Source organism: Pempheris klunzingeri, chromosome 23 (genome assembly GCF_042242105.1).
Source record: "Pempheris klunzingeri isolate RE-2024b chromosome 23, fPemKlu1.hap1, whole genome shotgun sequence".
NCBI classification, from domain to species: Eukaryota; Metazoa; Chordata; class Actinopteri; order Acropomatiformes; family Pempheridae; genus Pempheris; species Pempheris klunzingeri.
In genome coordinates, this window is record NC_092034.1 from 13,209,213 (window position 1) to 13,317,717 (window position 108,505).

At 44.1% G+C, this 108,505-nt stretch overlaps 1 protein-coding gene across 1 annotated transcript; it reads right to left on the reverse strand.

Annotated features, from left to right (window-relative positions):
* Window positions 1–26,430: 26,430 nt before the first annotated feature.
* Window positions 26,431–99,553, reverse strand: efnb3b (ephrin-B3b). The gene is made up of 5 exons (XM_070854670.1): window positions 98,811–99,553; window positions 62,238–62,527; window positions 35,010–35,102; window positions 32,251–32,313; window positions 26,431–28,393 (listed from the first exon to the last, which is right to left on the reverse strand). Exons 1-5 carry the CDS (start codon window positions 98,957–98,959, stop codon window positions 27,960–27,962), a joined length of 1,029 nt encoding a protein of 342 aa, XP_070710771.1. The 5' UTR covers window positions 98,960–99,553; the 3' UTR covers window positions 26,431–27,959.
* Between the last annotated feature and the right edge of the window lie 8,952 nt (window positions 99,554–108,505).

A 108,505-nucleotide genomic window follows, 5' to 3' on the forward strand; every position in this document is an offset into this window, starting at 1 on the left:
TACCTGGTTACATGAGGATTAAAAGGAAAAAAAAAAAGTCTGTGTGACTTCAGGATTATTGACATCAACCCACCTGCTCATATTGGTGTTCCATTATTGGTGGGGATAACAACGAGCGTGGACTAATTGGTACTCACACACACACGCACAAGACAGATGGACCAAGTAGACACATAATATCTCATCCGCATAAACACACACACACGAACGTAAGCCCCCTCCAGCGTCCTAGATAGGCTGGGCCAGACTGGACCTGTCCACACTTTGATGATTGAAGGCTTGGCCTAAATGAACTGCTGCAGAGGTCTGTGGATGTGTGTGTATGACTGCGTGTGTGTACAAAGCTGTAGGGGGCTACCAAAGTCAGTTATTGATCCACAGGCCCCCTTAAGGCCACTAATCAAATGAAGCGAACGCTGAGGGGACACAAGAGGCACTTGAAAGTTTCTCAAGTTTCTTAGACTTGTACACCAACCCCCACAGACTCACACACAGAAGCAGTCTGTCAATCTGTCATTCAGTTTGCTTGCGTGTGTAAGTGTATATGTGTGTGTGTGTGTGTCTGTTACATGTACCCCAACAACCTCCCTGTCCGTCTGGGCCATCCATCAGCCCCAGTGACTGATGGGTTAACTCCAGCAGGTCCAGCCTCACAGATGGACTTTTCCCAGCCACTGAGGCCCACAGGGAGAGGCCTCGACTGGGCAAGGCCTCGCAGAGAGGCTGGGTGTCTGGACAGAAGCCCTGGAGCTTTGGGAGGGGGGGTGACAGAAAGAAGGATCAACGGTAGACTTTAAGGATCTCGGGCCTGATAGAATAGAGTTTTTCTGTGTATGCGGGGGATAGTTGATGATTGATGGGAATATGGTTTGGACTGAAGGGTAGGACAGAGAGATAGACAGATACCTATGATGATGACAGTCAATCTGTGAGACAAGAAGATGAGGATGACTGTTAGTTTAAAACCAGCAATACATGCATGTGGTGATGAGGGAAATAATGAATGATGCCAGCTAACAGAAGACTAAAGCACATACAAATACGTCACAGGGTCAAATTTAGCTCAAGACTCAGTTCCGTGTCACTTTTCTCCAACCACTCAGCTGCAGGAAGAAGAAAAGATTTACAATAATCTTCAGAGAGAATAGCAAATTGCAGGCATTTGGAAAAGACTACCCAGTGTGTTGCAATATGCCAGGGTGCAGACCAACAATGCAGCACAATCACTGTTCCCACATCTTTTGCCAGGGTTAATCAATGACTATACAGTGACAGCGAATAGACTGCTGATTCCATATGCCCAGCAAAGAATAGACAATCATTGACTAATCACAATTTGATAGAAGCTGCATAGGGTGGTGAACAGCTGCTGTGCCACTGAGCCCGACTGTAATCACATTATATATTATTGATCTGCTAAACTGAAGATTATGGGTTCTGATATTTCTACTGGGACTGAGAAGAGTAACAATTTTCAAGGTCACAGTGCCAGGACTGAACCGGCACCCTTTGGGATTATCATCAATCCATACTTAGATCTGTGATATAAGATATATAAAACAGCTACGTACATTTCTGCCTGGCATCTAGGAGGAGGTCAATTCTAACAACTTTAGAACTTTCCTCTCACACATATTCAAGCACCACCCTCTGAGACTAACACACACAAACACTTTTTTTCCATAACCATTTGATATAAGAGGTGGTGCTTCAGGCATTAGAAGTGTAGCTGCAAACTGTCCACACTGCACTGCAGAGATATTGATGTCTTAATACAATAAAAAGCAAAATAAACATTATTATCCTGATCGTTATAATTATCTCCAGCCCAGAGGCTCAAACTGAATTATTCATAGAGTGCTTAATTAAATGGGTAGACTTGGCTGTGAGTGTGAGTGTGTGAATTTGTGTATGTGTGTCTCTGTTGCCCGATGTCTTGTGGACAGTAACATTAAATGAGAGTAAATATTCAATCATTCTGGAAGGACTTAGAAAGAAAGATGAGTCTGTGACAGAGAGAGGGGGGAGGGAGAGAGAAGGACAGAGAGAGGGAGGGAATGGATTACACACGCATCCTCGTTCGCCCTTCACTGTGGTCCCTGTCGAGGAAAAGGAGGACAGACAGCCGTTTAACATTTCAGAGCAATGGGGCTTTTTTATACACTTCTTACATTTAACTGCTGGCACAATAAGCAACCAGTCACTGCACTCCACAGCACTACATAATATGCACACACACAGACACACTCAAGTGTGTACCAAAGCTGAATGCGACACCTCTAATGCAGTCAATAGTGAAGTCAAGGCCACAGTAGTTAAATGGCGGCATAGTAGACAGTTATTACTTCTCTCTCACTGTGATTACTGTATCAACCACTGAATGAAAGCACTTCCTTTGGTCCTGCCACTGATATTACTCTTGAAAAATGTAGATGGAGTTACAAAGCCAATACACAGACACACACATATTGTATGTATACACACACACACCACATCATACTCGCACACACACACACGCACCAATAGAGACAAGCAAACTTAAACAAACAAACTTCTACTACAGTATCATATCTGCATATGTGCATACACTGACACCACACACATATACTCATATATACAGTATGCACACAGAAAAACTGGCCTTTGCGTAAAACTCATTTCCACAAAGAAAATGCAATAACACACGCACACATATGAGATATAGGCTACAACACAATTGAAAGGTCCTACTCACTCTTTCCTTTCTTTCTCTCTCTCTTTCACACACACTTATGCTCATGTAGGCGTTCTGTCAGCACTAACTCTGTTTTCGTCATCTTTTCCTTAGACATTTGATGAAGAGCTGCTACACACACACACACACACACACGTATGTGCGCGCGCTTACAAACCAATGAAGTGCTGATGTGCCAACAGGCGTAGCCTGGACACTGTGGTAATGCAACAGCCCATTCACTTTATTATGCATTAGTACCAGGGCTGCTTTTTCATTACACCCTAATGACATTTGGTAGGGTCCACTAATCAGCCTCACGGGACCCCTGCTGACTCCCCAAACCTATTATATATGCACACACACACACACACATTATATAGCCTATACATATATATGTATGTATATATGTATGAAAACACTGCAGCCATTTCTGCACAGACAAAAATCTATTTAAAGATGTGCTGCCTGTACAGTACGTACAGGGACACATCAGAGGGTAGTAGTTTTGATTGTGTACATGCTTTGTAAAACATTTAGCTATTATCAAGCAAAAAACAATTGTGAAGTCCTCTGCCAAGACTAACGTGCACATACAGTACACAATGAACAGACGCACACACGGGAGGGGGCGGGGGGCTTGGGATGGCTGGGGCCCCTGGGCTTGACTCATTATCCAGACCTACTGTACCTACACCATGAAATCACACATTACAGCCTCCCCATAAGAGAAACAGAGAGGCTAGGTCACACAGTGGACAGTGAGCACAGGGTGCGTGCACATGGACAGAGATGGCACGAAGGACTAAACAGGAATAACACTGTCACAAGTGTGCAAACCCCTCAAAACACAACGGACACACTGTTCAACAGACTCTAAAGCTGTCTGCAAGTGGAAAGTAGGGCACAGCATCATTCAACAAGTCCGTAATATGGCCCAGAAACACAGCAACAGGCCGAATAATGTCCACCAAAGTACTTAGCCTACTTACCATTTAGACGAGCTGTTTTCGACACATTCCCAGCTTTCCCAACTTAGTCCCTCTCAAGCAACGTCAGTCCGTTACCGCATTTTCTTCCTGTGTGACAGCCAGCGAAGCACCGAAGACAACACAGTCCAGGTATCTTCGTGCATGTTACATTCACCAGAATATCTTAATGTTGGCTCTCTAGTCCGCTGAAACATTTTCTATTACCCGCCATGATGACTGGGTTGGACTTCCTAAACCTTTGGCCCACCTGCAGGACCTCTACCCTCTGATTGGTAAACCCCTGGCCAATCAACGAAGACGCACAAATACACAAAAACACCTGCGTCACTCAACATCCAAACACAGGTGAACACATTTTCTTTGCTCTGGAGGCATTGACATGAATCTGAATATTGTACCACGACTAGATATGTTTTTAAAAATAATATCATAATAATTTATGAATAGCTATTTTTTTGTTAACTATGTGCATGTGTAATCTTGTTTAATTTATGATTTCATCTATTAATCTCAGTATATTCAGTTTTAATTGTAATATGTAATATTACCCATAATGCTAATATGTTCTTTGTTCTGATAATAAAGGTTTTACGTTTCAATAGAGCATTTTTAAACATGTGTTTTTGTTTTGATGATTTGATAATGATTGTCATATGCTTAATGATTTTCTATTTACCTTTTTCATCTCAGGTTAGTCAGTGCTTCACCAGTCTGCCCACTCAGACACAAGCTCTGCCCACAGGGAGCACATGCATTACTTAGGTGCATTTTAGCAGTTTACTTTGATGCTTCACTACATCACAGTTCTAATATCTTTACACAGGAGTGGGAGAAAGAAAATAAATTAGAACCTCAGCACACACACATGCTCCTTTATTGTAAATGCAAAGGTAAAGGGTATCTGCTTATATGTAAACATGCACACAATAACACCCCCCCCCACACACACACACAAGAAAGAAATGTGTGGAGGGATTAGGTTGGTACTGCAGAGTGCGGGAGTGTTGCCTCCGCTGAGTACTGAGTGATTAGGTTTAGAGTTTCAACCTTGGGGCAACAGTGGGCAGGGAATATAGGAGTGTATGTTTGTGTGTGTATGTGTGTGGTGCCTGAGGCCAGAAGTGTTATTGTACTGGGGCTGGGTGTATTGTTTCAACCCTGAAGTGTTTCTGTACACAGCGATCTGTTGACCCCTACCTGAAAGCTCTTAAAATTGTTTTCAGCACCAACGATTTGGCACGCTTTCCCATAATCATCTAGAGAGAATGCATCATTTTGAGGGCAATTTCACCAACAGAGAGAACCAAGGACGTACTCTTATTGCACTTTTATATCTCTTCTGCCCTCTCTGTTGTTGTTGTTGTCATTAATTTTGTCTGTTACTGAAGCCAATGCCCACTGACAGCAATATTAGCACTCTATAATGTATTAGCTCCATTGTCTCTTAACTTTGTAACCCTCTCCCTTATCTTAAACATGAACTTTACCACCAATTGCCTCTATCAGCTATTCAGTTTATTACCCATTCCCAATAATGTGGTTAACAAACAGGCAGATATCCAACCACATTTAGTTGGCCAATATGAGGCAAAACACACAGTTTCTACCAATGACTCCATTATTGCATCACTTTTTACTATTCATGTGTATTATGAGTTACAGTAAAACCATGAAAATATTCTGTGTATCAGCTGCAAAATGTGCTATTGCTTTTTTCCTGTAAAATATAATGATAGTTGAATAAAGTTTGCTGGGTTTTACCCCTCCTCACAGTCCTTATTATCATTAGTTGTTTGTTTTTTTGCCCAAAATGTTCCCTTAAAATCATAAATCATACCTGCAAATTCAGTTGTGTTTCAACAGAGCAGAGACAACGGCCACCCCAGAATCAATATACTCGCTTTTTTTTCCAGTCTGCCCAGAATGCCATTTCTTATTTTACTCACATAGTGCCATAGCGCTAATCTAATATTAGCTCTGTTCAATGAAGGTGGATGACCTTTGAGTCAGGGTACTTTTAAGTCTGCCATGGCCTGATCAACTAATGGTGTATGTATAGTCTAAGCAGACGGGCACAGAGAGCTTCATTGGCTACTTAATGGTGGCTGTTTAATAAAATTATTTTCACCCCCTTCTTAATTCCTTGTGTCTTTTTTATTGGTAATGTTTTTCAAAGCCAAGAATTCACTCAGTGTGTGGAGAAGAAGGCGGAGGTGGGAACCAGATGTACACTGTGAGCGCGAGTGTGTTTGTGTATGGGCCCCCGTGGCTCAAAGGATAAGACATGGATAAGACAATGGTGTTTGCTGCTGGCACTAAAGGCTCATCATTTGCAGCCCCTCCTCAGCTGACTCACGCAAACACAAACATGTGCACACACAAAAATACACAATCCAGCTGGGACGGTACCCAGTGACAGGCACTAGGACTCACAGATGTCCAGGTGGTGCAGGAAACCCTGGAGCTATGCCCAGACTGGCATAGGAGAGACTGCCTACACACCTAAAAGAAATGAGCACACACACACACACACACACACACATTGAAATGCACACATGTACATTTGCAACGGCTTGCACACACCTATAAAGCGCATGAACCCGTGGACTGACACACACAAAAGCACACCCTTGCTCACTCCCCACCTTCTCGCAATTAACACTGCTCCTATAGCTCGAGGCACAGAGGAAATGAGGTTTTGGTTTTGTAACAGTGTGTGTGAGAGAGAGAGGGAGAGAGAGTTGTAAGAGGTAGAGGGATTAAGGAGGAGGTGGGTGGAGGGTTATGGTTGGTGAAGGAAATATAATGTGTGGCATGGAACTATGTACTCAGGGTACGGTAATGACTGTGCATGAGAGGCCGTGTGTGTCGGTGTAAGTGTGCACCCGGATGTGTGCATACACGTGTGTGTGTGTGTGTGTGTGTGTGTGTGTGTGTGTGTGTGTGTGTGTGTGTGTGTATGTGTGTGTGTGTGTGTGTGTGTGTGCATACGTGCGCCCACATTAAGTCGTTTCCACCCATTCCCTCTCTAAGTATCATGTTCAGAGGCTGCAGTTCATTCCTGTCTGTCTGATTGTGTTGTTGTGCAGTCATGGCTAATTACCTTGATAGTCTGTTGACAGCGCTGAGACAATTAAACAGCCAAATGGAAAACAGGAGGGGGAACTTGTCTGAAATGTCCTCTCTGAGAGTTGAACTAAAGAATGATTCATCTCCAACATGTGTTTATAATAGGAAATCGTTTATAGGCAAAAGGGATGGAGTTTGTTTAGCAAATTGTAGGATGCCTGCTCCGATGTTAGCTTCAAATTCGGCAGTTTGACTTTTAACAAACAAGGAAAGCTGTCCCCGAAATTTAATTCAGAGTAGAGAAATAACTTGTTTCATATAAACTAAGAAGGAGTACTGATCTAAAGTCAATGGCACACACACAGTGTGTGTATCAAGCAACTATATGCTTCTCCAACTTGCTGAATCCTCCATTTAAATAGCAGTGCACCAGGTGCTTGTGCACCTGGCTGTTAAAAGGAATGGGATATGATCGGTTTAATTCATGACACACCCCAAACACACCATATAGCAAATTAATTTGCACCCAGATTATGTGCCGTTTCACTTGCAAAAGCAGAGTTTGATACGTCCTAAATACACTTGCGCCATCCACTTCAGACCATGCTCTATAGATCTTTTAAGCAGAGCCATTAGTCTTGTTAATTGTTCCTGGTCTTTACTTATGCAGAGGCTCACAGCCCTCAGCTCTTTTTCAGACCACCATTAAAAAACTCTATTAAAAAATCTAGTCAGTAGTGAGTGATCATAGCGGCAATGATTCAACCAAATCTTTTGGAGTATGATTATTTTGCCGAACTATCTTTAAATATGAATCTCCACAGCTCCCAGGTTACAGATTTAGAAGCCTAGCTAGTCTGAAATATAAAAAACCCATTTCTCCCATCTGCAGACTCCATACATAATCTTTATCAGCCTCCTTATAATAGAGAAATCGTCATATGTATAAGGCAGGTCTGTCCCATAGGTGATAGCAGCATCCATTATGTACACACATTACATACAAATAGAAATTTGCATAAACATGATTTGGGAATTAAGAGGGTTAGGGGTTAGTGTCGCTTGGAGGTGGGGGCTGGGCTGAGAAGCAGTTTAAAGATGCATTATGGGACTTCTAACGATGATTTTTGAAGCATGCTTTTGATATAGACAGGAAAAACTAAGGGACAGGATGGCATGCTACAAAGACGGTGAGCAGAATTTAAATCCATAACGTCAGCTGTAAATGGTACTACATGTGTTGACTGAACCATCACTTCACCCTTAGGATTAAATAAATTGTGAGTATGTACACAAAGGTTCTCCAAGGCTAATGGTTGCCTGTGTAAAATAATCTTTTCACAACTTACTGCTCCCAGCATTATACAAGACCCAGATTGATTTTGCTCCAGCGTTTCAGAAGAATATAAATATTCTCAAACAATTCACAAATTCAAAATGGATTTCAACCTCTGAGCACTGTGATGTGCGATCAGTCTTTGTGTCAAGGGCTCAGTCAACCCACGTCTCTAATTCAGTGAAATATACACGAGCAGGGCCGGCAGCAGGGGAAGCTTGGCACCAGAGTTGTCGCTGTAGACTGATTCCAGATTGGGTCTTCAGGGGTTGTGGGGGGTGAGGGTGGATGGGTGGTGGTAGGGATGGGGGTACAGTTGGCAGGGTTGTTCACACACTTAGGGCCAGGCCTGGAGGGGGGTGTGCATGTGTGTGTGTCTGGCTCCTGGTGTGTGTTGGCAGGATATGTGCTGGCAGCACCAGCGTCTGACACCACTACAGTTGGTCCCCTCTGGATATCTTTCGCACCCCCTGCTCTCCTGCTCCATAACCTGCCCTCCTTCCTCCTTCTCTCTTCCGGGGAGGAGGCCTGGGTGCTTTCTTCCCACTTTCCATCTCCTTCCCCCTTTGTTTCTCCTCCTCCATCTCTTCCTCCATTGTCTGTCCATATTATACTTTCAATCGCCTGCAAACCTGATTCTGCATGAGTTTTGAGGGCCAGTACTCATATTTTGAGACTAAAGATATCATTGCCCAATGGTTGTAGCAACCATTTAAATGAACAATTAATTCAACAATAAAATAATAAAACATAGTCTGCACCAAAAATAAAACTTTATTGCAGGTTTTACAGGCTGTTTTCAGGCATCTTTGGTCAGAGAGGAACTGCCATCATATTGGCAGTGGATGCCAATATATGATATGTAATAAAAAAAGCAATAACTGCCAGATGTAACTGCAGATCATATATCTACCTAACTATTACCAGATTTGCACAACAGACCCATCCTCCCTGTCTTTCTTTCTGTTTGGCAGCTATGCCTCTGCACCAAAAACTTTCCATGAAGCATCCATGAAGCCAAATTTCCTTGTGACTGAAACAGGTTTTCTACTAATATTAAATGTTTCCACATCAAGGAAAACCTAATATTCCAAAACTAAGAACAAGAACAAGCAGCATTTTCTGATTAAACTGATTAAACGTAACTTAATAGACATTTTTGGAAATAATTCGATAAGATATAATACAATCAGTGGAAGTTTACAAAAATCACCAGAAGTGGAGATAAACAGTTTTTTCAAGGCAACAGTAAGTTTCTCCTTCACCCATCACCCCTCCCTCGCCTCTGATGTCTTTGTTCCCTCTCTGTTCCTCATCTGTTCTACATTCAGGACAGTATTCAGCCTGCTTCCCTGCCTATTTCTTTATTTACCATAGGAAGCCTGAGACGGCTCTGGGTTTATGGAGACATCGGACAGGAGGTGCTGGATAACAGAAGTACATTTTGTTCCTGAGGTGTGTGTGTGTTCATCAGAGTGTATGTGTTGGTAAGAAGGGGGTGCTTAAGGAGAAAGAGTAGTGGGGGGTCTAAAACCACTCACCAAACAGCACATCTGTGCAAAAGTGAACTCAAAATGTACCGTGAAGACACATTCTTTCTTTGTTCTGTTCTGTTCTAAGTTGCTCCAGTGCCCCACACCCGGGTGCACTTACTTACACTCCCCCCTACTCCCACCACCACCACCATCACCCCAGACCCAACCTCCCCCTCCTGCAAGACACCCCCACCTCTGTCCCCTCCCTCTGTGCCTCTCTGTGGCAGATGGGCACTGTGTGTGACAGCAGGGTCATTGGGTCACATCCACATGGGGCAGGGTTCTCCTTTTGTGTGTGTGTGTGTGTGTGTGTGTGTAATTTGACCTTTTGCATACACTCATGTATTTGTGTGTTCTTTTTCATGTGTATGTGTGTGTGTGTATGCTACAGTTCATGTTTGTCTGCATGTGTGTGCGAGTGTATGTGTGTGTGTGTGTGTGTGCACAAGTAGCACATTTTTGTACTACTTTCTGCTTTTTATTGTGTTTTTTAAAATATTTTTATGTGTGTTATTTCATATATTTGTGTGTATTACTGTATCTGTGACAGCTACTGTGTGTGTACATATCTTCAACCTTGCACTCAGTGTGTGTGTGTGTGTAAAGGGGTATCCAGTGCTGGCCATGTATAAGGGAATTGGGGGAAAAGGTTTGTAACCCCGAAATGGTTTGTAACCTTAAGCAGCCCCTTTTAGCCTCACACCACACACACACACACAAACACACACACTCCCCTGTCGTGCCTCTAGTCTCAGACATAATGTGCGTGACCGTGTCTGTGTGGCACAGTCACGCATGTTTTCATGAGTGTCTGGGCATGTATGTCTCTGAGAGTGTGTGTGGAAGAGTGAGACACAGACTGCATGGATGAGAGTATTTATATGCTTGAGTGTGTGTGACAGAGACGGAGTGTTTGTGTGTGTGTGTGAGAGCCATTGTGTGTGAGACAGAAGCCTGAGGGCATGCTCATCAGCAGAGAGACATAGATTTGCATAATGAAATTCCCTCTATCGCACTGCCGCAGAGGACAAAATAAAACAAGACCCTTAACAAACCCTTTAAACACCTAGGTGAATACAGCAAACACACATACACACACACTTATCCTTTAGACCTTCGATTGTACCTGAAGCCTCACAAGAGGCTTTGAAAATGTATTACTATAGGTACCATCACTCCTCTGTGTGTGTGAGACTTGTTTTGCTCAATATGACAATAACAACAATGCTATTCTGCTTTGCAATTGTTCTCCTCTTCAGAACTGTATGTGAATAGCTTTTATGGTGTTGAGTATGTGTGTGTGTGTGTGTGTGTGTGTGTGTGTGTGTGTGTGTGTGTGTGTGTGTGTGTGTGTGTGTGTGTGTGTGTGTGTGTGTGTGTGTGTTTGATTCTTTCATAACCCAGACAGACACGTGGAATCAGGAGCACATCTAACCTTTCATGGCTACATTTATCTGAAAAAAAAACCAGCACTCTGACCTGGTCATTCAGTTGAAGTATCTACTCACGGTTTAGCTACATGTGAACACACAGCATGTGAACACCCCAGTCATGTCTATCAGTCTGTCTGTGGTTGTGTGTGAGTGAGAGTGAAAATCAGTGCTTCTGTGCACTACGGTGATATCAGTGGATCTGTCAGGTAAGATGATAAAGGCGACCTGGGACCTTCACATGTGCACGCCTGGCAGACAGGAAATCTACCATCACTGCTGTCCTCTGCCTGCCTGCTTGAATGTAATGTTGAGAGAAGAACAGAGAGCAAAGGGGAAGGGATGGCTGAAGAGGTGGTGGTGGTGGTGGTGGGTGTACTTGGTCGATAGAGGAGGGGAGGTGAGGGCACAGAAGGAGGCTGAGTGAGGGAGGAGAAGGAGATGGGGATGGAGAGAGAGAAATCAGTTGTTTTCAGACAAGCATCATTTTTCCTCCAAAGGACACTGGCAGCTGTTGTGTGTAATGGGGAAGGGTGAGGAGGGAGGGAGGGAGGGAGGGAGGGAGGGACAGGCCGAAGAGAGGAGAAGAGCGAATGGGGGTGACAGGGATGCCGTGAAAGCAATGGAGAGGAAAAGCATCCTTTAGCTATTATGGAGAAAACCTAAAGGGACTAGGAGTGTGTGTGTGTGTATGTGTGTGTGTGTGCGTGTATGTGTGTGTGTGCATGCAGGAGAAGGGGAGGGAGGGTGGGCTGTTGGATCTATACAGAGACCACCTGTTTCATCAGAGGAAAAAACAAAAACATAGATGGAGCATGTCAGGCAAACAAGGACAGAAGCAGCAGAGGATTTCACAGGTCTTAAGGATGTTATTCCTCTGTGCCTATTCAACTACTCCTGGCAGCAGGTCTGCTGAATGAGGCCTTCTTTACACACTCAGCTGGCATTTTCCAGCACCTAAAACAGCGCTTTTCTAAAAGCAGTGAATAAATTCACATTGTAGTGTGGATGGGGGAAACAGAGCTTTTTGAAAACACTGATGTATGGCTGTAAACCTTCACATGACATTAGGTACATCTGTGTGGCAACCACATTAAATCACTGAGTCACCTCCAGCTGCCTCCATGCTAGCTCTTTTGGTGTGTCAATAAAGCCAATCTCAAGGTCTGAAGGCAGCAACCCAGGAACCACTGTTAGACAGCATTCAAGACAGCATTAGCCCTGTGTGAAAGGCCACATGGGTCACTCAGCAGCAATCTGCCAACGCAGAGGGCTTTGATAAAACAAATCCAAGTTTGTTGAGCAAAAATCAGCCTTTGCACCACAATCAATCAGCCAATCAAATACACAAAGATACATTCCTGGTTGATAATGTGAACACAATATTTCTACTTTTTACCTAGATAACATGATTGCCATCATGACAACTTTCTTAAATTTCATCTTTCAATCTTTCTTGAAGTACTGTAAAGAGCTGTGCAATGTTTTGGCCGTTGATAAGGACTGAAAATGTTACTCAGACTGACCTTCCTGAAGATTCTTTCATCACCTGCCAGTATTGTATTTTGTGTTCCATTCTTGTGTGTGCAACTTTAATTGAAATGAGTGGGGCACCACCTCTGGCCATATATCCTGTGTGTGCATATTTTATCAGGTAATCTGGTAGTGTGTATGAGCATGTGCACACTTGCCCCTCACATATTTAGTATGTGTACAAATGTCTGTGTATGTACAGCATTTTCAGGTGTGTCTATGTAATTATGTAAGTAATTTGTACTTAAGTGTCTGTGTAATGTGTTCATGCTTTTGCATAATGTATTTGATAGCACAACATAATATTCCCTGCATGTGTGTACCTTCTTACATGCTGTACTTGAGTGTGTGTCCTCACATGCTCACCAGCATTCAAGTGTACTTGCACGTGTGTTCCGTGTTTAAGTATGCGTAAGTGGAGGTGTGTGTATAAGTGTGCTTGACATGTTCGTGTTGGTGCATAATGTGCTGTACTGTATATATGATTGTATATACTTGCACACATGTGCAGTGCAGGCGTGTACATTACTGCATGTGTGTGTTCACGGAACATGTGTTTGATATTCCATGTCTGTCCGAGCATCAAAGTCATACATATATGCACTCTGTGTGCGTGGCTACAATAAACTGTCCCTTTGGAGATGCTTTATTTCAGTGGTTATATTGGTTTTTTCACATCTCTCTTCCCAATTTAGAGACACTACAGTGTTTTTTGACCCCGTCCATCTCATCCCATCAACGGTGCCCCCATCCCAGAGATTAAAACTCTACCCGGCAGCCAAACTTCTTAACCTGCACCACTTCACAAAACTCTTCTGCTGCTATTACCAACCACTTACCACACCTCACACACCAGCTAGAAAATCAATACTTTTACTGTGTGTTTGTGTGATGGGGGGGGGGTTGCCACCCCCCAGTTTGCTTTCAAAGTAAAACACCCTATCACTGAACCCCCCTTCCACACACACACACACACACACACACATACTCCATTCAAAGTCTCCACTCAACTACCAACACCCCCGCTCTCTTCCGCCCCTGCAACTGTTCAAACACTCACACGCTCACGCACCCTCGCACCCGCATCTTTGAAACAAAGCACGATGAACACCTTTGTCTGCAGCCAGCTGCACGGTGTGTAGTCTGAAATGTGTGTAGTTTGAACGCAGGGCACGCACACACAACGACACACACGCTCACACAGATAAACTTAATGAGGACTTGGTGAATGTAAAGCGCTAACCATACTGATGTCATTGGTACAGTGAGGAGCAGGGCCCCTTTGGTATGCTGGCCACACACACACACACACACACACACGTCCCAATACTGGGCCTTGTGTTCTGTTTCCTTTGGCAACGGAAGTTCAGTATTTAAGACTGCTGCTAGACAAAACAAATACCCCTCTGCACTCCTCTGTCTCTCACTCCCTCTCTCCCATCATTCTCCCTCTCGTTCTCATCCCCCCCTCATACTGTCTTCCTTATGTCTCTGTATGTCTTCCTCTATCTCATCATCTTCCTTTCTCCTCCACAGTCCTCTCATCTAGTTTCAATCTCCATCATTTGTCCGTCTCTTTTTTCTCTCCCCCTCTCTTATGCCCTCTCTCTGCCTGGTTCACACACTAACACGGCTCAGTGCCTCCCTGGACACACACCATTCTCCATGCTTATTGTTCCCCCTGACAGCTTTTGTAGTAGGGAGAAAAAGCGACCTCTCCCCTCCTCCCCTCAGCCTCCATCTCCCAAATTCACCAACTGCCCCCCCCCCTCTCTTCCCTGCCTGCCTTCACCCTTCTACCATCAGCCCTACCCCCCCCCCCCCCCCCCCCCACACACACACACACACACACACACACACACACATTCCAAAAGCATAAAGGTCAAAGGGTGCAGCTGCCTCAATAAAGAGATGGGGGAGGGAGAAAGGGGGAGAAATGAAGAGGGAGGCGGGTGACTCATTCACTTTCCTTCCTTTCGGCAGTGGGCAGAAATAGAGTTCGAGCATCAGGGTTGGGGGGTATTTGGGGGGGGTATAGTGGGGATTTGAGGATGAAGGGGTGGTTGGCTGGTTTTCTAGCCTTTTTCGCAGCGTTGGTAATAGCGGTTGTTGTACCTCTTTCTCACTCTGTTTACTCTCTTTGGCTGCAGCAGATGTAAACACAAACGGTTGGTTACAGCTATTTACCAGAAAGGATCCTTGGCTGTGTCTTCTTTGTATTTATGACGACCAACATGCTGGATCTGTTCTTGGCTAATGGACAAAATCCTCCACTGGTGGGTGTGTTTTAGACTTGGACAGATTTGTGGAGCTGAGACTGGCCTTTTTGTGTAATATCAGATAGCAGCCAGTCATGTCATCCACCTCCGATATGATGGAGATTTCTATCTGAATGCTGCTGCTTGAGAGCCATCTGTAAAACCTGCATTCCCTAAATATAGGAGCGTAACTCAGATGTTTATCTATAATTGAATAAATGCGGTGGGTCTCTTTTCTTTAAGCAGCAGCTAACACAAACAGAATTTCATTTGTTGCTCTTTCAGTCTAGAGTTTTACATTAGCAATGAATACATGGTTGGGGGATCCTTTTCAGTTAAACATTGAGAATATGGCAGATTTTCTCAAAGACTTTGACAGAGGCTTGGGTGGCCACTGGAAAATGGTCAGCAGCTTCATGTAGACCCACCATATAACTTAGCCATAGGCCTTTTTCATGAAACACATTTTGACATGTCACAGTAGGAAAGGCACAGGTGTAAATAATAAAATTAAGGATGGCTGAATTCCATTTATTTGCATCAGTTTCAGGGTCCTTGTATTGTGCATGCTGGCCACACAGTCATCACTTACCGGAACGCTTGGATACAACACCTGTGCTTTTAGTGTGACAAGCCAAAATATCTACTGTCAAAAAGGTTTCTTAGACTACTGACCTGACTCCTTGTTGTGCCAATGGACATTGTGTCATTTGTAATGTTTTGAACTGTTTGAGTTAAAAAGTTGGAGTTGGAGTTTTAATTTCCCTGAGCTGGGGGGAGAAGGTTTGGCTCAGCTGTAGCCGCAGGACTGGACTCTGTACCACCCAAGCTACGAAATGTCCAACAAGACCAGTGGTGATAGTAGCTCCTCTGGCTGGTAGGGGTCCCCACTCTTTAGCTAGCCTACTCCTCTCTTGATCTACGCAGTTCAGGTTTTGTTCAAAGGGTAAAATAGTGGGTGGCAAAGCCCTTAAACTGTTACATAGTCAAAACAACAAATTTAATCTATTTAAACGTATGTGCCAGTGTTCTCCTGGCATCTTCCAGGTGTGTCGCATCAGTGGCTAATTAGAAGTGAGAACCTTCCCCCAAACTATGACATCCTGCTGCTTTCAAATGGAGCTCATCAGCTCATGGTTACAACATGGGAAGTACACGATATGCTTGGCGTTCGAGTGATTACGTCATGAGAGCACTGTTGCTAGGCAACACGGATGCCAGAACACGCAGTTTTTGCAGTTTACAGTCATTACTTACTGCTAAAAACTGTTACTGTCAGCATCTAGAAGCCACCAAGGCTAACAGTTCAGCTAGCTAGTGAGCAGACAACCTAACGTTAATGCAGGAAATATGAGGCCACTGAGAATGCCAACATTTACCTTACATGTAAAATTACTTATATACGGTTAAAATTACAATATATGAACTCACCATCCGCCAAATAATTCACTTCCATGGCCATCTGCCATTTCTGAAAACCTCACCAACTTGTCACAATTCATGAGCTTTGACCTTTCAAAGAATTTCAACTTTTGAAGGCATGAATACTTCAAGAGTGGGGCGTTCATATTGACTTCTATCATGACCTCAGCGGACACAACCCCATTTGAAAGCACCATCAGTGACTCCTAAACATGCCCTACTCATCCACACTAAAAGACTTATTTTAACATTAAAGTAATATTAAAAAGGAAAAGGAATCTCTTAGCAATGCACTTGTGCAGGTTGGGATTGACAGCCTTTGATTCAAAATCTTGCAGAAGCCTTTTTTATTCACTAAAAGTCCTACAGGGACAAGCAGTGTGCCTGCGGTTGCTTGAAGCTGACCTTTTCAAAATTACCGCTCTCACACAATGATTGATATCTTTAATATCACAAACACAATGGGATGCTACTGAAGGTAAAATATATTTGATTTACTATCTTTTAAAACACAGCTGTGGATCACAGTGGTTATCCAGGACTGTAAGTTCCAAAATCAGGGAATGAGCCAGAGAACTGTGAAGAGAAAAAGACTGACATTTTGAATAAAATTTTACTCTCACAGACTGCTACTACCTGCAAAAGCTAATGGGAGGCTGCCACAGCACAAGTGGTGTGAAATCCTTCTTGATGGATTGAAAAGTGTCTTTAGGGATCCAAAAACTCGCCTTCTTGAGCATCTCAAAGGGTGTGGTGCTAACCTGGATGACTTTGGCATGATCACATTTAGACTTGACTGAGAGAAAATTAAATCAGATTTCCTTTGAACAGGATTTGCTTTGAACTCTGCCCATTTAGAGAAAGGTCCCATGACACAGATTGATTGTGGAAGTATGTGCAGGTAGAAATCCGCCTCCCTGTGGTTAGTCCTAAACTTTGAACTTAACATGAAAAACTTCCCGGCTCTTCATGCAACCTCTCATCTTGCTATGCACACACTTCCTTGCGGCAATGATGATGCATTAAAGACTTGAAATAGGTGTGACATGCACCAATTGGTATGATGAAAACTGGTCTGTATCTTGCATGTTCCACACTTCTTGCAAAACAGAACAGGTCTTTCATTGTTAATTAGTGTGGCTTTACAGTGTGTAAAGTTTCAGTACATTCCTATCAAATTCCTGAGATACTTCAAATCGAATACAGTAACAAGAACAGCAGGTGAAAATCTGCCTTTTCTTCCCCCTCTGCAGGAAGGTTGGAAGTCAAGCCTTGCTACAGAGCACTGAATGGCAGAGAGTCACAACCAGAATCACCAAGAATGCTCTGCTGGGGTTATCTACATATTTTTTGCGCTTCAGTTGCTTAAACTATAAGTGGAGATTTTTCATCTCAGTGTTAGAAATGTATGCAAATCAAGTTGTGGCACAAACAAACCCTAGAAGACGAGTACTGCTCATCCAAAAAGCCCCCTTCATCACCAATTGCAAGAACAAATTGCGTGCTTCAGCTGTTAAGACTAATCCAGCGAGTCTGGCACCCGTACACCCTAAAGCCTCGACGTAACTGGAGCTCTTTCTGATCTGATTGGGGAATCTAAGATGGAAAACCCTTTCCAGTGCTGCTACAGCTATTCTTAATGTGGGTTTACAATAAGAGTGATTCTGAATGGGCAAATTGCACAAGGGATTTATACCATTTTTTGTAGAAGTCTGGGAAGAAATATAGGCTAGAGATGTTGACTGCACAGTCGCTGTATTTGAGAGTTGTACATTAGCTTGAGTCTTGATTGTCTCATCTATAAATCGGCAGAGGAGGAAAGTCACTGCGTCAATTTAAGTTCTACTTATTGTTTCTCCATTATGTCCATAATGACATACAGACAGAATAAGGTTTTAATAAATAAAATATACAATGCACTTTAACAATATAAAATATTGTTTGAGTGTGGGCAGTATGACGGACAGAATTGTGTCGGCTTCAAAGGAGTTTTCATTTAAAAAAAGTTTCCAATAGCTATTTTATGGTAATGCACAGTTAGTAATACAAATGTTTATTTTTGTGTATTAAATCTCTGACTATGCTCAATATGCAGTGATTGTTTCATCATTACTTGACTGGAAGTGCCTTGGGCATTCTGTCCCTTCATATAAACTTCCTTCTTCTAAAGAGTACAACAGCAGCGGTGTCTTAGACCATCTAGCAAGAAAACTTCTCACAGGTTTGTGCAATAGTCATGTAACACCGTGAAAGAAAACCAGTCTTCACAATGGATACCAAGGCTTCTTGGCTTTCTAATTTGGCCATTTTGTGCATTTTTTCTCCTTGGACTAACCGTCAATGACTCCAGGTCCCCTGTGTGTTGCTCACGGACACCTCAGAAGGGTAGATGTTTGTGAGCAAAGCTGTGGGACTCTTTAACCACAAGACCACCCGGACTCCAGTAACACAGCTTCTATGTGATGAAGTATATTCCATCCGTTTCACAATGGAGCTGAAATCTCAGAAGATTTTAGGAATAAATGAAGTTCCTGGTAAACTGGCAGATGGAACAATGGAAGGGTGTTTTGGATATAAACTTCAGTCATGACACACCCGCACATCAGTACATAGGGTTTGTTTTGCTCGGTTAGATTGGAATTTCTCCTAGAATGCGGTTTATGTAAAGTCTGCTTTGGTTTGTTTATCTGCTCCGGGTGTCTGCGTGCGAGTATGGAATGTATTTGTGAACAATATCCTGTTGTCCTGGATGGGTGTATTGCACTGTGTGTGAGAGAAAACGATGGCCAGAAAACTTCCATAGTGTAATCTGTTAAATTACTTAGATGAAAGTGCAATCCATGAGATTATTTCTATTGGTATATGGTATCTATTACCACCATTTGAAATGTCCATATGACAAACAAAAAGTAATTAATCTCCAAGGTTAGGTCAGATGGGTCAGAAGTTCTTGTTGCTGCTGTTTGTTTGTTGTTTTCACATATTATTAGCAGTGGTTATCATGAAAACAAAGGTTCATAATTTAACATTGCTACACTTTAGAGATACAATCAATCAATCAAGTAACCCTTGACGATGCAACTATAATCTAATAGAGAATAAATGTATGTAATTTTTTGTAATCTGATTACATTAGCCAGATTACATGCAATCCATGTGGTGCCTCAAATTGGCAAGAATGCTCTTCAACACAACTGCTAACAAAACTTTTCAGCTTGTCCACAGCTTCCAGCACATCTGCAGCTGCTAGCAATGACAGCACTGACACAGAAATACTACTCTGGGGACTCTGGATTTATGAATTATATTTGGTAAACTCTTCCTCTACCATACTGTGTCTTCCAGTTGTGAACCAAGCTTTTTCTGAGATAACTTGTACTTGTACTGTAAGATTAGCTGATGATGTCCTCATTGGCCTTGAAAATAACACTACTGCAGTAAGTTACTACTACCGGTACTAAGCTAATTAACTGGACACACTAACTTTTACAGGCTAAGGTAGAGCACACTAACTTGAAGTTCAATCTCTTCCTTACACTTTTGCTGTTGTGTTTTTAGTTTTGGAAAGGCCATTGAAAAGGCAGCACTCTTCAAATATACATACAGAATATATTTGTTATCATATTTATTTTCATATTTGTTACGTTATTATTGTCACTGTTCAGGGGAGGGGTTAAGCAAATGGTCTATTTCATGTCATTACTTTCTGTAACAGAATATTATGCTGGTCTGCCTCTTTAAAACTATATGTGAAGAGTGAAAAGGAATAAAGAAGAGATCTTTCTAAAGCAGCTGAGGATCAAATTTAGAGGAAAAGCTTTTTAATTGAACACAACCTACTTTGTTTAATTTCCTGCGGCTTCAGTTGTGTGTATGCATAATGGTCTGTGTGTGTGTGTGTATGTGTGTGTGGTAGACGGGGTGGGAGACATTGGGGGAGTTGTTTGCGCGACAAGCAGGAGCATTACAGAACGTTTGCTTGTCTCCAACAATGAGGGCTGCAGAGGTGCTATCCACTCAGGACAATTAACAAGTTAATCATCTGAAATTAACGCTGCTATATCCTCAAGCCAAACACATAATGTACAGCCCCCCCACACACACACACACAAACACACCCCACTGTGCAACCAAGCTATTTTCTAACTGTTTGTTGACCATTCTTCCTTCTCTCCCTCTTTCTCAGACTCTCCATCAGCTCTGCATTTGCAGATTGCAGCTACACTGTTATTACCTCAAACATTTCTCTCACTCTGAGATGGAGGGAAACTTACAGAATGTGATTGATCCAAAGAGGTGGGGAGAGAGAGCAGGAGCAGGAGAAAAAAACAGACAAAAGACGAGTGAGAGTCAGGTGGTGAAAGAGAAAAGAGAGTGGGTTATACAGAGATCAGCGGATGGTGGAGGGAGAAAGGGGGCCTATCTTGAGTCACACAGAAAAAGCTGCCAGCATCACTACTGTAAAATCATGGATTTTCTACTGATAATTCCTCCTGTGCTGAGGTTTAATTACTCTCTGTCAGAGCTATCAGTCTGCCTCCAGGTCTGGCCACACACAGAAAGGCCTTTGCATCCAATCAAATAGCTTGACCTTTTAACCCTTCATCTCTTCTCCAATCATGGCATGACATTTCAGGTCTGTCAGGTGCGAGTCATCCCTGCACTCTGTGCAGCTCTCCTCCTCACGCTGCTAAGGCGCTACACTACATTAATCACAGTGACACAGTAATCACAGCAGTTTTACCCTGATTCACTATGCAGATTCCTGGGTATATTTCTTTGATTTAGAGCGTTGTCTCCCTCTCTCCCCACTTCTCCCTCACTATCCTCTTATCCTTGACCTTCGCTCATTCCCATGGTAACTGCGTCTTACTTGAGGATTGTTTCGTTGGTAAGTCAAGTGGGCCAATCCTTGGGTTTTAAGTTGCGCATCAGTGGCGAAGCTTTTCAAAATCTAATTTAGGGGATTATCTCTCTATTGATTTCACTTAAAACTGATTCTTTTCTCTTTCCATCCTTCTGCTGCTGTGATAAAGTATCAGGGAAGGAAGCGGCGTGTGTGTTTCAGTGTGTGCGACATATCAAGCTTCCCTTCCTCCACGGAGTCGAGGAGGAGGCTCAGCCGTCTCACTTGGCAAAGCACGGAGAGCTTGCAAGAGTGTACGTGTTCGTCTTTGTGTGCTTGTGCGTGTGCCGTTCCAACTTTTGGTGCCTATCTGCATCTGTCTATGTGTGTTCATGCGGCATACACACACACACACACACACACACATACATGGCTATCATCCTCCCTGGCATTAATATTCATCTGTGTGTGCATTGAGCAGAACAGATTAGCAGGAGTAATGATGAGCATGTAATGATAAGGGGACCACAGCAGTCCCGATAGTCTAAACAGGCCTCCTTTAAACCCGACTGGAAAGAAGCAAGCAAACTCATTACGGCTTAACAGCCATTAGATTAGCATTAGTTCCTCTTTGAAGAGAATATTGCTGCTGGTTTCCATGGATTAGCAACAGTGTTGAACCATTCAAGGAACATTATCACTACTGGTTAGGTATTATAGTTAGCAGTTTGTTGGCAGCTACTAGCTTGTTTATCACTAGCCATTTCATATTGCTATCCAGGTGGTTTTTGCAGATTAGAAGTACATACCAATCATCCAGGTACTCTACAGGCAGAACCATGGAACCTAAGGATGTGGCAATATCATGTGACAGAATCAGATTACATAAGGTTATTACCAACTGAATGTTAAAGTACCCAGTATAAGCCTTAAACTCTTAGTCATACACTTGCTATGAGGGACCAGAAACGCAGTGTCCCCATAGAAATATAAGGGGTTTATATTCTATGATTTACTTTTTGGTAGGAATATCATTCCTTTTTCATAGGTTACTGATCCAACAAGAGTTGTTTCCTAGCCTGGGTGAGTAGTAACATTCTGCATTACTTTGTAGAACAAGACCAGTTTGTGGTGACCTAAATAAAATATACAAGACAAACATGAAGACTGAAAGAACTGTAGCAATTTCAGTTCCATTGTCAGTTATCATATTATTTAAAAATAGTGGGAAAGTACATACTGTTGTGTTTGGTCTTGCTCATCCACACGTGTTTTCAGTTACTACTAACAGGAGAGTCTTGTAGATGTCAATCAAACACAGTTGGTACATGGCCACAGTCCTGGGAAGAGGTCTAATCAGGCAAACTAAGTGAAAACACCTGTGTGAGTGTACATTAGTAGTGTAGGAGCTTTCATGTTTTCAGTGCTGTCAGAAGAGGAATTGTTAGTGTTGGATAAATTGGCCCTTTTAACATTAGACATTTTGACATGCCACAATAGATAAAGCACAGATATGAATAATAACAACATTAATAATGGCTGAATTCCATTTATCTGCTCCATGTCTAAAACAGCCTTGAAAACTGTCGTGTTGCAAAATTGAGGAATATGCTGTTAGTCTGATCTGTCTAAAATGTGGAATATTGTCATATTAATAACAGTGGTTTGTTAGAATGCATAGACACAGTCATCATCACACTGTCACGGCTTACTGGGACACTTGAGAAGGACAGAGCCATCATAGATGTTTTTAGTGACACCTGTGCTTTTTCTACTATGACATGTCAAAATATCTGCTGTGAAAAAGGCTTACAGACACTACAGGGAATGATGGGAACTGGGTTAAATTTGGCCCAGGTCTAATTAGAAAACAGTTCTTATTTCCAAACCCTAGTCACAGTAAATAACCTGTTTTGTTTACGAGCAGATTCTGATTATGGCTTGTGAGATTATGGTTGAAAACTTACAGCTGAAGTGTATTTAAAAAGGGAAGGAAAATGACAAAATTGCTGCAGAAGGAAGCAGTGACAGACTGCAGGTGTTTGGTAGATTAGCAGCTTTACAGGTTGTTGGTGAATGGATGTTTACTGTTTGCCAACCGTCATTGTACTTGGCCTCAGTTACAGTGACAGGTTGTCATGGCAGAGCCAGCGGCAAGTGTCTACCACGATCAATGCCGGTGTGTGTTTGTATAGTTGGGGTCAGTGAACGTGTGTGCATGTCTGTGTGTGTGTGTGTGTGGCATATGATCCACTCTCACGCATCACAGATCAAAGGGTGAAGGCAGCTGCTTGGTCATCTCACCCTAGGCCACCCTGATGGCACACTATGCTCTGGAGGGGCCTTTAAAAAAAAACACAGACATGCATACAGAAGCGGATGAGACAAATCTAGGAGGGAGCAAAAGACGCTAACAGTTACTATAGTAACATGCCACAAAGCTAGAGGGAGAGAGTGGGGAAATAGAGGAAGAGGGGTGTTAGAGACAGAGACGGAAAATGAAATCAACTCTGTCAATACGTTGCCAAGCAACACTCAACACTAACGAAGCCAGGTTTGATAACTTGTTGATAACACCAGTGGGAGAGCCTGTGTGTGTGTGTGTGTGTGTGTGTGCGTGTGTGTGTGTGTGTGTGTGTGTGTGTGTGTGTGTGTCTGAAATGGCGTTATTAGCAGAGGCAGTGAAAGAGCCCCTGCTGAGACAAGCTCAAAGCAGAGATAAGGGGAGAGACCTTCTATTAAAGGCAGGGTTACCAGTGGGCCTCAGGAACACACACACACACACACACACACACACACACACACAGAAGCAGAACAAAAGACCTCAGCAGATCCTCATGCAATAATGACACACAACAGGACCAAAAGAGTGGTGCTTAAACATTTTTGTTTGTTTTTTTTATTCAACCTTTTTTTCCAAACCAGGAATGTACTAGTTTTTCCTCTCTTTAGAGGTGTGTTGGAGGGTCGGGGGCAAAGGAACGGGGGAGGAGAAGGATCAGGAGGGGGGTGGGTTCAGGGGTCGTTGTGATGAGCAGACAAGGGGGTAAGGAGGAGAGAAAAGGAGGAGGAGAGGACACAAAAAAACCTTCTCACACAGAGGTGTCCCAAATACAAAGTCTCAACACGTTACATACGGGAGCCATCTTGCTCCGCAGCCTCCGCTCGCTGTCTATTGGCACAAAGAAACACACACTCACACACATGTACACACACACACACACTTTCACCAACGGAGAGGTGAGGGAGCTCGGCGGCGGCTGCTTTTTTAAAATCTTTCCCCCGTTCCACAGAAATAGCACTTTCTTCTTTCTCTTTTCATCATGACAACCAGTGGCTGTGTCCGCGGTTTTTAGAAAAGCCAACACGTTGAGTCGACCAGTCAAACACAAACAGTGAGCGCCAGAGACACAACTTTGAAATAACATCGACATGAAAATCAAACAATAATACAACAGAAAAACTGAGTCCAAGAGATACTTGACATTCTGCTGAGAGGGACGGGGCAGAGGGAGCGAAATGGACTGAAAACAGGGCAGTGGCTTCTTTGTCGGAGTCGATGCCGTAAAGTCCGAGACGTTTTGTTTTCCCCCTCGCGGCAGCAGCCATTTTTGAACAAAATACTGTCATTTTGGATTGGAGTGCTCCAAAGAGTTGCAGAAGTAGTTGAAGAGAGAGAAACAGACACTTCATTTGGCTTGGAGGATATTTTAGGTACTCTGAGCATGTTTAAATAGACATAGACTTAACAGCATACATAAAAAACACAAGTCGGTAGTTGTACAAAAAGAAGAATTTGAGGTGTTTTCCTCTCATTTCATCTTTGAAATCAATTTTGATACAGTCAAATACGATCCAAACTCATTCATGGTATAAAAACATATCAGAACAGCATCATTGTGTGTTGAACAAAGTCATTTCAGACGAATGTGACACTTTATGAAAGATATCTCATTATATGATGTTAGATACTGATACAAAACACAGCTGAGAAATGTTGAAAGGTCCAGATTTAACACTGGCTTCACACAGAAAACATGGCTACGTCACTGGAGGCCTTATGCGTGTGTGTGTGTGTGTGTGAGTGTGTGTCTGATAAACAATAAAAGCATACTGTAAGCTCTCCACTGCCACCCAGTTTACACAGAAGCCATAAACATGTCTGAGCAACGCAAAACAGCCTTTTTTTTAGTATGCACGTGAGAACATGTTGCACCTCAGAACACAGCGTTGTGTTGTTGCCCTCTAGGCTGAGGTGCTGGGCACTAGTGTGTTTGAGTGTGTTTGTATGCGAAAGAGAGGAGAAAACACACCGCACACAAACGCTCTTTTCATCCCTCCCATGTCCATCGGGTCAGTCTTAATCACAGAAATACAGAGTCATATGAAAGCAATCAGCATTTTTGTGGAGTGTGGGTGAGAGTGTGTGTGTGTAAATGTGTTTGAGAGAGAGAACTAGTGGGAGCGAGAGAGAATGTGTGTCACTCAATGCAATCAGTAGGCATTTGTGACAGTCATTAAAAGGTGTGAAATTTGTGTTCGGTTGTGTGGGAGGGTGTGCGTGTGTGTCAAACAGAGAGAAACGGAGTGTACCGACTGCAGGGGGGGATTTCTCTTGTGTGTGTCCACGGCAAGCAGTGTACTGTGTGTGCCTTTATAATAAACGAGAGTGCGTGTGTGTGTGTGTGAGATACACAGAGATGCATTTCAACACAAAGTTTGGTGGAAAAGAGGAGCAAATCTGAAATGTGCCACCTCATGTTAACATAAAGTGTAACTGAGTCACAATAAATGTGTGTGTGTCTGTGTGAGTGAGAGAAAGAGTGTGTGATGAGATCTCTCCTTTCCGTGGTTAAAGTTCAACTCCTCCGAAATCCGTTTTGGCCGTCGGTCCATCGCCTCCGATCAGGAGGCTCGGACTCTTCGCTCAAAGAAAAGGTTTCTCTCCTTCACCAGCCACTCCTTCATCTGCTCTCTCATCCATCCTCCCTTCCTTGGGATCCTTCTTCTCCCACTCCTGCTGCTCCCATCCTCCCCTCCCCTCAGCTTCTTTTTTCTTTAGTGTGCAATTCCTTCACAGTCTTTTCTGTCCTCGTCCCCCTCCCTCCCTTTCTCTTTTTTTTTTTTTAAAGTTCTGCATTCAGACGCCACTTTATTCCTCCTCCCCAGACAGCACTCTCTCTCGCCCTGTTCTTTTTCCTTTATTCTTCTTTTTCATTTCATCCCCTCACCCCCCTCTGCTTCCCCACCATCACCACCCCACCCCCCTGCCCCTCACTTCTTTTCACTTCTGCGTTTCAAAAAAAGTGTTTGAAAAAAAAAAAAAAAACTTTCATAGATGGTTCTACCTCAACACTTCCACAAACGAGGTCTAAACTTCAAAACTACAGCATAGTACAAGGAGCTATAAAAATATACACAGAGTTCAGAGACCCTAGAGGGGTGGGAGGGGGAGGAGGAGGAAGGGAAGGAGGGAGTGAATGAGAGAGGGAAGAGAGGAAGAGAGACACGACCTCTGTTCGCCGGGAAAATTAAAAAAGGGATTAAATTAATATACAACGCAAAGGGAAAAGGTAGGAAACAATGTTGTTCTAAGTTGTGAAAAACAAAAACACCAGATAAAAAATGTCTAGCAACAGAAGTATAGTATAACAGAGTGGGTAAAAATAATAAAACAATAGAAAACAGAAAAAAAACATCTAGAAATTATTTACTGGATATTCATATATATAATCTATAAGTGTTGATAGCGATAAAAAATCTCACTTTTTTGATATTCGCTCACTATTTTGTGTTTTGGTATTTAAGACAAGTCTAAAGAACGCACGCGTACGCACAATCACTCACACACAAAGCATGTACACACACACACACACACACACACAAACTAAACCCCACGTGCGCATATGCAAACTCATATGCAAACTTGCTGCACTGAAGCACACTAACTGCACACACACGTCTAATGTGGAGCAGCAGCGCCATAATTATTATCCAAGTCGTATGCACACTCGCACAGTCACACACACACACACACACACACACAAATTATTAAAATATACAAGATTCTGAGTGTCACCGATTGGCCAGACCTCCTCAGGCCTGGGCCTGGTCTTGTGACCGCCGCCCAGGCTTGCTGATTGGGTGAGTCCGAGGCCCCTTTCTCAGGAGAAACAAACACAAACAAACTAGAATCCTATTGGTGAGTTAGTGGCAGGGGCTGGTCTCTGGTGGGCTGATGGAGCTCTGAGGGGCGGTGAGCTAGGCAGGTATGGCCTCTGGGAATCAGAGTTCTCCCGCGCTAAGTGGGATCACGGGTGTCGTTTTTTTAGTTGTAGTCTTTTTCTTTCTCTTTTTATTCTTTTGTAAAACATCTCAAGTCCCAACACCAGGTCCATACTCCTAGAAATAAAGTGGGTTGCCACACACACACAAACTGGTGTTGCAGGGACGACTCTTCAATTCAGCACGGGTGGGGCTCATTTAGCTCTGAGTTAACCAGAAAGGGGGCACTCAGAGGCTCTTGCCCATTTGTGAGGGCCTTGTTAAGAGGGGCTATGTACGAATATGACATTGCCCTTTACACACTTGGTGGCCCAGTTGTGCCAGAATGGGGTGGGGTGGTTTATTCAGCTAGAAACACAACTGTGGCTGGGCTCACGGGGCAGTGCGTGGGGGGTCCGTGGGACAGTACTGCTAGTATTGAGGGGTTCAGGGTCGGAGCTGTGAGGGTGAGCTTTGCTGTGGCTTAATTTGGAGCAGGGGATTGGTTGGTCATGGGTAGAGGGAGGTGGATGTGTCCATTCGGCCAGAGAGGCAGCCATCTCATACTTTGTAGTAGATGTTGGCCGGGCTCTGAGGCGGCATCTCCTGGACGATGTAGACGGGGTGCCCGTAGTCTCCGCTCACCTTCTCATAGTGCGGGCAGTAGGCTGAGTCCGACGTCCGCAGAGGGATGATGATGTCGCTGGGCTCAGAACCGTTGTTGTTGGAGCTGCTGATGCCCCCGCCCCCTCCCCGCTTAGGGCTGGTGAGCGAGGACAGCGAAAGCGGAGGGTGGTGGGTGTCTGAGTGCTTGGCGTGCCGCCGCCTGTAACACACCACGCAGATCACAGCGGTTACCAGGAGGAGGAAGGCAGAGCCTCCTGCTGCGCCGGCGATGAGGGCGATGTTGGAGGGTTGAAGTGGGCCATTCTCGCCACTGCCCTCACTCCCAAAGCTGTTGGGTCCTCGAGGCTGGGTGGAGTTCCCTGCGCCGCCTGAAAAAATTAAAACAATCGTTGTCTAATACCCACAGTATCACATCTCTGAATGTTTTGAATGTTTCCCTTTGATTTATATATGTATATTAATCATCAGGAATATACCAGAGCAATAACACAGCTTGCTTCCACAATTTGTGTTTTCATGAGCCTTTGAATAAACATACCAAACCTTATGGCTCTGTACCACAATAACATGAGTAATGGTGCTGGTTTAGCTCTGCTAGCGAAGTCTGCAGAGGCTTAACCCAGTGGAATGCAGTAAGTATGCAGCAAATCGCTCATATGTGGTCTCTTTATTGATGCAATGAAGTGGACAGCAGTGCATATAAAACAGAGAGGGATGTCCATAGTGTGTTAGTGTCAAGGCACTACACAGTATATACTCTTGTGGACAGCCTGGAGAAGCCACAGTGTGTGTCAAGGTAACACACACTATTTCCCTAACTTTAACAACTGTATTTACTTAGCATTACAGCCAGCCACATGAAGAGAGCCTCTCCGCTCTGCTTCTACCACCAGACCACACACTCCGCCTGCCTGCTGGCCTTCTAGCCTGCCTGTCTGTCTTTTTATCTGTCTGTCTGTTTATCAAACTGTCTGTCACGCTATCTTTCTGTTTGTCAGCCGATTGCTCCCTCTGTCTGTTGTGTGTCTGCCTGAAACCTAAGATCTTCACAGCCTCCGAGCTCACAGTTTTCTCTGCAGGAGGCCAGGTCAGAACTCAGCAGGTGGATGATGGTCTGGATGTGTGTATGAATGTGTGCATCTGTGTGTGTATGTTTATAGAGTGGGGGGCTCCGGCTCTGGCACCAGACCGTGTGAATGTGTGTGGCAAACTGGTTAAGGCCGGTAATACGAGTCGCTGCTATATAGAGCCTTTGGATTGGTCCATCATTATTCTTGGCACACATCCTTTTCTTTTCTCCCTGCCTGTCCCCCTCCTGCGTCTCCTCTGCTTCCTTGCCCTCCCTCGCTCCGTGGTTTTCTGTATCTTCGGGTTATTGTACCCGTAATGACCTACCTTGCTCTGAGCTCAGTGCCTAGCAACACAAACACACATACAGACAAATGCACACTAAGATATGGACACACACGACCATGCAAGCGAATACATGCAAACACACCTTACCCCCCTGCTGCTAGGCCCCCCGTTGCGCTGGACTGACTGGGAGCAAAGCGCTAATGCCGGACGTCGATTACACTTCCCTCTCCTCCTCCCGCTTTCTTCCTCCCTCCATTAACCCAACATCCCTCATTCTCCATCTCCATTATGATCGCTGCCTTTCACCAGCTCTCTTTATTATATCCTCTTCCCTCACCTCTCCTCCTCTGCCTTCTCGTCTCACTCCCCCATATTTTCCACTTCTCACTCCGTCTTGTTTCCTTTTTTATCGCACAAGTTCAGACCTTAACGCCTTCTTTGCCTCTTGCCTCCCTCTTTTTTATTTCATTAGTGAAGTTCACCTTGGAGAGAGGCATCCAACAGGTCAGAAACGAAAGAAGTGGTCAAGGTGATAACAAAGTCTTATCGTTGTTTATGAGCCAGCTGGCTGCCCCCTTCTATTTCTTGAGTAGAATTCATATTTCAGGCAGTAGTTGGTCTTACTTTTTTTTTTACATATTTGTTGGAACTGTTTCATATTGCTAGATAAACTAATTATATTTCCACTCAACTGTTGCACATGTTTCATTTCCAATTTCTTTTGTGTACTCTGTGGTGTTTTATCAGCTGCTATGGTGAGAGAGGGGGGGTGTGACGTGCACCACTGACCCCAAACTGGACTCACCCCGGGGACATAGTGATTGCACACCCTCCTGACACCCTTGCTTTTTTGTTTTGGTTTTTAATGGGGTGGCAGCATGCGTATTAGAAAAATCTGTTTGACTGAGATTGTTTTAAGTGCTCAAACTCAAAATGAGCAGAAAAACAAGTGAATATAAACATAAGAACTATGCCAACAGTAACAATAGGTGTTAAAACTCAGACTGTCATGACCAATATAAGTGTCATGTGTGGACCAGAGGTGTGATGTAAATCTACAGCTAAATCTGTATCTATAGGCTGTTCAATTCATACCAATATCTGCATTCAGGTTTATAGTAGAAGTGGGTGGTTTATACTAGAAGCTGTTAAAAACAAATAGATTGATTTATTTGTAGTTACTTCCAGTCATATTATTGTCTTATTACTGTAATGTGGTGCAAAGTTCCAGCCTTCAATATCAGATTATAAAGTAAAAATAACACCTGTGCAACATCACTCAGCTTTATCCTGCAATGCTCAACTAATCCAGTGAAAACTGATGAAAAGTTACTGAACCTCACTGAATGTCTGAATGGTGAATCTAAGATGATCTACACCTCCATGTCTTAAGCCTAAAGGGTACTTGTTTGCATTTTGGAAAATCTGCATCATGAAAAGTCATGCTGCTTTGGTTACTGGCAGTCCCTGTTTGCTCTGTACTGATGGCAATCAACTGGATTACTTTCATACTGAAGTCTGAATCCAATGATCTGACTCCTGATCAGAGCCTCCTTTAGATTCATGGGCATTTGACATGTCCATGAATCTAACTAATCTATGAAGCTAATGAGTGTAGTGTGTGTATGACGTCTGTATTGATTAATGACTCCGAGTGTATTTTGCAGTAAGTTGTGTCAATTGGGCGACAGAGAAAATAAAAGACTCAAAATCTAGATGCTGAGCATATCTGTCCAGAGAGAATTGTCTGCACCTAACTGAATAATGTATTTGTTTACGTCCCCAGAGAGGATCAGCTTCGACAAACAGTCAAAACAAGAGATTGTGAATAACCAACGATATTTCAGCTATTAGCTGAGATGATCTGGAGCGTATTCACATGAGGATTCGAAATTCTGGCATAACTGTTGTGTCAGGAGTCAGAACAACAATTTCAGACAAGTGTGTGCTAATATGCCCTTGTCCGAGAGTCAAAATGTGTAAAATACCTCATTATGTGTTCGATGTAAATCAGTCTTGTAGTGTGTCCAATGCAATTTGTCTCATTCTGGTGAAAACAATGCATACTATTGTTGCTTACTTCACACATGCAGTTCTCACCTATGTGAGGTATGGACAAGTGATTGGACAACGTGTGACTGGCCCAATTCACACCTTTGGTATAGTACACAAATTCACCACTGAAAAAAGAAAAAGAAATGAACACATCATGTTCTTTCTCCTCCACTGACTGACTTTGAGGAAGAGTATGAATCCAGCCTCTATCCATTTCATTCTCCTTGTTCTATTCCCTTCTCCTCTTTGCTTTTCAATTATTCTTTTCTTTCTCCTCCTTTTGTGCCTCCTGCTTCTACCCACTCTGTTCCATCACTCCCCTATGTCTCTTTCTCTCTCTCCCCTCATCTTTCCGTAATTCTCATTCCTTTCTTTCTCTCTCTCTCTTGACGGAACTCCTGAATCCAGGCCACCCAAACTAATGACAATAATAACTCTCTGAAATGTTGCCGCCGGTCTGGCCCTTTCTCCTGCTGCCCTCTCTCCCTTTCTCCTCCTGCTTCTTTCTCACTCCCTCTCTTTTTCTTGTCCTTCTCCCAAGGTAGCTATTAGCCATCCATTCCCCGCCTGCAGCACTTAGCTCAGAGGGTTGGACTCAGAGACGAGGAGGAGAGGGATAGAGAGCAGAGGAGAGTGAGAGAGAGAAAGATATGGAATTAAATAGAGAGATCCACAGATGTCACCGCTGCACATTCTCCATCTGTCGCCTCCTCCCTCTCTTTCCCCACTGCTTTTCTTTTTATCTATCTGTCTTTGCATGTTCGCTCCATCCACTTTGTGGATGGATCCACCGAGGATTATCTCCATTTCTTACCTGGGTTTCTGCTGGTGGTGCGTCCCGCTGGCGGATCCTTCTTCGGTGGCAGCCCATATGGGCCTGTGGAGGAGAAATAAGGGTGGAATATGAGCAGAATGACAGAAATGCAGAGATAGAGGCTATCTCCTCCAACAGCCAAGGCACTCGGAATTGGAACCAATAAGAGAGCACAGAGAAACACTGAGCCAGCCAGAAAGAAATAGAGACAGAAGAGCTTTAATAAAGGCTTCCCTCCCTTCCATTCCCATTATAAGAGAGCACATATTGATTGGGCTCCATGTGCCGTGTATGAGCACTTTTCCATTTGTTTGAATGGGAAACTAAAGAGAGGCCGTTTGTTGTTTTGGCCAGAGTGAATTTACACAAGGCCATAACGGCTTGTAATCTGTGGTCGCTAAATCAGGCCATCTGTCTAGCAAGCCCCCAGTAATGGTGATGGCATTAAAGTGCGTTTATGTGACACTTGCAAACACACACACACACACACACGCGCATACACGCACAGATGCAGCTATTGTAGAAGTGCCACTCCTCACCGCTGAAAGAGATGGTTTAGAAAATTCTAATTTTGTTCGCTTCTGAGCCATCTGGCCAACAGTAGGCTGCAGGAACAGAGCTTCATATTGGGATATGACTATTCAGCTCTGCAGTTAAAGCAACAATCTAAAAAGAAAGTCTGTTTTTGGCCATTACAGCAGCAAGGGAGAGCGAAATAGATCCGACCATGAGGTGCTTATGGGTGAAACTGTACAGTAAACCCACAAATACACACACTGCATCACGCCCATGCATAAACTAGTGAATGTGTGTGTGCATGCACAGCCATCAACCTATACATACTGACATTTAGAGAAGTGTTAGGCTATTGGCTGGCAGCTCCCTCATGACCGTCAACCAAACAGAAGATAGGGGTGGTGCTGTGTGGATCAATAGAAACTGCTGTGTGGTCAGCAGGGGCTCGTGGAGGGAGGTTTAGACTGTGTGTATGTGTGAGTGCGTGTGTGTGAGACAGAGAGCAAGCAAGATAGATAAAGAATAAAATAAGAGAAGACAGGTCAATGCATGTGTGTGGGGCAAGGGTGCAAGTGTGTGTTTTGCGAGTGTGTGTGTTCCTTGGAGCGGAGCTGAGCGCCATATCTCATCAGAGATCACCATGAGGCGGCATGCCGCTTATTTAGACGACAAACAGCACAGACGTGACCTTTCAGCCACAGAGCAGATAAGACAGAAAGACGGAGGAAGACAGAGGGAAAGAGTAAAAATAACAGAGAGGCGGATTGAGAGGGAGAGTTGTAAGGAGAGATGGCTTGCATGCAAAATGAAGGGAAGTGATGAGGACAGGGAAAAGGGGAATTTGAAAAGGATGTGAGCAATGTTGCTTGAATGACAAGGGGTTAAAGAAAGAAAAAAAAGGCAAATGTAGAGGGAATAGAGAAGATGTGGAGGAAGGACAGAGGACAGTAGAGAAAAAGATGGAAGATGAAAGGGGGACAGAAAGAAAGGGGAGAGAAAGGTGACAAATAAAAAGATGTGTGTGTGCATCTTAGAACTTCACAGAGTTATGTAAAAGTGGCAGAGGGGTTTGTATGTGTGTGTGTGAGGAAGGTACACTTTTTTTTACCATGTGGTGGAAAAGCCAGGGGAAAAGAAGGTGTGTGTGTGTGTGTGTGTGTGTGTGTGTGGGGTAGTATTTCTATTGAGCTGAGCTGACTATGCTGATGTTATGGGCTGATAGAGCCACAGCAGCGCCACTTGGCTCTTTGATGAAGAGCACCAACAATACACAAGGCTTGATAACACAGGATAGGCTAAGGCAATAGAAATAGGCGAGAGTGTATTTGTGTGGCTGTGCGTGTGTGTGAGAGAGGGGGGTGGGGGGGGTCGTGTGAAGGACAGGTGCCTATTATGTGTAGGAATGTGCAGGTCAGTGAAAGTGCTTAAATGGGCCTTTTTTCTGCTGCTTTTCTGAAAAGCCTGCATGTGAGGGTCATTACCTGTGAATATTTTCCAAACAAATTAGAAGTGTGTGCAGCTACGAGTCATTAAAAATCACTGACTGTGTGCTTTAACACTGAATGGAGTCATTTTGTTATCGTGCTTTAGCTGGCAGGTCTGCTGTGTAGGGAAATGTGTGTGTTCTGGTTTGTACTTGTGTGTCCACATGCCTGCAGGGACACAGCAGTTTGCATGTCTACGCCCATGTATGTGCTCATATCCTTGCACATGTATGCCTATAGTGCATAAAGCGTGCAGGGATACATGAGTCGATGTGTGTGTTTGAGTGTGTGTGTCCAGCATGAGTCAGTGGTAGTTAAAAGTCAGAGTGAGAGGGGAGTCAACAGGGCTCATTAGAGCTGACTGATCCCACACTTCTCTGCTGTTCTCACCACTTAACGAGACCTAATATGCTCAGCGAGAACACAAGCACACAAAGAAGAGATGTACGTGCATGTGCGTGCGTTTTGTGTGAGTGTGTGAGAAATGGTAAGATATGAGAGATGGTTTGAAAGAGGCTGCCTGTTAGATAAGGTGCAGTAATGAACGTGCACTGTACAGATGGAAGATGATGTGAGATGTGTGTTAGTCATACTGTGTGTTAAGTGAGAGACTGTACGTGGTGCATGAATAACAGCGTGTGTTATGATAAAGTGAGAAAGCGTGTGAAGGAGAGTCCATGTGTGGTGAACTCCAGGAGTTTCACATATGGGAGAGCTCATGTGTGAGATGATAATGTAGGCAGAGGTGAAAATACTTACTCTGCCCCACTTTCAGGACCACCTTCATGCCTTGCGTTGCACACACTCCGCCTCTCATGCTATCCAGGCCTTGGCGTGTGCCATCTGACGTAGCTGGGGGGATGGAAACACAAAATTACACAATTAGCCAAGTAGCAGGGTGGTATATAGACACACAAACACACACACACACACACACACACACAGTGGAAACCATTCCATTTAAGCTACACAAATTCACTCAATCTATAGCAGACACCAACAATAGCTTCTATTCATATGGTCAGCCATTCCAGAGAGTCAGCGAGTGACATTTGCAGAGGCAGCGATTTAAAACTCCACCAGAAGCTCTGAAATGTCAAACTACGAAGCAGCAGCACTTTAATAAGTCCTCATTTAGCTGGCCGCTGGAATTCATTAACACCCCCGCCGCGCTGCATGGACTCAACCGCTTTCAGTCAACTGCAATTGCTGCTCAGACTGGAGAAATAACAGGGGAGGGGGGTGATTTACAGAAGCATAGACTGGCTGATGGAAAAATGGGATACTAATCCAATCAAGGGCACATATGAAATAAAATAGAGCCCTTGAGTCATAAAACAGTTTGTGGAGACAGAAACTGGAGCTGATTGGTTAGAAAACAGACTTGAAAGAACAAAAATTGGTAAGACCCTATAACTATCACTTATGTTTCAATTAAGCAAATGAAAGAGCATTTTTCTATTTAAAACTGAGGGTCTTACGTGTTAATACAGGCAATGAGGAATTTCATATACATTATCAATGTATAAAGGCTTTTTTTCCAATGAAGAAACAGCAGAGATACAGTATCAGATTTCAGAATCCTGAAATCAAACAAGTTCCTTTCTAGTGAAGCTAGCAAGGAGGTCAAAGGAGGTCAAGCAGTGCTGACAAAGTGCACAAGCAAGAGGGCATGTGTGCACGAATCCCTGCAACACTAACACTTCTTCTTACATAAAGTGTGTCAGCGAGTGCATTAAAGATTACTGATCTGCAGGTCACAGAGGCTGGAGGAGGAGGAAGGAACACACAGAGAATCAGGATGGAGGGATCAAACTGTTAAAATGAAAGAATAGAAATATGAGGATGCAGAGACTGTGTAGGAGGAGAAGCTATCTATAATTCTGTCACCCTGATTGTTAATATCTCTCCCCTACCTGAGGTTTCTTCCATTATTTTTTCCTGTTAAAGTTTTTTTGGGTTGTTTGTCCTTATCCTATACAGCGGAGATTGTAAAGAACTTTGAGGCAAATTTGTGATTTATGACATTTGGCTGTATAAATAAAATTGACTTGACTTGTTAAAAACAGGATAGAAAGAGGAGGTGAGGGGTAAGGATGTGAGAGAGGCCTTCAAAGTGAGAATCACACACGTGTAGCTCCAGTCAAGTCTCAGCCATTTGTACACAAATGTTCACGCCAACTCCCAGCCTTTCCATCAGATCTGAAAGGCAGTTCTCACTTTGAGAACTTGACACTATCTCTGCCTTTAAAGTGTAACTTGATGGAGGGTCTGATGTGTAACCGCAGTGGCTGGTGAAGAAGACAGTAAACATGCTCTTCCTCCTTCCACCAACACCCTCAAACACCCCTGCTCGCACCACCCGCCTATCCTTATTTTCCCCGTTCTCGCCCTCGGGGCTAACCCTCACCTTGTCTCCCTAAAGACATATAGAAATCATTTTCCCCCCGCCACTTCGCTTCAGGCTATAGAAGCAGAGCAGAAAGGGAGGGATGGTGGATAGCTCAGAGAGAGAGAGAAAAGGAGGTGTGAAAAAGAGGCAGCTTTACTTCTAACACCCTCTTTCTCTCTCCGTCTCTCTGTCTCTCTCTCCTCCCTCCATCGCTGCAGGATGCAGAGTGTGAAAGCAGAGGAGGAGAGAAGCAGGCGGAGGTCAAGGCGAACAGCAGTATGGTGGGAAAGCCAGGAGACAGGGATGGATGAAAGGATATATAAAGAAGGTTTAAATAAAGTGCCGTGAAAAACTTTGCACATTCTTCAAGTTTTTCTATTATATGTCGTGTTACTAAATCATTTGAAATCATAATATTTTTTTCTGCCTGAGACCTTACTACAGTTATTTTAATGAAGTTTAAACAAATAGAATTAAGCAGAGTGTGCCAAAGTAAGCACAGCTCCAGTTTCATCAGGGCTTAAATGTGTCATTGAAAAATCCTTTTTTTGTATTATTTTGGCAGCTCAGACATTCTATTCAGGTTATAGCGACATGTTTTGAACAGTATTCAGAGATACTCAGAGGAATTCAAGACATTTGGCCTCATATAAGAACTACCTGTAGAAATTTGTTCTTAAGTTGCACAAACAACTTTTCTTGTTCTTAAAATTTTCACTCAGGTCGGAACAAAATGTTTGTGGGTTTCATTTATTTATAGTATTCCATATATTTGCATGAAAAATAACTATCAAAATATTAAATGATGTTAAGTGTGTAGCCTTGCTTGATTATCTTAAAGCTAGAAAACATGGTTTTACTGAAGGGGGTGCAGAATGTGATGAAGAGGGGCCGTAGGGCAAAATCCAAGAATAACAGCTCTGATTAAAGGAATGGATGGAGGAAAGACTAAATACCCTCAACTAGTCTGAGAGCAAGAGAAGGGCGACTAAGGACTAATATTTCTGAGAGTAATAACTCCTGACACACGAAGGAGGACAAGAAGGTGACGGGAGACGAGGGAGGTGAGGAAGACGAGGGTGAGAAAAGAGGAGGAGGAGGCCATGTAGGGAAGCGAGGCAGGGAGACTGATTGCCTGTGACAAGCTGTTGGTGATATGATGGGGACAGGAGACTATGTGAGACGATGGAGATGACCCAGAGCACGGTGGACAGAGGGAGGAGGAGGTGGAGGGAGGAAGACAAGATTCATAGACAGAGGGGAAAGTGGTAGGATAGAAAAAAAACTAGAGAAGTTAAAAACAGAAAGTAAGGAAAGAGTTTAAATGACATGATAGATAGCGGTGAGGTAAAAGACTCTAATGTCTCCATTATGGAAAAGTGGAGCGGTAATGGATAGAAAGAAGAGCGAGACACAAAGAGAGACAGAGACTGAGAGCACGGGAGCCAAATCGAACCACGAGAGTCTGCACAAATGTGATTTTGCAAATGCAAGCAATTTTTTTAACATCATAATCAACAGGTCACAAATATCACAAAGGCAATTTTTGTTAAAACACTGAACTGCATCATGACAAATCCTCTTAAATCCATTAGACGTGTTACAGGTGCCACCATTTCTATGAATGTCAATTTCACAAGAACAAAGCGAACAAAGAGATCATAGCCGCTTTGTCCTTGGATTGAAAAATATTCCCTCCACCAAATCATAGTTGCTAAACACTGGAAATGCTGGTATTTCCTTGCACTTGAGGGGGAAAAGATATCGGCAAATCAAGGTAGAAATAATCACAGAACATCTGTGAAATCCTGATGAGAGACAGAGATGAAAGCGGGTAAGATGGAGAGATGTGGGAATGGTGTGCCTCTTTCCCACTTCACTTTGGGAGGACAGGAAGAGGGGGAAAAAGAGTGGGGAGGAGTGTATAGAGCTATTTGGGATGAGATAAGAGAGGAAAGGAGGAAGAACAGTGAGAGAGAAAGAGGGAGACAGGGGAGGGAGAGGAGGGATGAGTAATTGAGACGATGATCAGCAGTGATGGGGGGGATGTGAAGCGCTAGAGGACAGAGGAGAGGAAGGGCGTCGCTCCGCCACCCTCATTCGACAGGAAGACAGGAGGGAGAGGCGGAGGAAGTGGAAAAACTTAATTAATGAAATAATACCGCAGTCAACCTCAATCAGACTGCACAGCACCGGGGCTCTGCACACAGGGAGGCAGGCAGCCAGGCAGGCCGGGGAGAGAGTGTGTATCTAGTCCATAGAACAGATCACACAGTGGATGAGAGTCTTTCTCTGTCTCTCTTGTTATTACCAAGGTCAGTGCTGGGCCAAACCTCTTCTCTGCCTCCATTATCGCCACTGAGGTTGGCCCACAGTTACGTAAAAGTGGAGGACAAGTCCACAGCAATCATATCTCACATCGTCCATTCATTGAGAGACGCACACCCCACGTCTGACATGCGTCCAGCTCTACATTGACTGTCACTCGCTGCAGTAGACTATGCAAAACTACTTCATTTGCATTAAGACGCAGCCCGGACCTCAGTGTTTGCCCTCCCACTCTATTCCTTCCCTCTCTGGTGGTGTGTTTCACGGCCCTGGTTATATATTCCACACATGCTGAGTGACAGCCAGCCTCCCGCAGCAAAACACTTGCTCCTATGCGAGTGATGTGAATTTGCGTACATGCTGATGTTGTTATTTCCATCACGTCCTTCTGTCTACTTTAGGGCACGACTCACATTTCACTTCGCTCAAAAGTCACAAGAAGTGCTGTTATATTGCCTCATTTCATATATTTCTGGTTCCAGCTTTTACTGCAATATGCTTTTCCAGATTTTGGTACAATATGTTGTGTCAGAAAGTTGAAAATGTGAAACGTAAAGCTGAATCCATCCTGGATACAACAATTGTGTATTAATAACCACTAAAAAATGACAGGATCATCTGAAGAAATAAGTGTTTATAACGGAGTCACTGTCAATCAATATCAGTCAGTCAATATCAATTATCAATTCACTAACTCCAATTAAAATCCCATTTTAGGAACAATATTTACATTGTTTCAAATGTGGAAACCCAACAAACCTGCTGCTGGGAGCAATACACACACAACTAAAACTGATCAAGATGAGCAAAGCAAAAATCTTCTCTGAGCTCAGTAGGAAGATTCTTTAGACATTTCAGTGAAAAAATCTGACACTAGTGTATGTCAAATGTATATAGTGCATATGACTACGTAAATGTGTGTCTAATGTTTTACTTGAAGATGACAGGTTACATATTGCATTGGGGGGCACAGCTAAATTTTTCCTTCGGGGCCCCCAGGCAGATTAACGTCACTCATGCCACTTGAAAAGTTATGAAGTTGCAGTTTTTCATGATAGCAGATATTGAGCTGGAGCTGTCTAAGTACTGTGCATAAATACTGTTTATGTGGCCAAGCTATTGCAACAGTCCAAGCTCGCTACTGTACCACACACAATCAAATTACACACCCATGGTTTGAGCATGAAGTGGAAACATCTTTTACAGATGACAGCTAGATTAAAGGGAGTAAAAATGGGAATGTGGCGCGGAACAAAAAGAGAAGATTAAACAACAAACTGAATGAATAAACAAGGAAACAAGGACCAGGGAGGAACAAAGCTCGCTCCCCCGTGCTGTGCTGTATCACATTCCACGAGCACAGCACCGCCGCCCCCGCTAGCCTCTGGTGTGTGATGGCGTGTTAGCCTCGTCATGAGTGTGTCATGTTAAGGGACGCAGTAATCATGAATGCAAATGCAACGTGAAAGACACAAACTAAAGTGGGTGTTTTGTTTCGCCCCGGGCACACTGGTGCATGCTAAGGCTGGAGTGGTTTGAGTGTGTGTGTCTCTGTGTGTGTTTGTGTCAGTGTCTGTGCAAAGTGTTCCCATCTGTGCAAATCAACCTAAAACCAATGTGTTACTTCCCAGCAGCTTTGACTTTAAAATCCTCCTTTTAGTTCCACTTGTTTGGCTTTTGGACCACATTCTCCAAAAACAACCATGAAACTAAGTTTGTCACTTGGGTGGACTAGGGAGTGTGTGTGTGTCTGTGTGTGTGTGTGTGTGTGAGTGTGTGTGTGTGTGTGTGGATGCAGAGGGGACTTGGGGGTGGGATTTACAGTTGCCTTCCTGTTTAAATTTGTAGTCCTCACTCTTCAGAGGCTATATGAGCTCCATGTGTGTCATCTAGATGATGAAGAGCATAAAACCTGATCTCCTCTCCCCTGAGGCGTAGCTGAAGGATTCATTCTCTCTCTCTCCTTCTCCACACGTCCAAGACCGCCCCCCCACAAAAAATCCTGGATCTCACCATCGAAATTTCCTGTAACTAAAAACGTCTTCATAAATCTCCTATGGCTCTTTTATAACCTGGCTATGACGCATTAACGCAGCTATCACAAGCCATTACCTCGCCACGGCAGCGAGGAGGGAAAGAGGCATTGAGTTGTGTACTGGAACAGAACGGGCATTATTTTAGCTCCCCCACGAAAAAAAAACAAAACACTCTTAAGTATTATCTTCACATTCCACCTCCAAATACACAACACACTACTTCCAACGTAGCATGAGGTTTTCCAAACTTTCTTTCTGCAAAGAGTGCAGGTTTTTTGTTCTATTGTTGCAGACAAAGGCCCACTGTTGGCTGTGTTGCGGTAGTACTTGATCCGCAAATGGGACCAGCTACAAACAAGGACAAAACAAAGACGTCTGCCTGTTTGGCGCCTCTGTTGCACGGTGACATGACGGTATGTGTGTGGTTTGGAGACAGGACAAGTATGATTATGCGTTTGTCATATGAGGCAGTGCGAGAGTGGAAGAGATTTGTGCTGATAAAGACTTGCATTGCAGAAATGTTGTTAAATATAGAAAGCACTTGTTCCTATTTATGATTCAATTGTGGCCAAAGCACCTCTTGTACTAATATATGCCACTAGGACACCAAAATATGGCATGTAAGGACACTTTGGTTACTATGGTTACTAATTACTTTTCCTGTTTTTTTTTTTATCTGACCCATGCAATACTGAAATTACTTTTACTACCTAAAGTGCATGAACAAATTAAAGCCACATTTCTCATCTCTGGTGGCAACAAAATTGGCTGATTTCTAATGCAAACTCTCCATAATTTGTATTCTGTACTAATGTGATTCAAAATAAGTATGACAATTTGACAAGTATGACATTCAAACTTGTACAAAGTTGTTAATGCAGTCTGTATCATTTTAATCTGTTTCTTGCAAGCTTCATTACGTGAATTTGTGAGACGCGGCATCGATATGACCTGGACACGGCCAAGTCTGGGAGCCAGCAAGTCATGGTCACACGTTGAACTCACATGATGTGTCACATGGTTACCAAAAAGATCCACACAGGATCACAAAACCCAGACATCAACTCTTACACGCTACTCGCATGCATTCACACACAATCCACCAGGGGAACATGATCTCAGTGTCTTTGCTTGCGTGCGGTTGATCTCTCCTCTGTGCTCGATGACATTTTAATTCTCAGCAGTTATTCGCTTTCCATCCATCCTGTTCTATTAGAATCATTTCCCCCCGCCTCTTTATTCTCCCTCTCTCTCTCTTCTATCCCTCCCTCCCTCTGTCTCTCCATCTTTCGATGTCCTGTGCGCTTGGAGGGTGGGTGACTCAGAATCACATCGCATTAACCTCCAGCACCAAAACACACACAACAAACTGGGCCACGGCACAGCAGCCTCCCCCCCGCTCCTCCGCCTCCTCCTCCTCCTCCTCCTACCACCCATCGGATTTCCAAAAAGGAGGACTAGAGTGAGGAACGCACCTGATCTCTACATCTGACAAACACACACATGCATGCACGGCACTGAGAGGGAGTGATTGCTTGTGACAGATCCACTGCCATTTTATGGTTCAGTTCTGAGGCAGTGAGTGAGAAACATTGTTGGAGGAGAAATGTTGCTTTTTCCTGTCACATTGTTTTCCCTCTCTGACTAAATCCATATCATGATTTATTAGACAGCACTGCTTGTGCCATACTGATAATCCAGTGGTACTGCTGTATGGGTGTTCGACCTTGTTTGTGCGTTTTCTTATGTCTAATTGTTTCCTGTATGTGCGCAAAGGCCATGAATGTTTTCCCTGCACATCATGTGTGTATGAGAGATCATCCAGTTCATAATCTGGTTTGATGCACTGCGGGTTAATGATGGCTGTCGACTGCAACATTAGCACAGTATGGTCCCTGTGTCTGTGTGCATCAATAAACAATCTACACACAATCTCCTAAAGCTGCTTATAGCCTCTATAAGAGATGTATATAGGGCTGAGGAGGAGGGGAGAAGGGGGGTTATTATCACTGTCAGAGAGAGGGAGAGAGAGAGAGAGAGAGAGTAGAATGGACATAAATAAGGTTATCAGTAGGCATAAACACAAAGGCCCATTTCTTCCATTCATTCTGGCGTTAATTAAATGACAAGAAACAAATCGTGGGCGAGCAAACGTAATTCTGCCCAATTCGGTAAAAAAATAATAAAACATGTGACCTCCAGAGCATAGACATGTATAATGGCCCAAAAGAAAGACAGGCAGGAACAAAGCGAAGGAGGAAAAAAAAAAGCAAAAGCAAAAAAAGAAGGAGCAGGGCCATTATAAAGAGGTCTAGTGACTGGCTGGATGAGCCTTGTGTAACGTCAGTAAAGTGCTAGCCATGTAGGACAGTCACGACCAATGTTCCTTACAACTGGGTCAATGTTCCCGTCCTGGGGCAGCGAGGGCATTCTGCGTGGTCTTCTGTGTGTGCGCGTGAATGTGCAGTATCTATCTGTTAACTTCCACAAACCTGCTAGAAACTGCTATCCCTGCAATGCTTGTCAAGTGCACCTCTGAGTGGACCTCCATGCATATTGAATGAATACTTCAATGACTACTTATCAATACTTAATGAATACTTATCAGTGAATCCCTGAGTGACTTCTACAGCACTGATTTTTTAAAAGGCTTTTAAAAGGCATGCAAAGCCTTTTTAGATGCGGCTCAGTACGTAACGCAGTCCTACGCCGGCGGGGCAGGAGAGAGGAGGCCGAGCGGGCCGCTGAGTTCATGGCCGCGTTTGAATGTCTGAGTGTGATATTTTCCAGTGGCGGCTGGGGCGACGGAGGGTTTGCTGCAGTCGCACAGAATGTGAAGTAACACTTGACGCTATCGCAGGGGATCTAGCTGCCTGCAGACCCCAGTGTGTGCATATGTCTGCGTGTGTCCTTGTCTGCTGGTGTCTGGCGGCATGTGTCCGTCTTAAGGTTTGTGTGTGTGTGTGTGGGTAGCTGTTCTGCATTATATCAGCCACTAGATTGGAGGCCTAGAGAAATGGGTCAGCGCCAGCCTCGTCGTTCCCTCTCACTGTCTCTCCTGCTCTTTGCTCATGTTTTTTTTTTTCCCAGCCTCTCTTATTCCCAAGTCGCGCCCAGAATAAAAACGAAACACCTCCGGTTGTCCACTCCTCCTGCAGCTGCCTGGATCTGGGTTAAACCAGAGAAGTCCATCACTCACTCCCTCTTTCCCCTCCTTCCCTTCTCTGTTCTTTTCTTTCTGTTGAATAAAGAAACTCTGAGAAGTCTCCTCTCCACTTGGATCCTAATAATCTCAGCCGAGGAAGAAGACACATACAGAGTAATGATATGGATGTTGAGAAATGAGACATCAAATTTGTGGAGTAAACACAGAATGCTCCCATGTACGGTGAAACACCTGCCATCTCCTGACATTTAGACTGAATAGGTCTTGAACACAGAGAGTTTTGAGAGAGCGGTCTTATGATCAATGATGATTCTGATAAAAACTAATTTGTCATGTGGCTCAACTGAAAACATGTCACAGTAAATTTCCACCACACTTTGTGTCTTTGGTCTATTTCGCTCAGGGCCTGCTCATGGGGTTTCGTCTGGGTGGCCCCACTGTCTCTCTCTCTCTCACACTAACACTCACACACACATATGCACACGCACACCTGTTGCAAAACCAGTCAGAGGGGCTGAGACACAACACAGTTAATAGGATACCATTGTCATGACAAATAGTACTGGAGGGATGTCTCCAACTCTCTCTCTTTCATTAATGTCTCCATCATTCATTCTGTTGTCTTTTTTGGGCCAGTAAGTTGCCCCCCAAACCCTCCCCTTCCCCTTTCCAACCGCAGAAACCCAGATGCTCACACACCACCACACACAAATGCAGAGGACTGCACATTTATACACCTGTGTGAGCACACAATCACTAAATAAAAGCACTCAGTCTCACATTAGCCTGATTTACTGTCTCAATTTAAGCATGAATTCTGTGCAGTGAAGAGGAAAACAGGAGACAACTACACCTAACTCGCAGTTCCACGTCTCCTGTCACTTTGTCATACTTTCATCACAGGAGAGAGGAAAAAAAGCCGTCTGTTGCAGCAATCACTCTCTCCTCCAGCATCTCATGCTTTCCCTCCTCTCCAACATTTCCCTCTCCCTCTCCTTTCAATTATTGCCTTTATGTTTCCAGCCTTCCTGCCGTCCCGCTCTTTGAAGGGGCTTCCTCTCAGGCAGAGCCTAGCTGTGACATTGTCTGTCATTGCAGGATTACAGCGTTGGCACCTCGCCACGAACATGCTGAAGACGCAGAGAAGGCGACCCTCGCCGTATGCGTTCTGCTCAGCCACGGGGTACAAACTTGTCGACTAGAAAAACAACTCGCGAAAAACTGCATGTATCTGAAGCCAAAACTTCCCTCCGGGACACTGAGCTGTCAGATTTCCTTAATATGAGTGACTTTGAGTCAACTTTGTAGCTGATGGTGACTTTTAGACAATAGACATATTGCTGAAAAACTGGTACGATACAGTTAAGCTGTTTTTAGCAGTTTTGCTGAGAATTCTGTTTGACCCTGATGGTTTCTTCAGGCTTGTATGACTATTTTTGGATTCATTTCTTGGCTGATACTTTGTGTACTATTCTGTATCGTTCTGTGTCTTTTAAAATCAAAACAAATCTTAGGATTCAGTGTTCCCTTTAAATCGTATGCCTGACAAACTGGGAGCAACATTTGAAACAACACTTTGAACTGCATCATGACCGTGCAACACTGCCTAATAACCATTTTAAAAACATCAGTCACACAAAAATATGAAGAAAACACACACCATCATTTTGAAACATCACAGGCCAAGTAATTCTGAGATTATATAAAGCCTCTCTGAAGGACAGGTGGTCAAAGAATGTCAGGCCTACTTCTTGCTTTTGAGTTTGATATGTAGGTTAGCTACTTTTGGTAAAACAGAAATTGGCAGAGCGGGGGAACAGGAAGGGGAGAAGTTGTTCGACTGAAGGACAAACGTCTGGTAGAAAAGGAAGCGAGGAACAATGCAAAAAAGAGGGAAGTGGGTCAACGGTCTGAAGGGAGGAACGTGACAACGATCTGTGACATGTAGCAGGAGAGAAAGAAAGCGAAAGCAAGTAGGAAGATGGCGACGGGGAGAGGGGAGGGGTTTCTAAATTAAGAAGAAGGGAAGCAGAAGGGTGTGAAGGAGGAGGAAGAAGAGTGAGGGTGAAAATGTGAGAGAAAGTCCACGGGAGGCAGGAGCTGTTAGAGAAAAGGGCTTCATAAATGTCACTCCTTTCTGATATTAATGGTGAATGTCAAAGAGCCAGAACTTACAGGAGGTTAGGTCTCCTAAACACACACAAACACATGTATAAACACAGAGTTTTTCCCTTCAGACAATGACTTTTGAAAGGAGGCAGTGAAGGAGTGGGCCTGCAGAGGAGCTGTACATCTTAAAAACTGTAATTACACATAACTGTCAGTCTAATTAAGGCTTTTAATGAACTCCATGAGAGCTCAGAAAGGACAAAAACCGCCAGCCATTGGAAAATGTGTGTGTGTTTGTTTGCGTGTGTGATAAATGATGCGCTCAAGGAAGACCGTGCATATAAGCGGCAACACAATCAAACATTTTAATGAGCCTGAGTGCAGCTTTCAGGTCCACCATCTAATAAACATGCATACCTGTAAGGGTCGCTCATCTCCTATTGCAACACACCACACACACACAGAACTAATTGCTCCTGTCGCTTTCCCTATGGTGATTAAGTGTTAAAGCCCAGCCCACTGCAGAACTGTGACTGGACCTATAGAAACACCTTTGAAACAATTGGATTTGCCATTAAGGAAAACTTTATTTAAGATTTAGCTAAATTCCTTCACAACAGAGGGCTAATCTGCATTATACATCATTAAGCTTGGCTGCTAAAACTCTTGGCTGCACTCTCTTGTTGGCTGGCCAGGTATAGGAAAATAGATTGTACTCAAAGGCTGGAAAAATGTTAGGTCTTGATCTGGCAGATACAGAGCAATAATGAGAATCAAATCTTGTTTGATTTTGGGTGGGCGAGCTCTTGTATAACAATGGCACACAGTACACTCTCTCGTGTAGTTTTTAAAGGGTCATATCACCTAAATTACAAAAAATATATATTTCTCACTTTGTCAACCTGGAGGTAAAAAGGGAGCTAAATGCCTACTGCTTGCTGTAGTGGTTAAGATCTTATTATCTAATAAATATCTGCATTATTATCATGTGTTGAACATATTGGCTATAGTAACTGCAATAGCAGTAGTATGACTAACAATGCAGTGTTAAGGAGTACTGATACTACATGCAGCAACACCACTAGTTTAATGTATTTAGTATTGAATTTGGGGTCATGTAGCTATGTTCAAAATCATGCATTCCACTAGTGAGCTCTTTACTTCACTGAGTGGCTATATTTAATTATCTCTTAATGAAAATGGGCATTTTTATGTCTTTATTAGATATGACACTAGAGAGATGGGCAATGGGCGCTGTGGTCCATAAACCCTGAGGCTCCTGAAGCTACAAGGCTTAAGAGTTACAGTTTCAAAATAGTTCCCTATTTGCTCCTTAGTTAAAACTCCTTTCTTCATATAATGAAGATCTGCTAAAGGCAGTGACACATTTCAACTCTCACTACTAATATTATTCTGTTACTCTAAGCTTTGCTATTACCATCATTATTTCTTTCCATGTCAGGAGGCCATTGCCATCCATTTTAGAACCCTAAATCAGAGATTAAGAAATACTGGAGACACAGTCTCTCTTTTCTTTCTCCCTCAAGTTTCCTTCTTTCATTGCATGCCATTCTTTCAAAGAGTGGCTATGTCATAGACTGCAGTCACTGTGTACACACACAGAAGCACTTTAAACCTGGCTCAGTTTTAGTGTTCAAATGCACTAGCCAAGAATCGGCTATTATGCAATCCTGACGAGCATGGAGGTCCTTCTAATGGATCTACACAGACTCAGTACAATGCAGCAGTGTGTATGTATACTTGCCTTAAATGTCCTTGAACCATGACTGTAATACTTGAATACTGAGTTGTGTATTTATGTGTGTGTTCGTCGAAATGTATACTTTAACCTATATGGACATGAACCTTGGAATTCAGAAATGTTTTACTAATCTTTACCAGTACAGCCCCCTTCCTCTTCCACAATACCCTCGACCGTTATTCTAGTTTCCAAAAGAGGAAAGCGAGAGAAACACACACACACATGTACAGAACATGGGAGCCAGTCAGCCGAAATAATACATCTTGACATTCTGCTCGAGGGAGAGATTGGAGAGAGAGAAAGTGGAAAGAAGAAGGGTGAAATATGAAGGGGAAGATGATGGACAGCAGAAAGCATAGGGCAATTATATACCGTTTGTGTGCGTGTGCATGTATACTGAATGTGTGTGTGTGTATATTTCTATATGTGTGCAACAGTGAGAGAATGAGAGTGATGACAGTTGTGTTTGTTTAGCTCTCTGTGATTAAAGCCTCCTGCTAGAAGCTGTGTGCTTAGCTGCATGGCAGTCTGTCGGGTTTTTTTTTAACCATGTGTGTGTGTGTGTGTGTGCACGTGCATGCTTGTGCTCCTCTCTGCTTTCAAGAAATGTGGGTGCATATCCATTCCGTATATGTCAGTCTGTCAGTTTTGAAGTGTGTTTATGTGCGTCTTAAATCTTATTTGCACGTCATGAGTTTGTCTTGGGGTTGAGGCGTGTGTGTGTTGCAGTCGGTCTGCTTCTTCCCCACAAATGTGTGTTTTAGTATCTAATCTCCAAGTCTCATTTGCTTAAATGAAATCATCAACGGATGTCTGGTGCAAGCGGGACGGGTAAAACCTGTATGTGTGGCTGTGTGTGCGTGTGTGTGAGCTCATTAGCACATGGTTTCTCTCTGTGTCGTCCTGAGGTTTGTTTGCATTTTCGTCTGTTCAATGTAGGGTTTGTCGTCTGAGAGCTGAAAGATAACTGTCTGTCTCTTTCTGTCACCTTAGTTTTCAAGTTCAACAAGCTTTATTGGCCTGATAAAATCATTCTCACACTGCCAGCGCAAAGTACACAACACCGAGTTTGTCAAGGTAGATGAAAACAGGAGTGTAAGCAAACGTGTGCAGCAACTCTAAGTGCAAATCTTACTAAAGTTCAGCAGAAGATTCCTGTATGTCACACATATTTTATAGATACCTGCTTGTATAAAAACATCTATAAAATGCTACTGAAGTATTGTGGAGCTCAATGACTACAATAAGCAGCACACTCATGGTTCATGGTGTGACAGTCATAGGTTTGATGCAATCAGAGTGTCCTAAAGGGAGACACTGAACCACATCTGCCACCTCATATAAAACATCCGCTATATGCATGAACAACAATGTGATTCTTTGTTGGTTACTGGGTGTTTATTTAGCAGAAAATGACTCGCTGCCTTGCTTGAGGGCACATCAGATGCTTGCATCTTTTTCGGCCTGCTAAACACAAACTTATTTGCAACAAATGTTTGTCACCAATGAAGTCAAAATGGGGGTATAAACATAATATTCTCTTTTCATGGTGTATTTTCCCACCATGTTTTGATGATCAAAAATGATCATTATGGTCTGATCTTGAAGCCTATAGCAATGTTTTCATTTTCTGATTTAATCTTTGACTCATGCGTGTGAAATGTGCATAGTGGAAAAGTCATTATTCTGCTAGACCTGATAGCAAAAGGAATGCGCAAATCTTTTCACCGTTCACTTTTTGGCGCCGTCTTCGTCTTGCAAAGGGGAAGTCAAAGAGAGGAGAGAGCGTCTAAAAGAGTAATAAAAGCGTCGTGCAGAGAGAGAAAGAAAGAGCTCGAGACAAGAGTGACAGACATGTAGAATGACAGAAACAGAGAATTAGATAGAGATGCAGGGGGGAGACAGAGAGTTTCTCACCTGAGAGGAACTTTTAACAGGGTCAAGTGCGAGGTGCAAGTGTAAAAACAGCTCGAGCTAATTCATATTTTAAACCAGTCACACACAGCACTGACAGCACACACACACGAACACACCCAGCTCCCGTAGGATCACAAGCCCACTACTCTTACCTCCAAGGACTGCAAGCAGCTCTTTTAAAGGCCTGGTTTAAAAAAAGACGTCACAGCATGCCAAAACATGGCAGATGGGAGACATTTTCCACTCACAAACTGACAAAGTCTCACATAACAAGAACTGATTCGCTGCTGTAAGGATTGATATAAGTGTGATGTACTCTTTACACTCGGGGAGCAAAAAGAGTGCACTTCAACGTCAATGTCTTCAATGAGGGGCACTTAGCTAAAAATATCAGTTCCACAGGAGTACTCGGTGATACAAAAAAAAAAAAAAATGTTGCATAAAATCCCAGCAAATAGACAGAATCGTGTTAGCATCTCATATAACGCACCAGCTCTAAATAAACTATGACTAATTTGTCACTCGGTGTCATATTTGTGGGTTGAGCGACCTTTTTCTTCCCGAGCGCTGCCGCCAAAACTTCTTCGATTACTTTATCAGTAATCCCTTTACAGCAGCATGCTCCAAGTGCCGTAAATCTGTCCCGCTCCTCTAATCTTCAATTCATCACACACTTCCTAATCACGCTCCAAAAATAACAAACCTGGTATTGCTTACACTCTTCTTTCTGTACAACGAGAGCTGAGCCAAATGCAGGCTATCAAAAGGTTTATGGCGTGCGTATGAATCACTAAAGACTAAGAGACTACCCTGTTCACCTTGTTATATTGTAAAATAAAAGACGAAATAGGTTTTTATTCTTAATTGAAGCTTCAAATAATTTAAAATGGACCTGCAATAATGTAATAGTGGTTTCTTGGCAAGGTCAACCTTGTGAAAACAGTTCTTAAATCTTGAAAGGGACAAACCTGGACAAATAAAGGTTAAACCAATAAAACAGGCCGGGCATTCTCCACTAAACCTTGTCTTTCCTCCCAGCCGGCTGCCTTCCAGAGGCAATGACAGCGAAACTGTTGCTACAGATGAGGTAAGACGCTTTTTGCCACAACAGGGCTCTCTTCTCGCAGCGCCACCAAGAGAGCAACCAGGCGAGGCTGAAGGTACCAATGAATTAGTTCACTGTTTTCGCTCATTATGCCGAACTGACTGCCTCACTTTTTCTCTGTCTTTATTTACACCCTTTTCTTCATCTCCGACTTCTCTGGCACCACACACACAGCCAACAAAGACCCCGCTCATAATGAGGGCATAGCGGTGTCTGAGTGTGTGTTTTTCTTTGTGTGGTTAGTGTGTGTGTGTGTGTGTGTGTGTGTGTGTGTGTGTGTGTGGAGGGAGGAGGATTATGGCAGTTCCAAAGCTGTGAATAGGGGCCAGGCTGGGCCTTGGCCCTGGCTGAATTAATTACTCTAATTAGCTTCTTAATTGCATATATTAAACCAGTGGTTAGCAGGGCTGGAGCCGTGGTTAGGGCCTGGATCTAAAGCTGGAGCCGGGGGTGGGTACAGGCGGACAAAAGGGTATTACACACAAACACACACACACACACACACACACGGCAAGCCTTCCCCCACCCACTTGACGTAGTCTGAAGTGGAGAAACGAGACCAAGCGCTCCCCTCTAAGATGAGGGTATTCAATTTTCCAACCCTCCCCTCATCAATATATAATCAGCACATACAGCAGTAGCAGATGTGTGGTACTAATATGGACGATAAGCCCCCCCAGAGGGAACTGAGAGGATTAATATTAGAACTACAGGGACGACTTGAAACAGTCTTCATGTGAAACTCTTAACTGTATCACTTACTCAGTACTCTGTTCCCTGTGACATTCAAGATGCCAAACCCTGCCACTGATTTGTGACCATCAAGCCTCGCCCCGTCTGGCCCCGCAGCACAGGCTTACATAGACCATGACAACATCAGAACCATTAGTTCCACCGCTCGTTCCACTTCCCAGCTTTTTTGGCTCGTACGTTTTGTGCATTCTAAACAATTATCAAAACCCTTGGCTCTCCAGAGCGGACAACATGCATCAAATTAAGCTTTTTTGGCTTGAGCTGACCCAGAGTAAAAGTAAGCCAGGCTGAGGGAGAGAGGGAGTCAAAGATCCTCTAGGCTATAAAGGTGAAGGCTGTCTGTGTGTGTGTGTGTTTGGGAAGGGGAAGGATTTGAGCTCTAACAGCGAGAGGCGGGGGGTAAAAATTGCCAAAAATTCTTTATTGTATTTGTGAAATGCACCCAAAGTACCTCACAACAATGACGATTAGTCAAGAACAAGTAAACAGCCAGTCCGCTAATGAATCTCTCTTCAATAAACAAGTGGAGTACACGTGCACGCACGCACACACCGTGCACGTGCATGGGTGCACTGTGATAATGATGTTCTTTGTGGAGTTTTTTGGGGTAATTAGGGCTGCTTAAATGGTGGTTAAAAAGGATTTGCAGCTGATTGTTTGTCCTTGTGTCTTTGAGCCGTGGGCCCTCTTGCTCCACTGAGTGTCAACACTGTCTTCTTCCACTGTCTCTTCATTGCGCACAGAAATCCTCTTTCATCAGCCCGTCCATAGCCAGCCGTTCCTCTGCTTCCCTCCATTCCTCCCTTTCTTCTTCTGCCTGCTCAAATTATTCTAGCTCGTCTGTTTCCCTGTAATTTACTCTCTCTCTCTCTCTCTCTCTCCCTCTCTCTCACTTGTCCTCCTCCTGCTCCTCCTCTTCCTCTCCATCTTCTACTGAACAGCTGCCGGGTACAATTCAACTCCAAGAACACCATAATCCCCCTCACACATGGCAAAGATCATGGCTGTTACTTATAGACAAACGACTTCCTTAAGAAGCCGCACTGTGCATGTGATTTCTCTCTATTGAAGGAACAGTTCAGCATTATGCAAAGTAAAGTTGATTGAAATTTGATTTCTTTCTGAAAGTTGTATTAGAACATTGATATCAATTTAATGCCTGTACATTAAAGACAGAGCTCAGGATCTGGTCAGGATGCGGTAAGCCTCGCTTAGCAAGAATGGAGGCAAAGGAGGTAGCTGGCCTGGCTTTGTCCAAAGTTCAAACATACACTGATTTTACAATACTATTCACGTAAACTTAAGAGATGTTGGTACATTTTTTTTGGTTTGGGCAGAGCCAGGCTAGCTGTTTGCCCCCACCACACATGTTTATGCTAAGCTGGGCTAATGATGCGCTTGAACCAGCCATTTTTCATTCCACTCTCAGAGAGAAATAAAATGAGCATGTTTCTGAAAATGTTTAGCCATCCCATTAAATGAAAAAGGGGGAACAGATGGTTTATCGAGGAAACTTTCAACACAAAGTTTATCCACACACACACACACACACACAGAAACACACACATCATGCCTGCATGTCTGTGTGCAGGGCTACGCATCTGTCTGTGTGAATGTGTTCATTATGTTGATCAGAGGTCATGTTTGCTTGAACCTCGACACTAAATCAATGCTATATTAGCCGGCTAATGTGTTCTCCTGATGGCAGAGGTCAGCCGAGAGGTGCGCTTGTTTTAAACTCCCCCATGTCTGATTGCCAGGAAACACATCCTTCTGCAAAAGGTTCCTTGACAGAAGGCAGCAGCACAATGATGCTTTTGTCTGTCACGCTGCGATGGGCAATGAGGAAAGTTTGCGCATCTGTGTGTGTGCATGTGTGTGTGTGTGTGTGTGTGTGTGTGACAGACAGACAGTGTAGGAAGGTTAAATGAATCATACAATGTTAACCAGGCCCAATCCAATTAGGGAGGGATTCTTCTTGTCTGACCTTTAACAGGAGAGACGTATTCACACTCACTCACGCAATCAACCCCCACCCCATCAACACAACTACACACACAAACTCTCAAAAACTACACAGTCAGACAGACACACAAACACAACACTCACGCAACCACACAGCAACACCCACAAAAGCACCCTCCGCCCTTACACACACACACACACACACACACACACAGGCACTCAACAAACAGCACACACATACCAAAACACACACACACAGCCAATCTCACAGACAGTAGCGCGGCTCTGATTGCTGACCTAAATCGGCCAGGCGATCTGTCACTTTCTCTTACTCACACTCAGCACACATCTTTTTTTCATCTTTTTCCTCCCCTTTCTCCTCTCCCTCTCTCTTCTTTTTTTCTTGCCCAAATATCCCTCGCTCTCTCCCAGTGTCACTTTACATCAGCTCATGCCCACCCCTGTCCTCTCCCCTATTATCTTTACCAGAAATGCCTTGGCCTCATTTGTATCCCACAATATAGGTGTCAATGTACAGTATGTTGCATGTTTACAGTGGTTTTGCTGTGACCTGTGTACTGTAGATATGTGTTCATATTCTTATGCATATAATGAAGATACATACAGTGAAGCTCAGGGGAATCTCACGCTTAATCATTTAAAGCACATGAGTTGACTACCATCCCTTTAAATAGAGCCATCTTTTCTACTATCCACTTTCTCTCATCCATTGAGAGATGCAGATAAACTTTATCTGTGGTGGGGATATTAGTTATATCCATTGCACCAAAACCCTGCTGGCCCATTCTCTTTCATTTTCCACTTTTGCACTTTATTTGAGGCTATTTTCACACATGAGCGTTTAACTGAGGCTGTTCGCCCCAAGAATTCGATGTGTTTACTGGAGTGTGAAAAATGTGTTGCAGGGTAGAAAAGCAGTCGCAAGTGCGTCTTGAAATAGTTGTCAGGGGCTTGTTTGGCGCGAACTCTTTGCATGTCCCCAGAGGGCCACAACAGATGTGGAGGCCTTTACACATCTGAAAAGTTGACAAAAGACAATTTTGTGTCTCTACATAGAGTAAGATTCATGGTGATCAGGATGGGGTTACAAGCGCACCATGAAAGGTATAGGACATAAAGGCATAGAGCCAACAACTCTGTTTGGTGAGAAGGAACACCTAGTTACCTAATATAAGACTGATGATGACCTACCTAAAACTGAATATGTAATCACCAAAATGTCAGAATTAGATAATGTTAGTCCGAGTGACAGACATTGTGTGGGATTTCTGGTTCCTGAACTGACCTAAACAACCACCCTTGTATGGGCCGGAGGATTTGTTTCCTTACTTGAGATATTTTGTAACAGGAGTTCATACGAGCTACCATGCCTGTGCATACTATAAATTTGTTTCAGTATAACTGGGACTAATTTTAACTGTTTGATAGTACCTTTCAGAAGTAGTCAGGATCACAACTGTAATAAAAAAAAACGACTTTATTTTGGGCACAAAACAGGTGGCACTTGTTAGACTTGTTGAGACTTGTTGAAAATAATGAGAGATACCAGTGTGTCTAATACTCTCCATGTTTACATGAGATGGGATACATAGTGCTACACAGGCATTTTGATTTCAGCGGAATTATTCTGTATAAAACAACTCTTAAGCCCCTCACAGTGGTCATCCTGTTCCCCCCCCTTCACCCCCTCTTCTCTCTCCTTCCTGCAGCTCTTCCTCTTCTCTCCCCTGTGTCTGTGGTTGCTTTAGAACCTGGCAGGAGGCTCAAATCAGAGGGCTTAAACTTGATCAAATATTCAGCAGATATAGATTTCTCAGTCCCTGGATTCCCCACCTCTTCCACCCAGCTGCTTTCCATCCCTCCCTCCACCCGTCCTTTCCCTGAATCTCTCACTTTTGCTCTCCCCACTGCAGACACAGGCAAAGTTGTGTGCTGCACACATACATAGACACACTCACACAGACAGCCATGCACGTATGCACATGGGGAATCATGAACTATCGCAGAGTGGCAGAGAGGTGCAGCTCATTTAGGCTGCAGTGCAGTGTTACTCTCTGCTTCCTCTCCTCCATAGTCTCTTCTCTCTCCACTATTTCACTCTGTTTTGCTGTTGTCCCCTATCTTTCTCTCTCTCTGTCTGTGTCACTCTTTTCCTCCCTCTCTCCCCTCTTTCTGTCCTCCTTTCCTCCCTCCCTCTCCCCCATCTGGATTCTGTGTCATTTATTTCAGCTTAACCCTGATAAATAAACCAGCGAGTACCTCTGCATTATTGAACACTTCGACATTGCTGTCTGCACGCACTGCGCCTGCCCCTTGCTGTCCAACAATTAGACCACACACACACAAAATCACACAGCCGCACCCTGTCCCGAGCTGCCCACAGAGGCACCAATCAAAACTTGCAGTTAAAGACTGAAAGGGTTACACACAAATTCATATAAATATTCACACACAAAAATGAGACAGCTGAGGAAAAGAGACAGATGGGTGGACAAAAAAGATAAACAGAGAGACAGAGAAGAGGCAAACAATACTGAGTCAAAGAGAGAGAAAAAAAAGTTTGCAGAAAAGAAGCTAAGACACCATGGTATGCAAATGATTACCATACAAACACACACAACACCAACACACCATTAACTTTCCCCAAACACAAACTTACTCAGAGACACACAGATGCAAACACGCACAAACACACAGATTTATTTTTCTAGGTGTTCAGGCTCCAGTCAGCTCTTCTATTATTCATATTAGCAGGGGGTTGTTTATCTCTGCCATTGTGCGACTGCAAGCACCGGCCTCTCCGTAAAGCCCCAGGGGCCCTGCTCCCTAAACACACCGCTGGGAGTCATTCATGTGCACAAACACAGAAAAATACCTTCAGGTCCGTCCTACATATCCATACCTGCACATGGTGGTCACATAGACGAGCATCACACAAGACAGACACATCATTTCATACCTATATTCATGCACACAAACACACACATGCGCACACACACACACACACTGCCATCTGTCTCAGAATGCAACAACAACACTGCAGCCCCATAGCAACTGACCCATTCCCCACTACAGATCTGACCAATCGTTGTGTGTGTGTGTGCTTTTTTGGATATGTGTGTGAGCTATTTTCAGACTATTTTGTGTGTGTTTACAACCACAAGCCTGCTTGTATGCCAATGAGTGTGTGAGTGCATATATTTATGAGAAAGCCCCTGTGTATAGCGATGTGAGCATGCATATGTTAGAGTGAGCTCCAAGGAAGATTACTGACGTGTGTGTGTGTGTGTGTGTGTGAGAGAGAGGAAGGGACAGAGAGAGAAAAAGGGAGACTGAAAGAGATCACTCACATATGAGGTCATACTTAGGTTGACTGTGGGCCTGCAATCATTCACTGCTGGTGCTGATGCAAGTCGGTGTGTGTTCAAACATGCGTGTGTCTGTGTCTGTGTGTGTGTGTGTGTGTGTGTGTGCATGTCCCATTCCCCTGAGAGCAGCAGCGGTGATTAAAAGTGACCACGTTGTTTCAGTGTCACCCTGCAGATGAGATGCTGTGTCCGTGTGACAACTGACTCTCACATCCCATTCACATCAGCCACACACACAGCGACAAACCTGTCTCTGCCTGTTGTCATCTTCTTCGATCTTTCTTTCTTACTTTTTTTTCTCCTCCTCTTTCTCTCTCCCCCTTTTCCTTTCCTTCCATCCATTTTCATGCATCTTTTAAGTCTCTCACTTTTTCCCCACAAGCTGGCCCTCTCTCCTCTCCTTGTTGTGACTCTCTGCATCTTTCCAGCCTTCACTTCCATCACTCACTCTCCAGAGACAAAGACATTAGTTTGACAATGATGTGACATAGCCATGCCTATTACTTATTTTAGCACAAGATGGGTGACGTTTGTCACTTTGGCCAACAAACTGAGCAGGCATGTTCAAGAGCAATTTAGTGACTTGTTCTGAAATTTTCCATCTTTCTTTCTTCATCTGGGCCAGCTACTATTTCTTAATATCACATAATGCTGAATTTCACAGAAAGATGAAAAAAAATAACATAGACTGTCCCTTGTTACTGAAAATTAATCTTAGAAAAGCTGCATGTTTGAGGATATGTTCACCAAAATTACAGCAAACCCTGGATAATCCACGCTGTCATCAGGTTTTAAAGGGACTATTTCTCCAGATAAGAGCGGCCCACCTTGAGGTCTGTGGATTATCCAGAGTAACAAGGACATTGTTTCTGTATTTGTGTCTGCCTGGCTTCATACCACAGGGAGCAAATGAGAAACGGTCATTTGTAATTTGGGTGAACCGACCCTTTAAAGTCAGCTAAACCTGGACTAGTTTTAACAACAACTCCTCTATTCTCCTCATTTGTACGCTGTGCTTTAAGTTGCAAACCAGATCAGCTGCATGGAGATGGTTTTCTCCTTCAGCTTTCATTAAGAAGAGACGTCATCAACACTGAACTCTGATTGTGTATGTGTGTGGGCATGTGTGTGATTGTGTGTGTGTGTGTGTGTATGCGCTACATGCATGCAAGGAGTGTGTGTTACACAAGGCCCTGGCGCCTGCTTTCAAAGGATTCATTAAAACCAGTGAAAGGCTTGATCTGCAGTTTGGGTTGATGTACTGAGCCTGTCTGTGTGTGTGTGTGGTGGGAATTGAATGGTGAAAGAAAGGAGGAGAGATGAGAAACTAAAGGGTGGAGAAACTGAGGGAGAGATGGGGGTGGAGAGAGGGGGAGAGTGTGACAGAGAAATGGGTTTACATAAACCCTGACCTCATGTTATGAATGAAAACATCAATCAATGACTATAACTAATCAATTTTCCCACTCTTTCTCTCCTCTCTGCAGGACGTGGAAGTAAAGAATTACATTTAATGGGATTCGTGTAATCTGATTACAAAACAGTGGCATCTGTGCTGCATTAGTGACAGCAAAAACAAAGGAAATTTGGGATTTTCTTCAGACCCCTAGGTTTTTGCAAAACACAAACATTATTTTCTCAAGAAATGATCAACCACTTGTGAATGACATCAACAGAAATTATGATGTGGAAATGAAGTCCTGAAGAGTTTTTGGCACCACTCACTACGCTCCATAGTGGCAAACTGCAAAGGAAACCAATTACCCAGTGGATTTAAAACAAGTTTCTGGTAATCCGGGATCGGGTTAACTTTGAAATTAACCTCCACTGCCTTTTTTCCTTCTGCTGCTCCACCACCCAACCGCTCCACATCACCACACATACATTTTCCACGTATGGTTGAATGGTCTGCAGTGTGCAAATTAAATCATGTTATGCTATAGGTTAATTAAAACAAGATTTCCCTGAGGCTTGCGCATACATTAGTGCCCTTACACACATGCATAAACATGCACTTACTGTAACTAAATTCAGGGACAAACCAGTCCACAGTGAGTTCAGGAGGCATGGAATCCTCTTTATAGGGCCAACAAGCACACACAAGCCACAGCAGATATGTGGTTCTAAATATGCAGTAGGATAAATGGTTATTAATCATCTCACAGCCTCATTAAGTATACAACAGCTCTGGTGAGGGACTAAACACAATTCTTCATTAAGAGCACATGATCAAAGACACAATGCACGCTGTACACAAGCTATCTGGTGATGTTATCAATAAGTTATCAGTACCAAATGCTCTCTGCGATCAGCTACTCCCCTGTCTCTTCACCTCTCCAACTCTCTCCCTCTTCAGATGTGTGAGTACACGTGTGTGCATGGGAGAATGTGTGACCTTGTGTTGCAGCCTTCATTGATTGGGCAGGAGCTGTCAATCGATCAGTCTGGTCTGTGTGTGGAGATAAAGGTGTTTCTATCTCTGGACAATCCAGTTGCCAGGTGGGAGTATGGAGGAGTGGGCAAAGTAGAGACCGTGGGCCACATTTGGCCCTTTGCTCACATCTTTTTGGCCCTGCAGAGGGATTTATACTGTTTCTACTTTGCTGCAAGGTAATAATAATTCAAGTTTGAGACACATTTTTAAAAAAGTATTTATTGATGGGAGCTCTCCAGTGTGCAGGGGCTCTTTTGCGCTAAGCAGTCTTGGATGTGTGTCACACATAATCAGTATCTGTGCAATCAAGCAAAATGGGAAATTTGAACCCTGATCACATTGATTATCTTGTTGAATTCCAAAGATGGAAAACTAGGACAGATCTTTAAAAAAACTGGTATGTTTCTGATTACCTGCTAGTGTGACACGTTTTGCAGCTGATTTCAGATTATTACCTACTGGAAACCCTCTGTTTGGTTTAGACGAGGGGCGGCACTTAGCTAGAGCACGCAGGAGGCAAGACAAGGTACAAAAAAGTCTCAATCGGACATCCCACACACTTTGTACTACGAAGCTGACAGGATTAAGTCCAACTTATTCAGACATTTGCGTTCTTACATACGGCTCCTCTGGGTAATGTCTACATTCGCTCAGGGTCACAGTGCATGCGTGAAAAGGACTTTATACTGCATTTCTGAATTATGGATGCCCATTAGATGATTTCTGTGCTTCTGGGCAAACACTCTCTGTGTTTTGCTCTCCAGAATTGTTGAAAACACCAAAATCTGGCAACCTCAAATATCTATAAGTTATTAAATCTATTTGTGAAGAAAATACCTATGAGATGTTGACAGTGCACCAAAACCCAATATTTTAACATGTAGTTGCACATAAGTGGATTTTAAACGATGACATCATTTAATTTAGCTATCAGGGTATCAGTTTTGTGTGTCCTTTATGCGTTCTTGCAGCCATACTTGATGTGGCTGTTCTGGTTCTGCTGTTCAACATCTGTCAGTCACTGAATCAGGTATCAGCAGGTATCAGATTGCATTAATTTTCCTCAGTGCTTATCGGGCCAAAATTCCTGTATCATTGGGTCCTTCGGTGCACACACAGCCTTCCAACACACACACATACATCCACAGTAGCTTACTGCACCACTGCATGCTATCTCACCTCCTCATATCTAATCTGGGAGAAATACTTGCATGATGATAACAATGCATGGTGCAGGAGAAATATGCCCAGTGCCTCACCTCTCTTCACAAACACGCCGGGTATGAAGACTGATAGCGAAAACCGAACGCTCCTGAAACCGACGAATAAATAGAGATCACAAAGAGTCATGAGGGACTTCACAGACTCCGAGATCTTATATTCTCTTTGTTTCTTTCTGTCTCTCTAACTCTGGCTGTCTCTGCATCTCTGTCCCAGCTCCCTCCTCCTCCTGGCTCAACTCGTTCCATCGTTTTTTGGGGGGGTTTTTTTCTACCCGCAGATAAAAAGAAGTGAAAAGAGCATTTGCACACCTGAGTGAATAGAGCTTGCAGGTGCGTGGGAGGAAAGCTATGGGAATCGAACAGGGTCTCTCTCTCTTTCTCTCTCTCTCTCTTTTGTCTATACTGTTCACTCTCTCACTCCTGAGGTGTTTTTACAGTACTTGTGTTTGTATTGGAAACGTGTGTGTTTTTTTGAGAGTGTGTGCATGTATGCACATAAGTAGGTGTGCTTTGTGCGTATTGCGTGCATTGCTCCAGTTGGGAGCGCTGAATGCTCATGGCTCTTGGTCTGTATTTAAAAACAACCCACAGGTTTCGGTTGAGGCGACCTTTACTTGCAGATTGTTCCGTCCGATACAAACGCTTGGCCTGGACCGCCTTGATGACCTCATCAGGTCTTCACGCAGCTTAACTCCAAACAAACCTTCTGGATAAACCAAAACAAACTGTGCTTCGCCATTTGCGGTCACTGCGAGGCTGGCAGTAACAATAAACAGGCCCAAGGCCAGCACAGCAGCCGAGCAGGACAAAGACATAGCAAAGCCACGCACACACACACACACACACACACACACACTCTCAGGAACGATGCTGAAGCACAAGCGTAACCATACATTACTAAACACATCCCCCACAAGTGGCACAGAAGGACAAATCCAGGGACACACTGCAAAATATGAAAAGAATGGAACATTTTTTTTGTTTGTGTTTATAAGCGAAGCATCATCTGAAGTGTGTTTTTCTCCCACAAAGGTGAAACAAGTGAAATTAATTAGTTAGTCAAATAACCTGCAGTTACATTGAGCTTGATTTGGAAAACAATACCCTGAAATATCCTGAAAACTACAGTTTCATCTGGTCATTTTTTGCAGCGTACATCCTGTACTGTATCCACCCAGATCGCACACAATTCTCAAACCTAATTACTCTAAACACACCCGCCCAATCATCACCATCATCACTGAAATAAACAAACACACTCAGCCACAATCAGAAATCAGCCATGCAATCATAACAACATCCCATCACCCCCACACTGCAATAAAGCTGAAAGCACACACATGCACATTAACACAAGCACACACACTCTCCATCAACACATCTCCAGCGTTCTGCTTCCTCCACTCACCGATGATGTAGTAGTCGTGCATGCTCTTGAACTCGTGGCCCCAGAGGTTGGGCGAGAACTCCTGGAACTTGATGGTGAAGCGACGCTCTCGGGTGGGCTCGTCGCAGGTCAGCACGATGTTGGGGGGGCCGGTCACCTCGCAGCGGTCCGCCTGTTCCCGCGACGACACGAGGTAGAGCTTGTAGAACTCGTACTCTGGCGTGGACCTCACAGTGTCCAGAGGAGGGCAGATGAGGTCCAGCCGGTCCCCGATCTGAGGGTAGAGAACGTAGCCCTTATCGTCCCTGAACCTGGAGGAAGGAAAGAGGAAGAAGCCAGAAAAGAAAGACAGGAGTCCAGGGAGAGAGAAAGAAGAAAAAAATTCATTAATTAAAAGTCTTTTGCGTCCTGCAACAGCAATATAAGCCAATTTAGAGCCACCTGTCCTTGCTGCTCAATGAGCAACAGATGGGTCTTTTTCCCTTATTTCTCTTGCTTCTTTCTTATTTGCTCTCCTACACAGGGAACAGGTGCCTTTACAGAGGAACGGCTGTGCACTCAACTGCACAAATAAATTTTTACCACACAAGCTCCCGCAATCCCCTGTTGACCCCATGAGGTGTTGGAGAAAAAAGGAGGGAAACATAACCACCAGTTGATGACCCACAGAGGGAAAATAACCACCAATCTGAAGCCAAAAAGCATTCAGGAGAAAAATCATGAATAGACATGACCAGAGATACTTCTGAGTGATCAAAATCTCGTTCATTTTTAAACTTAGCATATAAACAAGTAGTCAAATGCACACAAAAGCAAATTCAGGGACTCACAAGTGTAGGAGCAATATTGCCTTTAAAAGAAAAGCCTGGAGTTTGCTTGAGGCTATATGGAATTCGAAACAGAAAGTATTGAAAAAAGTTATTGAAAAGTAAAGCAAAAGACTTTCAATGTATGCACAAGTGTGAATGTATGCATGGGGAATGAAAGTGAAAAAATAGTAAAGCAGCAAAAGAAAAAACAACTTTTACTAGATTCACTCTTTGCAAATGCAGAACTCATTTTCTTTGTTTTTGTCTCTCAGCCTTTATATTTGGAAGTGAGAACTGAGGCATGTCCATGAGGAGGAGACAGGCAGACAACTATCAACGCAGATCAGTAGAATGAAGCTACCAATGCCAAATCTCAGATATGTACAGTTAATTAGTTTGCTAATTAGCTGTTTTGATGTCAGTCTGTCATCCTCTTCTGATATCCACGTCTGTTTGTTTATAGCCTAAGTGATGATTTGACACCTGTCATCTATGGTAAAACCTGCAGTCTGAAGGGATTGGAATGCAACAGTTTGACTACATTCAACAAAAATATGCTTGAGTGCGGTTTATTATCGTCATCATTGTAATTTTGCCACGGCTTTCAGTGAACAGCTTTGATGCCGCATGGTCTTAATGTTATTAAATGGCTATCCCGCGGTAAACATTGAGTGGGTTTTGAGGAAATACTTCACATAAAAATTGAAATTAATTCTGCATATCAGCAAAAACCCAAACTCTCGATTAGAAGCCGACATGAGAAGTGTTTCTTTTTTTCAGCATGAAGGGCTGGTGGGCTCACTGTGGTTGCAGAGCTTTCAGAAGTCTTTCCAGAGCAGAGAACATGAGACACAGAAGTCAGAGGGGCATAAACTCAACAAATGACTCAGACTCTGTCATTCCCCTCACAGCACAGGGCCATCTCTTGCTGATAAGGCCAAACACTATGAGTTATCAATTTAGCTCCTGAGGCCTATGATGACTTTAACGCTCTATGCTAGCATGCTTGGGGAACAGTGAGAAAACAGAAAGTAGTCTATGCACACTCATTGTGACTATATCTCAGGTTGAAGCGAGTGCCAGTGCTGACAGAAAGAAAATAAGTATTTAAAATAGTAAAAGATAAAAAGGAGATTTGATGGGCTTTTTCTCTACTGTTCGTATTCTCACAGAATGTTAAGTGACACTTTGATGTGGAAGTGGGAGCAAGCAAATGTCTGTAATGTTAAGAAGCCCGTTTTCTGTTACCTCTGACTCAGATGCTGTTTGTTTCCAACAAATCCACACAGCACTCAAACCTGCTTAATTATTCTCTTTGTTCTGCTGTCAGACAACTGTTTGACCATTAAAAAATAAACAATACAAGATCACAAACAGACCCAGAATTATGCTGCATAACTGTACTGTTAAATAGACATAATAAATCCTACTAATGTCACATTAGCAACAAATTACACTTTCATTTCTCCAATAAACAAATACTGCATGGGAGCTGACAAAAATCCATGCCAATGCATTATTTACAATATTAGATGGTAACAAATAGGGCTAACTTGATTTTTACTGTAACAACTTAATCTGGAAAAACATTATCTTTCTTTTCATACGTTCCTCATTAGTTATACTTCTGCAAATTAAAAGGGTACTCCAGAAATGTAATGTTACACTTCCACAGCGTTGAAGGCCTTGCAAGATACAGATTCTTCAGCGTAACTTTCAGTATTGAAGCAACAGAGACAGAGATTTCTCAACTTTTAGTCCCTAGTTTGGGTCAAAAACACTAAATCCTACATTTCCCATAATGCTACTTTACTGGATTTTTGTTAGATCCTGATAAATGCCCTCATCCATAAAACTGCATGCACAGGCTAAAATAGTGAGGTCTCCAACCCGAGCTGAGATCATCCTGATGATGACATCACTATGACATCATAAAGGTTATTTTTCAGACTATAGAAACCTAAAAGCTGCTTTATACAATAAAGGGCAATGTTTTGGTCATGCAGGACAAATTATTAGAGCTTCAATATGAAGACTCAGTGATTTTGTGAGTCTCCTTTATTATACCTTCATCTTTCTGACCACATCCTCCCCTTCTGTGCAGGCTACATCTGCCTCTTAGCACTGAGAGCTAACAGCCTAACACCTGCTGGAAATTGAGATGTAAGCTTTATCTGTTGGTGTGTTTGGCTGGCGGCGTACACCGGAGGGGAACTCAAGAAAGCAGACTGAGTGGCGGAGGAGCTTTGGCTGAGGCGGGCCCAGAGGCCTGCTGGGAAGCCACCGTTCCACTTCTCATTACCCAGGTCACTCGGGGTTATCAGGCAATACTTAGACTGGAGAGGTAGGCACTCAGCTTCACTCAACACGTACACACACACACACACACACACACACACACACACACACACACACACACACGTACACACACACACGTACACACACACACACACACACACACACTTCACCTTCCTGTTGGCACATGCACACACACCATTTATAGAGTATGAACCGTAAACATGGTGGTGGTTCCTGAGGCTTATGCAGCAACACCTAAACAGAAAAATCTATTCAACACACACACACAGGCCCATACAAATGCCCTCCTACTAAATACAAAAGGTTTTCCCAAACACATCCACCCACAACCATAACACACAGGTCTAGTTTTCCCTAAACACGAACACTGAAACCCAATGACACACACACATACTGACACACATACACACACACTCTTCTACAAACAAGCACCTTTTGCTTCCTGCATGACGCATTCTGTGAGTGGTATCTGATGGTACCCTGAGTCACAGTCGAGCTGCATTGCAGAATGGCAGAGCAAACACACACACACACCCCCACACACACACATGCACAGAGGATGGTATGAGTGTTATGGTAAAATGCCACCGGGCAGGTGCAGTGCTCGAAAAAGAAAGAAAGAAAGAAAGAGGGAGAAATCAGTGAAGTGAGAGAGAGCAGGGGGGAGTGGAAAAATATTGAACATGTCAGGCAAGGTATGTAGCAACAACAAAGAAATGTGGTGAACAAGAAGAAAGGATACACAGAGACAAAGAGGAAACACTCCACAGAAGAAAAAGACCTTAAAATATAACCTGAAAGAGGAAAAAAGACAACAAAGACAAATGACAAGGATAGAGAAGTAAAAAGGGAAGAAGGAAAGCTAGAAACTGATGGTGAATTCTAGTACAGTCCTGCAACAGAACTCAATTTTCTGATAGGCTGCATGTTCAGGGTGCCAGATTTGCTGAGTTAACCCTGGTTAACCTAGTGTGTGCGTGTGCACTCTAAACAGGATGGGGTAAGGAGACCTTGTCCCAATCTAATCATGTGGTAGAGGAAGAAAAATGGTGCGTATTTATCTCAGAATTCACACTTTCCCCATCTTCTCTGTGTGACGCCCACAGTGTCAACAAACCCAGACAGCATTCAGTCAGCGAGTGTGGCGGTATGCAGTTTGTCCCCTGTAACTGGATGTATTAAATCCACCTTAAAAGTCCGGTCTGAAAGTGCAGGACAATTTGTAAGCCTCTCAGAGATGCTGCGATGCTGTGAAACGCAGTGGAGAAGTGCAGAGGGGAGGAGAGTGAAGTGAGGTGAAGCTTTATAGAGTTCATCTGTGACCACATGTAAATAAATCATCCCATTCAGACACAGCCCTGAGCAACATTATGCTTTCCCTTTACTCCTTTCTTTTTGGCCACATTTTGCTCTGACAGAGACACTCTCTCTGTCTCTGCATGGTTTTTCTCCCATCCTCTCTCGCTCTCCCTCGTCTCTTTTGCTGTCCACTCTCTCCCTCTCTCTTAACAATAGATCCATTCATGTGGCCACACTTTGAAACATGGCGTGGGGGGTTGGAGTGGGCCAGAGGTGACACTGAGGAGGGAGAGGAGAAGGAGGAGGAGGAAGAGATGGAGGGAGCTGGAGGAGGGGGGGGGGGTTCCCCCTCTTTTCTTCTCCACAGCTCTTTTATGAGGGCAGAAACATCATTTTCTCAACCCAAGCGTCGCCCCGCTGCGACCCCCGAGCTGAGCTGAGAAGACTTAAGTGTCAGTCTCCCTGACCTCCCCCTCCGACCTCTTACACCTCCTGCTTCTCACCCTCAGCCATCACTCCTCCCCCACTCCACTCTCTCCCACTTTTTCAGTGCAGTTGTCAACACAGTAACTTTTTCTGTTTTACATAACGAAGAGATTGTTTGTAATCAATATTCAATTTCCAACAAAATCCTCAAATTCAAATTGAGATCATGCACTTGATCATACACATGATTTAAAAATTATGAAGTGCGTCTCAGACACTGTGTGTGCTTTTGTGTGACCTGCATATGTGTGTCTCTGTCTTTTCTCTTGTCCATCTGCATGTTGTCTGCTGTTGTACCTGCTTCGGGCGGCATATTGGACAGCTCCAACATTTCCCAGATTCCACAGCGGCAACCTGAGCTGTGTCCGGACCAAAGCTGGGCACACAGGTGCAGCCGCAAGGGGAGGAGACAAGGGAGGGTATGTGTGTTCGAGTGTATGTCTGTGCAAACATGAGAATATGAAGGGGAGGCGGGGTGAGGGAGGGCAGACGAGTGTGAGCTCTGACTCTGTGAGAGCAAAATCCAAAAACAAAGATGCTGAGATGGAGAGAGCGAGGCGAGAGACAAAAGAGAGGTGGCATTCAAAGTGATAAAGCATTCAAACAAACACATAAGGACAAAGGGAGAGCAAGAAGTCAGACAGATTGCAACAGAACATAATGTGAAAAATAAACCCCAGTGCAAAAAAAACAGACAGAAGGAGGATGGAAAAAAGGGAGAGGGAAGGACACTGAAGTTGGCAGAGAGTACAAAATAAACTAAAATGAAATCAGCGTGGAGGATTTACTCAAAACTCCACATCAACTTTGACCTCCTCCATCCTCTGTGGGGGTTTTGTCCTTGGGCTAAACCACAACCTGGTGTGAGCGGGAAGCCAAGGAGAGACAGCAAAGGACCGATCTATTAGGGAATAATAAACGATGGCGGTATTCAGTTCTGTGGCGGGGGAGATTTATGGCGGGCGCTGCGCATAAAGCTGTCTGCACTAATCTCATGGTATACACAGCGTAATCACACACACAGGGGCCCTGAGTACCCCCCCCCCCTCCTCCTCTTTTAATGTACACACGCTGTCAGGCGCACGGCAGGGGAGCACGCACACTAAAGAGTAGCAAACCGATCGGCTACGAGACGAATACACAGTCTATAGGACAAGCGTGCACGCACACACACCTGCTGAGCTGCAACACCTGCAGGCCATCTAGTAGCTGTCTAAAGTAAATCTGCTGGGTCTCATTTGCTGGAGAGGTGCTTTCCAAAGAAGGCCACAATGAGCACACACACACACACACACACACACACACACACAGAGCGGAAAAGGTTCATTTTGAACATGTCATTTAAGCCCACACGGAATCTTTTCAGCCAATCCTGTGCCATAATTAACTTTATTCCAATGCATGTACATTTTCTTTAATGAATTTCCACTCAAACAAGTGTTAAAGTCTTGAAATAATAAAAAAATGACTCCTCTAGTGTGAAGAGATTTGGAAATGTAAAATTATCTCACTCTACTGACAGACTGTTTTACCTACTTTAAGAAAAATATTATTTCAAGCTTCAGCGCTGGATTAAATCACTTGCTACGATGGAGATATTTTGCAGAGCAGCCACACAGAGAAGGGACTGCAGTGGCTATCATTTTCCACTGATCTGCTGCAGCAATCAGTAGCCCTATGCGCCGTGCAGCCCAGAAACACCAGCTATACATAATGTAAAACACATGGTCGGGAGTATATAAAACATGAATTCACCTAATGCACAATCTGGCTTTGACATAGTGTTTGTAGGAAAAGCAGCTCAATCCAACTGACCTGTTGCGCTCTGTGTGTCTGGCCTTCTGCTCTATCTGATAGCTTCACAATAGGAGATTTTAAATTTGACTCATATAGCGTTCTGTTATTTTGACCTCATGTTTGATCGGTTGATTATAATTGAAAAGGTTTTTTTCAATGCTGCTGCAAGCCTGCCTGAAGGTCCTTTTTGCAGGTTGGACTTGAGGCCTTGCATCAAAGAATGCTATTATAATCTGCATCAGTGTGTGAGGTCATCCTATGAAATATCACTGAATTAATACTGTGTTTTATATAATTATTCAATCATACATCAGTCTGAGAGTATTAAATTATTCATAAAGATTAAAAGTACCTTAGATCCCCACTGCAGCTTTATTTAATACTCAACTGGAAGGAAATTATTTAAATCCTGTATAATCTTTGACACAATATTTGTCATCCTTTAAGTGTTCTTGGAATTAATAATCAATGATCATAATTCAGCAATTTGAAATTCAGCATCATCTAACAGAACCTTTTGCAAGCAGACACTGCAGTTTCTGCTGCCGTCAGTGCACAGGGCAGACAGACCGTTTTAAAATATCCATAATCATTATTACTGTCTTCATTAAAGAACCATATACCCTGGAGAAGAGCTGCAGAAAGTGGTCTTAGACTGTGTGTATGGAGCTGGAGAGAGATGGAGATACATTTGTACATGATAGAGGGAGACAGAGACAGGGAAAGAGAGAGCTATAATATAAATTGATGAGAGTTTGAGTCTCTAGAAGGCATGGCCCAGATACCTCCGAACATTTCCATTATGGATGAAATGGTTGAATGGATGGGAGTTCGACGAGGAGAGAGAGAGGGACAAAGAAAGCTGGGTTTCCATCCAAATCTAAATGATCAGCCAAAGGTGGATGTAAACAGCACAAACATATACTGTGCAGTCAAACTTAGCTCAAATCCACACAACTGTATTTTAAATTCTAGTGGAGATCCCAAAGCTTCCAAAGATACAAAACATGTCATCTGAATTCGGGGGGAAATGTGTAAAAAATGATACACGAAACTTGAGAAGTATAGCACTTATAAACAATGTGGACTGTTGGGTTTGAAACGTCATATACTGTAGCTTCATTGAAGAGCTTCTATCATACGGAGTGAAATCTGTTCATTTTCCCAACCTTTAAGCTGCACTAATCAATACTTTTTGGGCCAGGTTTAACTTTTTTTCTCTTGTTTTTCTGGCCCAAAAACTCTACTCTCATCAACCTCAAGTTTTCAGCAAAAATGCTGTAAAAAAAAAACCAATTTCCTGCCTGGCAGCAAACAGCAAGTTAGCAATTAGCTGGTGAAGAAAGTGGAGCATTCAGCAGCTAAATTAGCAGAACTTAGCCTGATGCTTTCCTCAGGAGCTGGTGGAGACCAAAACAGAGCAAACAGAACACTGAATACTAGATTTACATCGAACACATTGAATACTAACATGTCCACCATAACAACAAGATGATAATATTTCACTGTTGTTTTTAAGTTAGTTCCATTGGCTCCGAGTAGCTAAGAAAATGAATGAATCTACATATATGGAAAGAAATGGGTGAAACTGGGTTAAGAGGGTTAAACAGAAAAAGAGGAGATACTGATCGACAGATAAACCAACTCTGAAGAGCGTGAACACGGAGAGAGGAGCACAAGGTTGATGTAAAGTCAGTGAGCGCTGGAAAGCCCTCAGGAATGTTGGTGGTGAGAAACGACAACGGTGGTAATAGCTTCCATATGGCGAGAAAGGGAGGGAAAGAGAGAGAGAGAGAGAGAAAGGGATGAGAGACACTGATGATGTTTAGGAGGGAGGGAGGGGGAGAGAATGGGAGGTGGCAGTCAGCAGGTAGGGATGCAGAGCTTTGTTTGAATAGTTAGTTGGCATCATGGGATTTGAAGGTAACTGTGTCCTTGTCAACACACACACACACACACACACACACACACACACACACACACACACACACACACACACACACACACACCTCCAGAGGAGGAGGTCCAGAATGCTGCAGCGTCGGTGTCACATCCAGTACATATCACACCCAGCATAACCACGGAGACACGGGATGGAGGCACGCTGGATGCCTTGGCATTTGCAAAGAGCACGTACACACACATACACAGACACACACTGTGTTTGTCTCTCCTATGAACACACACACACCCTTCGTGTGCCTTGTTGCTGTGCTCCTGCTGCGTTCAAGATGAGCGTATCACATTAAGTTGAAACTTGTAGCTGCACCATGAACAGAGACTGGAACTAACTAACCAACTATAGAGAAAGACTTCTTCTCCTCTTTGAACAAAGCTGAACAACGCAGCTATATTCAGGTCAACAGAAACTTTTCTCAAGCAAACGTCTCCCTCTCTCTTTTTCTTCATCTCTTTCTCATTTGCATCCTTGTTCCTGTTTTTTTTCATGTCTCTACTCCTGCTCCTGCATCTCCAGCTCAGAACTTTTGTTCGTGGCTTCTTTTGACTCCTCCAAACATTCGCTAGAAGTGAGTTCTAGACACTGCTCTATATTCAATCTCTTGTGTCTCACTGAGCCTCCTCCTCGCTCTGTTTCTCATTTCTCCACCTCTCTATACCTTTTGTCATTTCCATCTTTCTTTTCTCTCCAGCCAACCATATGTCATCTCACTTGTTCACAGCTTTTCTTTGATTTTAGTTTGTTCAAAAACACTTGAAGTGCAGGAATTGAATAATGCAAACACAACCAGATATAACTGCTAGCAAGGAAAATGTGACGTAAAAACTAATAGTTCAATAATTACATGTTCATTTACAATGCACTTTAAAATCCAGTATGGCACCCAAGGGACATTTTAGGATTTGCTTTTAAATCTTAGAGTCTATTTTTACTTTACTAGTATTCAGTTTGTATAATTATTAATATCCTGCTTTGTACCATGTTTTGTATTACACCCTGAGTTCATAAAAACAGTTTATCTGAACAAAATTTTTCCTTGTGCCTGCAATTATAAATAAGAATCCTAATTATTGGTTTTATCCTGACTATTTTAATCTTTTAGTCAATGAAATGTCTGAAAATTGTGACTAATGTCTGTCCAGATTTCCCAGAGCCCAAGCGACATTTAACAGTCTAAAACCCAAGACATTATTTCATAATCAATATTCAATATATTTAATTTACAATTAAATCAAGCAGGGAAACCAAACAATTTAAAAGCTTGAACAAGCAAATACTGGTCATTTTTCCTTAATCTAACCTCTTTTCAGAACTGTTATGTTCCTCCTGTTTAAGGTTAAATTGTGGCACATTGTTTTTCCTCTTGAATATTTTGTCATTTTTCATCAGTGTGGGTTGAAGTTGGCCGCATTTCGTGCTTCCGTCTGAAAATGAACACGTGTGCACTAACCTGCAGCCATAAAGCCACAGTGGAGACATTTTACATCCAAACTGAGGGAACTGTTCCACAATGAAACCGAACCATTCCTCTGGAGGATCATGCAAACCTAAAACCACACGTACAGTAGTCCCCATTTCTTTCTTTTTCTGTCTTCACTCCTAAACCGTCTCTAACCACCATTTCTTCCTGCTCCTGTGTCTCTTCCCCTCTCACCTGCCCTCCCCCCTCTTTCCTCGTTTTCAGCATGTACTCTGGGTGATTTGCAGCAGTCTGGATTGGTCCCATTAAGGTGGTCTAGTGGAGGTGTGTGGTGATAGAGCACTGCGGGTCATGACAGCTGTGTGTGTGTGTGTGTGGTGTGTGTGTGAGAGAGAGAGAGAGAGAGAGACAGGAAGAAATTGAGAGGGCTCCCCTAGTTCACAAATGAATACACCTACGTATGTGAACCCCTCAACAGGGGCTGAAGGAGACCCTTGAGACACACACAGACAAACACATGTTACAAACCCCCAATAACTCCCGGTGAGGTCTTCACTGTGTGTAAGTGTATAGGTTATGATGACATACACACACACACACACACACAGATAGTGGCGACTGGTGTTTATGCCTGGTGTGTGAAAAGTCTTTGAGCCTCAACTCATTGCCCCCAACCACCTCACTAATTTAATTAGGTCACCTAGGGCTCTGGAGGAATGAAGGTTATAATGCATGCAGCGGCTCTCATTCTCATTCTTTATGCTTCACAGACACACACACGGACACACACACGGACACACACACAAGAGTCGTCCCTCTGGGAGTGAAGGAGTGAGGTGAGACGCTGACCTGCCACAGTTTGGGTCACCTATATTTCCAAAGCTCACTGTGTGTGTGTGTGTGTGTGTGTGTGTGTGTGTGCGCGCACGCCCATGTCCACATGCATTCATGCATGTAGGCGTTCTCCAGAGGGTCCCCTGCCTCCATCTGTGACCTGGGGGGGCCAGTTGTGTGTGTGTGTGTGGAGGCTCAACTTTGCTCCGGAGAGGCCACAGGGTGCAGGGAGTCTGAAACTTTAGCTACAGGCAACTCAACTTAAGCTCAGTCAGGCCATGGTGTCAGGGGAGCAGTGTAATCCATAGGGGGCCCCTAGGGGCCACCAAGAATGTAGGGCTCTTGGGATATATATATATATATACACATATATATATATACGCACACACACACACACACACACACACACACACACATATACATATATATACACATATATATATATACGCACACACACACACACACACACACACACACACGCCATCCAAACAATTTCCTATAGCGGACTAGGTACTGTGCTGCATTCTTTGAGGACAATTTTCAACTGTGGATTAATACACATGTGGTGCTTGAATTTCTAGTAACAACATCTAGTTACAACATTTTGACAATTTCGATTATTTTGTTGAAGGCTTTTTTAAGATCTGTTGTAAAGTTTGGGAGCAAAATAAAGCATTGTTGAGTCTCTACTTTAAAGAATAGGTAGACAATTTGGAAAATCCTCTATCCTCATTTGGCCCCTATATGTTTAGGTTTAGTTTATGGTATGGGAATTATCAGACTTCAAGGAAGGTCTTCAAAAGGAAATAAGTCCAATGATATGTGTGTGTTTGCTATGTATATCCCAACAGGAACCTTGTGTATCTGCAGCAGTGCTTAATCCACCATTTGAAATGGGAACCTGGCTTCCATTGGGTTTCCCCACAGGCTCCGAGCAGCGCCACCCGACTCCCAGACTCTCAGCGACTCCGACTCCAGTGGAACGCATCTTGAAGCGATTTGGGGCTCAAACCCTTTGCTGCTCCCTCTCTTTTTTCCCTCCTCTACAACTCTCCAGCCGACCCCCCACCACCCCACGCCACCGCATCCCCCACACGTATGCCTCCTCCTGTTCTCAGCTGAAGGAAGCTTTAAGGGCTTAGGGGAAAGCGCTAGACCGGCAGTCCCGGCTCGACCCAGGGGTTGTGGAGCCCTGCGGTAAAATCAACAGTTCGCCCTCTGCAAGAGCAGAGTCCGAGCAGTCTGGGAAGGAGGGATGCGTCCATGAAAGTAGGACAGACAGGGTCTATGGCTTGCTGACAGCTGCCTCAATTGCAAACAGACACACATAAGTGCAATCACATGCACGCACACACACTCACACACACTCACATGCCCGCACACAAACATGCTGAAAGAGAAAGCCTCCTGGTCATCAAAAATCCTATTCACTCCCGTCAGGATATTGAAGTGTGTCATGCCAATATTTCAGTGCTGATAGCTTTGCCAGAATGTGTGTGTCTGAATATGTGTGTGTGTATGTGTGTGTGAGAGTGCATGGCTGTGTGTGGGTGTGTGCTTGAGCACGTCCTTGCGTGTACCTCGCCACTTCTCTCCCACTTTATTTTCTAAAGAGTGGCTTTTTCAAAAGTCGCCCGGGTATTTTCAAGGGGCCTGTCTAATTCATGCAGGTGAAGTGTTTTAAAGTTCCATTCCCCGTTTACCTGCGGGGCCTGAAAAACACACAACAGAGGTTTTGAAATAACACCTCCTCCCCTCTCCTCCCTCTTTCTCCCTCATTTTTATCACAACTTCTATCCTTTTGTCCTTCACTTTCCTCCTCTTCCTCCACACCTGCCTCCCCTTGCTGCACTCCTTCTCTTTCTTCCCTTCTTTTTCATATCCCTCGTTCTCTCCCCACCTCCCTCCTGCTCTGTTTTTACCTCATCCATCGCTCGTCCTCTCTCTCACTGCCTCTCATAGTGTTTGAAGCAGAGTGTTTGTCTCTAGGGCTGGATGATTGACAGCTGAGAGAGAGCCAGGCAGCTCTCTGGTGACAGATAAGGACTTTGGCTCTATTACTCACTGGGTCCCACAGACACACATACAAATACACACACACACACACAAACTCACCCATTCTCCCACATGCACACGGATTCACTTACTCGCTTGCATACACACACACACACACACACACACACACACACACACACACACTCTGCGGGTCCCATGCTGCTCCCACAGTTCGGCAGGGAGCAGACAAACCTATTTGCATTAGGAAGCAGCGTGTAAAATAAATAAAGAATCGGATGAATCGAGGAATAAATAGAGAGGAGGCACGACTGGGGATGAGTATGACTGATTTGCAGGGTGTGTGTGTGTGTGTGTATGTGTATGTGTGTGCTCTCTTTTTCAACCTCTGGGCTCCTGAGTGGGGAGAGCAGCAGTGCAGCAAAAGAAACACCCTGCACACCCTGTTGAGCACACACAAATACAAACACATACACACAGTCAAATATACATGAAAAGATTCTACAAAGCCCAAATCATTATGGAAATGAAAAATGAAAGGGGCTAAAAATACTGTTTTATTCCTCCCTTTGTTTCGGGGGGAACTCCAGAGAGACCACTGGCTGACAATGAGCTAGGAAAAGAGTGAGACGGAGAAATAGTTTTTCTCCTATCTGCTTTTCCGTGAACATCTCCCTCTACAGCCACCCAAATCTCTGGATTGCAACACTCTCCTTTCTTCAAAGAGAAATTGGATTGAGTGCAAGTGGTTCAAATTGGGTGCATGTTTATGTTCTTGGCAGAAAAAAGGAAGCTCAGTGACTTGTTGATTGACAGCTAAAAGTGAGAGGAAGATGGCGAGAAAGAGAGGCGGCAGGCGCATAAACAGGTGCAACATCAGATATGGAGAGGAAAAGCAGAACAAGAGCAGGAAAAGAGAGCAAACGTGGAATTAGAGAAAAACACGGAGAGTTCAGTACTTACGTAAGTTTGTGCAAGAGTGAAAAATAGCTGAAAATGTGGCGGAGGGAGGGAACACAGAGGAGAGAGAGTAATGAACAGAGGGAGGGATGGATGAAAGACTGTGAGATGTCATGCCGAGTTACAGGTGTGTGTGTGTGTGTGTGTGTGTGTGTGTGTGTGTGTGTGTGTGTGTGTGTGTGTGTGTCAGGGAGTCATAGGGGAGAAAATGAAGGGAATCACGGAAAAAAAGATGAGTGAGGAATAATTAGGCCGACCCCTGGCAGAGGAGCATGGCAGGTGAAAGGACGAATGGGGGAAAAGCGAGGGCAAAGATGGATGGATGGTGGGGAGATGAAGAAGCGAAGAGTTGAAGGCAAGGACGCGGTGACATAGCAGGGGAAAGCGAAAAAGAAAGGGAAAGGCTAAGGCATGACTACAGAGATGGCAGCTCAGCGTGAGAGAAGGAGGGAAGAAAGGAGAGGAGGGCAGCCTGGAGGACAGGGGTTTAAAAGTGAGAGAAGAGAAAGAGGAGGAGGAGGTGACAGAGATAGACGCAGAGCATGAAAATGGCCTTTGTCATCCCTTCTCAAAAACAGAGCCGGAAGACAAAGGGAGCGTGAGCGCGAGCTGCTTTTTCCAGCATCTCTTAGATGACAATAGCTATTTGTCTCCTCATCAGAGCGAGCAGAGAGGAGAGAGAAGAAAGTACACTACATACTGTTCTTCATGTCTCTTCCTCTTCACTCGCTTCTCATCTCCATCCTCCTCAATCTCATTTTTTTCCCCCCACAGCCTCTCCCCTCATCGCTCCCTCTCCGTGCCGCAGATACACAAACTCCCTTAAACATAGTCTCTGCATGCCAGGGATCCAAAATGCTCTAACTCTCTATTAATGGGCGCTGAGCGGCGAGGCAGGGGGGGAGGTTCAGGGGGACCTCCACACCCCATCCTCCCTTATTTGAGGTTGGAGGTTAAGGGTCACGCTTGAGTGCTGATGGTGCATCCCGCCAGACAAAGCAGATTAGCACGCACACACATACGGAGCGAGCAGTGGTATGTCACCCCTCTAACCCCCGCCCAGCTTGTTCCCCAGCCACGGCCTCATTGGGTGAAATAGTATCATAAGTTGCGGGTTGCACCAATGAGAGGTCAAGGCCTGATTGTGAGTGCGGTCAGCGGTCAAACCACCTCTTGCCACGGGCGGTGATGTCACTGCCGAGTTAGTATTCATAGTGAACAAACTGCAGATGAACACATTTGGAGTTGTGGTTTGATTTTTGGGTTTGTTCTGTGCATTCTTCTTCATCTCAGACTGTCATGTTTGCCAATTAGTGGATACGTCTCTCCACCAAATGGACATTTATCTTATTATCCATACTTAATGTTGCACAGCTGGAAGCTGAACTCTGTGCTAGTCCATGCTCCAATCACTGATCTATAAGATCAACTGTGCTCCGTCTCTAAATTCAGAACTAAAAATCAGAAGAATGTTATCTGGGCAGCATTTAACTCTAAATTAATTTCATTTAGTAATCTAGTCTGACCCCACTCTGGCAGGGGATTTAAGATAAGATTGAAAAATTGCTTAATATGCAAACTCAGTTTGTGCTGTCAACTTAAATAATGTAAGATTTCATATCTCCTCAGGGGGAAATTGTCCTAAGGCCTGGCCAACCGGGGGTCTGCACAGTTTCTCTGACCCCAAGGGCTTAATGTTGCTCCACAGAAATTGTATTGCTGCTATCATATTAGTAGGGCTGTAACTAAGGATTAGTTAAATGTCAAAATGCACATAACAATTTTTAAGAGCCAAGGGGGATGTCTTCGGTTATCGTTTCCCAGAACCCAAAGATAAAACATTGTCTGTGACATACAGAGAAATACAGTAAATCAGCATTTTCCCTTGGTATTTAGTAATTTAAGACTCATGCAGATTCATTTAATGTTAGTTGACAACTCAAATAATCAACAAGATGTCTATTGTGAACTGGAACTAGTCGTACATGCGCAGCCCTTTGAAAAAGTATTCTCACCAGGTACATTTAGTAGCTGTTCTGAAGCTTTTGATCATATCACATCCATATTACATATGGAATTAAAGTTTGCATTTCTAATAGACTACATTTTTAATGTTTTTGAAAAGAAATGCTCCACAGCCCCCCAAAAACCTATTCTTATTCAATGCTTCCCGTCTAAACTGGGTTCTTAAACAGTACTGTTTAAAAAAACCTACTTCCATTTTTTAAAGATTTTTAGAGAAATAAATGAAGGAAAGTAGCTGCACTAGAATCATGAAAAACATTTTCTATTGGAAACTATTTGAACTCTGTATTGACAATTTTTTTTAAAACGAGACTTTGAGGATCTGATTCCAGACAAATACAGCTTGCTAAGGATGTTTTTGCAGTGTAAAAAAGAAAGAAAGAATGTAGAACAACAATAGGTCAGTTTTGATTTCCTTCACTCTATTGTTGATCTGTATGTGAGGTCTTATTTCTGATCTGGCATCAGTGGGCAGCTCTGCCAGTGTGTTTAGAAGTGTTAAATGCCCCCCTGACCTGCTGCAGTCTGTTATTAGGCCTACCGACTGCCATGCCTGCTAACTCACACTGGCACTAACGCCAACGCCTGGCAACACACACACATTGGTCAGACACACAAACTCACATGTGCAAACACTTACAGGTGAACATGTTGCAGACACACACGCACACAACGGGCACTCAGCAGTGGATAGCCAGTGATCCTCCTCCTCCTCCTTCCGCCTTATCAGTTAGTCGCGTTCCGCCTTAGCCATGCATACTGTACAGTCATTAATCATGATTCTCATTAATTATCTATGCACCCGGCTGGCTAATTAACACATCAGCTCAAGCAGAACTAATGCTGCATGCTAGTTCACCTCCCACTCGCACCCAACACTCCCCAACCCACACACACCCTTACAAACCAGCTCCAACCCTGCTTCTCCCAAACTTCAGTTCCTCTTTGCTGCAAGGAGGAGACAGACTTGTATGAAAAAGCTTTCATGTGTGTGTACAGTTGGAGGAGGGCATAAAGATGAACCACCAGCTGCGGATTAAAGGAACAGTCTGTTGTATTTTACCAGCCTCTGGTGTTTAATGTCTTGTACTGTAAATTTGATGCACCCCTATTTGCTGTTCTTGTCATGTCAACACAGGCTAGTGGCTTGCTCCAGTCCATTTCGCATATCTATTTACTACCTATCACAGAAGCGCAAGCATTTCAAAAGTATAGTATGAGCTGAATGCAAAACCTTGGATCCATAACAACTTTGTGTCCCCCTTTACAGCTGACAGGTCTATGTGCTGTCCTGCATGGCAGCATTTAGTATATTCAGGGTCTAAAATCTCAATGACACCAGCATTTTAAAAAATGAAATACACTCGTAACGGTGGAGTAAAGCCATGTGAGTCTTTTGCGAGTTCAGCTTTAGTGACACACAAGTTTGCTCCGTTGACCTTTAAAAAAAACTGTTCTGACAGTGCTGACCCTTGAAGGAATGGAGAGCCGGAGAAATAGAGATCCATTTTCTATTAAGCTATGATGCATCATCCACTTTTGAATAACTGCTGGCGTATAAACTGCTTCACAAAAAGGCATGGCATTCATTCTCCGAATAAAGACAAAATCCATAACAGGTGAGATTAATGGGTTCATCAATAATGTCTTTTCATACCGCTGAATGTAATCTGGGTTTTGCCACGATGTTAAGAGGCCCATTGAAGTTTTGTTTGTTCCTTACAGCTGTTTGATTTGATTCTTTTCTCTGAGTTTATTTAACACCTGTAGCATAAGCAGCATGATCGATATGAGTATCTCCAAAGCGGGAGAGGTGCTGTGAGAATTTACCCACGTGGCACAATAGCAGTAGCATCATTAATTATTCCTAATTATTAACAATACTGGACACAGAGACAGGATCCGTCAGGATGTAATGGCAAATGACCTCCTGTGTGTCGAAAGCCATTCATCTAATGATAATGGAGGGGAATATCCGTATGTGTCTGCGTGTGTTCATTACTTTGGTGTGGGAACCCAAGGAAGTTCAGCGTCGAGTGTTACGTTGTTTGGATGTGAAATGTTAAAGTTATCATTAAAAGAAAACATTTAGTGGATCTCCACCTGTCCAAGACGGCTGCCTCTCTACCTCAGATGTGTGAGTGTGTGTGATGTCTAGCTGTCAGCCAAGGACGTCACACTTAGCGGGCATATTGCTAAGGACCCAATGCAGTGCAGTGTTGAGAGTGAAATCATTTGGATGGGCAGTTCCTGAGAATGATGCAAGCGGTCACCAGTGCGTACCGGGAGCCAAGCAGTCTGCCTATTCCCAAAATCCAAACAGGCCCTGTACTAGTTAAAGTAAACAACAAAATGTGGAAACCGGTAGTAGCACATTTTATTATACCATAACTTGTAGTTTGATAAACCTAACCTTACACGTGGGCAGGATTTTCAGTGTTTAGAAAATTAGAAATTTTAACTAATAAAAAGATTCCACCAACAACACAGCATGGTTGGAGTTTTATTTTCATTATTTGGGGGTTTATTGTGCTGCAGGACTTCATGCTTCAAAGAGATTTACTTTTTGAATTTAATTTGCGATGCTCAGAGCATTTCAGAAGCATTTAAATTTCAACATGTTTTTTCTTCAGAATCGGTGCCCAATACAATAGAGCTTCATTTTTATGGGAACATTTTCTTCTAGGAAACAGTCCACAGTATGGTCTCCTGAAATTATCCCCTCTGTTGTATTGGGAGAAATATCTCAAGTTTAGAGAGATATTTCTTCCTATTAAATTTTCTTCAATTTATGGTTTCTTATATTACCGAATTAATGATGGATCTAAAAATTAGACACAGACTTTTCTCTTTGGAGATCCTTTACTGAAGGAGTCAAAATGAGAAAGATGCGTGGAGTGGGTTGGACAATAAATAACATCTCACCGTGACACTGCAGTAATTGAACTGGATGAATTGAAAACCTTTCCAGCCTTTACTCCGCAGGCTTTAACCACCTGACACCAATCACCAGTAGTGCCAGATTTTAATTTGGTCATTTCTTCTTGGTTAGAGCATGTAGCGAGTGGACAGAGATAACAAGCAGTGAGATGGATTCAAACTGACTCCATTCAGGGTGCAGTTGAGGTGCCACATCCTGCTGGGATATCTGGCCACTCCATGTGGTTTATATGCTGGTCCAGCTCCCATAGTATTTACTCCCTTTAATCTCCCATGAGGCCTTGGGCTAGAGTGAGATATGTGCCTGGGGGTAAAGCAGAGGGTAATTCACACTCAGACAAGGAATTATAATGTTTCCATGCATGAAGCCTCTGAATAATTTACAGCTTTCAATGGCTTAACATTGCTCATTCCACGAACATACACACACGCACACACAGGTCTGGAACTGCCCAGGCTGTGGTGCAGATTTAGTCATCGCCCTCGCCTCACCAATCTCTCACTGGTGCATCACTAAATACAGCCCCCCTCAACTCATTCTTTCTGACAGCCTGTGCAGCATATAATTATGTCCCCCCTGAAACCAGGGCAGTAATCTCACACACTTGTCTAGCCATTATTATGGAGGCTCTGGCTTCTCTCTGCCCACACCCTGCCTTCCCTCAACCTCTCTCATCCAGCTACTTGTTCGCTCAGCTGAGCTCTGATTTCCCTATCTCCACTTCTTCATATCTCTCTCTCGCTTTCTCTCTATGGGCCAAAAGCCTGAATGAGAGAAAGAATTAGAAAGAGAAAGAGGCGCTCTGACATTAACGAGATTGCTCGTTAAGAAAGGAGGGAGGGGGAGAAGGAGAGAGGAAGGGAGGTGGAAAATGGAGTGGCTGTAATTGGGAGGTTTTTGAAAAGGAGAGGGAAAAAAGACAGAATTAGGTTTCCATCCAGGGCCTGTCTGGAAGTGTGTGCGTAAAGCAGATACAGAGGGGACTAAATATAAGGTGAGAGAATGACTTGTTGGATTTCTCAAGAGGTGCTAAAGGTCAGACACACCTATCAATCAGGCTCATACAAAGGGCTGGGTCTGGCTCTTCCCCCTCCGGCCCTCCTCCCACCAGCTCCCTCCATCTCTCTTCAGAGACAAAGAAACGCTTTACAGTAACAGGCTTCTGGAGACTATTTCCTCCCAGTGCTTGTAGCTGCTGCACTGTCAGCAGGCCCATTACAGAAATGCATTTCATTGGCATTTCACTTCTTGTTGGGCAGGGAGACTAGAAAGCTGCTTCACAACACCAGACACATCCTGCCGAGACAGCTCGGTTTATAGCAACATAAAGAAGTGCAGACTTTTCTCTGCATGTGGATAAAAATATTTACTCTTTCTCCAACATATTAAGCCTCAAGGAGTGTTGCACAGCACCTTTTGTTGGTTTATATTTTCTTTTTCAACGGCTCCTCTTGAAACTTTTTCAGCGCATAATACTTGCTAATAAATTTAGGGAAACTGATATCCTGGTGTCTGAATGAGCATGCCACCCCAAAAAAGCTCGTGTGTGGCTAAAAGAGCGGGGCTTTGCATTTCCTAATGTGCAAATATGTGCCAATATATGTGTGTGTGAGCGTGTGTGTGTGTGCGTAAGTCGGTGTAATCCCTCGCTGTGGGACGCCCTGCCTTCTTCCTGTGCCAGATGAGAAGATATTCTGCCAAATTCGACGGGCAAGTGGGCTGCCAACTGCGAACATGCACTCTCAACCACACACTGAAATCATACACTGGCATGTGATGCATGCATATAGGACACAAAGAGATGTGTGTATACACACACACACACACACACACACACACACACACACACACACACACACACACACACACACACACACACACACACACACACACACACACACACACACACACACACACACACACACACACACACACACACACACACACACACACACACACACACACACACACACACGGCTGGGTGTGGGCAGGTTTATTCTAGTCTATAGGTCTGGAAGAAATGTTGGAGGATTAGGGAGTGAGCCCACAGAGAGGTAGATGGAGGAGCTACAGGAGGGATGGAAGCATGGAGATGGAGAAAAAAAACATCGAGTTAGAGTAAATGAAAGATAGCGAGGAAAAGACAGACGGAAATGAGATCAAGAGGCATGATGGTGGAGGAATAAAGGCAGGCCAAGTGGTATGAAACAGTTAACTCCATGGTTTATACAGCAGGATGGATTATCTCTACCTCCTTCCCCCCCCCCCCTCCTGCTCCAATCTCTCCATTGTGTGCCACTATGGAGCTCTATGGAAGCAGCGGTGTAGCGGGGGGGGATTGAAAGAAATTCTCTCTCTTTCTCTTTCTCCAGTTAAATTAATAATATGAAGCTCTCTATCCCTCTCAGTCTGCTTTATCCTTTTATTCGCCCCCCTTCTCCGCTTTATCTCAGACTGTTCCTTGATTCTATTATTCCCTTGGCTGTATGCTTGAGTTATAGGAGTGTATGCTGGTGTGTGTGTGTGTGTGTGTGTGTGCGTATTCAATGCAAGCTTGACAGGCTGCACACCAAACTGAGCATGAGAAGTTTTTTTTGCTGGTGAGAGACTGCAGGGTATGAAAGAGAGAAAGAGTGAGAAATAGCTCGAGATAGATACAAGTGTAACAAAGGGAAAGTGGAGGGTGAGAGGGAGAGAACTGAGAGAGGGTGGGAGAGAGGCGAGGGGAGAAAGTGGGTAAGAAAAGAAGTGAGAGAGAAAGTGACGCGCAAGGGCGGAGGTGTGAGATGAGACCAAATAGATCAGAGTCACAGTTTCTAATAAGAGGCATGACACATTCTCATCTTTTACCTTTCTTCTTTTTTTGTGTTTGCCCCACCCCCTACTCCCTGTTCCTCTCTCCCTTCATCTCTCCTCTGTCTTTGCTCTTCATCAGTGCTTGAACTGGAATAAAAAAGCTGCCAGAACTCTTAACCAGCTGTCTGAATAGCATACACACACGCAGCATTCCTGGGCAAGAATTTTTTATTTGGGGGTATAAATAACTAATACTAAATACGAAACACTAGTAGTACATCATGTGTGTCGAGAGGTGTTGCACTCTGGACGAACTACTTATGGCCAGAGGATTTTAGGGGCACTAACAGAAATCGAAGCTCTTATCCAGCAGTTTTCTGACTGAACTGGACCACGTGTTGTACCTCACACCTCTCACCTCTCATGGCTTATTTTGAGCAGGAAATGAGCCCAATTTTTGGCATACGCTTATACTGATTTTCCACAGCACCCTGGTTAGCCCACTTTAATTGCGCCAAAGCGTGCCAAGCCGGGCACACAGCAGAGCACAGCCTTGCTGTTGTGGTCCCGCTTGGTAGCCTGGCTGACCGCCGCCAACCCGTGACGATCTCCCCCTCAAACAAGCTGGGTCTAGCACTAAACTGATGGCTCAAGACGTGTGTGTGCCTCTCCTGAAGACTAAAGAAAGTGTTTTTGAAATTCTCAAGTTTGTTGATTGTAGCTCCTAACAGATTGCTTCTAACTTCAGTAACTAGCCTAACTTTACTCTGTACGTTCAAATTAAAAGTTTCACACCATGAGGCATCTATAGGAGTTTAGCTGCTGACCTGACAGTTAGCACAGCTTCATTAGCAGTGCTGTTATTGAATAAAATAAGGTCTGCATAACAACATGTGGACATACACAGCACTATTTGGTCAGCAGATCAGTTTTCAATATTGCAGGGAGGAACAGTAGTAGCGGAAACAGCCACAGTGGGCTGTGGAGCTGCAGACACACAACAGACACACCTCAGATCATCAAGGTGAACATTTTTTTCCACCTTGTAGTGCTGTGAAAAAAATACTGATACTTTGCCAGCATCCATATTAAAAAGCAGCACTGCAATAACAGCACAACCAGGACCTTCATCCATTAGAAAGTGGTGGTACTGACTGATAAGTAAGGGTACTCAGTGGTGCTCAGTAACAGTGGGTTCTGGCCCCTCCCCTCCTCACCCTTCTTTCTCATTTCTCTCCCTCCCTCCCTGCCTCTGTCTCCAGATCTCAGCCAGTGGATGTCTTTAATCAGAGCGTCAATCAGAGTGCGACGCGCGTAAGAGAATGAAGCTTAATCCGATATAAGATACACAAGATAATACAGCTGTTAAAACCATCAGCTGCCTGCTAGATAACAACCCTGTCACCCACATGAAGTCTCTCTCTCTCCCTCCCTCGTCTCCCTTCTCCCTCACTTTCACTCTTCACCGTTGTCAGATTTCACTCTCTTAATAGTGAAATGACTGGTTGTTAAATCTCAGCATCTCTCCATCTGTTTCTTTTTTTAATTGAAGTGTCTTTGCATCATAGTCTTCTTCTGGGTTATTATTGTTAACAAGACATCTACTCTAAATCTGGCCATGAAAAACACTTCTGGATAAACTGAAATGGGATTTAAATGCATAATAGAAAAAGTAAATCAAATCAACAAAAAAAAAAAACAAGACTTTTGACCTTTGAAGAAAACATGATAATGAAAAATTGATTATAATAATGAATTATGCCAAAATACAGAGAAACAAGTAAAGTACACGTTTATGTGAGATTTCTATATACAGAAATACCTTTAAAACTAAGACTAAAAGAGGCTAAAACTAGACCTTTAAAACAAAAAACAGCAGGCCTAACAATGGGAACTCTTATTACCAACCTGAAATGACACAGAACTTTAATTAAAAGTTTCTGTGAAACTGTAAAAACATTGACCTTTAAATCCCTTTTACTGCTAACAGAGAGACGAATCTCCATTTCTCCCATGCTGGGCTGACTTCTGGATGTTGGATTAAAACTGTGAGATTATTCATAGGGCAGATTAACCAGTTAACGTGACCTACTGGCCAAACTGGTCAGATTATCAGAGAAGCAGACAGAGAGAGTACATGCAAAACACAGAGGTTGGTTAAAAACAAAAGGAGACAGAGAGAGATAAAACAGGGCCACAGGTGGGCGAACCGGTTAAAGGAGGTGAGGAGTGAAAGCACTGACAGACGTTAAGGCTAAACAGACGTTTAACAGACAGATAGATGGAGAGATAGCCCCAGAGTAGAAACAGGGAATTAATGGAGGGTGACCGCAGGGGGAGGGGCTTCTCTCACCACCTGCAGGAGCCGATGGAGGCAGCGGTTGGGTTTAAAACAGCATGGTTAAGGACAGAGAGATAAGATAGGACTGCGAGCTATTCATCACATTTATAGGAGAGGTGACATTTAGCCAGACGACAGCTTGGTGCATGTGGTGCTTTGAGGGCCACAAAAAGTAAAAGAAAGAAAAAGGTGTGAATCAAGACTTGCATGCAAAAAAGTACATGCTTTGTATCCAATTGTGTATTCAGATGCATCAGTTGGACTGTTTACATGTTTCTTTGTTATATTTCTTTAGTTTGTATGTAGGTGCAGGGCCGACTTCCTGAGACTGAGCACGGGACACCTGTCTCACACACACACACACACACACACACACACACACGCAAACACCTGTCTCTTGTCTAGGTGAGAACTGACGCACGGGTGGGACGGAGAGATAGAAAAAGAGCGAGAAAGGCTTTAGAGAGAGAGAAACGGGGCTTATGGAGGACAGAGGGAGAACGGATGGGAGGGTGAAGATAAACTAAGCTTCAGACAGCAAAGCAGAATGTGTGTTGGGAGAAAGACGCACTTTGTCAGGAGAGGACAGTGGACAAGGGGACTGACAGGTCTGAAGAGGGAAAACAGGGGCAGGACGAAGGAGCTGGCCTGGGAGAAAGAGGGACAAATGAATGGAGAGAGGAGGAGGGGGTAAAAGGCAAAAGGAGGAGAAGGAGCGAGGGGCGAGGGAGAGGAGGGAGGGTCTGTGGGTTCATAATCCCCTTACAGACAGATTTGTTGAGTGATTGACAGCCCAGCGTGCCACGTTAGAGCCCAAGCACACAGGGGCTGCCATGACTGGGCGGATTATCTCTCCCCTGGCTTACAACCCCCCCCCCCCCCCACACACACACACACCACCTCATCACCACCTCTTCACCTCCAACCCCCCCTCTATAGGGTCAAGTGGTACAGGCCAGTTTCTGTTGTTTTCACACTCTCTTTTCATGCTCGCCTAGAAGCCTTGCTTTGTCTCACTTGATTGTGTTGTTTTGCAAATAATACTTAATGTGGCGATGGACGAGTGCGAGGAGCAGGGTGGGGGTAATCAGCAGGGGGGGTGTACACAAACCCACGCAGGGCAAGTACACAAGCGCTCGCACCCACGCATGACGCATGCCTGACATCCACACAATCACACTTGCACACAAGCAGGCGCGCACACACATAAAACTCGCTCTATTCAGCATGCAAGGGCATCATGAGGGTACAGAAGCACTTAAACAAGACCTTGAGTGAATTCTTTTGTTCTAGCTAAGTACCATCATAATAGAGTTAGCTCACCCATCACAAGAGTGATTACATTTAGGAGGAAACATAAGGAGAAAGCAAAGGTTTTGATTAAAAGGAGATAACATGAAAAATACCGTTGAATTACAGGACTTGTGCACGATAGCAGCATTGTTTGGCTGCTCTGAAGCAGCTATATTAAGGCTTTAAGAAATCAGATAATGTGTATGATTAACCAAGTGCTAGAATACACGCCTCAGAGACTGGACGTGTTGCAATGCTCAGCTGTGTACACACGCCACACACATATATAACGGCCACCCAGGACTAAGGCTCCAGATGGGCTAGGCCTAACTGGGACCAGTGGCTTTACCGAAACACATAAAACAGCAAACCGAATACAAACAGCAAAGCAGCTGTGTGACGCACGAACGCCTGAAAACCCGCGGCAGCCAGAGAGTTATCGGTGCCACGCAGCGGAAATAAGCATCACACGCAGGTATGCACATCCGCACACATGGTACAGGACTGCACATGTTCGGCACAGTGACCCACAGTCGTGCCACCCATCCATCAACTGCAAGCCAAAGAACACAAGAGAGAGACTGTCGAAAGGGAAGGCTTTTGTCCCCCCCCCAACACACTCCACTCCCCTGCGCACCAGCATTCTTCTGGCTTGATTTTCTTTGTGGGGAAAGAGGGAGAGAGGGAAGAAAGAAAGGAAGGATGAAAGAAAGGAAGAAAGGAGGGTGCTCCATCTGTCCCCCCCCTCCTGTAGCTGGGGAGCTGCACTCCAATAGAGTGTAAGACTGATAGAGAGTAAGAAAGAGGGAGTGATTTTTGGAATGGTGGTTAGAAGACGGGAGAGCTAATGAGGGAATGGCTTCCTGATTTCGAGAGAATGTTGCGGGAGTGGTACATCTGCTCATGCATGTGTACTTGTGTATACTTGTGTGTGTGTGTGTGTGTGTGTGTGTGTGTGTGTGTAGGCCAAGCTCTGGTTCACAGTCATTCCCAAATTACTTTGACACCGCAGTGATAGGCAATCATGATTATTCATCCTGTCTTCACTACAGAGGACCTATTTACTGCTTGACGGTGATGAGCGAATGAGAAGAAACAGAGACTACACATCAAAAACCACCCACAAAGGATGACGGGAGACAAAAATGATCAGAGTGGGAAAAAAGAGAAAAAGAAGAGAGCAATCTTTTTAAAAAAAAGAAAAAGAGAGGGAATAAATTTCACTGTCTGCCAACTAGCTGTAACATGATAACGGCTTGGATATGTAGAGAGGGAAATTTACACTGGTGGTGAGCCAGGCAACGAGAGAGAAAGTGAAAGAAAAGACAAAAGAAATGAAAGGGGGATTAGTGGGGAGAAGTGGACTAGTTTTACAGACGACGAGAGGGGTAAGAGTGTGTGTGGGAGAGTGCGAAGCCGGAGAGCTGAGTGTGTGTGAGGGCTTTCAGTGGAAGCGCTGGGGTGGGTGGGGGGGGGCTCTTTTGTTCAGGGGGAGCAGAGGGAGGAGGGTGAAGTGAAGGGGGGGAGAGTGGGAGAGTAGACGAGGAGGAGTGGAGGAAAGGAGTGAGGGATATGCTACTGACGGAGAGAGGGGTGGGGGGGTGGGGGTACCTCTGAAGAAACTCAACCCCTCCACTTGGACTTTTTCCAGCACTGAGAGCAATAACATTTTTCATCTGTGCATGCATGAGTATGTGTGTGTGTATACAAGCGCTCCACTGTGTGCTCGCATGCCTGGCTGTGTGTGTGCCCGTGTATACGAATGCTGGTGTGTGTTAACGCTGACTGCAAGACATGAGGACAAAGGCAAGAGAGAGAGAGAGAGAGAGAGAGAGAGAGAGAAGGAGGGTGAAACCACTAAAAAGCGGCCCTGAGTCGTGTATTGTAGCCAGCGCCGGGGTATCAGATGATGGCATGTGGACGGGGCAACAACAATCCACTTCAGCGCTCTTTCTATACAAGATGGATCTTGTTAAAGTTACTTGTTCTAGACAACAAAGCGCTGCGCTGCACATTTGGAGGCAGCCGGCTAGTTTGCTTTTGTACTCTTCCCTGTTTGGCCCTAAATCATTACTTCAGGTTGAAATACCTTTATCGGCAAAATGCCTGGCTTTCAGGAAGTTGGAGAAACAGCCCTGTTTTAGTTTGACAACCAGAACTTTTTGGGTTTATCCAGTGCAGGTTTGAAAGAGGTTGATAAACACAGGAGGCTGGATGTTCTCAGTCTAAAGAGACCAAAGGAACCCTTCCAATGATGTCAAAGTGAGACAAACATTCAAAAGAAAAAAAATATAGAAGCTTCTTACTACAACAGTTAAATTGATGAGGAACAAAACGCATCACACTCACAGCTTTCCTTATTCTGATATGGACGTTAGCTTATGTTGCTAATGTTAGCTTATATCTTCTGACTGACTTCAAACCTTAAAACTCACTTCACTTCACCGCGGCTGCTGAGTTGCTGCAAAAGCTACTTTCATAATGTGTACAATGTTATGAAGCTTTGATGTGATTTGACAGCAAAATCTTATTTTCTAAGCCAGAAAACAATGGCACCAAGTATGTAGCTAAGCTAGCTAAGAGTTTGTACGTAGAGGTGGAGATTAGCTTTCCTAAACATACAAGACCCCAAACAAATTTTACATTGTTGTTTATGTCCAAGTAAGATAAACAAGACTTAACTGTGTTTCAAGGTGCTAGTAGGCAGCTTTTAAAACTTTTAAGAGAGCCAGGCTGGCGGTTTTCCTCGGCTTCCAGTCTTTATGCTAAGCTAAGATTATCACTTCCTTGTTCCAGCTCCATAGTAAATGCTAAGACATGAGAGTGGCATCAATCTTTGAACTCGTGGGAAGAAAGCAAATGAGCATATTTTCCCTAAATGTTTAACTGTTCCTTCAAGAGAACAAGATACTAAATTGTTGCTTTCACAATTTCTCCTCTCAGCATCAGTGACACATACAAGCAGGAAACAAGCTTGAAACAAAAGTTTCCTGTGCTCAGCCACAACTGAGAAGTTTTTAAATTAAAAAGGCAATTTAAAGAATAAATTACTTACTAGCTTCCGTCTCAGTGTGTGATCTCTGCGAACTGAGAACAGCTAAGATATCCCACATGCAGCGCAAACCTTCTGCATCCAAAACTGAAGAATTAATCTTAATCTTGCATTTCCATCTTAATCTTGCATTTTTAACGTCAATCCTACTTAAATTATATTTAATGCAGAACCCAGGAAATGGAGCATGATTTTTCCCTGCACAGCCAGCCAAGGTCAGTTTCCCCGTAGACTGTAAGAATGATGGGCTAATGCCAAAGCCAGATGGACGACGCTCACTGTACGGTCTTTTACCTTCTAATTAGAACTATGCATATGTGCACACACACTGAAACACACACAGATACACACACAAGCATCTGAGGAGAAGAAAGCGTGAAGCCTGGAAAAATAATCAAGGTGCTCAGAGTTAGTGATGCAGAATATTACAAAAGATCTAGGCCTGTGGATATATGGGGTAGGCCTAATACATGTGTTTGTTTATTAGTAAGCCACATTTTAAGAAGACTGGCTGTTATTGCAGTGGGGCAGAGCCCACAAAAGCCTCTTAGTATGAGGATCATCTCTGACCAATTGTAAGTCAATGGGAAAAGATTATCTTAAAGCTATAAGATGCTTTGGAGTAACAGGTCTCCACATCTCTCACACAAGAGACCAACCATCTACTGCAACAGCCAGAGGATCGACCCCCCCCAACCACCCCCCACACAAATAAAAGCCATGTATTGTTTTGTGCTTGAGCAGTGAATAGTTGCTCTGCTTTGTTACCAGGCTCCTTGCAGGCAGAGTGATTCATGTATGCTTACTTTTGCGGCTCAGTGTGTTTCTGCAAATCTCTGGATAAAAGCTTCTTATGCCAAAAATATAAATGCAAAATGAGATATTTAAAGAAAATGCCACCTGTAACCACTTGCAAAAGCAGCTACCGGCTGTGTGCCTTGCATTTCTAGGTCCATTTTGTTGTTTGACAGTGTGTTTTTGTTATTCCCGACATGACTTACAAGAGACAAGAGCTACAATGGAGTACAATAAAAGAAAAGCATCCCGCCGAACGTCAGGTTTTAGAGTGTATTTTGCAGAATCAAAGAGCAAGGACTCCTAGACTCACCAACAATCGAGCAGGATAAAATCCATCAAAGACTAGGCACAGACACCATTTGACTGTAGCCTCAATAGACCAGAATGAAAGTTGACTTCTGAACAAGAAGCACGACTCTCACACTGCATCAGAGAACCTGGTGTCTTGCATTCACTGTATTATTGTCCCTCTTTTTCCCCCCTTACAAACAGCACAACTGCAACACTTTCCCTTTTATGAAATGCAGAAAATGAGACACTAGAGTAGAAGTAGGTGAGACACTTTTATAAAAGGTGGGTACACCAATACATGTAAAACACTCCATCCTTGAACGCAACAAACTTCAAATGTCGACTACGCAGTGGAACAGAGCAGCTTTCTTTTAAAGGAATTGATTTAGCTTTTGGCAAATTAAGTCTCTCAACATAATGTTAAGCTATGAGGCATTTGGCATCATTTCTGCCTCTGTGAGTCCTGCATACTGTGTGTGAAGTCTAAGCACAGCATCTCATCTTATCATATCAACTTTAGTAAATACAGAGAGGGGAAACAGCTGCCAGTCTTTTAATCAGTCCACGCTTAATTGATCAAAGAGCTCATTCTGCCCAAAAAGTCAATGAATTCCTCTAAAGATTACCAGGTTTCATGCTGGACTTCACAGGGATAAATATTATGGGACGTGTCAGTAATGAGGAATGAGGGGCCAGCTCAGTTGTATGTGAGCAGGAAGCAGCTAGTCATGGTGGTGACCTATAGCTCATCAGTCACTCTCCCTGTCTGGGCTGTGTCACATCAGCCAGTACCACTGTCAAACCCGGCCGTGCTCCCAAACCATCCATCTCTCTTTTAACTCCCCTTCCCTCACCGTCTTTCATGTGCTTTGTTTCCTTCTCTGACCCTGCCAGCTCTCTGCTCTCCTCCCATCTCCTCTATCTTTCCCTTATATCATTCAGACAACACCCACTTCTTCCATTTCTGCCCTCTTGCTCATATCGGTCAAAGATGTTTGCCAAAACTTCAGCTGTGACAAGGCACAGCTGTCTCCCTGCAAACCCACTCATTTGTCTCTCTTGCATAGACACACACTCTCTCTCTTTAATGTTCAGTTACAAAATCATTTTGGGCTGGTGTCCAATCAAAGCACTGTGTTGACGTCCACTGGCAGACGGCGTGAGGAGAGTGATGATGAAAGTGACGGGACACAAGAATGGACTCTGGCCACTGGCGAGGAGACAAGAGATTTGTTTTTTCATTTTGAATTTTACAACCAGTGTGTAGGGCTATGCAAAGTAGGACTCCACCGTGACGTTGCTTTAGGTGAGAGCAGCTGTGAGAGGCCTAACACACCATGTGCCACAAACACTGCAAAAAATCTCCATCTGATCAAGTCATTTCAAGAGTTCTGAAATGCGTTATTTTCTTCAAAGAAAAATCAAGTTTTAAACTTGTTTTCCAGCAAAGAATTGTGTATCTTGAAATAAGCTAGGATAACGCAGGTTGCTGCACTGTAATAAAAAAAATTTAATTGCAGAGAAATACTTGAAAAAAAGTAGATTATTAGAAACAGGTTGGAATAATCTTATTGTACTTGCAGATTTATGACTCAATAACAGATTAAAAAAAGGAGTGCAGTGCAAGTGCACATGGCATGCATCAGAATGGCTCGGAGCTTAGAGATCTAAACACACAATTTAGTATTCATGGCACAAACACACACATACCAGCACACCCTCCGCCACAAACTAGAATACACACACACAAATCGACAACAGCGTGAACTCCCTCCCACTGCTATCCTGTTTATCTGGAATGATGCCGTAGCCACAGTAGCTGCTGCAACCCGAGCCGAACCCAGTGTTGTGGGGATGTGCAGAGCAGCAGCAGAGCTGGGAGTCTTGTGATACTGAACCTAAACAAAACTGAAGAGCGAGCAGGGGAGGATGGAGGGAGGACTGAGGAGGAGGAGGAAGAAGAAAGCTAAGAGACTGGGGCACGAGTAAAAGAAAGGATAGAGAAGGTGATGAACAGTGTGACAAAGGTTGCCTCTATGTTGCATACCCCTCTGGCCTACAAAGTGCACACACACGCGCACACACACACACACACACACACACACACACACACACACACACACTTTCCTGCTGGCTTCTCATCCCACCAGTCGGCTTCTCTGTGTCACCCGGGGGAGGAGGATTGACCTGGCCCAGTCCAAATGCTGCCAGGAGGATTGGATGATCCTGCTTAGGCAGGGTGTGCTGCGAAGCAAGCTAATGAGAGGCCGGTGTGTGTGTGCGTGTGTGTGTTGGCTGGCTTTGCTAAGGGGCTCTGGGTTCAGCCACCCAGGGCAATCTGCCCAGTGATGCTGGGACACATGTGACCCCTTCAGACCTACGGCTTGGATTACTGTTACCACTACTTCCATTGTAAATGTGTGGGCGTGCGTGTTGTGTGTGCATGCACATGCTACCAGGGAAGAAAGTTGCTTGTTTCTGCATGTGTTCCAACATTGTGAACTTACTCAACCAGCCACACGCTTTTAATCTCCTTCATCCTAATCATCAGCACTTTTAACAATTACCAAAATCCCAAAGTCACTTCTAAAGCCCCCGGGACTGGGGAAGTAAATTAGTTCTTTAGCTAACCCCAGCATATTTACAACGCAGCTTTATAGCTGTTATGATGTTGATGAATGTGCACTGCCCCTGCCAAATAAACTTATAATCGAGTGATAAAATAATGAATGAATTCCGAGTGGAACAACAGTCCGTGACGCCTGCCAATTTCCTCACCTCTACTAAGCGTGTGTGGAAATGTATGTGTGCGCACATCTGCCCTCCTGAGTTCACCGTCTCATTGTAACAGAGTGTTTAATGCTCACTTGCACATGCAACAAAGGAGATGCACTCGGACCACACGCTCTTTACACACATGTCCGACATAGATGGGAGGTGAGGTCGAGCCCCCGGAGGGTCATTTATGTGCATGTGTGCAGGCATCTGTTGAGAATGTGCAGCTGCAATAGATCTGTCTGTTCACGTGTCTGCATTTTCACGGTCCAGCTGCATACCTGTGTGTCCATCTGCCCGCCTGCAATGCCCAAAGAAAGAGAGGCAGAGAGAGAAGAGAGAAAGGAAAAGATTCCAGCCTCTGGGCGGATTGGCTGCCTCCTTCTTCTCCTTCCCCTGGCCTTTCCTTTCTGCCACATCAGCTGAAACCTCTTTTCACAGCTCCTGTTGCTCTCAGCTCGTAAACTTACACACACTCCTCTTTTTCACCGAGGGAGAGGGAGGTGGGAGGAGAGCGAGAGTGAGGGGGAAGGAGGAGTGGGGGTGGGGGCTGCAGCCTGCTTGGTTTAACAGTCAGATGCAGCAATATGGTTCATATTCTTTCCTTCCCTTCTTCCCTCCACTACATTCCTTCTCTTGTTTTATACACTCGCTCGCTCCTTAAATGAAAATTAAAAAATGAAAACTACCCAGTGGATATTTTCTAATCATTTAGCCTAAAGATGCGTGTAGGCTTACCGGGCTCCTGCTTACTTATCCACACAGCCCAGAAAAGCCTGGGTGCATGCATGCATTATTCATGGAGGGGAACCTACGGGTGGATTTTAAAGGGGTGAAACTGGGTGTGGAGTTTCAAACACACAAGCGATCAATAAACGGGTGTTGGAATGCTGCTCCTTTGATATGACACCCTGTTTGACCCACTAACACTTATTCCACTCTCCGCGCTCAGTCCCAGAAAGCCCTCACCAAGAAGATTTCCAGTGATTTTTTTTTTTTAAGTCTTTTTTTCTGTTTTTTTTGTAGTTGAAACACTTAGCCTAGTTAGCTAGTCTTTTATCCGGCGCCAATTAGCCGGCGATTAATGAATTATTGAGAAACGGGAAAGGGGGGATTAAATTTTAATGTGGATCTTAGGGGGAATAGTTGTATTACAAGTCACCGCGAGCTCCGAGAGAGGAGACGCCCACCCTCTGCAGCCGTTTACAATAATCTACAGCCGTTTACTAAAGTATGGAAAGAGAGAAAAAGAGGAAGAGGGAAAGTGTGAGTGGAGGGAGGGGTGAATGGGGAGGATTTGGCCTTAAGAACAGACGCTGAAATCAAACTTGCAAAAGAGCCAAAAACTACAAAACTCCATATGCTGTGATCAGAGGAGTGACCAAAGCCAACAATCTCTCTACTTGAATTAATTTTCTGTGTGTGTGTGTGTGCTTCCACCAATGTGACCCACAGTTTTTGATCCCCTGTGTGTGAGTGTGTGTGTGAGTGTGTGTGTGTGTGTGTGTGTGTGTGGGTCACCTGCTACCCCAGCACCCAATCCACTTCAACCGTCCCCCAAACTCCTGAGCAGTAATGTAAGATTCGATCTTTCATTAGGGCGGCCGTGTAAGGCCGATAATAGGAGATGCTGAGATAAGGATAATGTATGTCTGTGGGGGAAGCTCTTCCCAAGGTGATCGTTCTGGTTCAGTTCTCTCTTCCTCAAGCAGAACCTGTATTGGCACTTGAGACTTAACTGGTATTGATTTACTTAGGGTTAGGACTGTCTCTACCCCCACTGTGCTCTCCCTACCGCTCCTTCTGTTTCTCATTCACCTCCTGGCACCTGTCTCTGTTTATATTCCTCCCTGTACACCTCAGTCTCTTTTCTGTCTGCCAGGCCGTGGTAATTTCAACTGATGGAGCAGTCAATAAAAGGGTGGATGCGGCACTTGATGGCCGCAGGCATTTTGACTCTACATTTTACTGTGACTTGGGTCAGCTTGATCATTTTACTTTATCCTGTATTCCAGGAATTAATCAGGTGGTGGAGTCTGAGGCATGTGTATCCCCCCGCTACACCCACGGGTGCCTTCTTTTCCTCTTCACCTCTGTCACTCCTAACACATCTTTGAGTGCATCGGTGGCTGCTGTAGCGCCATAATTAGTGGCTGGATGTGACACATGTTTCCAATTTGCTACGTCTGGTCACTGCACTGGAGGAGGTGGGGGGTGGAGACAGAGGGAGGTAGAGACAGAGACTGACGAAGTGGCAGGATAAAAAAAAAAAAAATCAGGAGAGATGGACGGGCACTGTGGAGGAAGGCGGAACAGAAGGAGGAGAGCACGGCAAAAGAGGCAGCATGCAGGGGAGAAAAATATAAGAAAGAGGGTGAGAGGTGTGCATGTGTGAGAGAGAGAAGAGGAGGGGGGGGGTGGAGCTGGAGATTGCTCACGGAGGTGGAAAGGAAGATGGAAGGAGAGGTGGAGGGAAGCTGCAGGTGGATGGTCTAAACTTCAAAGCAGTACACCCAGCCGAGGTCTAGAGGTTAACAACGTGACAGCCCATTTGCTACACAGACAAGATGTGAACCATACATGCGCTCTTGCACCTGATTGATACAGACTACTGCTACTGCTTACTTTTCGCCTCATTTCAGAAGTACAAACCAGATGTGTGTGGGCCCCGGACTTGGTCCTTGGAAGATGCACACCACTTGGACATGCATGGGCTCTCAGCATATTTCAGCCCAGGGCCAAAACCTATTTTGCCCGGAGGCAGCTGAAACTAAAGCACCGCTCTTGTCATGTAGAGACTGAGGAGGAACAAGTACATGGAAGTGTGTAAAAGGGCCAAGAAAATAAACTGGAGGAATGACTAAGCTGATTAACTATGAATAGTAAGCTTCATGAATAAGCTTCGTAGTATACAATAGGCTTTGTACTTTGAATATATGAGTGAGCAAATCTGTGGGAATGAATATGGAGCCTGGTGTAAAAGCCACCACCCCTCTAATTGCCAGCCAGGCCCGTTCACTAAGCCCTGACACCCACCTAACACTGAACTCCATTAGGAGACAATGCCATGGGATCACCTGTAAGGCCTCAAAGCCTGGGCTGTTAGCTTCTCAGTGAAAATTACCCTGCCATGTCCAACTCTACTCCCTGTTGGGTGAATCCACCCACTGCTGACAAAAAGCCCTCATTAAGGGCTTCATGCCTGGCTCCACAGCGGGGGCCCACGCACAGTCACATCTATGGAGAGGGGAGAAACTGGGCAGGCCGTAGCCTCCAGCACATGGACACATTAAAAACCTGTTAGTTGCTGAAAAAGCCACTGGCATGGGAGTGAGCTGTGGATAGCCAGGTTTGGTGTATTGCCTGAAGCGAGTCTAAATTTGCCTTTGTAGCTTTTAGTATAATAAAGTGGGTAATGTAGGCGAAGTTACAGGAAATGGGAGCTACTCAGGACCAGTTTGGTGGCCTACATTTTCTATTTATTAAGCTGAAAAACATCATTGTCCCAGTTTGTCGCCAGAAATATAGTCAGGATTTGCAGAACTGAAGCCTGGTGTCACCTCCATATAAGCCGCCTTGTTATTCTCCAGCCACCCCCCCACCACCCACACTCCCCGGCGTCTATCCAGACACTGGGAAATTGGCAGAGGTGTGAGAAAAGTGGTGTCGGTCGTTAAGGCCGGACGGCCGAGAGGTGTTTAAAATGACATTTCCTCAGCTAATGCCTGACACCTTCTCCAGAGGACAGAAAACATGCAAATGAGCGTGGCCGAGTGGGGGGGGTGTCGGGGAGGCCTGCGGGCCGGAGCCTGGGCTTTAATCAAGGTCATCCAGCAACAGCAATTAGAGCATCACACACGTCTTCCTGCTCCTACAGTGTGGTGGAGCTGCCGGGGCCAAACTCAGAGCAGCTGTGGGACGGAGCGGCCTGCTTCGGCTCACTGTGTACATTTATCACATTACCCTGTTTGGATTGAGCCCCTGTTGGACTGTAAGCAATAATGATGGAGTGATGTTATTGTGAGGGGAAAGCACAACGAATCGGCAAAGTAGAAACCCTCATAAAAAACCAATGGATGTCCTCGGAGGGACTGAGTGTGCGGCAGGCCTGCGCTCTGCTGACCTAATCGAACTTTCTGGTGTTTGAGAGTCACGTTGTATTAGTACCAGACACCTCAGTGCACTTAGTTACCCACATTCCTCGGCCTAAATGCTGCCTAAACCGCCTCTTCTCTGCACAAAGTTGCACGTCGCGCTCGGAACATGCAATTAAACTAATTATTCGATCAGTTTCTCTCTCTTGCCTGGGCCGGAAACTTCAGGTTCAAACCTGCTGTGAAGCAACCAGTACAATCTGAAGGTCTGCAAGTGTGAACTGCTCTTACCTTTCGTTCAGGGAATTCCAGTAGATGGGCTCCATATTGCTGGCCGTCGTCCCCAGTAAATCCAGTAAGAATATCAGCAGGATCCAAAATCCATTCCCACTTCCACGACACGCCATTTCAACCCCGACACCCAGCATATGTAGCCCCATTTAATCGAAAAGGGCAGTATTTTCTGTGTTTTCACTGCTGTTGCACGGGGACTCTCAAAACAATGGATGTGCGACTCCAGCCGAACAGGCTATAGGCAGGGGCAGTCAAAGTGTGGAGTGAAAGCCTGCTGCGCACAACCTCATGGATCCACAATTCATCAAATTGTGCCGAATCAAACCAAAACCAGACTCTGAGGCGTGCGGGAGAAACTTGTCCAATCCGCGCGTCTGGATCTCCAAAACCGACGGTTTTACTGCGCGTCCCCGACCGTACTATTTCAGCGCCAATCCCATGACTTTCCCATTAATTTGTCATTAGTCCTCGTTTTTCCAAAGCAGCGCTCCTCGGCTCAAATATAACTCCACCGAATCGGATTTTCTGGAATTTCTCGCCACCCAGGAGCTATTTCTGTTGCCTTTCGGTGCGCCCTAATTGTCTTTTTCCGAACAATGTTCCCTTGTTGTCTGTGCCGACTCTGTGTGATTTCTCTCCCATTACCTTGTTTTCTCGCCAAAAGATCTACCTCCTAACACACCAGGCTGGGCTGAAAATGATTATTATCAGTCTGTCAGGAGGAAACAGTCGAGATCAGGCCAAAACTGTGAAGGTAGCGCGTTTAAATCGGAAAAGATGCCACTCGTGTCCACAGCTCCATCCTCATAAAGACATGTTGATGCTCGCTGGGCTCAGTCAATGCGCATTACAATCCCCACTCTCCTCTTTGTAAAATACACAGGTTGAACACGGGTTGTAAATCCGCAAATCCTTCAGGAACTGATTCGTTAAATTGAACAACAACAAAAAAAAAAAAAAAAAAATCAGAATCCCAAATCGATTAAGTCCAAGAAATCACGCTACAACACAAGAAAGCAGCGAGAAACAAACCAAAGAGCTACAGAAGCATCTCCACTCTGATGTCGCACAAAGAGCAACGTGAAACTTGTGAAGTGATTAAAAAAATAAGATGCGAGTTGGGAGCATCGGTCCCTGCTGGAAACAGACGCCTATCTGATGCAGCGCATCATTTGGAGAGCAGGACGCGTCGCTTCTCGGCCAGAGGAAAGCGCTTCATTCGTTATCTCATCCGTCTCTCTGCCTCAAAATCCCACTGGTTTGACTTGCCCTAATGCTCGCAGCACATTGACAGACCGACTGGCTTGTTTGAGAAAAGGAGGAGGGGAAAAGGGGACGTGGATGAATGGAAAAAAAATCCCCATCCTCCGACTGGCAGGCAGGGCGCACCGGCGGAGCGCAAGTCTTCCAGGCTTTTTCGGTGGGGGCGGTATCGAGTCCCTTTCAGCACCTCCTCTCTCCTCCTCCTCTCTGAGTTTCTGGGGCCCCCCGACTCGGACCTCTGGACTCCCTGGCGCTCTATTCTGCCTCCTTTCAAACGCCGAAGAAGAACCCCCCCCACCACCACCACCACCTTTCTCAATACTCACCAACGTGCGCCCTCCTCTGCTCGACACCACGGTGGAAGAGCACGAGCGCCCTCCATGCCTTCAGTGGGCATCACATGTGGCGCTGGAGGAGGATTGTAGTGAAAAAAATCCAGCTGGAATTACAGAAGGATATCATACAAATGTCACAGCAAAGCTATGAGTCCCTATAGGGGCATATAAGGGTTATATGGAATGAAAAATGCCTCAAGACAGAGTATGAGCCCATTATGTGTATTAAAAGAATATTCTAGCATTATTTCAAAAGATACAGTAGACTCCACACAGTCACACTATGAGGAACTTGAATGTTATGGAAACTATAATCATATATTATACATGTAAGAAAAATCCTGAACATGAACGCACATGAACATTGGATTGGATTCACACCATAAATCTGCTGCCCAATCTAAACAAAAATCTAAACAAAAAGAATCCCCTCTCTGTGAGGTAGGATGTGCCCCCCCCCCCCCCCCCCCCCCCCCACCCCGCCCCCCAACTCTGTCCCCTTGTTGACAGAACAGGGGAAGAGTCTCAGCATCCAGCACCAACGCTTCAAAGCGGGCTGTTCAGCTTGATGAGGTACAGGACGGTGCTGGGTGACAGGCCCTGCTGAGGGCCACACACACCAGTGTTTACATTGTGGCCCCGGTCACCAAGAACACTGACACTGATTCACTTATACACTGTTACACACACACACACACACACACACACGCATGAGGTGGGGAGGACTATCAAAACTGTGGCTGTACTGCCCCCATGTGGTAGACAGAGTGTGTAAACCTGACAGCACTATATGCCAGAGTGAAGGTGAACTCTGCCAGGCCACTAGTATTACACCAAACTAGCTAGCATGTCCCACATTGTTAGACTTTAACAGACACTTCCCATCGTATCTCATCATTGTCCAGAGTTGTCTTTAAAGGAGCACACCACCAGTTTACATCAAGTACTACTGTGCCAGTAAAAAACACTGTGCATGTCTTTAGTGGCCCTGGAGAGGACTTTCCAAAAAGACCAGAAAAAAACGTTCAAACTGATGACGTCACAGTTGTCATCATGGTTATCTTGGCTTGAGACTCATGCTGTGCTCGAGACAACTCAGCAGTCGAGATATTCCAGCGTCCTACAACAAAAAAGGACAATGGCACAAAGTCAGACATCCTACTTTTAATCTCAAATCCATGTAACCCGACTTCATGGAGAAACAATTGTCCTGCACCAAACAAGACTGGCAGCACTCATGGAGGCGCACACCGCAGCCTCAGCAGTAACCATCAACCAAAAGGCAACTTGAAGTATATTTGCATGCATCTAATTGCAATAATACATTCAATCATATAGTAGGTGCAGTATAATAAAATGAATGATGGCATGTGTTACTTCATGCACTGCTCCCCCTCTGTTTTATTCATGTAAAGAGGCTGTATATATAGATTGTCTATACACTTGCAGAAAAAGCACCACTTTGTCAGCCAGCCATGTTTAGTGTTGTGCACCTAAAACGCTTGGATGGCAGAAATGGGAGATATCAATGGGGAAATTCTGAGTGGAACATGTGCTGGATTTGAAACAAATGGACATTTAACAGGCTATTGGGTTGCATCATGGGAAAGGTAGGATGCAGGGTTTGTGGAGCGACCAATACTAGAGACTATACTATCATGATAGGTCAGCCTGCATTACTCCTGTTCTGACCATTTTATTTGGAGTGTAATGCTAAACCTTGGGAGTAGCCCTTTAAAAATTATGAGGTGAATTTGGTTGGTTTTTTTTGTCTGAAAATTGTCCTTAACTACAAGATCTAATAAAAGTGCTTATCTATGTGAGTTTTTATTAGCATGACCTAAAACAAACCATTATTTTCCCATCAAGAGAGCAAAATACTTTCTCAGACTTGTGAATAGTGCCCACATGACATTCCAAACCTGGAAATTCATCCTGTGCTCAAGCTTCGCACCCAGCAATGCTTCAGCAGGTGAATCCACAAGTTCTTAAAAAACTGTAGCTGCAAGAGGGGAGAGGAGAGAGATCTTTTAACACTTTTCATTGAAAATCTTTCACTTAAAATCAACAGAGGGACAGATATTTTGATGCACCACGAACACCTGCTGTTGCTGCACAGCCAGGGAGAGGACAGAATAGGGAGGGAGGAACAAAAATGACAGAAAAGAGACTTAAGTGTGTTGCTCAAAGGCACTTAAGCAGGGAGTGATCTTACAGGAGATTAAACCTTGGTCTGCTGGTGGAGGGGTAATCTGCAAGTAACACAGAAGTGCAGACGTTTCCTCTGCAATGCTAAATTACAGCATGCGTTCAACAAGAATTGTAATTGCAGGTTTTGGGATCCAAACTAGAAACAAATGCAGCAGTGAGATTTTATAGAGCTGGGCAGAGAGGGAGGAAGGAAAAGAGATGGAGCTGTTTCTGTTGCACTGACCTCTTGAAACCTTGGCAGGGCAGATGACAGAGCTAAATGTAGTAGAGGAAGACAGACTGGTTTAGAGACAACAGTAGTTCAGAGGTGGAGCTGGCATGAAAAACAAACCTTCTGTTGCGTCTGGGAATCCGTGTGGGAAAACTGGCTGGTTTGTGGCTCTCGCCCGTGTGCGTGTCAAAGATGACTCAGTTTTAAACACTGCAGAGGTACAAGATACCACCTACATCAGATCTGCCACAGTGCTGAGTAACGGTACACACTTTCAGGAGTGATAAGTGAGCGGACGGAGGGAGTTCGAAGATGTATTTATATGCTTCACATAAACTCAAGCTGGCATGTCTGTGTTTATTACCGCTTATTTATTCATGCTGACCTCATTTACTGCACCGACCTTCAACTCTTCTTCATAACCGCATCCTCTCCCCGGTGACTCTGGCTACAGTCTGCTCCAGCTGCCAGAACTCACCACACACACACACACACACACACACACACACACACACAGAATGTACCCTAAATACACACACATATGCATGTACACATTCATGCACACATGAGCATGGCCATCACATTCACACAGCATGTAAAGCTGCAAACATAAGCACTGACAGTAAGTGTGTGCTTGCCATGATGCAGGTGGTGGTGAGGGTTAAGGGTAAGACAGACACATGCACGTACACAACCACACAAACAAGAATCCCACGGTGGTGGCAATACAAAGACCTCAGACAGGAAAACATGCTCCCCGATGGGAATGAAATTCACACCGAGGGCGGTACAGAAATGTGTGTGTGAGTGTGCATGAGGATGTGGGTCGGTGTCAGAGCGTGGCACCCTCGCCTGCCTTGCCAGTTGATAGATCTCAGCTGCTCGTCTTTATCCTTGAGCATCTGCCTGTCCACACACACACACACACACACACACACACACACACAACTTCATATCTTCCTGTTGACAGAGAGAGAGGTGGGGGGGATTAAATGAGAGGTGAGGGGTTGTGCAACATGCGATGAGCAGATCACACACATGGATCGTGAAGAGCGACTTGCTGATTCTGCCTCAGTAAACAATTTTGTTCGTGACAGCTGATCTCAGTCACACACCTTCCTACATTTGCATACTTGAACAGGCTGTGTGTGTTTGTGCTTCTATAGCCAGAAAGAGGATTTGACACACACTTTACATGCCAGCCATTCACCTCATTAACCCAAATCTCTACCCTCAATCTCAAATCATAACCTGGACATAACCTCAACCATGCGGCTGCACAATGCAAAATTACACTGCAGGATTTGCAGCTGCAACTGAAAGCGTTTCTCTTCCCTCCAGCCAGATATCTGCACAGGAAGTGACTTGAACTCTTCATCTGAACCTTCCTCCTGCTTCTAAGAATAATACATTTAGATTTCGAAGCATGCAGATCCTCGGCTAATGTTAACGCTTGCACTAACCCAGACATGCTGCTGGGCTGTGTCCCAAAGTCTGGCTGAAAGCTTCTTTGCCAAAAACTCAAGTATATTTTCCAGTAGGTAAAAAAAACAAAACAAAGGGTACATTGGTTTCTTGTGTAGTATCTGCAAAAGAGAGATAAAAATGAGTTTAAAGTACATTGTATTTAGAAGCAGATCTCAATCTTTTTGGTGGGCAAGACTCTTTATGTTCTTCATGCTCAATGCTACATCTATGAGTTGCAAGCACTTAATCCAAAGAGAGATTTCTCACCTAAACCCGTTTGTTTCATCTCTGTAACAACTGTTAGAGGCCTAAAGATACAAAACTTTCATAAAAGAAAAAGAAAAGAAACTGAATTAGCTAAACTTTATTTTTCTTCTGTCTGGTTGATCCTCTCACAGCCCTTCAGATTTATCACCGGAGCCTTAGAGGGGTCAAGGCCTCCAGGTCAGCATCTGCTGCATACCATGATAAGTAGTAAAGAATTGGGATGTAGCGCTGTTGTCCAATCCTCCCAAACATTAAGAGTAAATGCGGTCAACTGTATTCCCCTTGTGTCTCAGAGGTGAAACCAGGTGCTAAAAAGCTGGTACTAAAATAACAGCCTTGACTTAACCCATAACTTTAATCCTTAAATCCTAATTCTAAATTGGCCCTTTATGTGGTGCCAGCCGCCCACCATGTGTCTACTTGTGAGGATTTCCCTCATCTTCCTGTCTTCATCAGGATATCTAGTGCGAAAACACACTCACACATAAACTTGCACATCTTTCCTCACTTGAACTTTGGCTTTCCTATCCTCTGCCTCCCTTTTCATTGTATCAGCAGGGCGCCTGCTTCCTCCTCCTAATCTGCTCCTCCATCTGTCTCCTCAGTTCCTAGCAGAGCTCCTCTGACCTGCCCCACTGCTCCACCTGCTCCCTCCACTCTGCCTCCGGCCTCCTCAACTGCTGACTCCTCCGTAAACCTCCCCTCCAGCCGCTGTGGAGAGGGGAACGAGGGAGAGAGGCTGGTTATGGTGTAAAGGTGTAAAGAAATGGACAGACGCGGGGACAAGAGTTGTCCATGCAGCCCGAGGGCAGGTAGGAAGATGAATTTGAGCCCAACTGCTCTACCTTTCCCCAGAGTGCAATTACGCAAGCAATTACTCTCTCTGGGCATCACACACCCCACTAAACCACCAAGATCACATCCAATCTGCCTGGGCCGCTGGGATACTGGATGGTTAATATACTTCAATAGGCTCCCCCTCATGATAACTAGCTACAGGGATCGCCGGAGGGAGTGTGTGGAGAACAGGATGAGATGATGAGACGAGGGTGAGGTGAAGGAGAGAGGGGCGGTGGAGGCACACATGTGAGTACATAAGTTGATATTCTATATGTATTAGGGCTTGCATATTCGTGAGAAAAATACCAATGCAGGGTCACTGGTCTCTACCTGCCAGGACCAGAAGAATATGATGACATGACGCATCCTCTCTCTGTATTAACTCTCAGCTGTTTCAGACAGATGTCCATGTGTGCGCCTCCACATCTGGAGCAAATGGGAAAGGGATCAGTCTCCGCAGTGAAATGGAACCTCTGGTGCTGTGCTTTTCCCCGGCTTCAGAGCATGTGCAGGAACACAGGTGCCAATTATTTTCACATCTAATGTAAACCAGAGAACAAGGACGCGTCAATCACCACCGCAGCCTTTTGGAATGGAAATTGGATGTATTCATAGGAACGCGGCTATTTTGGCGGCTGATGAAATGGCTTCGTTGGGACTTGTAAAAATATCCCTGCAGATCCAGGCTTTGTGAGGAGAACCTCAAGTCATCTGAACTTCAGACTGGCCCGCCTGTAATGAGCAGAAAATGTGGCAATGTGAAAATTAAATTCTACTGCTGACTGTGAACAATAAGGGGTTTCATTTTTGATACATGCTCACAAAGACATTCACTATTTTTGGACTTGGCTCCTATTCTAATAGTGTTAACAAAAGAAGTCAGTGATCTGCAGGTAGGAAACACATGCAGCCTGACATTACAGAAAGAAAACACTGCTGGAACAAGACTATCCACAGCCAAGCCAGCACCTCTGTGAGGCACAAATATTATGCTACAAGAAAAAGTCAAGCAATGCCAATTTTACTTGAGTAAAACTACAGAATTATCAGCAACATCAGCACTCATTAAGCAGTAATCTAAAATATTATTGCAATTGCTTCACAATTTGTAGCTGGTGGAGGTGAAGCTCATTTGAACTAATCTGTCCTATAATGACGGTACATCATAGTTTTACATTAATCATAATTTTTTATGCATTTACATTTCTTAAGATCTGAATCTGCAGTGTGAAACTACAGCAGTCGTGTCCAACCGCAGTCTAAATGTGATCGTCCTGCGAGATCTGTCCACGTGCTTTAATAATAAGGTTTATTTACTTGATTTAGGTAACATGTTTTCTAAAAGTCTGAGGTGCACCGAGTAATGTGGCAGCGGAGTTTATGCAGCACATCACTTATTAAAGCCTGAAGAAAACTGGATGTAACAAGTCTACTCTGCTGGTGTGTCAGAGCCGGGTCACAGAGAGGGCCTGTGCTAAGCGCCTGCCAAACACATCCCGAGTCTCTTGGTGATGAAGGAGCCGTCCCTTTGACATTTTGAGAAATACCATGTATGACAACCTCTAAAAGCTACAGCAAAATGTGTTCCCTCTGCTTTATGTTCTGAAAAGCTTTTCCTTTCAAAAAGCAGCGTGAGGGTGACAAACCAGAGAGCATTCTAGACATTTTAGCATCTCAAACTTCAGAGCCGTGTGCTCCCTCTTTTCCTCCATGCTAATTCAGCCGGGGTCACACTGCTGAGTGTTTGCTTGAGTGCTTCACTGTGGGATTAGGAGATTCAACAGGCAGACAGCCATTTGAATAATTGTTTTCAAATGTCTTTCTTTATATCAAGATCCCATTACTTACTATTCCACACGCTCTCTGGTGAGGAGCGCTGGGACTGTGAAGTTTGTGTGTGTGTGTGTGTGTGTCTGTGCCTGTCTAATGGAAGGCACTTATGCAAGGCCATGGAGACTCACTCAGGATGCGACGTAAATGGGAGCGGAGAACACAGAAACACAGAACACTTGATGTGGATTGGCTCATTAGCTGCACAAGTGGAAAGACTACACTGCAGCCACCTTGGGATGAGGATAATGGCTCCGCTGTCGTCTGTGAGACAGCACTGAGGTTTGGACGGCGTGGCATTCAGAAGGCAGCGCAGGCACTGTTTCCTAGACAAATGGCACACAGACAAATGTTTAAAACACTGAAGATGACAATTGCTCAATGTATGAATGTCATTGTTGGCAAGGAGGATTAGCCTCCGACTACTCCCACCGTCCCATTAGAAGATATAATCTGCTGTTAGTGGGGTTTTAGCCAAGGGGGAGTAGTTTAACACTTATGAATAGTTATGCATTTACACAGCAACTGCTTAAGCAAGGTTGGCCAGGTATAGTTTTGTCATGAGATCTGGCCAACTGTGTGGCTGAGGAAAAAAGCTAAGTGTAAAATGTAAAACTGTGGGCTATGCATCATGGCAAAAATGAAAAGTCTGATTGTGCCACGGCTTTAAGGAATCTGGCTGCAACCAAAACAAAATATTTCATCAGAAGACCACATCACTCATGTATGACAGAAACCTTTTCCACTCTTACAGACTTAATATCAAGCGGATTCATCCTTGGTATTGATCAACACCCTGCAACCTAAAAATGATGAGCAAAAATATTTTCACTCAATTATGAAAAGCAAAATGTTTTCAGAAAACTATGAAAGTAGCACTGATTGATTTTTTTGGCCACTTCAGGGAAGCGCAAAAGGCTGTAAACACAGCACTGACCGTACAGAACTGATAGGGCGAATGTGCAGCGAAGTTGCACATCCAGTAACAAAAGCATTTATTCAGGGATGCCTTTGCACATCTAACACTGACTCTCCTTTCAGCTTTGTTCCGCTCTCCATGAGGTCTTAGAAGAAATGGTCTGTTTAGCTGCTAAATGCTCCACCGTGTTCATCAGTTAATGGCTAATTTCCAGGTAGTGTGTTGTGGGTTTATCACAGCTGGCCTGTGGTGGGGGTGGGAGTGAAGCTGCAGAGTTGGCCAATAATTCTCTGTAAGTGAGCCCCTTTCATATCTCACACAGTAGGGTTATCTTTTGTTAACATAACAT

What these genes read in the sequence shown, in the direction of transcription:
- efnb3b (XM_070854670.1), bottom strand. Translation starts at nt 98,959, where the DNA reads ATGGGGCTACATATGCTGGGTGTCGGGGTTGAAATGGCGTGTCGTGGA. An exon ending in TGGAATTCCCTGAACGAAAG is followed by an intron (nt 62,528 to 98,810) that starts GTAAGAGCAGTT and finishes TCCTTCCTCCAG; the next exon opens with GTTCAGGGACGATAAGGGCT. An exon ending in GCACGACTACTACATCATCG is followed by an intron (nt 35,103 to 62,237) that starts GTGAGTGGAGGA and finishes CCATCCCCCCAG; the next exon opens with CTACGTCAGATGGCACACGC.